The sequence below is a fragment of the Zonotrichia leucophrys genome, chromosome 4A (assembly GCF_028769735.1).
Source record: "Zonotrichia leucophrys gambelii isolate GWCS_2022_RI chromosome 4A, RI_Zleu_2.0, whole genome shotgun sequence".
NCBI classification, from domain to species: Eukaryota; Metazoa; Chordata; class Aves; order Passeriformes; family Passerellidae; genus Zonotrichia; species Zonotrichia leucophrys.
In genome coordinates, this window is record NC_088174.1 from 2,937,421 (window position 1) to 3,058,706 (window position 121,286).

At 46.2% G+C, this 121,286-nt stretch overlaps 1 protein-coding gene across 3 annotated transcripts; it reads left to right on the forward strand.

The window, feature by feature from the left end:
* Nucleotides 1–6,416: 6,416 nt before the first annotated feature.
* TRPC5 (transient receptor potential cation channel subfamily C member 5) lies at nt 6,417–110,018 on the forward strand. Of its 3 annotated transcripts, XM_064713071.1 has the most exons (12): nt 6,417–6,632; nt 8,033–8,083; nt 36,730–37,128; nt 54,272–54,793; nt 70,996–71,332; nt 75,082–75,221; nt 80,187–80,509; nt 85,506–85,701; nt 104,462–104,668; nt 105,461–105,502; nt 107,192–107,281; nt 107,926–110,018. In XM_064713071.1, the coding sequence occupies exons 3-12, from the start codon at nt 36,751–36,753 to the stop codon at nt 108,658–108,660; spliced, it is 2,970 nt and encodes a 989-aa protein (XP_064569141.1). In that variant the 5' UTR covers nt 6,417–6,632; nt 8,033–8,083; nt 36,730–36,750; the 3' UTR covers nt 108,661–110,018. The 3 variants fall into 3 exon arrangements, with proteins under 3 accessions (XP_064569141.1, XP_064569139.1, XP_064569140.1); XM_064713069.1 differs by lacking the exon at nt 8,033–8,083; XM_064713070.1 differs by lacking the exon at nt 6,417–6,632 and having other exon boundaries at nt 7,796–8,083.
* The last annotated feature ends 11,268 nt before the right edge of the window (nt 110,019–121,286 follow it).

Sequence of the window (121,286 nt, forward strand, 5' to 3'; positions counted from 1 at the left end):
GGAACAGCAGCTGCCTCTCCTTCCCCTGGATCTTCAGAGGAAGAATCCATCCTTCTCTACAGGATCCTGCTCCAGCAGAACCAGCCCTGACACTGCAGGAGGGCTGAGCCACAATTCCAATGGGACTGCTGCCAACACCCTGACCCACAGGGTGTCAGGCTGGGTTCTGACTCTGTCAGTGCTGTTCTAGTGTACTGCATTGTTTATTTTATTATTTTTTTTTTCTTCCCTGTTAAAGAACTGTTATTTCCTGCTCCCATATTTTTTCCTGGGAGTGTCTTAATTAAAAAATTATAGCAATTTGGAGGGATGGGGAGGGCTTACATAGTCCATTTCAGGGGAGGCTCCTGCCTTCCTTAACAGACTCCTGTCTTTCCAAACCAAGACACTGAGTGCAACCATTAAACCAGCAGCACCATGTTCACCACTAAACCATGTCCCCAAGTGCCACATCCACACACCTTGTGAACTCTTCCAGGGATGGTGAGCAGACACATCACCCTCTGTGATGCATATGGGGCACTCCCAGAAGGAGCAAACAGCAGGAATGAGCAGGGGTCTATTGAGGAGCCCTGTGACTGCTGCTCCTGTCACCTGTCCCGTGCTGGCCCCTGCAGGAGCCAGCCCTTGTGAGATGCTCAGGGTCAGCCCTGTCAGGAATCCCCCAGCTTGGTGAGGGCAACCAGCCAGCCTGGAGTGTATCCTCTGCAGAAATGTGGATCCTCTGTTAGCAAAAGGGAAAAAGGAAACGGAGACAAACCCCTTGGGCAACAGGGCTGAGCACCAGGAGCAGGGGGAAAAAATGTACGGACAGCACTGAGAAAGTGGTGGTGACAAAATCAGTTCTGTCGTGATAGGATGGTGCTGGAGGGAGTCAAGAGAAGGGCAGCAGAGCTGGGGAAGGGTCTGGAGAGTCAGTCCTATGAGGAGCAGCTGAGGGAGCTGGGAAGGGGCTCAGCCTGGAGAAAAGGGGGATTGGGGGGACCTTGTGGCTCTGCACAGCTCCTGACAGGAGGGGACAGCCAGGCTCTGCTCCCAATTAACAAATAACAGGATAAGAGGAAATGGCCCAAAGTTGCATCAGGAGAGGTTTAGATTGGATATTATTATTATTATTATTATTGCCTTTCTCCAGGCAGCACTGACAGAACCAGAGCACACAGCCTCAAGCTGTGCCAAGGGAAATACAGGGTGGATATGAGGAAGAAGTTTTTTACAGAAAGGTGATAAAGTTCTGGAATGGCTGCCCAGGGAGGTGGTGCAGTCCCCATCCCTGGGTGTGTTTAACAAAGCCTGGATGTGGCACTGGGTGCCAGGGTTTAGCTGAGGTGCTGGGGCTGGGGTGGACTCGATGGTCTTGAAGGTCTCTTCCAACCTGGTCATTCTGTGAACTCTGAAAAATTCCTTCATTGAAAGGGTGGTCAAGCATTGGAACAGGCTGACCAGGGAAGTGCTGGAATCACCAACCCTGGAGGAGTTCACAAGATGTGTGGATGTGGCACTTGGGGACATGGTTTAGCAGTGAACATGGTGCTGGTTTAATGGTTGGACTCGGTGATCTTGGACATCTCCTCCAGCCTGGCTGATTCCTCGACTCTGTGATCCATTTCAGGATGGAAGGAACATTGTGACAACAGGAATTAAACTCATGTTCCTGTTCAGCTCAGTGGGAGCAGCAGGTGTAAGTCCTGGAGCCTGATCTTCCCCTGAGGTGAACGAGGCTCTGCCACTGTCATGGGCCAAGCTGTCCCCTCTGCCACCAGCAGGGCCTGGGGTGTCTGCTCAGTGTGTGCTCAGTGGAGCAAAAAAACCCAGAATCTGAAATAATGCTAATAATTCCAGAGAAAAATTAAAACTACTGAAGAGGAGGAGGTGCAGAAATCTCCTGCTCATGTCTGCACCACCAGCTGTAGCTCCAAACATCTTGTCAAGCTCGATTTCATCAAGCTGCACCACTCCTTGCAAATCCAAGTGGAATGGCAGCCCTGCAGGGATTACCCTCTGCCCAGTTAGCAGCAAAAAGGTTCTGAAAAGACCCAGAAAGTTGAGAAGAAAAAGATTTTCAGTCTCCTACTTTAATTTCCATGTTCAGATGACCTGAAGTCATCTAAGGCAGCAATGATAAAAAAAAAAAAGAAAAAAAAATCTGGCATTTTCTTAAGGGATGGATTATTTTTAGCCATGGAGATTTTAACTTCTCTCCAAGCTCCTGAACTTTCAGAACTTTTCTTCACTAAGGAGCTTGACAGCAAAGCAGGTTCTCTTTTTTCTCTTTTTCCCAAGTTTTCAACAGTTCTAATTAAAATATGCAAAATCTGCCTTTCTGCACAATGAAGGAAAGCACATTTTTTTCAGCAAGATAAAAGGCATTTTTCCAAAGGCTTTATTCTTGAGGATAGCTGACTGCTCCCCTTTCCATTTTTAGGGCTCAGCAACTGTCCACTTTCTGGTAAAGAAATGGGAAATAAATAATTTTGTCCATTTTACTTACTGTTACTGTTCTTGAGATTACAGGCACCAGATAACTTTTGTAATACAAAATGGGTTGTCAATGCCCCACTGGGCCTGATTCTGATTCTGCCAGAGCTTGGTGTCCATGGAAATCTGGTCCTTGATGGTTAACTGAGCTCAGGTGGCTCCAGAGGAATGAGTTCCCAAATGGGATAGACACATACAGCCTTTGAAAATGGAGTTTGGGTTGGTATGGTGTTTCAAAAATGACACTGCTTTTTGTGGGATTTTTGGGGGTCTTTTGCATTGCTGAGGGAAGTTTCCCTGGTGCAGCTTTGCCCTGTTCCCCTGCTAACACCTCTCAGAAAGGAAGGCTGGAGAAGCCCCTCCTATGTTTTCTCTACACAATAACCAGAGACTTTTGCTTTAATTTTTTCTCTCACTAGAACTGTTCTCTGTCTGTAATCTGAATCTAATCTTGGCTGCTGAATGGACTCTCTCCTTGGGCTCAAGGCTGCTCCCTGGCAGTAAATTCAGCTCATCCCGTGGGAGCAGGGACAAATGGATGTAATTCACAAAGCCAACTGCACCCACTCAGCACACACACATAGGGACATTGAAACCCCTTTCCAGGATTGCAAGGTAATGTGTGTGTTCTATTTAAATCTGTCAGAGCTGGGGCAGTTCTCTGCTGTCCATGGGCAGTTTTTTCTTTCTCTCTCCCCCAGCCAACCCTCCCTCCAGGAGATCTCTGCTGTCCATGGCCACTGAGTGTCCCTGCAGGGCTGATCCAATCCCAGCATCCCATAGGGAGATGCTCCGCCCAGGGGAGGAGCCAAGCATTCCTACCTGGATCCAATCTGGGCCTGGCACAGCACAGCAGCCTTTGCCCCCTGCATTGCCAGAGGAGCAGCTTTCTGCTGCCCTGCATGGCCAGAGGGAGCCCAGGCCCATCTGCAGCAGCCCTGGAGCTGCAGAGGAAAACTCCCCCCTTGTGCAGGATCCCTGCTGCAGCAGAGCCACAGCTGGCACTGCAGGAGGGCTGAGCCCCCATGGATGGGGCTGGGACACCCCCTGACACACAGGGGGCAGCTCCTGTTATGGCAGGGTTGGTTTGTATTACTGCATTGTTTATTTTATTTTTTAAAATTTCTTCCCTAATAAAGAACTGTTACTCCTGCTCCCATATCAATGGTTAATTGAGCTCAGGTGGCTCCAGAAGAATGAATTCCCAAATGGAATAGACATATATAGCCTTTGAAAATGGAGTTTGGGTTGGTACGGTGTTTCAAAAATGACACTGCTTTTTGTGGGATTTGCCTGAGAGCCGCCTAATTTCAAAATTATAACAATTTAGAGGGAGGGGGTTTACATTTTCCATTTCAGGTGAGGCTCCTGCCTTCCTCAGCAGACACCTGGCTTTTCAAACCAAGACACCCCTGCAGCAGCCCCCTAGCCCTTGCAACTCCAACCCAAACCCTAAGACACAGCTGGACTCAACCTGAACAAGGAAAATTCTGTGTTCTTGGACTGACACAAAACACAGGCAGGAGTTTTGAATAAATGATTTGCTGTGAATTATTTACTCAGCGCTGCTCAGAACCTCAGAGGACAGGGAGGGCAGCTCAACATTTGCACCATGAAATATTGAGTGGACTCCAGTGCTGTTTGCAGGGGAAGAAGAGTTTGTCCCAGTGCTGTGACAGATTTAGGTGGTGCCTCCCTGACAGGGCTGCTGGTGGGCTCTGGAACTTTGAGCCATTGTCTGTGTCATGTTTTTGTGCCCCATTAAAGCTGTGGTTGCATTTCTCCTCATAGGTGGCTGCATCTCTGTCACACAGAAAGTGGTACCTGTGCACAGGCTGTAGCAAGGAAACTCTTTCCTCAAGGGAAGCACGAGGGAGGTACAGCAAATTCAGAGTGTGAGTATGTATTATTCATCTTTTAACAATATCAAAGCAAAATTTAGGGGAGTTTGGCAATGTTTTTGATCATTAAAAGGGCAGGACATGGGTTTGATGTGTCTAAAAGGCCAATTACAGGCTCTTCTTGAGCATCAAGACTCAGAGCATGAAGTGCAAGAAAGGCTCATTGTGACAGTCATGGTGCTTACAAAGGAACAGGAATTTAATGCTGTGATGTTGTGCCCATGACAGGACCACATTTGCACCAGAAAATACTGAGGACAGGGGACCAAACTCCCTTGTGGGTATGTCCTGCCCATGTGGATGTGGCTGTGGGAATGTCCCAGTGTGGCAGTGGGGGCAGGATCAGTGGCACCTCTCTCCTGGCTGGCTCCTTTCAGAGGGCAGCTCCTCTCTCCTGACCCAAGGAAGGTCCAGCTGCAGGGGCAGAAAGGGGAGAAGGGAACCCCAGTGCTGCCTGGTGGGGTCAGTGGGAAAGGGAAAGAGGAAAAGTTCCTTTGTCTGTCCACAGCAAGCTATCCTGGCCAGGGAAGAGGTGGAAGCTGGAATTCACTGGGTTCACTCTGTCTTTAAAGGAGCCTTGACCAGTTTTCTGACAGACTTGGACACCCACGAGACAAAGTGGCTGGGAAATGAGGAGGGGATGTGGGCTCAGAGCCTGAGGTGGCTGCAGAGCTCAGGGCCAGAGCTGGTCCCTGGACAGGGTGTCACCCAGTGCTGTGCTGGTGGCTCTGGGACACTCATGGTCCAACCTCCCTGTGACAGGACCAGGCTGCTGGGGGTCTGAGGGGTGTGATGGAACCATGAGTGGCTGGGTGGATGTGTGTGGGTGTGTGGGTGCTGGGGTTTAAGCCCAGCCAGCAACAAAGTACAATGCAGATATTCACTCATACCCACTCCACAAATGGGATGAGGTGGAAGACTGGAAAGAAGGCAAAACCTGTGGGCTGAAATAAAAACAGCTTAATAACTGAAATAAAATACATCATCATCATAATCATCATCATCCAACTGTAATGAAAAGGGAGGTGACAAAAGAGACAGGAATAAGCCCTAAGAAGGTCAGTGCTGCACACACAATCAGACATGGACCACTTGCTGACAGATGTCCGTCCAGCCTGTCCCCCAGCAGTGACAGCGACCTGGCCAGCTCCCCCAGTTCCCACACTGGGCAGGACACTGTGGTGTCCCCTTGGCCAGCCCAGGCTGGCTGTCCTGGCTCCCTGTGCCCTGCCCACTGCACAGCCTTGGCTTGGGGTGAGCCCTGCTCAGCCACACTGGGCTGTGAGCATCCCCATCCTCACACTGACCCCAGCCCAGGGCCTGCACCACATCCTGGGGGAGAATTCACCCTGCCCCCAGCCCAGAGCGGTGTGGGTGTGAATGGGTGTGTGTGAGTGTAGGGTGTGTGTGTGTGGCTGCTGTGCCCATGTGAAGGTGTGAATGGAGTGGCTGAATGTGTGATGTGCAGCTGTGCCCACGCTTGAGTGGGGTGTGCATTAGGGGGTTGGGTGTGTGTATGTGGGTCTTGGGGTGTGTGTAGGGTGTGTGTGCCGGTGTGCGGGTGTGTGTGTCTGCGGAGTGAGTGTGTGTGTCGGGGTGTGGGGTGTGTCTGTGTGGGGTGCGTGTCACTGGATGTAGGGTGTGTGTATGTGTGTAGTGCGTGTGTTGGTGTGCGGGGTGTGTCTGTGTGCGGGGTGTGTGTGTTGGTGTGTAGGGTGTGTGTCTCTGTGTTTCTGGGTGTGCGTGTCGCTGTGTAGAGTGTGCGGGGTGTGTGTCGCTGTGTGCGGGGTGTGTGTGTCTGTGGGGTGTGTGTGTCTCTGTGTTTCTGGGTGTGTGTGTCGCTGTGTGCGTGTGCGGGGCGGGTGTCTCCCGGCGAGGGGCGGCGTGTGCCCGTGAGCGGGTGCGGGGGGCGCGGCGTGTGCCCGGCCGCTGGGCTCGGCTCGGCTCGGCTCGGCTCGGCTGCGCTCGGCTCGCCCGGGGCCCGGTGCCGCCGAGGGACGGGCGGAGGCGGCGGGGGCAGCGCGGGGAGCTCCCGGCGGGGTTTCGGGAGGCGGCTCGCAGCGCTGCCCGCCGGGCTCGGAGCGATGCGGCGGCCGCCCTGCCCTGCCCGCCGGCGGCGCGGAGCCGCGGGGCCGCGGGCGGCGGCGTAGGGAGCGGGGCACGGGCAGCGGAATGGGGGCGCCCGGCGGAGCGCGGAGCAGCCCCGGGCCCGCGGGCACCCCGGCGGGAACCGCCTGACGGAGCGGCGCGGAGGTGAGCGGGGACGGGGCAGCACCGGGCACAACCGGGCCGAGAGCTCCGCGGGCCGTCTCGGAACTTGGAGCCCCGAGCCCCCGAGTGCCGGGCGCGGGGGGTCGGGGCCGCTCCGTGCCCGCATCCCCCGGAGCCACCGGCACCGCCTGCCCCGGCGAGGAGCGCTGCTCCTGCTGAACTTACCGGCGGCGGGGCCGGGAGGGATACAGGACCGGGAGGGATGCGGGACCAAGAGGGATGCGGGACCGAAAGGGATTCGGGATCCAGAGGGATGCGGGACTGGGAGGGATGCACGACCTAGAGGGATGCACGACCAAGTGGGATGCGCGACCCAGAGGGATGTGGGACCGGGAGGGATGCGAAGCCGGGGGAATGCGGGACTGGACGGGATGCGTGGCCTCGCTCCCCCACGGGAGTTGCCGGCAGCATCGGGACTCGCATCCCGAAGGACGGTGCTGGATTTTGTCTGCCCTTGCCCTAAATGACATCCCGCACCGAGCACCTGCACCCTCGCAGAGCGGGTTAAATGCCGGTTTCAATTGTTATTCTTTCGGGCAGCCCTTGACCTGGCTGTGAGTCATCTGGGTGACCCACGTGCCCTCAGCATGGGAAAGGTGACAGTGGTACCGGAGGGGTGTTCGCTGCTGTGATGCTTGCAGAAGAAAAATGCTTTTTTTATCGACCCCTCTTTGAACTGCCAGGCATCTCGCAGTTCATAGTGTATCAAATTCTGCAGGGGGAAAAAAAGGAAAAAAGAAAAAAGGGCTGATTTTCAAGACTCTTCATAAGTTCATTTGTTTACTATGGAGCAGTGACTTCAGTGGTCTCTTTGGTATAAAAACATTCTGCTTGTGTGATATTTTTGGTGGCATTGACAACAGATTTGTTAGTCATGGTTATGAATATGGTAATGTGCGAGTCTCCCATTAAATTCTCCATGCTCTAAGGTAACATGGTTGAACAGTCACCTACCAAGTCTTGCGTTCCCGAGCAGCATCACTTTGAATTCACAGCCTGTTTGACCACTTCTTCTTAACTTTTCCACCGCATTGTAAAAAATATTTGGTCCTCCTGCGGGTCAGATGTGAACCCTAAGTTTTTGTGCATCTCCGTGCTGGCGAGCTTATGTAATGCAGTGCCCTGTGCGGAATGCAGGAGGGGATCAAGGAGCACAGAATCTCCCGGGTGTGAAGGGACCCGCCGGGATCGAAGCTGGGAGGAAGGATTTTTGGGAACAGCATTGTCTTTGTGGTCACCGTGCCTCTGTGTGTGTGTGCCTGTCCCCACGGAAAGCTGAGCAGGGTTTTTCTGTTCTGAGGACGTTCTCCCCGATCCTGGGCAAAGCTTCTTCAGTGTTGATTGCCTTCTCCTTAATGATGTCGGGTGTCACTGCTTCCCAGGGCTCCGTGGAGCTGCTCAGAAGCCCTTGAGAACACTTTTCAGCCAGGCAGGTACTGTGTAAATGCAAATTACTGTATTGCTGCTTTAAAAATGCTTTTCAGAAGTTAAGGCGGTATCTTTAGGCAGCTCATTGGAACTTGTAGCCAAATGCCTGCTCAGGGAGCTCAAAGCAGACTAAAGGAACTGGCATTTTGACTAGTACTCCCTCCTAAAGAAATCTAGCGTGGTTTCTGGAGAAAAGGCAGAAAAGCACCCCTATTTGGGTGTTATCAGATGTGTCACTCTTTGTTCTGGCCATGAGTATTCGCTCCCAGTTTCCCTGCATGTAACTTGGCAGTAATTATCAGCTGAAGAAACGCTTCAGCCCCAGACCCTTGGGTGGATGGAGACATGAAGGTGCTTCCCCTGACCACGGCACCCCGGCCCTCTGTGAGCCCCCTGCTCTCTGTGCTGGGGCTCTGCTCCTCCTCTGCTTGTACTTTTATTCTCAGGTACAGCGGGGATCAATACACTGTCAGCTAGGTGCAAGACTTCCCAGGCAAGAACTGTACCTCAGATACTGCCACAGAGCACATTTCTAGAACTAAAAGTAAAGAAAAAGGTCGAGGTGCTGGTTTTTGGTTTAGTTGTTTTTTTATTCTTGTAAAGTGGTGAAGAGAAACTAGATGGAAAAGGACTTGAGCTTGAGAGTAACCTCTGATCAGGTTATATATCTTGCAAGTGCATAGAACATTAATAGAATTCCTTATTTTTATTACTGAGGCTTCTGAGAGAATGATTTCTGTTTTATTGTGCATTGCTTTCACTGTAGTATTGAAATCTCATTGGTTTTGTAATGTGTTTTTTTAAAAGGTGTTGTTACTTTTCATAACCCCTTTCTGCTTTGGTAGAATCTCTGAATAGCTTCTAGGATTGCGTTAAAGGTAATGCAAAGCTCAAAATTCTTTGATCAGCTTCCTTTCTGCAAAGATTTATTTCAGGCAACCTTAAAAAAATCCTTTAGAATGTCAATTCTGAGGTCTTTTCATGTTGTGGATTTAATAGACAAGGTACTGTCAGCTGAGCTATGAGTCTTGCTAAGAATATGATTACGTTGTTTTTTGAGAGATGTAGTTCTTGAAAACATACCTTGGAGAAGAAAATTCACAATAGCTATGTGCAAATAATTTTTTTTTCCTACAACAGATGGAAGAGCAGTCAAGGGTGGCTAAAATTAGTTTGAAACAGAATAGATTATTCCTACAAGTACAGTAGTATAATTTGTACAAAATGAGCCAAATCCTACTAATTGTTACACTGTAACTGGTGTAAATATAGAGTAATTTATTTGCCTGGATTTTCTCCTTCTTTAAGAAGAAATGCAGAACACAGGGGATTGTGAGGCTGTTGGATTTTGACATGCTTGCAAAAGTCAGTTTTTCCTGAAACCCAGTGGCAGAATATGGCCCCCCACTCTCATCTTGACAACAGCATAATATTCACTCCCTGAGACTCCAGTTCCAAATTTGCTGTAATGTGATTGTGGGTAGAGGGTTGCTGAATGACTCAGATGAATGTAGCTCAGAGTAAACAAACATGTAAATCATTTCTGGCTAGAGACAGAGAAAGGAAAACATGAGAAGAAAAAAGCCAACCTGCAGGATGAGACATTTATAAAGTCATATTTAGCAGGGATCACCAAGTTCAGCACAGGGTGCAACCATCAGAAAACCTGAGGTCTGGAGTTGCCTCGGTGCTTTATCTCTGGAAATGAGAGGCACCTGTGTGGAGTGAGTGCCTAAATGCAGGTTTTGCACAGAGCAGAGTTCTGCAGTTGCTTGGGCTGACAGCCTGGTACAAAGGTGGGCAGGTTCCTCTCAGCACCTGCATCTGGCACTTTTCAGAGTCTGAGAGCTGGGAACCCGCTGTGCTGCCTGTCCCAGAGAGACAGGGTGCTGCCAGGGATGGCTGCTCATCCCTACCATGTCCGGTTTGGGGGAAAAAAGTGTGCTATACAAGCTAGCAAATGATTCCTGAAAGTTTCTGAGCAGGAAATCCTGGTGAGCCATGTGGAATTGGTGTGAATAACTGCAGACCCAGTGTGTGGTTCAGATTAAGAAGTACCAGAGCAGGTCAGTGGCTTTTAAACAAGTGTGGGTTTCTTAGCTAGACAAACACTAAATCAGAGCAAGGCCAAGGCTGCTCTCAGTTGATTTTCCTGCCAAGGGAGATGGCCAGTAAGCACAAATCACTGCACCAGAGCATCCTGCCAGCCAGCTCCTCTTGGATGGCCAGGCCCAGTGCAGCTGGGGCTCAAGGGAGGATGGAGCTGTCCCTGGGAGAGGGAGCTGCCATGGCTGCAAGGGGCAGGGCTGTTGTTCCTTTCAGCTCTCTGAGCTGCCATGGCTGCAAGGGGCAGGGCTGTTGTTCCTTTCAGCTCTCTGAGCCATTCCGCTTCAGTGTGTTTTCAGGCTAAGTTAGGTTAAGTTCCCTCTTGGGGAAGCCAGAAATGTGTTGGCATCCAGAGTTGAAATGAGGAGAGCTGGGGCTGGTCCCCTCCTGCTGCTGCATGAGGATCAGCTCCCTGGAGCTCTGCCTCCCTGCTGGATAACCTGCCTCATGTTCTGGCTGCTTTTATCATCATGGTAGAGAGGCTGCTGCGTTGTTGTGAGCAGCTCTTCCACATAAAAGTTGTGCTCTTCTTCCTGAGGTTTGCTGCCTTGCAGAGCAGTGAGTGAAGTGTGGCATGGCATCCTTGCAGTGTTCCCTCTGAGGTGGTGGCTGGGAAAAGGAGGAATTAGAGACACAAGGAGTATTTCTCTCTGCCTATGAGTACCAGGTAGACTTGGGTCCTCATGTTCTCCTCCATTTTTTATGTTCTTTAGAGCACATTTTATGTGGTGTTGGTCACAGTGGCCATGATAGGGGACCTGACCTAGGCAGCAGGATGGTTTGTGCTGATGGGAATGATGGGTGTTCCTGTTAGCTCATTAGACACATATTATTATTTATTCTCAGCTCAGTCTCTGGATTCAAGCCAGGAAGCTGCTTTGTCCTTATTCCCTTCTCCCTTCTCTCCCTCTCTCTCCCTCTTCACGTGCACTGAACATGTTCCAGTGAGAACTGAAGCAATTTCCTGGCCCCTCTCACGTGTCCTGCATCCCTTTTTTCATCCTTAGAGAGCAATCTGATTCCCTCTTTGGGAAAGACTGGCTTAAGCACCTGAATAGAGTCAGATAGGTTCCCTATCATGTCTGCTAATTAAATTGTAATGCTCATTACCACAGGATGCTGTGGAGGCCAAAAGCACAGGCAGGTTGAAAAACACGAGGTGAGTTCACAATGCACAGAGAGAGGACAGAAGGAGGAAGGTCTGGGTGTAACCTCTGGCTCCCTGGAATTTCCAGATGCAGGGACAGCTCAGAAGGGCACCCAGACTGCTGCCCATCCCCAGGGATGGCATCCTGGGATAGAAGGAGCATGGATTTAATCCATTCCTGTGTTCTCCCAGCTCTGACATGCACAGCTTGCTAAAACAGCAGTTTCTGCTCAGTAAAACAGGGAGGGAAGGATAGAGCCTATGGAATAGTGTTTATTGGGCATTTTGGCTCCAGAATGATAACCAGGGTAGAGATTTCAGCATGCTCTCACAGGTATTAATGGATTAACATAGGAAGCTGCAAGAATTTCATTGTGTGAAGCCTTACTGACAAAAGCAGTGAGAGGATGAAGCCATTTGGGGCTCAGGGCTCTTGCTGGGACCACAAGATGAAATAATTCCTGTCTCTCATTCGCTCTTTGTGTCCTGTTCATTCTGGTTTGTGCTGCATTACGAAATGGAGGTGCTGATCTCTTACTTAGCCTGGAGCTGCAGTTAATGGAAATCTCTGTATTTTGTGTATTGGGGTATTTGAAAATTTCCAGGAGGAAAGACCTCCAGGTTTTTAAAATTGTCCTAACGCCCTAAAGCTGTTCATAACAGGAGCAAGAGGGACAAGGATTGCTAGGATGGCAGTGCCTTGTCACCCCCTTCTCCTGTGAGGTCGAGGGATGTGGTCAGTGAAGGGACAGGGGGCTCTGAGGGGGTCCCTGGGGAGCTGCTGGGGAGGCTGATTCAGAGAAGCATCTGCTGCAAGACAGGGATTTTCTAACTGAAAAGAAGAGGTTATGTGGACAAAGGAAGTAAGATGTGATCTATGGAAGAGGGCAGGAGAGCACAGAGAATGTTTGAACAAAAAGATGCAAAGTCCCTGCAGGGGCTATAGTGAAAAGCCTTTTCCCAGATCTTTCTGTCCTGTGTAACACCATCAGGGGATCCTCATCTGGGAAGAGCAGACTGAGCCTCTGAAGGATCTTAAAAGTTTGCTTCTGCTGCAGTATCTCATTTCTTCAGCAAGAAAATGAAGATGAACTTTCCTCTTGGGGGAGTCCCTGATGAACTTTCCTCTCGGGGGAGTCCATGAGGGCCATACTGGAGCTGGCTGGGCCCAGTGGCTCCAGAGGGGCTGCAGAAGGGACCAGGGCTGCCCAGACACAGCCCTGTGCTCCAGCAGCCTCCTGCTTCCTCGGCAGGGAGAGCAGCAGCTCCTCTGAGGTCCCGCTCCAGCTTGGATGCACAGGAGGAAAGAGATGCCACGTCCCTGTTCCAGATAGACCCCGAGTCCCTCCTCTGTGCCATGGATTTAAGGGGCACAAGCTGAGCCCAGACCAGGGCAGGGAGATGCTCTGTAGCTGGGAAAAGGGCTCCAGGCTTCTCAGATTTAAAGTCTAAACCAAGGTCTAAACTTCTGCCTTAAATTGCACATCTTTGTTTAAGCGCGAGCTCCGCGTTTCTGGGCTGTTAGGGCAAATGTTCTGACATTTGTGTCTTTCTGTGGATCTTGAGCTGATGCCAGGTTTGGAGTGGTGCCCTCCCAGCTCTCCTGACTTCTCCCCCAGCTGCAGGGTGCCCAGGAGCTCAGCGCTGGATCAGCCTGGGAGCTGGCAGGGGTTTGCTGTGGTCCTGCCCAGCCGCGCCTGCGCAGCCGGAGCAGCTCCGCTCGCACATTATCTCCTGCAGCTTTCCCTGCACCCTGTCTGTAACCTAATCAAACAGGCTGAGCAGCTGGTGAGTGGGAGCCTTGCCTGTCAAAGACAGGAGTAGGAATATCAGCAGTCAACAAGCCATCACTTCAGCTACTGGCACAAAATGGAATGGGGAAGGGTAGGCACCCCTCCCAAAATAAACCCATTGCTGTCCACAGGAGCCACATGAACCCCGGGCTGACTGACTGAAATAGTTTGGGAAAAGACAGGATGAAGAGTGGCTTGGCTGAAAAGAAATGCAGGATGCTGTATTTGGATGAAAGGGAGGTGTTTTAGAAGTGTTTTACATGCAAGGGTCTCTGGATGATCTCCAGTCAAAAAATAGTTCATCTGCCACTGGCCATACACCTGTGGGGTGGGTTAGGGAACACAAAGATGAGCAGATCTTTTGGGTTGTCCTCTGATTTTGACAAAGATTTGAATGTACTCATGAATGGAGCAGAACTTAAAATAGGTGGTTTTGTCCTACAAAAATCTTACAGATTCCTGGTATGTTGCTCCAGTCTTCGGCATAACAGCCAGCAAGCTCCCAAAGTTTTAAATTATTTATGCAAAGAGGAGCATCCAGAGAATCCAAGAGCCTGGTAGTTAAATCTCTCAGTAGAGAGCTGGGGAAAGACAAGGAAAGGCTGGAATTCAGGCCACCAACACTGGTCTTTCTTTAGGGAATAAAGATCAGATTTGTCAGAGTTATTAGCTCTGCCTGATCCCTGCTCAGGGACATTCCCAGTCCAAGGCTGAGTTAAATTCTCAGAATTTCCAGTTCTTGCCAGGCTGAAGGGAACTGTGGCTCTAGTTAGTTCTGAAGAACTGGCTCTTCTCTCTCACCAGTCCTGGAGCTGGCTATGGGTTGAATTGTTGTTGAAAACTGAAGGGCCCTTCTGTGAGCATGGGAGCAGCAATGGGAAATGAAAAAATTCCCACTGACTTGAGCAAGATTTAGATCTGGGCATGAAGAATAATGTTTTATTTCAGAAGTTCTCACTGTCCTCTGAAGGGTTTGTTTTCATTCTTTCTGAGGGCACACTGTGTGATAGCACCAAAATTCTGGGTGAAGCATTTGGGGTGTAATGAAAGAGTGATGCTGCTGCCGTGACCTTCCTGCACATTTTGGGATTAATCTTTCTCTTCTGCAAAAACCAGCTGCAAACAAGGCTTCCCCTCCTGTGTCACTGAGCTGTGCAGAGCAGGCCAGTTCAGGACTGTTGTGTGGGTTTGCTTTTTTAGCATCAGAGCTGTTTTTTGCTGCTTCTGCGTACAGACCAGAGGTGTGTGTGGAGCAGGGACATGTGCCTTGTGCCAGTGACCTCTTCAGGAGCATCCTTCTGTCCCTCCCAGAATGGGGGCTGGCTCAGCCCAGGAGTTTGGGCAGATCATCAGGCTCAGCCCTCTGGAAGCACAGAGTTACAGATGGGGTAAAAGCTGTGTGTTGTTTTGTGACAGGCTGAGGTGAAGGGAGCTGAGGAGCTGCTGAGAGCACAGAGGAGTGATCCCTGCAGTCCTGCTGCAGAGCCCCTCTCAGAGTCTTTTAATCTGGTTATTCTGCTTGGCTGAAGTCCTTTAACTGCCAAACTTGGAGCACTGAGGCTGTGAGAGGATGCTGTGCCTGATTGTTCCAACATTTAAACCAGGATATAACCACAAACACCTGTGCAATCTCTGCTGTCAGGTTATTCACAGCAACAACACTGTTACATAGGTTTTTTTCCTTGTTAATGGCCATTTCAAACCCTGATGCAGGTTCTACAAATGGCTCTGGTGTTCCTGGATGTGTGGCCAAACGTGTTTTTGCCAGCTCATAGGTTGGACTCTCATTTTCAGTGATGTTTGTAGGAGATTTTGGGCAGCCACAGGATGTGGTTCTGTTTGATCCAGACACTGATGCTTGAGCCTGAGAGCCTTTTCAAATGCCCTCTGGTCACACTGGCAAGGTGAGAGCTGTCACACACACTAAGGGTGGGTTTTCCTCCCTTTCCAAGGGATCACCAGGCTCGAGTGGGAGCAGCTGGGGATGCAGGGAGAGCATCCACACAGCACTGAGTCCTGGCCCACAGCACGTTCCTGTGCTTAAATACTGAAGCATTGTGAAGAGAATGCAGAGTTGAAAAAAAAGAAATAAAATTAGGCTTTCAGTTCTTGTTCACCTCTGGAAAATCTGGAGTATGTTAATGGCATTATTACTGTGCCCATACTGCAGCTTAAATCGGCTTTATGGATTGAGCCTCTTAGCGTGGAGTTAGGATAGATTAGCAGCATTTCCACCCATTTTACAGGCAAGGAGAGAGAAACACAGCAGCAAGATTGAGAAGCCCAAGCGAGGTTTCTTCCTTCCTTGAGGCTGTGCCACACAAAGCTGTCACTGAGTTCAGTTTATTAGCTCAGAAGCAAATGAGCAGTGTGCTGCTGAAAATGTGGATACATGAGGGGCACCATCCTGCTGTGTGGATTTTGTGATGGATGGATTCTCATTTTATTCATCTTTTATCATCTCAGCACACAGAACATGCCTTTGTGAGTACTAAATGGGGAATCAAGTCATAAAGAACTGAGACTTCAGATGTGAAAAGTGAAGAGTATGGGCAGTTCTTCAGTGGCAGTGAAGTCTCTTATAGGGAAGATCATTTATAAGTATAATGGGTAACTGATGCTGCTCAGAAGTACTGGTTTGTTTCCAAATTAACAAACACATAAGGAGACCTGCTCGTGCCTCATTTAAATTCTTTCTTTATCTTGGTTTGGAACCAGAGGCCCAATCTAATACTTTTCATCCAGCACTCTTGTTTAATCCATGTGGATCAATTATCATTATCAAGAGCTGCTGCTGAAGAGAACGTCCTGCACCTGAAAAATGAACTCTGGAATCAGCCTGCTCTGACTGCAGGGTTTTTCTATCCCACATGGATCTCCTCAGTGCAGTGGAAATGCTGGAGGCACAAGGGGTGTTTGAATACCAGGATTTTTAGTTGGAGCATCTCCATTTTTGTAGATGTTTAGAGCATGACTGCACTTTGCATGAGTGCTTGAATCCCTGAGAACTGATGGATGCTGCAAAGTGATGGGCTGTTCCTGGTGGAAACCCAGTCATCTGCTGGCATTGGAGCAGCCAGGGAGTGTTTGTAGCACTGCTGACAGTACCTTTCATGAGACCTTATGGGGCAGAAAAGCACAGCTTTAGTTCAGAGGAAATATTAAAACCCAGCAGTGTGGGACTGTGGCAAGAGTGAATCCTGTTTGTGTTTGTTACAGCCCAGGAATGGTCCATGACCTGAGCATCTTCACCCTCCAGGGTAATGTCAGAACAGTCTTTGCAGACCCCCTCCATGTTTCCTGCTAGCCCACACCCTATTTCTGCACAAGGCACCAGGAGATGGTTCTGTTTTGGTCCATATTTCTGCTTTATTGGGTTCTAAACTCTCCCTAAGGCAGCACACACCCAAGCCCAGCACAGCACTGGTGATGTATGGATAGAGACATTCTCCTCATTGTTCTCTTTTCCCATTTTGTGGGTGCTGAGGAGGGCAGATAGAGCCCAAAAATGAGAGTGACAATAGATTTAACTTAAAGCTTAGCAGGCTTTGGGGCTGAGCAGTGGAGAAGTTCAGTGGCAGCATGTGACAGACCACACTGGTGGGACATGAAATGGGCAGCAGTGCACAGAGATGCTTTGATGTGCTCCCAAAGCTTTGCAGCACCTTCCCTGCTGAGCTGGAGGAGAGTTTTAGTTTGGAAACTCTAGTCAATGGCATCACAAGTGCAAAGAAGCAGGAAGGAGCCCAGGATAGTGACTTTTCAGTTTTAGCTGTGCAATTAGGAGTTATGTCACTGGAGCCTGCAAGACAAGTGGGTCTGCATAGGCAGAGTGAAATTCAGAGTGCACAAAATGCATTTGAAACAATTTGGCTCTGCTCTGGCTGAAGCAAAGGGAAGGAAGAGCATAGCTAATTAATAACTAACACTAAGAAAGAAAATAGGCAAGGAAGTTAAAAGTCTGGATTGGTCTAAGTGCCTTTGTGCTCCAAGATGACATATAAATATATACAGATTTAATTAGGAGAGGGTTATTTGAAATCTCAAAGCCAACTATCAGCCTCTCACTCTCTCACAATATTTTGTTACAGCCTACTATAAAAAAGGCAGTTAATTAAAACAGATTTATTCATCCAATCATGCAGGTGTTACAATGAGACAGTGTTTCCAGAACCTGGGTATTTTTGTTCAATTTAATGGAAAGTAATAATATCATGTAGGAGGTGTCTCTAAGAGGCAATATTCATCCCTCCTGCCTTCGGTGTGTTCAGTGCCTCTGCCCTGAGCCCAGCAGGCTGCAAACACTCCCTGAGATGCTGTCCTGACTCCAGGTGTGAGCAGGGAGCATTTCCCTGTGCTCGTGTCACTTGCAGTTGCTGATGTTGCTTGCTCAGGCTGTGCCCTGAGGATTTGCAGCTGATGTTAATGCAATCCATGAAGTGGAGTCACCTTGAGTTTGCATTTATCAGCTTCTGCAAGTGCAGACCTGCTGCTGCACTGCAACAGAGGTGTCCCTGCTGCTGTGAGCCAGCCGGGACAGACCTGGGAGCTGCAGGGCTCCTGCTTGGTGCTGTGGCCAGCCCTGCACAAACCAGGGTGGGCAATGGGGTGTCTGTCTGTGTGTCTGTGTGTCTGCTGAAGTGGTGTGATGGTTCCAGTTGTGGGGTTCTCTGGGTCTGGATTGAAGGCACTTGAGAGGGTAATTCATGTTGGGACTCAGGTGTTTATTATTTCTGATCAGTAAAACTGATGGTCTCACAACCATGAGTTTGGCAGCTTTTCATTAGAAGGCACAAAATGGCCAACAATCTCTTGTTACAAGGGCTTTTAAGACTAAACTCTCCAATTAAGAGCTGACACCTGGATTATTTTCCCTTTTAACCCAATAACTGATCCCAAAGAGCTGCAATGGGACTTTTCTGCCCAATTACCAAATCCCACTGAAACCCATGGAGAAGGAGGAAGAAGCAGCATGAAGAAGAAACCCAGGATGACACTCTGTGCCCTCCATCTTGCCTCCATCCACAATATAGTAAAAATCCCAAAAGCTCAATTTCTCACCAATTGATGCACCTACACTGCTCTCTATAATCTATTTCACACTTTTGTGGATTCCAGTCTATCTTGAAGTCTGGGAAACTTTCTCCATGGATGAGGGTCAAAGTCAGTGTTGCCCTGGGGGTCAGGGCACCCCAGAGCAGACACAGAAATATTCCCAGTGCCCTGGGTTTCCACAAAGTGTTGTCACCTTTGCCAGGCTTTAAGGAGCTCATTCTTGAGTCATGCTGAACCCTTTGAGGCAGTTTCCCCCTCACTCTTGTAGCAGCATTGGTGTGTGTTTGTGAGCAGATCAGACTGTGAGATCTTTGGCACAAGGGCAACTGTCACTGTGATATTTTCTGAAAAAATCCCTTCACCAGGATTTCTTCTCCTGGGAAGCTGAGAAGCCTCAGAGAAAAATGTAAATAATAATTATCTGATTCTCTTCTCCTGTGTTTGCTGCTTTGGAATAAGGACATTGTTTACCAACTGGTCATTGTTTGATTGGTTTTATGTAAATTGTTTTTACTTAATGACCAATCACAGCCAGCTGTGCCAGACTCTGAGGAGTCAGTCATGAGTTTTTATTATCATTCTTGTTCTGTTTGTATTCTTCTCTTTCTTTAGTAAAGTTTTAGTACAGCAGAATAGAATAGAATAGAATAGAATAGAATAGAATAGAATAGAATAGAATAGAATAGAATAGAGTAATAAATCAACCTTCTGAGAACATGGAGTCAGATTCTCATCTCTCCCCTCATCCTGGGGCCCCTCACAAACTCACCAGGCAGCATCCCTGGAGCTGTCGCTGCCCTTTGTTTCCTTCTGTAGAAAGTCGAAGTCCAGAAAGAAATTTGGGAAACATACAGGTAGCACTTGATTTTTTTTCCCACCTGAAATGTCAGCCAAGTGACATTTGTTGTCAGACACAGTGTGACAGCCTGGACCATCCTGCTAAGGGCTTGCAAGGAGCCTCAGGAGCTCTCCTGAAATACAGGGAATTCTTGGAGGAGTCCAGCTCCTTTCACCCAGGCCCCTCATCCTGTAGCTCTCCTGGAAGGTGATCCATGGTTTTTGGCTTCAGAGACCATCTCACAAGTGTGACACTGTTTGCTTCACCTGACCCAGCAATTTACAGTGTGCTTGAGTGCTACTGTCATTAAAAGTACCACAGAAAACTCAACGTATGAATAAAGGGAAACTAATAATCCTCATATTAAAAAAAAATCCCACCAAACCCAGTTTTGAGGTGCAGAATATACCCTTAGGCAAAAGATTTTACTAAGGAAAATAAATCATCCATGACTGAGCGAGGGTGGACTGCTCCGAGACACCCCAGGGATGAAGTAAAATCGAGAGTACCAGCAGGAAAAATAAAGATTTGAGGTAGAGAAGCATCTGCAACTTGGAATCCCTCCAAATTGCACGCTGTGAATAAATAGCTCTTGGAGCTTCAAGGCCTGGCCTTGGGGATGGGACAAGGACTGCAGTGCCATCAACCCATAGCAGGAGACAGGCAGGGCTGAGGGGCAAATTCAGCAGGGACTGGTGCAGGGGGGATGCACTGCAGCTGCCAGGGTCAGCTGGGTCAGCAGCAAGCAGCACCTTTAATCATTTTAATGTAAAGCTTGGAGCAAAAGCGGGGCAGAGGGAAGAGCTGTAGCCACCATGATCATATGGGCAGGGCCCATATGGCTTCTGGCCCTCCTCGTCTTCATTGTGGAAATGCAGGGGAAACCAGTGGGGAAAAAAAGCAAATTTGTCAATTCAAGTAACAGTTTACTAACAAACACAAAATGCTTGGATTTGTCCATAGGTGTGTGGAATCTTTCTTTCTTTTTTGCCAAGGTTGGGATTAAATGCACAAGACATTTTTTTGGTTGGGACTCAGAGGTTTGTTAGTTCTTATCTCTGTCACAGTCTCACAAACTCTGAGTTCTACAGAGTTTGCCGCTCTAACAAACTGAAAATGGAGCCCCATCTCTCTCTCTACAAGGCCTTTAAAGGATAAACTGTCCAATTAACAAATGACACCTAAATTATTTTACTTTTAACCCAATAACCAACCACCCCTGCCCCTCAATGAGGAGTTTTTTATCCAATTACACAAAACCACCCAAACCCATGGAGAAGGTGGTGAAGAAGGAGCAGCCTCTGCCCTAAAACCTCCATCTTACTTTATATATATTACTACATTCCAAACCCTTAAACTCTTTGTTTTCCACCCTGTGATATCACACACTTCTATTCAAACTCCACACCCACAATCCCAGTTCTATAATTCCATTTTGGAAGCTTCTCCACAGCCTCAGGTCAATGCAGTGTTCACTTGGGGGTCAGTGCCTGCCAGCACAGATAGGCTGAAATGCCCAGGAGAGCAGTGTTTGTGCTCCCCAGAGGTGCTTGCAGCTGGTAAAATCCACTCCACCACGTTTTGATCAGAAATCAGGTAGCGTGGACCTGAGCTGCAGTTCTGGGAGTGTTCTGGTTTGAAAACCCAGGTGTCTGCTAAGGAAGGCAGGAGCCTCCCCTGAAATGGAGAATGTAAACCCCCTCCCTCTGAATTATTATAATTTTGAAATTAGGGGCTCTCAAGCAAAGATATGGGAGCAGGAATAACAGTTCCTTACTAGGAAAACTAAAAATACAAATACAATAGTATAAACAACAACAACAACAACAAAATACAAAACAAAACAAAACAAAAAAACACAAAAGAAAAACAAAAGAAAAACCAACAAACCACTGCCAGAGTCAGACCATGCCCTGCCCCCTGTGTGCCAGGGGGTGTCCCAGCCCCATCCCATGGGGGCTCAGCCCTCCTGCAGTGCCAGCTGTGGCTCTGCTGCAGCAGGGATCCTGCACAAGGGGGGAGTTTTCCTCTGCAGCTCCAGGGCTGCTGCAGATGGGCCTGGGCTCCCTCTGGCCATGCAGGGCAGCAGAAAGCTGCTCCTCTGGCAATGCAGGGGGCAAAGGCTGCTGTGCTGTGCCAGGCTCAGATTGGATCCAGGTAGGAATGCTTGGCTCCTCCCCTGGGCGGAGCATCTCCCCATGGGATGCTGGGATTGGATCAGCCCTGCAGGGACACTCAGTGGCCATGGACAGCAGAGATCTCCTGGAGGGAGGGTTGGCTGTGGGAGAGAGAAAGGAAAAACTGCCCATGAACAGCAGAGAACTGCCCCACCTTTAATAGATGACAATAGAACACACACCCCCAGCTAAATCTTTCAGCCTAAGACATGGAGGAAGGAGTCAGACCTGGGCCAAAGGTAGCTGAAGAAAGCAAACAGAAAATTTGGCCTAATGCATTTATGACAGAATTAAAAAGAGGTCATCACTGGCAGCAAGATCTAGCTAAGAAATCAAAGTGCGTGGTTTCCTGCTGGAGAAGACAGGAAAGTTGGTGCTGAATCTGGCTTCCCACTGGAGAGCTGAGCTGGCAAAGGTAATTAATGACCAGGGCATGGAAATCTCAGAGAAACAGGCTGAAGATGCTGAGGAAATTTAGACAGGCTGCAGGTTCTGTAACACTAAGCAAAAATCAGGTCCCTCATGGCACTTCAGAACACAGGACCCAGGGAATATAACCTCAGTGCTTTGAGAAGAATTTGGCCTTAGTTCATCAGAGGAAAAAATTACTTCTGGTTTTGTTTTTTTCATGAATATAGAGGTAACTAGCTACTAAATGCAAACCCATTCCTTTAGTACAGTTACAGGAAGAGACCTGAAAAATTAGGTTTTGAGGAAATTGTGAACCTGAATACTTTTGGTGAATCCAAATTAAGTCTTGTATGTAATTAAGCTAGCAGGGATGCAGGGTAATCTTAAAAGAGTCAAAGAATTAATTTTAGATTTGTGACAGAAGCAAGATCAGACTCAGTGTTTTAATCAATCATGCAGTCTGTCTAGGAACAGCTCAGAATTTGAGGAACGTCCCAATTTTCCCTTGTGATGATGCATGTAACATGTCTTCCATGGATATTATTTCTGCAGTAATTTTTGCTGTTCTTCTATGAAAACTAGATTGTGGGTAATAAAATTTAATGGACAATGTTCAAGAATGCTAACAGCTAATTACATGAACAAGGAAATGTGTAAAACTAACCATGGAGCTTGAAATTATGGAGCTGTGCATGCTCATTATGCCAATGTCCATTGAAAGAGTAAGGGAGAAAATCCCCAGGTCTTCATTCATTATCTCTGCCAGTTGCTTGTTATACAAGCTGGGTTTAGCCCTTTGTATCTGTTTTTTAATCAGACACTTTATCTGCTTTTCTGTAACTGGAAAGAAGAATGCTGACATTGAAGAGGAGAGCTGTGCAGTGAAATTTATTGCAAATAGGAAGAAGCAAAAATTGAATTCTAGGAACAGAACAGGTTCCTGTCACAGCAACCAAGAGCAGGTTGTGCTTGCTTGCAGGCACCAGTGGTGCCACACACCCTAAAACCAGATGAGAGCAGCAATCAGAAGCACAGCTGTGAAAAGCTGCTTGCCCAGAAGGGCAGTGGAGCAATCCCCAGTCCCTGGGATGTGGGATGGATCAAATTCTGCTGCTGAGAGTCCCAGTGAGAGTCCTGATTACTTTTCAGCCCCAGAGAAGCTCTCAGGTGTGACGGTGTTCACAGGGGTTCTTGGATTGGGAGAGAGACCAGGATCTGACTCCATGTTTCAGAAGGCTTGATTTATTATTTTATGATACATATTACATTAAAACTATACTAAAAGAATAGAAGAAAAGGTTTCATCAGAAGGCTAGCTAAGAATAAAATAACAAAAAATGAGGACAAAGGTTTGTGGGTTGGGCTGTGTGTCTGAGCCTGCTGGGCTGTGATTGTCCATTAATTATAAACATCCAACATGAGCCAATCACAGATGCACCTGTTGCATTCTACAGCAGCAGATAATCATTGTTTACATTTTGTTCCTGAGGCCTCTCAGCTTCTCAGGAGGAAAAATCCTAAGGAAAGGATTTTTCATAAAAGATGTCTGTGACACTCAGGTGCCTTGGGGATGGCACCCACAGAGGATTTTGCCACATGTGGTGGGGTTTGCTTCCTGACAGACCCACTCTGGTGGAACACCAGGCCATTCACATCACTGGCGTGAGAAACCAGAGTCAGGGCAGAGCTGGGCACTAATCTCATTTCCTGCACATTAATTCTGCCTGTTCTGCCATGGACCTGATGATCTGTGGGGAGCTGGGCTGGTGTGGTTTGGCTGCTTTGCTGGGAGTGTGGAGGAGTGCAGGGGGATGTCAGCCTGCACTCTGCCCCCAGCCAGTGCTGAGAGCTGTGACAGCTCTGGAAGCAGCCCTGGGAAGGGAGGATTGCATTCTGAACTCTGTGCTCACAGCAGGAGGAGGTTCAGGTCCAGGACTGGGGTCAGCCTGAGCAAGCAGGAGCTGGAAAAGAAGCACATGCCAGGTGAAACCATGTCCAGGTGATGTCTGACACCTGCAGGGGTGCCTCCAGCAGTTTGCAGAGTTCCTTAAATTCTCTGCCTGTTTCCTGTGTTCCAGTGAACACCTTAATCACAGCTCACTTCTTGCACAAGTTTTATTTATGTAGATCCGTTTAGATGGGGCAAAATAGGTGAGGGTGTCTTCAAACACCACCCAGGCATGGAGTAAAAAGGATGCTATAAAGGAAAGTAATGCAAACTGGTAACTTTCCATCTGCCCTGCTGTGTAAGGATTGGAATTGTGCCCCAGGATTAAATCCCTCTCTGAGATAGATGGGACTGTACAAACCCTTTGTTCCTTTCCAGGCTGTCTGCTAACTCCTGTAGCTGTCTAAGCATCAGATACTTGAATTTTCAGACCCTTCAGAGCCATAGAAGATGAAAGATTTCAGATGAAGAAGCAAGAGAGAGCCAAAAGAAAATGAGGATTTAAAGAACACTGCTTGTCAGAGGAGACCAGCAGTGCCTCATCACTGCACATCTGCTGCTCCAGTGCCTGGATTGAAGGAAAACATCAGCAGGGAGGTCTCACTCTGCACTGCAGAATCCCACAAGGGGTTCAGCTGTCAGTCAGTGCCTGAGGTGTGGAGTGGAATGAGGTTCTTTACTGCCTTGGATACTCTCTCAGAAGCTGGAAGTGTCTCCTGCTTTGCTTTCCTTAGAAAATGGGGGTGATGGTTCCTCTCTGTCAGGGCTCCCTGCCCAGGTGTGTCATGGGCAGGGTTTGCAGGAGGGCCTGTCTGGTGATGTCTACTCTGCATTTCTGTCTGTAGTCACACTTCTGACTGTGCTTAAATCAAGATCTCCAGTGTGCAGCATATTTTACAGCTGATTTTAAGCCCAGCATGGCAGTAACAGAGGTGTCCTGCAGCACAGGAGCTTCAGCAGGCCTTGGCTGTTAAGCAGGCCTGTTCAGAAATGCATTTCTGCTCTGCCAAAAGTGCTGTTAAATTGGTGACTGCTTTATTGGATTGAGTCAGAGGGATCCTCTGTCACTCCGTGTGAGCAAGGTGGATGATATCTGGCTGGAATGATTTAATGGATTTACAAAGCTGCCTCCATGGAGAACACCAGTGATGCTTCTGCACTGTGCTGGCTGAGTGATAACACCTTTCAGCTTTATAAATAGCAGAGCAGGCAATCCCTGCAGTGTGTGGGCTTGAGGCAGTGCACAAAGTGCCACTGTCACCCTGACCTGCTGCCAGAGCTCAGCACAGACACATCCCTTGCTGCAAGGATCATGATGGGGATTTTTCCAGCCAGGAAGGGGCTTGAGAGGAGGTGCAGGGGCTGCAGAGAAGATCTGGCATCCCCAAATGAAGCAGCTCCAGGAAATGGTCACAGCCCCAGGCCTGACAGAGCTCAAGCAGTGCTTGGACAGTGCTCTCAGGGTGGGAATTTTGGGGTGTCTGTGCAGGGCCAGGAGTTGGACTGGTTGATCCTTGTGGGTCCCTTCAGGCTCAGGATGTTCTGTGACTCTGTGTTTCTGTGATTCTTGTTCCCATTTCTCCCCTCTCTGTCCCACATCTCAAATCTGCAAGCTTTGGCTTAAAGTTGGGAGATTTTTAAACCCAGAGAATTTGGGACACTTTCTGTCTGGTTTCTGCATCAATGAAGTTCACTCCGTGACTCACACTCTTTACTTCACACCCCAGAGGCTAGAAACTTTTTTTTTCCTCTTTTTTCCCCCCAGAAGAACACATTCTCATATAATTATTGAACTCCCAAAGCTGAGGGCTGAAAATAAACCCCAGCAAGCGTGGCTAGACTCCCAGGGAAGTGACAAGCATGGCATGACTGCAATCCAGTCTAGTGGTGCAGCCTGTGAGCAGCTAGGGGAGCTCACAGCCCTGGGGAAAGCTGCTCTCCTGGGCTGAAACAGCTCCTCGATACCCTGCTGAGAGTGGTGCTGCTCACAGACCTGCTCCGTGGGGTGGTTTATCCTCCATCTCAAGCTCAATGCCAAAACTGTTGCTTTCAGAGTCACTTCAGAGGCACTTTGCAGACAGTGCAGTGCTGCTCCCTTGGCAGAGATCAGTATCTTGTGAGCCATCTGTCCTGTAAGAAACAATGCTGCCTTGTCAGGGAGATGGTGAGAACGATATCCTACACGCTGTAATCTGCGATTTAGCAGCTCCACGCAGACGTTCAGGAAAGGCTGGCAGCATGAAAAGCACAGCTTTTATCAGGAGTGCACAGATAGGAAGGAACCCCAAGCAGCCAGGGACGTTCTGCAGGTAGTCCTTGTTTGGGGAAATGAAGCAATTAGTTTGCTTTCCTCTCTGCAGGTTCAGTGCTCACCATCCCTGTTATGTGCAGTAAATCACAATTTTGGTGCATGGCTGCCATGATGACCTTTGGTTTAGGTAGAAGCCAGGAGAGCATAAACCAGGTGTGCAAAGGGAGAATTTGGTGGAATTGTGGGTGAATGAATGTGGGAAATGGATCTGTAGAGAGTTCTCAGGGTGTGACAGAAAACTCACATAGTGTACATCTGTATGCAAACCTTGAGATGAGAAATACTGATTTAGAGATGCCATGGAGAGAGGAATGGACCTAGAAAAAAGTTTCAAAGGATGGCCTTACAAATAAGACTAGGTACTTTGGAGAAATAGAACTATGGAAGGTGCATTGTATTAGTACCCACAAGGAGTAATTTTAGATGTTTGGCTTTAAGACATTTGCAGCATGGTGTGTCAAAAAGTTGATAGGGCAAGAAGCACAGTGTATTGTTATTAGGAAATAGTTAACTTCTGATTGTGATGGAGTGAATTGTAACGAGTATTGTCTCACCCTTCACATGAGGCTGAAAATGGAATAAAAAGTTTTGAAAATGCCTCTCAGTTACCCCATTTCTGGGTCAGTAAAGGGCATTTTCTGACACATGTGGAGGGAGGAGAGCTCGGCTCCTGCCTTGTTCCTCTGCCAGAACTGTAACTCTGCTGCCTAGCAGGGGTACCTGAGGGATGCACCAGGAGGGGACATGTGGCACCTCAGGAACTCCCAGCAGGGAAAATTCCTGACAGAGAGCAGGGCAAGGAACCTTTTCAGAGCCTTGGAGGGGAAAGATCAACACCAAGAGGGAAAAAGAAATCTGGGGAAGACATCTGAGGTGATGACCACCTTGTGGGAGATTTTCATTTAACTGTGAGCTCTCCCTCCCAAGAGGGGTCAGACAGAAAAGGAGAAAGTGAGGCTGTATCAGAAGAGACCTGAGAGGGAGGAGAAGGGAGAAAGGGAGGACAGGGCATCTCCTCAAGAGAAAAAGCAATGCCTTGGACTGGTCTGTGAATCCAGCAGTCAAGACAGACCCCAGGGGCAAGGTATTTGTTAACTGTTTGCTTTTTAAGGCTTGCAAAACGTTAATATTTTAAGTAGTTTATTCTTCATTAGCATAATTAAGAATACATAAGTCTAAACTCAGTGAAAACAGAATTAACAAATTAGCAGGTGCAGGGATTTGGAAGCGAGGGGTTTGGGAAAACAGAGCTTGTAAATGTCGGCATTAAGTAGAGCAGGGGAATCGTGCCAAGCCTTATTTATGGATTTGTGCATTTCCTTTGCCTCGGCCCACTCCTGCAGCCAAAGGAATGCAGCTCAATTTAAACATGAACCCCCTGCAGTTCTACTGTAGCTGAGCCTGAACCCCAGAGCACATAAAATAAAATTCTCCTGAAAAGAAACCGATGAGCCTCACCTCAGATGTCTCTTGAAAGCTGAGGTGTCTTGAATCAACACTTAACTGAACAGGGCAGCAAACTGTAAAATTGAATCCAGGAGAAAATGGGAAAAAATTTTAGAAAAGTATCTTGATGAGGGGGAATATGAAAAGAAAAAAGCAGTGGCATTAAGGTATTCTGCAGACAAGGCTTGGGGGGAAAAAAGGCATCCTGTGCCCATGTGAGAAGTTCCCCTTAGGAAGACCAAGAACTGATTTCCAAAACACTGCCCTGCAGAGTTTTCAATGTGTGACAGAGTAGCACTGTGGGATATTTAAAATAACGTTTTTCCCTGGTAAAATGGGACATTTCTAGTTTTTATCATCACTTTCATCACTTGCTGCACTCCAGATCACTCTGGCACTGGGCTTGTCTCAGCAGGCACCAAAGAACTGTTACACCTGCTAAGCTCTAGGTATAGAATATATATGTGTATCTGTATTTATGGGGTTATTTGTTTATCCTGCTCAGTTACCACTTGCTGTCACAAGGATGAAACAAATAACTTCTGTTCTGCTGCAGATTTCCAGCCCATACAACATGAGGATGAATTCTGTCTGTCCTTTAAAAAGGACTTTCATGTCTGTGGCTCAAAAGATCAGGCTGCTATTATTGCTGGTAGCCAAAGGGCACAATGTAAGGATGGCAGAGATCAAGGAATAACTGTGGTTACTCCTACAAATCTCTGACCCAAATCTCTGACTTTATTGGAATGATCTGGAGGTTGGATAAGCAAGTTTTATACTGCAGTTGTTATTCAGGAGCCTTTTAGGGCATTCATGGAAGCAAAACCCTGATTCTGAGCATTCCTTCACTTACAAGCAGTATCACAGTGTTACTCCTCTACCAAGCTGCTTTATGTCTGTGCAGCATTTTTGGAGTCTTTTGGATTTGCCTGCTTAGTACTCTTGAGAACAACATTTTTCCACTTAAAATGGATGTGATTTTACTGCCTACAGCCTTTCTGTGGGCCTTCAAAAACTGTCCAGTCTGCAGTTCTGGGCTCTCTCCTGAGCTATGTTAATGAACTAGGATTTGGCTCTGCTTCTTTATTTTATCTGCAGACTGTTCTGTTTATTATCACTGTCAGGAGGAGCTCGCTCACACCTGCTTTCTATGAAGATTTCTCTTTTCTGGATGGCTTTTCCACCTCCCCATGAAGCTGAGGCAGTTGTTTTGTCCAGGGACTGTGAAGGATGTGATGACCAGGGCTGACTTGTGCAAAACCACGACTGGGACAAACTGTGGCTGCCCTGTAATTGTAATGCTCAGTCTCCATCCTTTGAAAACCCATTCAGAGAGACCTTTTGCTTGTGGAAATGTTTCTGTTTCTCAGCTCTGCAACCATCTGGGTGGCTCAGACTGTGGGATTTGGTGTGCCTGAGCTGGGCAGGATCCAGCATGGTGAGGAGGCTGCATGGAAAGGGGACAGAGCTGCATTGTGTGCAGCTGCTGCAGGAGATGGAATCTCCCCACACCAAGCTGTGCTGTATTTAATTCATCACCTGCTCTGACTACTTCAGATGTTTGGATCTTTCAGATTTTTCTTCCTCTGTCTGGAAGCCTCTCAAAAGAATAATTTTTTTCTCCCATGAAGGTTTTAGAACAGGGCAATGTCTGGAGGTTTGTTCCTTTTGCACAGAGGGCAGGCACACTGTGACTGCCAGGCACCAGCACCCTCATGGGATCAGGGTGAGCTCTCTGTTTGCCCCATTTGTTCAGACACCTGTGAAGGTGGTGTGCTTGCTCTCCATGGGGCACAGACTCCTTGTCTTCCTGTCCCCAGTGTTCTACAGATGCAATGGATTTGGCTTTTAATCCCTCTGTATTTACCACTGTTTAGAATTTAACTTGGGAAAGAGAATTCATGTGTTTTGCACTTTTTAATATCCAAAAGGTGCTGCAGGCAAATGTAGTATTGTCTAAAAAAGCCCTTTTTTTGCAACTAGGAAACATTCATTTGAGAATTGAGCACACGAGTTTGCCTCTTCCTTCCAAGAGCCTCCAGTCAGGTTTGAATGCCAGAATTGGGAACAAACCCAAAACGGAGCCAGAGGTAGAATTCCTGCAGCACAGGAGCCCTGGAGGCTCAGAGCAGGGCTGCAGGTGATGGATGCTCCATGTGCTGGGTCTGACTCTGTTTTTACGGGTGTGACAGTGAGAGCAGCCCAGCAGAGCTTGTTCAGAAATGGGAACTGATGGCCACTGATAAACCCACTCATTGCAGATGAGAAAAGGAGCCCAGACTGTTGCTGTTGGTAGTTCAGAGCTTGCTGCCACTGCCTTTTCCCCTCTCTGGCCATTGTGCCATCATCTGGACGTTCCCCTCCTACCTGGGTGGTTCACTTGCTCTCTCCAGCTGGGCTGAGGCAGGTCTGACACTCCTCACTGCTCTCCAGATTATCCTGCTGATTACAGGAATGATGAGCCAGAGTGGGAACAAGCAAAAAAACAACAAAAAACCCCAATCTCTTGTTTAATAGCTGCAGCAGGCAGAGATTACAAGCAGCAGGCACAGAGGCAGTGGACACAGAGCTGGAGATGATAATGATGCCATGCTACATTAGTGCTGCATTAGCAGATAAGACAACAGGGCAGCGTGCTTGACAGTATTTCTCAGTTCAGTTGACATCTCTTTTTTGTGGAAAATGAATACATAGCCCATCTCAAGCAAGTAAGGGACAGAGCAGTGACGTCAGACAGACAAAATGAGCTTTCTGTTCTGCCTGCATTTGTAAAGATATGTACTGGGAATATATTCCAGGGCTTATTTTTTTTTAATCTTCTCACAATGGTATATTTTTATTTATTACCACCTGCGTGATGGCTGTGTGGAAAGAAGTGGGAGAATTGCAGACTGAAAATGCTTTATTATAAAAGTAGCTAAAAGCATGTTCTGCAGCCATTCCATCACTAGGAAGTAATTTTAATCATTTTAGTAGCCCAGACTGATTTCTGTTGAGGTAATACTGAAATATTCCATGGCTGGGTCAGTACTTCCCCCTCCTGCTGTATCCCAAAGAGGAGCTTTGCATTTGGCTCTACACCAGCGGCTTTTTCTGTCATCCTTCCCAAAGTTGTGTCTTGCTCTGCAGCTCCTGCACCTCTGCTTCCTTCTCCCAGGTGCAGGGATAACTCCTCTGGCTGTGCTGCAGGGAAATCTGGTTTGCAGCTGGTTTTTATTGCAGAACTGCTCTCCCCGTCAGCTCAGCTGAAATTCTAGCATCGTTAACACCCCATCAATGCCCTGTGAAATTCACCCGTGGGCCAGCGCTGGGCAAATATCCATCTGCATCCCATCCCTGGGGTGGATCAAAACACACAGAACTATCCCTGGACATGCAGGAGGCTTGAGGGAGCCCTGAGCATTTGAGATTTCTGGTGAGGCCAAATTCTCCATCCATGAACTATGCTCTGCCTGGCAGAGGAGAACATCCTGGTGCAAAGGGAGCTTCTTGCTCATCTTTGAAGAGAATGAGGCAGGTGAATCCTCAGTGCCTTGGAAGTGGACACAAAGCTGAAGCTTCCAGCAAAAAGCTTATATTATATATATATATACACATAAATATAGATCTATATATCTCATACAGACATATAAAACCACGTATATAAATCCCCATATGGGGTTGCTCATGACTCATCAATTGATTATGCAGCGGAAGAGACTTCTACCAAAGAGTTGTCCTTTCCAAATCAAACATATATATCTTGGATAATTGTCACCCTCCCCAGGAAGTTAAGATTTGCAGTTGGGACTTGAGTCAAATTGTGACATTTTGCGTTACTGGCACAAAGGATTTTCTTCTGGTGGCTGTAAACTTTGTGCTCTGAAGTTTGAGGTTTGTCTTTCTTCACAGACACTTCTGGGTTGGGAGGTTCTGTGCTGTACCCAGGGAATTGATGTGTTCTTTCCTAGGCCTGGAGTGAGGATGAGTGAAAAACACTTCATGGGGAATTTCTATCTGCGTTTTTTGAGGACATATCTCCACTGTGAATCACTGCAGCCTTGCATTTTTATCACATGTGGTATTAGTGCTCTTCCTTTCTTCATGTTGGGCAGTGAAAGTGGATTACTCATCCCCAATTTTATTAGCTGTCACTTTCTCATTTTTGTGTTGTGCTGTGGCCCTGCAAGTTTTGGACAGCACTTACTCCAGTCAATGATATATTTTATATAACTTATGAGCTGGATATAAACTTTCTGAGATCATAGGGCTTTAGCTAAAAGGAATTTACACAGCCATAGAACCAGAAGGTCACTGCAATTTTATAATTTTAAAACACGTCTGAAGTCATACATTTATTCAGTCATGGCTCTCTTTGCATTTAAAAGCATCAGGAAAAATTTCTGCTTCTGTGGTGAGAGATCATGAGAGGCAGTGAGACTTAGGGTTGTAATCTGGTTCCCACTGAACTCCGTGGAAAAAGCAATTTTCTGGAACAAGGGGGTATCTTTGCAGAAGGAAGGGAATTGCAGAACGTTACAAAGTCACTTTTATTTCCTCATACTGTGCTCAGCCAGGCATTGTTAGTAAATAAGATCTAGAGCACTTAAAAGAAGGATCCAATCAGAAATTCAATTGGTCCATTAACTACATGTAATATTATTTACCTAAGTGGCCCTTGTGGACCATTTCATAGCTCAGGTTGATAACCTTTTTTAAACAGATCAATAGTACTGAGCAGGCAGTGTGTGAGCACCATGAAAGTCAGGCCATTTTCACAGTTATGGGCCGTGATTTCCAGACCTGGAGTCCAGATTAGAATTGCAAAATGAGGAAAATGCTCTCCCTGAAAGACTAAAAAGAAAACAGCCTTGGCAAGAAGGATGGGGGGAAGCAGTGGAGCAAGATATGTTGCAAGGGATCAGTTCTTTGATGGGGCTGATAAATGCAGGTGGCTTTTGCAGCACATAAACCCTGCCCAGGTCTGAGAGAAGGTGCAGTGCCATTTCACACACTGAGTTTCACTGGTTGTCTTGGTTTGGAAAGACAGGAGTCTGCTAAGGAAGGCAGGATGCTCCCCTGAAATGGAGAATGTGAACCCTCCCCACCCCTCCAGATTGCTATAAATTTTAAATTAAGGGGCTCTCAGGCAAAAATATGGGAGCAGGAAATAGTAGTTCTTTAATAAGGAAGGAAAATAAACCTGATAAAATAAAGAATGCAGTACACTAGAACAGCACTGACAGAGTCAGAACCCAGCCTGACACCCTGTGGGTCAGGGTGTTGGCAGCAGTCCCATTGGAATTGTGGCTTGGCCCTCCTGCAGTGTCAGGGGTGGCTCTGCTGGAGCAGGGATCCTGTAGGGAAGGATGGATTCTTCCTCGGGAGATCCAGTGGAAGGAGAGGCAGCTGCTGTTCCTCTGGGGAATCCAGTGGAGAAGCCGTGCTGGTGTTCCAGAATCTCCAGATTATATCTGGGTAGGAATGCTTGGCTCCTCCCTCTGGGCTCACATCTCCCAGTGGGATGCTGTAGTTCTTATCAGCCATGCAGGGACATTCAATAACTGTTATCAGCAGATGTCCCCTGCTGAGGGAGGAGTGAATGTGGTCACTCAAAGAGAGAGATAAGGCAAACTGCCCCCTTGACAAAGGTAATCTGCCATACAGATGTAATAGAAAACATCTTGCATTGCAATCTGAACGCTGGTGTGCGGGAGCACCCAGCCCTGCTCTGAGCATCCTGCCTCGTGGGGGCTTTGCTGGCTGCTTTTAGGTGTGATTCAGAGCCCCAGCAAGTGGCAAAGGTAACTCTTTGCTGTTCGTTTCATGTCCAAAATCGGTGTTTGATCAGTTCCTCAGATGTCAGCTGGCAGCTAAATTCAATACCCCAGAGTCTCTGTGCCTCCCTTAAAGAGGCAGCTCAGCCATCAGGAGCAATAGTGCTTTCCCACTTCTGAATCCGCTTCATGGTGATGATCAAAGCAAATAAAATCCAGGAAAGTCCTGTTTTATAATGGTCCTGGTGACACATGGCTGTAAACTGGCTCTGGCTGCCTCCCCTGCAGCTCTGCTCATCCCATTACATCCAGGTCACCCTGACTCCCTGAGACAGGGCTGTGTGGGAGTGTGGGGTGTGTGGAAAGTGGGAACTGAGGGATGGCTCAACTCCCAACACACCCTAAAATCCTTTTGTAGCGACAGCTCATGGAATTTTTAGTGGCAAAAGGCCAGAAACTTTCCTTCCCCATACCAGGCCAGCTGTTCCTGGGCTAAAACTCTGATTTCTTGCGCCAGGCTGAAAAGGCTTGGAGATTTGGACTAATAATTCAGGGAGAAGGTTGTTTTGTTTCCTAGGATGTATAGCACAGTCCCTCAGCTCATTATGGATGGCTTTTCTAGATTAAAAGGAAAAAAAGATTGTTTTATTGGAGAAAACTAATTTGACATCCCACACCATTTATTGATGCCATCTGAGAAGCCTTTAGTTTAAAGCCAACACATGAAAGGCATCTCTGCTGGAGAGAGGTGATAGAGTCCAAACTGAGTGCTGTCCTCCTGCTTCTATCTTGAGTAGTTTGTTATATTTCTCTTGTTATGGTTCTCTTGTTTTTCTCCACCTGTTTGTGGTGCAGGTATCACCACTGCATTAACCAGTCACTGCGTATTGTCTGAGGCATCTGCACTCAGGCATAGGCTGGAAGAATTTTCCTTGCCCCAAATAGTAACCCAAGTAGCAGAAAATGCCTCTCTGAGAGGAGAATTCATATGGAAAACGTGTGTTTTCAGGCTCTCTGCACCCATTCCAAAATTTTAGTGTGACTGGGTTTCTATTTTTTGCTCCCTTTCAGGAATAGGCAGCACCTGTGCATTGCCTTCCCCTTCTCTTACCTGGATTGCATCAATATTTTTGTAATTTTGGACTGTTAAGGAGGAGACAGGACCAGTCTGGGAAACACAAGTGTGTAGGGCCCACCAGAATTGTTTGCTGCACCTTGGGAGCCTGGTGGTGCTGAGAGGGGACAGCTGGAGCAGGGATCTTGTACTCATTCCTTCCATCCACAGGTGTGCCTGATGCTTTGTTAAATAATTTTGCTTGACAAAGACGTTGGGTCTGTAAATTTTGCTGGATCTCTGGCTGAGGGACACCTCAATAGATAAAGGTTTTGCTGAAATCTTCCATGAACTCAAGGCAGGCATTTTTATTATTTTCTTTTAATCCTGCCTGCTATTATTTCCAAACCCAGTCAGCAGCACGTGTTTGTCAGGCTATGCAGGCGTTGGCATGAGAGGAATTCAGGAAGATCATTAATTTTGTGAGTCTTTCCTGTTTGGTTTTATTGCAGCTTCCTATATGCTTGAGGTATGAACATTATTAGCTTTCTTTGGGCTGGGGTTCTACTGGGAGATGAGATCTCCCTGAGGAGTTGAGATATTTGAAGCTTTCTTTTCTTTCTCCAGAGCTGTTGGGAAGGAAAGGGATGCAATGCTGGCATGATGCTTCATAAGGTGACATTTGTTATAACTCATTGCAAATGTTACTCACCATCTACAAAACGTCCAATTAAACTAAAGAGCAGTGAAAAATATCCAATTCCACTTTAGCAGCAGCACTTGTTGCCAGAATCCCTCATGGTTTTTGGAGCCAACAGATTCCCCCAGGAGACCTTTACATGGTGCCTGCTGTCCTCTGGCACCAGTCCCACTGGTTGGTGTTCCCTGCTCCCATCAGCCAGACTGCCACACAAGGACACAATTCCCTTCCCATTTGGGGTTCTTCTTACTTTCCCAAAGATCTCTTTGGTCCTTAGTTGTTACCAGACCTGTGCTGCATCCTTCTGTCTCCTGTTTCAGTGGGAATCAGCTGGATCCCAGAGGAATAACGTTTTCAGAAACAAAATTTGAAAATGACCTGTGATCCTTGGTGCTTTTCAAAGTCAGAGTGGTTGGTTCTACATGCAGTTTATTGAAGCTTCTGAGTCACTGAGGTTCTTCCTTAGCTCTAAAAGCTTTAGTGGCATAATGTTCTTGCAGAAAATTAGACAATATATTTATGGTTTCTAATCAGATTTTGGGTCCCTTTGTCTCCAGTGCCTTTGTGTGTGTCTTGAGGTTGAACCACTGGATTCTGTGGTTCTGCCTGTGCAGAGAGACACATGTGAGCACTGTGCCAGCATCTCTGGGTAAGTAACAAACACAAACTTCTCTGGCACTGGGAGGAGAGCAGGATCCTGAGTGAGCACATTCCCCGAGGTGCCAAAGCAGCTGGTACAGATCCCTGGCTCCCCAGGAAGTTCTCAGATGCAGCTTTGCTGTCTGCTACAGCCTCCCACTGTTCTGCAGTGTCAGCTGGGCTGGAGCTCAGATCCACCCACTCTGGGAAGGCAGAAATGCCGTGGGGCTCTGTGGCTGCCTGGGGCGGCACCTGCAGAGCCCTCTGCACCACCACAGCCTCCTCATCACCATCCTTCATCAGCACCTCCTTTTCCCCCAGCACAGGGCACTACAATGTGCCAAAAGTCCAGCTAATTGGCTGCAGGAAGCTGTTGAGCAAGGAGCTGGAATAAGTCAGCCAATTAGCCATAGCTGCTGGTGGCCCTGATGCTGGCCTGGTGTCCTTTGTCAAAGCCAAGCAGAGGTAGACAAGCCTGGTTCCTTTTTTCCTTACCTGTGAATACCCAGCCCGTGTCTCCTGTGACTCCAGTCACCTGCTGGGATCTTTGAGGCGTGGCAAGGAACCTCAATTCATTCAGTTTGCTGCACTTTTTCCAAGGCAGGATTTACTTCTCATTTTCCTAGACCACAAAACAACATTGCTGCCTTTGGAGAGCAAGGGTGGGAGCTTTCTACATCAGCCTGTCTTTAGGTCCTATTTATAAATGAGGAGAGTGAGAAAAAATGTTTAAAAACATGCAAGCTTTAAAAAGAAAACCATGACCTAGTCGAAGAGTAAACAGTAAGGAGAATAAAAGACTTTTAAGAGACGGAAGCAGAGAAGCAGCAGCAAAAATGTTCAGAATGAATCTATTACTGTAAAGAGGAGGCTGTAAATCAGCAGCTTCCATCACTGACAGTTCAGAAATGCTGAGGACCTGGCTTAGCAGTGGAAGAGGAGGAAACAAAAGGAACTTTGAGTGGGAAGTAAAGCAAAGATGAGAAATCCACTATTTGCGTGTGATAGATTACCCATAAACATCAAGATGTTCTTCTGACCAGAAGAAAGACATCAATGGCATAGTGTTTAAACAAGATGAAAAATTATACTGAGTTTCTGTCATTGTGAGTGGTGGTGCTTTCAGGTAGCCCTTTGAGGTGGGCTTGCTCAGGGGGTGTTATGAATACATCTTAAAAATGGACGGGGAGCTTTTCCCCTGATGGCCCTTTGGAAGCTTGTCCCCTGTGGGGCTGTGCTGTCATTGATGCGTGATTCTCCTCCCTCACAGGTTGCCTGGTCACTATGAACCATGGCCCAGCTATACTACAAAAAGGTCAACTTCTCCCCGTACCGAGACCGGATCCCACTGCAGATCGTGCGAGCGGAGGCAGAGCTCTCGTCGGAAGAGAAAGCCTACCTCAGTGCCGTGGAGAAGGGGGACTATGCCAGCGTGAAACATGCCCTGCAGGAGGCAGAGATCTACTACAACATCAACATCAACTGCATGGATCCTCTGGGGCGCAGTGCCCTGCTCATAGCCATAGAGAATGAGAACCTGGAGATCATGGAGCTGCTGCTGAGCCACAGCGTCTACGTGGGGGACGCGCTGCTCTACGCCATACGCAAGGAGGTGGTGGGAGCTGTGGAGCTGCTGCTCAACTACAGGAAGCCCAGTGGTGAAAAACAGGTGGGTTGAGTGTTCCCCTTCAGTTTTGAGCTGTTATCGTGCCTTAGGAAAGTGCTGCTGCTCAAAGTCCTTGGTGTTGGTCCGTGGCTTTAAATACCAGAGCAGACGTGGGTATTGCAAAACGAGGGATGCCCTGATGATGGCAGGAATGATGCATCTGACTCCATGTTCTCAGAAGGTTAATTTATTACTTTATGATACTATATTATATTAAAGAATACTATACTATACTAAAGAATACAGAAAGGATATTTATAGAATGCTAAAAAGATAATAATGAAAACTCGTGACTCTTTCCAGAGTCCTGACACAGCTTGGCCCTGATTGGCCAATGAGTGAAAACAACTCACACCAGAATCCAATGGAACAATCACCTGTGGGGAAACAATCTCCAAACGTATTCCAAATGAGCACAACACAGGAGAAGCAAATGAGATAAGAATTGTTTTCCTTTTCTGTGAGGCTTCTCAGCTTCCCAGGAGAAAAATCCTGAATGAAGGAATTTTTTCAGAGAATGTGAATGCCACACCTGGGCAGTCCTGTTTGGATGGTAATCTCCAGCCTGAGCAAACATGTTCTGCCTGATTTAAACACTCATTTTTTTCTCTCTCACTCAGTGTTCTTTCTAGCCCCACAGTGTTTGTGGACACACTGATTTATAGATTGATTTATAGATGAGCACTTTCTAAAGGAATTTGTGGCTCTCTGAAATTATATTACAATCTGTAAATATGAACTATTGCCATGCTGTTGTGCTGATATTAAGTGGAATTGCTTTTCATAAGTAAATCCTGAAAGCACACAAGCTTATTTACAGCTGCAAGCAAGCAAACAGTCTGCTGGGTTTCAGTCCTTTGCTGTAGTGCAGATGGATCATCTTGGTCTCCCTCTCCAGAGAGCTCCAGGGCAGAAATGCTGAGGCAGGACATAACTTACAGCAATGACTTGTAGGAAGGATCCTGAGCTGCAAAGCCACCTCTGAGTTACATAAGGGTCTTGTAGGAAAAACCACCAAATCTGAATCCTGTCACTTCAAGTGTCACCTATTGTCACCAACTGTTTTTTTTTCTGATTTTCTTCCTTTCATTTGTAAGCACTACTGCCAATAACTAGAATAATTTATGTACATTGCTGACCACTGATAATTTTTGCGTATTCACTGCTTAGAAAGGAACATCCAAAACTTGGATAATCCTTATATATCAAGCCTCCTTTTGAAGGGAACACATCCCTCTGTGTGTGTGAAGGATTAATACCAATCAATCACGGAAGAAAATGTTTTCAGTGCATAGGCCCCTTGGCACACAGTTTTTCAATAGTAATTTCATGTAGCCAAGCAAACAATAAGGATCAACCCTGACAGAATTCAAGAGTGCTCAGCTTTATTATTTAGAAATAGCAGCATTGTGCATGCTTGTAGCAGTGTGATTCTGATGTGTGGTTTAAAAACCAGAGAGATAATGAAACTCCTCTATCTGACCTAAAAATGGAAGTGTTAGTACTGAGTTTTAGTCTGACAAAATGCAAGCAGCAAAATACAGACCATCCATTAAGAATGAGCCATTTTTTCCTTGTTCTTCTAGAAATTTGAGCATCCTGCAGCTCAACAGGACAGAAAGCAGAACAGAAAAGTTTTTTTCAGCAGCACAAGGAATTGCCACTGATTATAGCAAACTAATGACAAGTTTCTCCTGAAATGTCATGGAAAGCAAGTGATGGGATTCAAGTGATGGGATTCATGTGGATTTCTGTAACATCCCTTGAATACCAAAACTTGTGTCCACTCAAATCCCCAGCCCTGCTGGCTTAACTGGGCAGAGACAGAGGTCCGTGAAATGAGGTTGATATATTACAGCTGAAATTCAGCCCCAGTGTCTCCAGTTCAGTGATCCATTTCATAGTAGGCCTGTTCCATTTTTGTTATCTCCGTGCCAGCCCTCCTTCTGTAGCCAGAATTGTATCTGCTGCAGGGTTTACAACTTGGAGGAGAGCATGTGTGGGGGAGAGAAGATGCGGTGCCAGTTTCAGCTTTATTTACAAGGTTTGTTACAAGAGCAGATTTCGTCAGTGTATTTTAAACTAGCACTGGCTTGGTGCAAGATTCTATGAACAAACTCGGATTAACTTCCCTGGCTGGGGTTCAGGCTCTTCTGGGGACTGCAGGAAGAGTTTGCTGGTAGAGGGCTGCAGGACTGGACTGCCCTTGCAGCTCTTTCACTGACTGCTCATGCAGTGATGGGGATGAACATTTATTTCGTGTGTGGTGATAGGACAAGCTGGGCCAAAGTTGGTTATTTTGTCCAGGGCCAAAGTTGGTTATTTTGTCCAAGGCCAAAGTTGGTTATTTTGTCAAGGGCCAAAGTTGGTTATTTTGTCAAATCCCAAAGCTGTTCCAGGAGGGGTTTCTGAGCACGAGCTCCTGATGTTAATTCCACAGCAGTATCAATATAAATTCATCAGTTGTCCTTGCTGGACCCTTTCTCAGAAGGTCCTTTGGGAGCCCCACACCTAATTGCTTTCACAAAAAGCACCTGATAAAGCAGATTAGCACAGCTTTGTCCTCATCAGCTACTTAGATGTTCTAAAACATGTAGAAACGCTGCTTTTTTGTTCCTGTAGTAACAAAAGAATCACACCTCATAGGAAGGTTTCTGTCTGGCTGTGGAATTCGTAAGATGCTATCACTGCACTTCTTACATATTAGATTTAGTATAATCTATTAATTAAATGTACAGAGGGTTCAGTTTGCCTGCACAAGCCTGTGTGGGGACAGCTTTTTGGTTCATGTGTGCCATCAGGGTCTGGCTGTCTCTGCTGCACTCTGGGCAGAGGTGCAGGAGCAGCATCCTCTGAATGCTCTGTATTATTGAATGTTCATTCACCTGAGCCTGGGCTCTGGGAGACCCTGCTGGCTCCCTTTCCCTGCTGCCTGCCTCTGAGCAGGTTATTTGCCTCTCTCCCCGAGCCTGGTGTCTCTCTGGGCATGGAGAGCTGTTCCTATTTGCGTCTGTTCACGTCAGCCCTGTTAATTGTTGTCTTTGCATCTCCAAAGCAGCTGAGCAGCATCATCCAGCATAATCCATTTCATGGGTGTGTATCTTCAGCCTTATCAGCGTGCCACAATCCTGACAGCAGCTCTTACAGCTGCCTCGTTCCAGCCTCTCGTGGAGTGGCAGTGGCTGGATGTGGTTTGGAAAAGGGACCCCCAGAACAAGGTGGGAAGCTCGGCCAAGGAAGGTTCACTCAGCAGCCACAGAGTCTCCAAGAGGAGAGCTCCATTCCCGGCTCTGAGAGCCGCCCGAGGGAAAGAGCTCTGCTTTTCCACCTGTAGGATGACCTTTTCAGGGAGCAGAAGTTGAAAACCTTTCGAGCACACGTAGTGACCTTTGCTGTGCTCCTTATGTAAGAGAATCAGGGTCTCGTTGATGCTGTAAGGCCCAGGGTGGGGATGGATGAAGGCGGCTCAGGGGCTGGGATCCTGTCATTAAGTGAATTTTTCTGAGTCATTATTCTGCAAACCTTTGCTAGCCTGCTGTTTAAGCGCCATTTACTGCGAATGCGGTGACAATGGCAGGGGTAAGTCACAGGCAGTAACTATAACAACCCGGGGCTCGGCGCAGGAGCAAATTGCTCTGTTTACATGGGGAGAGCCACCTCGCTCCAGAGGATGCTGCAGAGCACAGCAGAGATCGGCAGCGATGTGCTCCAGCAGATGGGCTTCTTTTTAGGGTTATCTCCAACCGAGCTTTGTGGGCTATTTTAAGATCTTAGTGTTTCTTATCAAATCCGTGTTGCCCAGTCCAGACAACAAGGAATGGTGTGGCCAGCAGGAGCAGGGAGAGCATCCTGCCCCTGGCTGTCCCTGGCTGTCCCAGGAGCAGGGAGGTCCCTGTGCCCCTGTCCCTGGCACTGTGAGGGCACAGCCTGAGTGCTGTGCCCAGCTCTGGCCCCTCAGCTTGGGAAGGACCTCGGGACACTGAGCACATCCAGAGAGAGGGGCTGGGAACACAAACCCTGAGAGGAGCCCCTGAGGGAGCTGGGGGTGCTCAGCCTGCAGAAAAGGAGACTCAGGGGTGCCCCCATCGCTCTGCACAGCTCCTGAAAGGTGCCTGTGCTCAGCTGGGGCTGGGCTCTGTCTGCAGGAACTGACACAACCAGAGCACACAGCCTCGAGCTGTGCCAAGGTTGGATAACAGGAAAAAGTTTTTTACAGAAATGGTGATAAAGTTGTGGAATGGCTGCCCAGGGAGGTGGTGCAGTCCCCATCCCTGGGGTGTGTTTAACAAAGCCTGGATGTGGCACTGGGTGCCAGGGTTTGGGTGAGATTTTGTGGCTGGGTTGGACTCAATGGTCTTGAAGGTCTCTTCCAACCTGGTGATTCTGTGAACTGAGAGCTGTGGTTTTGGGTACTGAGCTGTGACTCTGTTGGTGGAGCTGGGGAGGAGGCTTCACCAATTACAGGCAGGGTAAAGCTAAGGAACGTACAGCTGTTTTGAAAGATGCTGTTGGCTGTGGGAGATATTTGGGTCAGTGAGAAAGTTATCATGGTGCAACCATGGGAAGAGCATAGAGATGTTCTGGTGTGCTTCACTCCCAGCAGAGAGTAAAGCCCAGGCTTGAACGACCCATCCTCCTCTTCAGTAATCAAACAGCTTCCCTAATTTTTTGATTTTTTAGAGGTTAACTTCCAAGGGTTACATAATTTGCTCCAATTACTCCTTTTTATAAACCATAGATCTCTTTGACCAGCTGGTCTCTTAAACCATAGCATAGCTTGTTTTTTCCCAAACTCATGGCAGGCATTTGGAAACCAGGCAACCTGTTCATGAATATTAAGAGGAACAACAAAACAAACTAATATTCCTGGAACCTGGAGGGTGTGCAAGTGTTGTTTTTCTGCAGAGGTTTGTAGTCAGCAAACATGCATTTTTCAGGAAATAAAAGTGAGCCTAGTCTGGTGCTGTGATAGTTATTGTTTGATTTTTCTGGGCAGTGCAGAGGCTGATGTTGTACTGCATGGGGGCAGAGGAGGAATATAGGTGTACTTGGCATGGCAATCCATCCTGAGTGATGAGTGTCATGTTATTTAAATAAGACAACAAACCACTGAACAACCAACAGAAAGTGCAGGGATAGGTTTGAAATAGCAAAACTGAGCAGCTGCAAATGCAGTATTGACTTTGGGAGAGGCTTTTCTCTTTGGGGGTGGAAATGTTGAAATGCAAAGTTGTCTGTGCATGGGACAGGTCCAGTAAATGCAATGGCAAAACAAGGCATTAGGCACACAGCAAAACCAGAGATCTGGCTGGCATCCTATGGGGTTGAAATTAACAGGGAACTTTAAATTATTGGGTTGTTTCTTAATTCAGAACTACTGTACAAGCAAAGGAATGTATATATGAAGCCTGTTGAATGAATTCTCCTTCCCTGTAAAATCTTTTGTCTCTCAACCTATCTGATCTTTTTGAGTTTTGCTGTTTATTTTCCCCCTAAAAGTGCTATCAGATGGTTATTTTTGCTATACAAACATCAATACAGTGAGTTCTGCTTTCAGCCAAGCTGGAGGCTGCACCTAACCTTCGCCAGCAAAGAGCAGGAAATTCACGTCTGAAAACTCCCATTTCCCCCTGCATTTGATTCACCCTCAATTTACCAGCAGTAGCTGTATTTCCTGACACTTGGAAACCTATTGACATCAGTACAAATTTTCCAGATGAGGCGTTCAGGGGCCCATTGGTGTGAATTGTGTGTGTGGGGTGGTGGCAGGAGCTGCGTCAGAGCGCTCAGGTCTCGCCTGCCTCTCTGCCCTCCTGCCAGGGCTGTGCTTGCAGCACTCCAGACACGGACTCTGCTGCCTGCTGAGCCCTCCTCCCTCCTTCAAGGAGCTGTAATCAGTCATCTGAATGGCTCCAGGTCCACGAGCACCTCCACGGTGGCTGTTTCCTTCACAACAATCAGAGCTGACATCAGCTGTTTGCATAAGGAGGGTACCAGCATCTCTCTCTGCTGGCTGGCAAACTTAGCAATTTGCTCTCGTGGCAGATGGCTCCAAATTAAGCTGGTTCACAGATGGGACTACAAATGCAATTCCTCAATAATGAGAATAAAAAGAGAGAAAAGGGATCTTAGGGTTTATGGCTGTGATTTGGTTTGTTCTGATCTGTTTGGTCCTTCTGAATCAGTGCCATCCATATGTGTTCCAAAAGAAGGAGTTTGCAGGTACAGCCTCTGGAAGAGTATGGCTGTGAAGAGGAGACTATAGAGAATAAAAGGCAAGTTTTCAGTCTTAGTTGCTAATCATCAGATTGGTACAACATTGCTGCACTGGATAGTGTTAGTGAACCTAAAATTCGACCTCAAAAATCCCCTTTTAGGTGAGCTGATGAGTGAAAATTGGTAGAAGATTGCTGCACTAGATAGTGTTAGTGATCCTAAAACTTGACCTCAAAAATCCTCTCTTAAGCAAGCTGATGAGTGAAAATCCACATTAATCTTTGTTCAGATCCCACAGATGAACAGCCTAGAGACAGCCTTTTGTGAAACAGAAAATAAAGGTTGCATTAAACCATTATATTCTTGCCCAAATCTAATAACTTTCTTGAGACAATGTGATTTAGCCTAATTTCCCTACTGACACAGGGTTTTGTCCCATGTGCAGAAACCTGTGGAAAGTTTAGCTCTTACCACTGACAGGCCTTGATTTTGCACTTGCTGGTACAAGCTCATTGCCAGCCTTGTGCTACCATTTAAGTCAAAAGAAACAGTTCAGTTCTCCAAAATCTCACAGTATGAAATCTAGATTATGCAGGCAGTTGGAAAGAGGAGAGGTTTAGGAACAGGCATCTGTATGAAGGAATTCTGTGGCAGTTCTGAATGGTGGCTGAGGAGCACTGGAACAGAGGGGAACAGGCTGATGGGTGTAACCCAAACCAGTCATTTCCACGATAACAGGAGGGTCCAAAGTGAAAAGGAAGGGCAGAACCTGGCTAGAAACACTCCTGAGCAAGAGGAGGTTCTGAAGAGTAGAACCAGTGAAGAAAAATATGGCCACAAGTTCTCAGTGTGGGAATATTTGAAAGCAACAATAAGGAAGAAGGATCATGTCTGAAAACAGAGAAGCAGCTTCAAAGCCTAATGGGTCCATTAGCACCCAAGCTTTTCATTATTTTTATTGATGCAGTAATAATTCACAGTTATAGTTAACATGCCTTTGACACTGGTGGCTGCCTTCAAAATGAATTCCATCTAATTAAACTAAACAACAGAGGAATCAAAGATCACTTCAGCTAATGATTTCATTTAACTGGGAAATTCTTTCCTCCCTCCCCATTGCCTCAGTCCCCAGATAATCTTAAATCTAAGGGATAAAGAACTGGGTGAAACATCTCCTGGACTCAGGAGATGAAGGCAGTTGCAGATACCAGGTTCCTAACAGTGGCAATAAGGCACTGGTTCCCTCTCCTGGGTCAGCATAAACTCTGTCATTATTTCCTAGGGTGCTGGTGGGGGTCAAGCCAAGAACTGCATCACAGCATGCACAAACCTGCCATGCTTGTAATTGAACACACAGACAGGTGAGAAGTCAGGAATTATCCAAGATGCTTCCCAGAGAATTGTCTTTACTGATCTGTGGGAGGATTCTGAGCACTTGCCTGCTCTGGGCACACTGTACAGAGAATTTTCAGTCAGGTGTGGTGGGTTCTCAGGATTCAGCTGGGTGGATGAACTATTATAGGGCAAAAAAATCCTGTTTGTGCTGCTACACAAGTGAACTTCAGGGCTCTCTGTAGATGTGTTGATTAAGGAATTTAGTTTCAAAAATCCATATTATCTACCCATCATCCATAGATGTGCCTAGGTACCCACCTCCCTTGGCTCCTAACCCCCATCAGAGCATCCCCTGACATCACTCAACACATGTTTGCCTCTGCTCTGTCTGAAACCCCAAACCCAGAGGTTTGACATGGCTGTTTAGATTCCCTGATACAGATTTGTGGGAGACTCTTCCTGGGGCAATAGTTACAAGACATTTTTTCCAAGGGAAGCTTCTCTCAGTGGGAAGAGTGAACGTCACAAATTGCAGGCTCCTGCAGAACAAAGCTCTGGGATCTATAAAGATCTGTGAAGAACTGCAGGGCAGCTTAGCAGGAGTCCCTCAGCCTCACCTGGCTGTTGAATAGAGCTGTGCTGGGCTGGCAAAATCACATTTATGGATTGTTTATCCCTGTAGGAGCAGTATTTTGCTGTCCCATGGCAAAATACAGCCTGGTGGGGCAGCACTTTGGTGGCAGTGGTGGTGGAATATCAAAGAGGCATTGACTGGGAGCAGTATTTCTTGTCTCTGAGTTGCTGCAGGGAGGGAACGCTGTGATCCAAGGTCTTCGCTGTGTCATTGCCTTGGGAGGATGCTGGAAAACTGCAGAGAGGCTCAGGGCTGTGTGAATGGTTAGTGTTTAGTTCATGGCAGTGAGGGAGGGCTGGTGTGCTCCAAGTGCTCCTCAGGCAGCAGAGGATGAGGCAGTGCCAGGCTCTGCAGCAGCAGGGGCACAGCATTACCCTGGAGGCTTTTGACTTCCCAGCACTGGGGATATCAGAGGGAGTCACTGACAGAGTGGGAATAAAGGAGGATCTCAACCACACAGATCTTTTTTTCTCTCTTATGCAAGCCCCTGCCACCTGTCTAGGTTGTCATTTCTTTGCTGTTCCAAACTCTGGGGTCTTTTCAGAAGCCACAGCATCTTCTTGGTTGGTAAAACAACAGTGCCACTGATGTCTTGGGAAGGCTGAGCTAGGACAGAGGCTGGACAGAGTTAAAGAATAAAGCAGGGATTTATTAAAAGGCCTCAATGGATCCACCTTGGGCAGCACAAGAGCCCAGCCAGGGCTGCACCCAAGATGAACCAAAATGGTCCCAAAATGCACAACTGCTCACAACTGGTCTTTCACTTTGATCAGTTCTGCTCCATTTGCACCTTGCAGTTCATTGTCCCATTCCAGCTTTAGCCCATGCAGTCCCACCCTGCTTGTTTTTCTCTCTCCAGCCCACGGTGTTTGTGCTCTTGGGCTGAGATTTGGATCATTTGTCCTTGGTCCCAGCTGGAGCAGGAATTGTTTTGTCTCCCTACGCTCACCATCCCCTCATATTAAGCTCAGATCTACACACCAAAGCAGCACAGAATGTGAAAAATATAAAAGCTAAAACCTGAGGCATCACCAAAAGCACAGCTTGGTAGTCAGAATGGGGAATAATGAAGCTCCTGGTCTGTGAGCACCAGGATTTGTGTTTTGTGCAGCATCAGGCAGCGCTGGGCTGGCGCCAGGGGCAGTAACTCACTCATCTCCCTGACACTGTCTCATGATCCAATCTGATCTAAATTTTTTTCTGAAGGAATGTGATTGAATATGAATGCAACCCAAGGAAAAAGCCCTCCCTCTTCAAGCCCTGTCAGCAACTTATTACCTCACCTAAACTTAATGAAACATCTCTCATCCACGCAAGGTGATAAATTACAGGAAGAGGGGATGTTTTATGTACAAAGATGATATAAAAGACTGTAGATAGCGTGATTATTAACCTATATTAGCACATCTTGTCCTTGTTACCACTAAGAATAGATAATACAGAGACCAAGAAAAATGAATCAAAAAACTGGACAGCTCTCCCTCCTAGAATAAAGCCTGAAAAATATTAGAAAAATAGTAACTGTAATAAAATAAAGATTACCTTGAAGATAGAGCCTCAAATTTCCAGATAACCATAGGCTGTCTTTGTTTCAGTTCTGTTTGGGGTCAGGGGAAAGCTTATCCAGAAAATGAAAAAATATCTCAGATGCAGCAACATTGCAAGGTCCTTAGAGTAGTTAAGAAATTTATAGGACTGAATTAAGCAAGCTCTTTAATAAAATTAGTTTCAAAGCTTAAAAACAGCATTAAAAATAAAGAATAAACCCTAATAACTTTTACTCAGAACAGCTGCTCCTATCACAGAGTAACTTTTAAAATGGTAATGAAGAAAGGTGGAAAAACCCAAACAAACAGCATTTTGTGTTTCCAAATGAGGGGAAAAAGTACCAATGATCAGGAACAAGCCAGCTAGTCTGCCTGTCCAGTCTTGAGGAGCTCATTCAGTTCACTGCCATGTCAGTAATTCTGGGCTTACACCTGTGTTGGTGTCACAGTCTCAGGAAAAGCTCCAGCAAGCAGCCAGGGAATCTCTGCATTTTGGGAAGACCCAGAATATTGCATTTTTGGTAGATCCATAAAACACTGTGAGCCAGGTCCCCATGTCACTTGGGCCACTTCAGCAGCTTCATTATTGCCTGGATTTGTGACAATCCTGAACTGTTGTGCTGTGTTTGTTCTGCGTGGAGGAGTGTCCCCACTCAGTGAGCCCAGACCATGCAGGGGTGTGATGGAGCCACGGTTCCCTGGAGATAACATCACTTAACATGTGATAAATCAGGATAAAATATGTGATAAATTAGGACTGCAGCAGGCTTGTAAAACATTCCTGCACTGAGGAGAAGCCAGGAGAGGCTGCAGCTCCTCGTGGCACAGCTCCTGTAGGCACTCCCAGCCCATCTCCCTGCTCTGAAGTGGTTCTGCTCTTCCCAGTGGCTCTGAAGTGCATCAAGGCACAGGAATTCAGGGCAAAGTGAGCTCAGGTTGCACTCCAGCTCAGCACAAGAGGTTCAAACACGAGGTAACTCTTGTCAGTGTCCCCCTGTGACTCGCAGAGTCAGCCACAATGACTGCACTCTGCATTCCTTCATCATCATCAAGTGCCTCATCTCATCTCCTGCACACACAGGGAAGGAGAGGGCTCAGGAGAGAGGCACAGAGAGAGAGACAGGCACAGAGACACACACAGAGACACACACAGAGACACACACACATATCACCAGCCTGGGTCTCTGTACAAATCACAAACAGGACAGGACTGCTTAGCAATGTGCTTTGAGCTGTTTTATTTTCCAGCATCAGTCTCATCCCATGGCTATGACAATGGGAAGATGGCATCAGCTCATATCCCAGGCAGCAGACAAAGAACTTAATGTTACAACTTACTTTATAAGTTTTTTGACCAATCACACAAAGCGAGAGCACATTGACAGCAGTTCTATCCAACCACTATAAGCACAGGTACCTTCTGTTAAAGCAATGCCTGCTTATTTTGGATACAGTACCTGCTTGTAAGCCTTAAAACACAATGCACAGAGCTCCATTATTAAACTTCATTATTAGAACTCCATTATTAAACTTCACATTTAGAAGCTCCATTATCAGAACTTCCTAATATCTCACTAGATATACTTTTCTGCAGGTTAAGGAGTTCTAGACAAGCATTAATACACAGACCATTGTTCTATTTGTCCTTACTTTTCTACTTTTTACATAATTTTTCTACTGACTTATTTTATGGCCACTGCTTAGCTCTAATCACAGTTCTGCTGTCTCTGAGGCCTGCCTTTTGCAGCTTTCCCAAACCCTCTGATTTTGTGGATTCACACACACACACAGAGACACACACACACAGAGGGGGCTCTGGCTGCAGGAACTTGCCACAGCCATTAAAATGCATATTTTCAAAATCCTTTCCTCCTGAAGGCTCCTCTCTGAGCCCCTCTCTTTTTTTTTAATCCCCAGCAGAAGTTATTATGTGGCATCAGGCAGAAATGGTGACATCTTTTGACAATCTCTGTGGCTGTGCTTTATTCATGCACACATGGCTGAGCACAGGCTCTGGTGCAGCTCTGCCCCTGCCAAGTGCTCTGGGTTCAGTTCAGCCCTGAGAGCGAATCCCCTGGGCCCACCTCCATTTCTAAACACATGGATAAGAAGCCAAATTAAAACTGGAAGGATCTAGAGCGGCTCTATCAGTATTTTACTTCTGCTCACTGGTTGTAGAGAAGGATATTTGGTTATACAGATGTCACAGATCTACTTTTTCACATTCTTTCGTGCATTACAATAATTAACAATTATTAGCAGTTCCGTGATTCTATAGAATGTTTTTTTAAAATTCAGAGATACCTATTTCAGTGTTAATGTGCACCATCTGGTAACCTTCTATCAGCATTTGGCTTGCTACAAGGCACTAAAAGGCACTAATTGTCAAATGTTCTGCAGTGTCAGTCTGAGGAGCGGAGATTTTATTTGGCTTTGCAGGCACATTTGTAAGTCACTGAGGAGATTTTAGACCAGGAAGAGCCTTTTCTTCAGCTGGATATTCTGGAACCAGTGGAACACTTCAATAACAGCAGAGTTTGCCCATAAATACATCTACAATGTGTGCCATATTCACCAAGATTGTGAATAACCAGCACACAAACCCTTAAACTACATGACTTCTTAGATAGCACTTTGTATTGTTCATTATATTTCATTAACCAAATTACATCATTTCAGTCAATGAATTGCTCTTGAGAGTAAAAACCACAAACTCCCTATTAATATAAATTCTGGCATCACTCTCATACCAGACACCACTGAATCACCTGAAATAAATGCTGACATTTATTCAGCCATGAACCACCTTCCCAGGGTCCCACACAAAGTTGCTTCCAATGCCTAAACGAAGCTTACAAGAAAGCTGGATTAGATTTGTAGCTTTCCCCAAGTTCGTGTTGGCAATCAGAAAATCTTCTATAAAACACAGCTGTTTTATACAAGCTATACAAGCTGAAAATAATGCAGATTAATGTATTTACAGATCAATGTATTTACAGTTTATCATGGTTATACTTACAATTTATTGCACTGATCCAGGGGAGATGATGGTTTATGAAATGCAGATGGCTTGAAAACAGGGCAATTCCAAATGTTACAGGTAAAAGCACAGTGAGTTATTTACAGACAAAATATTATTATCCATAAAAGGCAAAAGGTACATTTCCATTTGTCCGTTAGTTTGGCTGAGGGTGAATGTTTTTGAGCTGAATCTCCTCAGTTTTCCCATTTATTGCAGTGTGGTTCCCATTGCTGAGCAGTCTTGGAGGCTGGGCTGCTTTTACACAGCACTAAACCAGAGGAGCTGCTCCAGGGACAGATACCAAACTAGATTAAATTAAAAGTAAAACTCCTAAAACACCTACAACAAGGCCACCAGATTTGCAGTGCCTGCTTCTTTCTTTTTGTTTCCCCTTCTGCAGTTTAATTCCTCTTACACTGTACTCCTCACTAAGAGCAGAGATTCCTGCTCTCTTTCCATCCAGATCTCCTTTCCAGCATTGCACTATTTTGCTGGAAAACTTATTTTTCCATTCAGAGGAGAGCTTAGCTGTACTGAACAGCACTTTTATGTGAGCTAATCCTTCTCCTTTAATGAATTAAGCTTGTTTCTTCACCCTCCTTTTCAAATAAAGGGGATTTTTCACTCGCTGCAGCATCTTTCAGAGCAGCAGTGGTACAGGGGTAAGCAGGACCTTATGAGGATTAAATCTAGGCAGATGATAACAAGCACTCAGTCACTTGTTGTCAACAGTAGTGTGAATTTCTCAAATGAAAAGAACCAAGATGAAATGCAGACAAGGTGTTTGCTCCTGTGCAGGTGGTGGCATTAAGGTTCTGAGGGACTGGGGTTAGCAGCTGGTGTCAGGCGAGGAGGTTAATGGAAAAGAATTTTGTTTTTCAGGTCACTTAATGAAAATAACCCTGGAAGAGCTCAGCAGAGCCCTTGGGGTAGAATAAATGATTCCTCTTCTGCTTCCATCACTGCAGGTTAGCCCAAGACACAGGAGAAGGTGATCTAAACATGAACTCAGCTGGGCAGAGCATCACAGGAGGAACATCAGTGCTGCTGTGATCCCTGCTGCCCCTCCAGTGACAGAGCACAGCCCTTAAGCAAAGGCTCTGCATAGCCACAGCTTTAAAACAGATAGTTAGTGATGCAGGTTATCAAAAAACACTGTGTGAGAAGACAACAAGAATATTTATCACAAGACAGGCAATTTTGGGCCAATCCATGGCCCTTGGGTCAGGCAGACACAGAACAGCGGCTGCAGCAGCCCCTGGTCACACTGTCCCTGCTCTGTGTTGTGCTGGTTTGCTTTGCTGCTCAGAAATAACTCCAGTGCCTGGATCCCTGCACAGCTCTGCTCCTCAGAGCCTCTGGGTCCCTGCACCACCATTTCCCTCTTTATCCCTTAATTTAAAGTTCTGTGAGGTGCCCAGGAGAACATGTGACCGTGTTCACAGGGGTTCTTGCATGAGGGAAGAGATGAGGATCTGACTCCATGTTTCAGAAGGCTTGATTTATTATTTTATGATATATATTACATTAAAACTATACTAAAAGAATAGAAGAAAGGATTTAATCAGAAGGCTGGCTAAGCTAAGAATAGAAAGGAATGATAACAAAGGCTTGTGGCTTGGACAGAGAGCCTGAGCCAGCAGACTGTGATTGGCCATTAATTATAAACATCTAAGATGGGCCAATCACAGATGCACCTGTTGCATTTCACAGCAGCAGATAACCATTGTTTACATTTTGTTCTTGAAGCCTCTCAGCTTCTCAAGAGGAAAAATCCTAAAGAAAGGATTTTTCATGAAAAGATGTCTGCGACAAGAACACACCTCCCCTACCAGTGTTCCAGTCCTCACGAGACACTGCTCTGATTTAGGGCTGAGGGTTTGTGATCCCAGCCAGAATAAGGATGGGAGATCACTTCATTCCATCCCAAACCATTCTGAGTGCTCCAGATCCATATTTAGACAGCCTGTGGAGCAGACAGGATTAGCACTATCCCCACCTGTAACATCACTGCCTTCTCCTCCAGTGCCCATTTCATATTCTGAGCAACATGAATTCCTCATCTGTGTAAAGCTGAAAATCCTTCTCGCAGCCCTGGGTACAATAACTTCCATATAGAAAAACAAGATTAAACCTGACAGTAATAGAAGTGATAGAGGAGGAAAAGTGTTCTTCCTTTGAGGCACAGGCTCTGAATGCAGCAGCCAGGCACTGATTGAAAAAGGGCAGGAAGAAAGATAAATGCAGTTATAGTCAAGCATCAGGTCTTGAAGAAAAAAAAAGCTTCTATGAAAGAGAAAAAAAGAAAACCCCACACCTTTCTCTTGACATTTAAGAAACCACCTAAACAAGCTAAGCAAAGGGAAAGGAAGAGAGAGCAAGACCTTACACGGAGAGCTGCTTTCAGCCATTTGTTACTGGATATCTTAAAATACATTTATCCAACCTTGCTAAGGGCCACCAAGCCCTCCATGACCCACAGCAAATGCTCAGGACTGCTTTCCCTCCCTCCTGCCTCTGTGGGCACCAGCCTCTCCAAAGCCTGCAAGGTGCCAGGGATTTAACTCCTCATGTGCCACAGCCAGGGGAGCAGATTTGTTCACAAAATGCCTCCAGGCTCCTGTGACTGACCTGACAGTGTGGTGAGCACCTTTGGGAGCGTGTTGTGAGCTGTCACACTTCTACGTGTAAGAATTTATTGATCAGTTTTGGCTCTTTAGTGCTCTGCAGGCTCTTAACTCTCAGGGAAACTTGAGATTCCGAGGCTGGAGGTATCACCACCAGCCTGAGGTGTGTCCTGCAGATTTCTTGCTCCTCCTCACTGCTTGCTCCTGATTTAGGCAGCTGAGAACATTTCCTGCCATTAGAATCCTTGGCACATGGCCCAGGGCGATGTGCCGGAGACACTGTGGCTCTGTGGGCATGATTAACACAACATGAAGCACAAAAATGTGAATTTATTCAGCCATGTACCACCTTCCTGATGAGCCTGGAGGTCTCACCACCAGCCTTAGGTGTGTCCTGCAGAGGAATTTCTTACCTCACACTCCTCCATCACTGCTTTGCTCTTGGATTTAGGCAGGCTGAGGAACATTTCCTGCCATTAGGAATCCTTGGCAGTTTCTCCAAGATATCTCTGATATTTGCCAAGGGAGCAGACCCCCTGTTCCCCCAGCCCAGCTGTGCCCCCTGGAGCAGCAGGATGTGCCAGGGCAGGAGTGGTGGGCACTGATTAACACACAGCAAAGAGAGCTGCCTGCCTGCAAATGGAAACACACTGGGTGCTTGCATCTAACAGCATTCCCAGCTAATTTTACACTCTGCATATAGTAATAAGACACAACAGGGTGTGCATTAAGCTCATCCTTTGAGAAGTGCAGCAGTAGCTGGAAAATGCACACCCTGGAGTGGCTTATTTGTAGTGGACTATGGCTCATTAATTTTACATTTAATTTTTTTCAAATCTGTTCTAAAAAAACCTACGAGTCTATTCTGAGGGCAGTTAAGTAATGTATCCTTACACTGAAAAATATTTTCAAATAAAAACAGTAGGCAAAAGTGAAGAGTTTTGCCCAGCTGCAGACCAGTGTTTGGTGTGTGCAGAACCTGCTTTGAGCAGGTTCTTGGCCTGCTGATGCAGATATATAGTGCAGTAATGGCAGTTATGGAAATCTATTCTGTGTTCACTCTTTTCTAGACTTTTCTTTCTTTTTGTGTAATTACCTGGGCCTTTTTTCTTCCTTTTTTTTGCCCTCTTTTTTTTTCTGATTTTTTTTTTTCTTGGTTTTTTGAGTTTTGTTTTTTTCTTCTTTCTTTCTTTCTTTCTTTCTTTCCTTTCTTTCTTTCTTTCTTTCTTTCTTTCTTTCTTTTTTCTTTCTTTCTTTCTTTCTTTCTTTCTTTCTTTCTTTCTTTCTTTCTTTCTTTCTTTCTTTTCTTTCTTTCTTTTTCTTTCTTTCTTTCTTTCTTTTTCTCTTTTTTCTTCTTTTTTTTCTCTTTTTTTTCTTTTCTTTCTTTCTTTTTTTTTCTTTTTTTCTTTTTTTTTTTTCTTTCTTTCTTTTTTTTTTGTTGTTTTGGTTTTTGTTTTTCTGTTTGATGTATGAACCCATACCCATTTCACACCAGATTCACATTTGGATGGGGATGGGACTGACTTTTATACCAGACTGGGAAGGAGTGCTCAGGAGGCAGATTTGCAACATTTGGGGGAAAATGGTTTTGCCAGAATAGCAGTGTGTGGCTAAGCCTGCCTACAGCAGCATTTACAGCACAGAGGGTGCCACAAAACCCATTTTGTTATGGTGTCACTCCCAAGGTATGAATGAGGGACATCTAAATCCTGCTGCTCCACGTGAGATGTTTACTTTTCCCCTTGTGGTTTATCCCTCCATGCAGGTTCCAACGCTGATGATGGACACCCAGTTTTCAGAGTTCACCCCAGACATCACCCCCATCATGCTGGCGGCTCACACCAACAACTACGAGATCATCAAACTGCTCGTGCAAAGGCGGGTGACCATCCCACGGCCGCACCAGATCAGGTGCAACTGCGTGGAATGCGTCTCCAGCTCCGAGGTGGACAGCCTGAGGCACTCCAGGTCAAGGCTGAACATCTACAAAGCCTTAGCCAGCCCTTCGTTGATTGCCTTATCGAGCGAGGATCCCATCCTGACCGCCTTCCGCCTGGGCTGGGAGCTGAAGGAGCTGAGCAAGGTGGAGAATGAGTTCAAGGCTGAGTATGAGGAGCTGTCCCAGCAGTGCAAGCGTTTTGCCAAGGACCTTTTGGACCAGGCACGGAGCTCCCGGGAGCTGGAGATCATTCTCAATCACAGGGACGATCAGAGCGAGGAGCTGGATCCCCAGAAGTGTCACGACTTGGCAAAGCTGAAGGTAGCAATAAAGTATCACCAGAAAGAGGTAAGAGTCACCTAAATGTGAAGGTGTTGGGTGAAAGAATTCATTTCTTGAGTTGCTGTGGTGTTGGGGAAGATGAAACAGGAAAGCCTTACAAATATGGTTGTCTGGCAAAAGATTTTGAGAATATGGAAGCTATAAGTGAGATTGAAATGAAAGCAAGTTTTGAGATCCCTCAGTTACTGAACAACTGGAAAACAATGGTGTGCCTGGCTGAAGGTAATCCCCTTTTGATGGAACAACACCCTCTGCTTGCAGACAGGCCCAAGGGTCAGAGCAGACCCTGCTAGCTTGGCAGAAGGGGCCCAAAGAGGAGTTTTTAGGGTTTAAAATATAACACAGTAAGGTAATGTAATGATTCTTATAGGCTGTATGTAAATGCTATAAGATTTGTATATTGTACTAGATTGGTTAAGTGAGAATCAGAATATTCAACACAGAAGAAGATTTATTTTATTGTAACAGGAACATTGTGGTCTTAGCTCTTAGCTCTTACTCCATTTATTCTCTTACCCCTTTTACTCTCTTACCCTTTTACTCTCTCACCGTCTCATCCTCTCTCCCCCTCTCTTCTCTGGGGCCTGCTCTGAGCTGTGTTTGGCAGCTCCCAGCAGGGCCCTGCACCCAGGCCCTTTGCAATAAACCCCAAGTTCCAGCCCTGGCTGCAGAGATCTCTCATCTCCATCTGTCCCGACTGTGCTACCCCCTGTCAATCCTACACTGTGGGTTTGTTCAGTGCTGGCTCTCAGGTGGGATTTTTTGATGTGCACAGGGATTAGTCACAAACCAGGAGGCTCAGGGCACCTTGGTGACAGCATGAATCTGACAGCAATTGAGGGTAACAGGACTGGGACTTACTGCTGTGGGCTGTGGCTTCTAGAGCAGCAATAATTTCTGTCTCAAAGCTGCTTGAATCCCAGCTCATTGTGCCCCTGCAAAGAACAGCCTGCAGACATTCCCAGCTCTGCTCGCTCTAAAAGCTCTTCCCAGTGGCTGCTTTTATACAGGAGCCCAGAGCTAGAAGGGGCTGTCTGGCTCCTGAACACTGGCTCCCTCATGGAGGGCAGGAAATGATGCAGCACACCATTTACTTCCTGCAGCCACCAAGCACTTCCAGGCACCCATTCAGCACCAACTCTAAAGGGCCAGAGATGTGACAGCAGCTAAAGAGAGCAGGAGAGGCTGGGAGCATTCCCAGGGTCCCAGGTCTCCAAGTTACCAGCAGTCTTGTGAAAACACTCATGTGGTGCAACTCTATTCACACCTGTGACACCTCTTGATCCTCAGTCCTCGACCCATCTCTGTTTTAGGAGCTGAGCAGCAATTCCCAGAAATCCAGACTCCTGCCCCAAGTTCCAGAGAGGGAAGCCACACTTCAGCTAGAGGGCACAGAGCCTTTCAGAAGCCCTCAGATCCACAGATTTATAAATTGATTCAATAAAGGCCACAAACCCCAGGAGAATGCTGACAGCAGTTTCATTAGTTGGCTCTGGATTTCCTTTCTCTTTCCAAATCCAGACAGAATTTAGGAGATGATAAATTGCTGTTGGCCAGCGATGTTCCAGGTTATCTGAAGGAGGAATTCAACTGAATTTCAATGTGCATTACATTCTTCTGTGTCTGGAGGGTCATCTGAGTGGCAGAAGATCCTGCCACATTCCTCTTTTCACTGCCTTCCCCACATCCAGCACTGACTCAGCATGGTGTGAAGGGCCAAGAGGTGAAAAATGCAGATTTCCTTTCATGTTGTGCCCCCAGTGCCAGCCCCTCCATGCAATAAGCTGGAGCCAAAGCCTCAAACTTCCTGGGATCCATCACTTGGCAGCTCCCTGCTCTTGCTGGGCTGCTCTGGGGGAATGTCAGCTCGCTGGTGTCATGTCAGGTTGGTTTTTGCTCTGTGACAGGGCTGGGTAACACCAAGGGTGCTCTAGGGACGTGGACAAGCAGTGAGGAGTTACTCTGGAGAAGGGCAGCCCAGGTAATCAGGTCAATGTTCATTGGATCTGAGAAGGAGCAGAGATTCTGCTTCTGGTTTTGCACTGGCCGGGCAGGCACAAGCTCCAGATCACCCCAGTGCTCCTGTGTGCAGGTCCCTGCTGGTCCCGCTGGGTCACTGGTGACATCCAGGTGTCAATCTGTGCCTGCTCTTGTCTTGTGTTCACACTGAAGCAGCTCACTGTGTTTGAAACGTGGTGCTGAACAGTGCTGGAGCTTTTTAATTTTAATTTTTTTAATCGTTGCCTGCTTTCTTGACAGCTTTTATCTTTTTTTTTTTTTTTTTTAAGGCGTATTTGACTGAATTCCAAGCATATGGACAAATTCCATGTTTTGTGACATATTCATGACAGTTCCAGCCTAAAAATGATAGCAAACACGCTCTGTGTTGCCAGCTAAAGTCGGTGCTGTTTGCAGGTGGAATACTGGTGGGCAGGGGCAGAATGAATGAGGCTGGGGAAGCAGCTGCTGATCCCTTCCATCCCACCTGGTTATTCACAAAACCCTGAAGCATCCTGCAGGGTGGCTGGGGTTTTCTTACCATAATAATTAGGCCATCTTATCGTGGCAATTAGCACAACACAAAACATCAAGCAAGATACAAACACCCTTGCCAGCTTCTGAAAAAAATGAGTAGGAACCTTTGCCAGGGAGACACTGAGAAATGTTTTTTAATCCTGACTGAAGATTATCAGACTGGGAGGATTTTTGTGGGGACAGGAAGGAAAACAGAAGGGAGTTTGGTTTTTATGAAAGAAGGTTCTGTAGAGAAAAACAGACTTTTAAAAGTAGATCATCTTGTTCTGCTGAAGCTTTTTATGTCTTAACATTAAATGGGATTGGATTGGGTTGGATGGAGAGGGTTTTTACACCTGAAAATTGACAAAGAATAAAGTCAAATCTCTGGTAGCCTAAGAGAAGAATCCACCATGGAGTTTGTGCATTTTCTGGAGTGTCAATTGTTACTACAGTTTTTAGTTGTCTATATTCTGCACAAAGAATGTGTAATTTCATATTGATTTCAGACAAATTTCCTGCAGATTTTTTTCTTTTTGAGTGAAATGAAGCTGAACCTGAAAATTTCTCCCCAAAATATGAAATTATTCCATTTCAGCTTAATCAGGCAGATAAGGTCAACTTCAAGGTTCTTCTCAGAGCAGCTCTCAAGGGGAGATGGGTGAAGAGATCATGGGGTTTGTCTTTACAAAGGCAAGAAAAATCTCCCATTATGTTTTGTTGGGGTTTTTTCCCAAAAATCCCCTTGGAATGTAGAAATTTTGATTTCTCCCAAACATGACACATGCTAAATATTTTATAAACTGAGAAACGTGTTGCTCATGAGGAAGAAGACCATTCTTCTTTGGAGGAGGGCCAAAACAATGGAGTTATAATGAATTTGTTGCTTTTCCTGTTTGTTTTTAATAAGCCTGTAAATCCTAGAAGGTAAATTACTGCTTACACAGAATGGGGGGAGAAAAAAAAATCAATTACACAGGAAAGATTAAAATGTGCCCTAAGGTAGCTTTGTAGTATATTTTATGGCAGTTAATGGTAAAAACATGCTGTGCAATGTTCTCAAGCTCCCTCTCCCTTCTCATGTGAAGTGTAGAATGGTTGGGTACTCAGTTTCAACTCACTGTGATAATTTCTGTAGGAGATGGGAAGGACTTGATAGTTGTCATATTTGATTGCATGGCAGTCCCAAAATCTGGGGAAAAAATGAGGCCAGCACAAAACACTGTGGAACACAATGAATTTGACCCAGCACAAACACATCAGTTCTCTCAGTCCAATGTTAAAGAAATTATTTTCCAAGGATTGCAGTAATTAAGGTCTAAGAGACCAGCAGGCTTTTCATAAATGTTCTGTAGTGTGTGGCATTTGTCTTCATATTATTCCTTTTCTAGTTCTTTTATTCATGACTAATTTTGGAAGGAGAAAGATTACTGAGGGCCTAATAGGAAAAGGCAGAGCTCAGCTGTTGAGGATCAGTCTTCACTGTGCTCTCCTGGCACCAAATTAGCTCTACATTTGTTAATTTGTTTGCATTTCTAAGAAAAGATAGGGAAAAGTCATCTCTTAGGATCTTGCCAGTCCTGTAAAGCACAGTTGTGTATTCAGGCTATGTGTCTGATTTAGGGAATCAGAGCAGAGGCATCAGGCAAAGGAAATTTTGATGTCCTTTAAGTTTTTTTTCCTTTGCCAATAATGTAAAACATCCACAGTGTAGCAGTGAGTCAGGTCTAAAAGGGCAGATTTCTGCTCATAATTTAACATTCTGCTGAGCCAAAAGAGCAGCAATACGCATTCAGCTTATTCCCGCTCTCCTGCTCTCCATCACAGGTCATTCCCATCTCCAAAACGAAGTGAAACATCACAGTAGTGGGGGTTTTAATGTGTTTTTCTGGTGCTGGCAAATAGCTGGGCAGGTTTAGTTTATGTGCCTGCACAATGCAAGGCACTCAGAAAAAAACCCCATTATTTTATCTATGACTCTATTGCTTAGCACTTCCACAGAATTAGATCAAAGGAGTGCACAGAGAAATTCCTTCTCAAAAACCCTTAACCTCCATATCTCCTCCTCACTGTGCACTAATCAATGGCAGGAAAGGACAGAAGCAGAATTGTTTGCTTTTCCAATTCAAAACCAGTGCTCTTTGCCGTTTTTCTCCTCAGGATGAAGCTTCAACAGCTTCAGTTCCTTTTTTTATTTTTTTTCCCAGGACATTTACATAGACAAGCACCTCCTGAGATGCAGTTCTGAAGTGAATGAATAATCACTCCTGCCATGCCGCATATTTTTCCGCTGTGTCTTGACTCTTGTCAAGTGTGTGGCTGCAGTCAGAAGCGCAGCATCCCTCTCCAGGGAGTATGCATAAACCTGGGAAATTTCTGAGGGCACTTCACTTAGCGTATAAAAAGAGCTTATAAAAATATCAGAGATGCATGAGGAATGAAGTGCGAGGTCTCTGAGAATCAAAGCTCCTCGCCTGCACCTTGTTTACCCGATTTGAAAGCCATTCAGGTATCTTGATGGATGGCCACAGATCTTTCTTTGCTTGCAGGCAAAGCTCAGTTATTCTCCTGTGGGTTTGTCTGTTTTCTTGCCATACTGCCTGGAGGAATAATGATAGAGGGCTGAATATTTGTATTGTGCTCTTCAAAGGCACAATGAAAAGTCTTGCTTGAGCCTGCACGGCTCAGAAGAGTAATAAAGAGGCTTTTACTTCCAGATTTCTAGAAGGAAATCAGGTCGTGAAATGATCTTTATTAGGACTAGGCGAGGGAAGCAAAGCTTCCTGTAGAAGCTTTTCTTGGTTTCTGGTGGTCTGGAACACTGATATTCCGTAGTGTGTTCCATGGTGAGGATGGTGTGGTCTGTCCTGTGCCACAAACCTGAACGTAAGTTTGGGGATTTCAAAAGCACTGAGTGTCCAAATGTGACCTTCCCTCTTCCAACAGCCATCCTTTCATTTGTTCACTGTTGTCTGCAGCAGTGTTCCCATCTGGTGTGTGAGCAGTGGCCTGTGCTAAATGAAGCTGTTTTCTCTCAAACTCCATCCCAGCAGCACTTGACCACCTTGGAAAATCTTCTGTGAACGTGGCACTAACTGAGCTGTTATCAGCAGCCTCAGAGGCAGAGTTTGGGGTGGCAGGAGGGGATATTTGTCTATATTTGCAGCCTTAAAAGAGCCATCCCTGCTGATCACTGGTGGTGCATGACTCAGAGCCCCTCCTCTACCGGCTTGTGCAGTTGCCAGATCTCTTTGTGCAGTTTGGGAAATCGTCACAGAAATTTAACCTGTACGGCTGCATCGGCGCGTTACAAAAATCAGGACAAGTGGCTCTTAAATCTTAACTCTTAAATCTTAACTCCTCTTTGAACTTGGAAGAAGAAATAATATTCAGAGGGCTCGTGGTTCAGTGGTCTGACAAAGTGGGCTGGAGTGTTTATTGAGGGAGCAGCATTATTTGGTACATCGTTCACGTAACGCCGAAGCGTTCTCGCTTGATGAAGGTTAGCCACATATTGCAGCTGTCACTGAACAGAGCTGCAGAACACTGTCTTTTGACAGCAAAATCATCTCTGACTAATCTTGTCATGCACCAATTTGAAAAAGCACCCTAAGACTGGTATGTAGGTCAAGGACAAGGACTTGGATTGCATTATGGTGATGTGAAGTGGGCAGAAAATGCCAGGATCATTCTTTAAGTCATTTTTGGTGTCTTGTTCCTCTTACTTAATGATCTCCTGGACAAAGATGGGAAATATGTTGAAAGCTAAAGAGGTCGCCGCTGTTTTAACAGCATTCAAGAGTGATTTAGTGAGTTTGACAGTTCCCTAAACTTCATGTTTCCCATCAGTCTCCTTGCCAGCCAGAGAAGAGGCTTGGGAAGCCAAAGCCAAAGTACAGGACATGATTGATGGGCTTTCTATAGACAGCAGGAACAGGAGAGGACGAGTGATGCCTGGTGTGTGGTAACAGCCAAGTGTTCAGTGTGCCCACATCTGAAGGGCTGAAGTGTGTTTAAAGTCAGCTTTATGTCAGTGGAGAAGAGTAAATCATGTTATTTCATACTTTGAATGACACTCTGAAGTAATAAACTCTGGGGGAAAACTGTGGGCTTGGATACTCTCGTTTGGACTAAGAAGTGATCACTGTTATTTACCTGATTTCTGAGAATTTCAGCTTCACTCCTGTGGCTTAGAGAAGCGAGTTATGAAGCTCCTTTCAGAAAAGAACTGACTCCTCTCACCTCATGTACAAACCAGGTCCATCACCATCTCAGTGGTGACTGTTCTCAGCCACCACATCACAGGTGGCTCCAGGAGAAGTGAGATGAATAGATGGGTTTGCCATGACACCCCCCCAACTGAGCTCTTGTGCAGACTGACATTTAAAAGCTGTGACTGCAGTTTTTGTTCTTATTCTCTCCAAACCCCACCTGGCTGAGCAAACTTCCCTCAGCAAAGTGTATTTTCTGCCAGGGTGGTACAACCAGGAGCAGGGGCAGCCTTTGGGGGTTCCCAAGGAGGTGAGAAGTGTTTGTAGTGTGCTGCTCTGCTCTTTTGTGGATATTGGAATACATTTACTCATTCAGGAGAAGATAAGGCAGAAAGGAAAAGGAATCCAAAATTACACAGTTTCAGTGTAAATGTGTCTCAGGACAGAAAGGAAGCAAAGGAAAACTAATTTTGGGACTTTTTATTAACACTAATCGGGTAAAGTAAATTTGTATTTTAAAATACTAGTAAATGGCTTTTAAAATTTTCATGTTTGCTTTACTTATCACTCATTTAATGTAAATGTTAGTATAATTCACTAGAGAATGTGCCCAGCCTTTTACTTAAAAGTCAACACCTTCCCCACTTCTGCTCTAGCCCCTGAGAGCTCCCAGTATTCACTGCCAAAATCTGTAACTCCTGAAGTGCTGCCTGAAAGAGCACTCAGGAAACGCTGGTAGATTTGTCTCTAAACACTTTTTAGTGTTTTTCCAGTGCTGCTGTGTCTGATATCCCCTGTTCAGTTCTTGGGACCCAGGTATGTGTTGGAATTAACTCCTTATGGGCTGTATTGCTCCCGTTCATCACTTCAGCTCTCTGCCTTTGGAAAGCCAAAGAGCTCCTGCATCTTTCTAAGAGAGCTGGATCCTGAGAGGTTTGCTGGGATATATCCCTCAGGAATTTATTTATCTGCTATAGCTGTCTGCTGGAATAAATACTGGAAAGCATTATTATTATATTTATTAAATTATTTAACATCCTGATTCTGTTGGGCTCTTGTTCCCAGAGGAACCTGTTCTGCTGGGTGTCTCTGCTCCAGGAGCAGCCTTCAGCACCTTGCCTTGGCTCAGAGCAGAATTAATGCACCCAAATCCTGCTGACACAGGCCACAAATACAAACCTACAGCTGAACACACATTTAAGCACTCGGGGTAGAGATGGATTTAATTTCAAGCTTAAAGACTTTATAATTGCTTCTTCCATGGGTTGGTATGCAGGATTTGCAAGCATCTGTCTTTGTCCTAGGATATGTGGGACCTTTTAATTTAAATATTGAAGCCTATCCAACTTGAAGGTGTTAAACCCATGAATTTTGATGGAACAGTGGCAGGATTTTAGAGGTTATTCACTCTTTCCTTTTGTCAGCATTCACCTCACTGCTGAATTTCCAATTGCTGCCACTTAAGCTGACTTCATGTCTGCTACCACCAGAGAGATCTATTATGGATAGGAGACCTTTAGCTGAGATTCATGTGTCATCACAATTTAAAATATTTTAAGAACAGATTAAACTAAATTCCTGTCTAATTTGAGGCCATATGTTCATCTGTGGAGGATCTGGAGTTTGTTTTATTCGCCAGCTGAGGGTTGGAGCAGTTTGGGTAGCACCTGGTTTCCTTGAAGGGCTGGTCCAGCTCAGCTGTGTGATCTCCTTCATGGCAGGAATGCTGCCATTTGGATTTTCATCAGTGCTTCACTGCTGCTCCTCACAGCTGTGGTTTTGATAGGATATTCATCCTGCAAAAAGCTGTCGTGTCTTGGAAGTGTCTGATGAGGAATATTGAGTTATGTAGTCCCTTTCCCCCACATCACACAGCCCCCTCTCCAACTACTTTGTCTCATTTCTCCTTATTTTTTTTTTTCTTTCCTCTTGCAGAAAGTACTTAATTAACAGGATGAACAGCCATTAGGTGTTTACCCTCTGCAGCTCACACTCCGGCAGCAGAATGTAAATAACTTTGCAGTCATTAACAAGGTTGAACTTTAAAAAGAAATGTGCTACAAAAGAGGGTTTCCTTATTCATCTCACTGTTTGCAACACTGCAAATTTGAGGAGGCTTGCGTTTCTGCTCTGGAATATGTGGTCTCACAGGGCTCACTGGCTCTCTGCTGCAGCCATCAAATTAGGCCACACAGAGTTTCTCTCTCCTGTCTTGGGCTAATTTAGAAATGAGGCTCTTTGAATATTGCCCACTGGAATTTCCCTGAAGAGCAATCAGCCTGCTGCAACCACTATGTTTCCATTCTTCCTCAGATCTTGTTCTTGGTAAAAATGCAGGCAGAGGGGTTGGTGTGGCCCTGGAAGTGTGTGGTGCTGCTTGAGTGGAGAATGGCAATGGCATTTCTCCTTCTCATGGGAGACAGAGATTCACAGGGAATCTGCATTCCTCAGAGACCTCTCTGAGATGTGCTGCTGCATCAGACACTGCACACAGGCTGCAAAATCTAGCTCTGTCCTGAGAAAATCTGCCTTTCCAAAGCCTGAATGGCCTTAATGGTGAAGGGCAGCATCATGCAGTGTTACTGTCTTGGTTTGGAGAGACAGGAGTCTGCTAAGGAAGGCAGGAGCCTCCCCTGAAATGGAGAATGTAAACCCTCCCCACCCCTCTGAATTGCTATAAATTTTATATAAATTTTAAATTAAGGGGCTCTCAGGCAAAAATATGGGAGCAGAAAATAACAGTTCTTTAATAGGGAAAGGAAAAAAAGAAAAGGATAAAATAAACAATGCAGTACACTAGAACAACACTGCCAGAGTCAGAACCCAGCCTGACACCCTGTGGGTCAGGGTGTTGGCAGCAGTCCCATTGGAATTGTGGCTGCAGCCCTCCTGCAGTGTCAGGGCTGGTTCTGCTGGAGCAGAATCCTGTAGAGAAGGATGGATTCTTCCTCTGAAGATCCAGTGGAAGGAGAGGCAGCTGCTGTTCCTCTGGGAATCCAGTGGAGAAGCTGTGCTGGTGTTCCAGAATCTCCAGATTATATCCAGGTAGGAATGCTTGGCTCCTCCCTCTGGGCTCACATCTCCCAGTGGGATGCTGTAGTTCTTATCAGCCATGCAGGGACATTCAATAGCTGTTATCAGCAATGTCCCCTCCTGAGGGAGGTGTGATTGTGGTCACTCAAAGAGAGAGAAGGCAAACTGCCCACTTGATAAAAGACAACTGCCATACAGATGGTAATAGAACACATCTTGCCTTGCAATCTGGAGCAGTTACCCAATAGCCCTGAAGGTCTGAGATGCTCTGGGCTGCAGGGATGTTGGTGAGGTCTGACCTTTGGGAGGAACCAAAAGTGATTTCCTGGCTCCCAGGCCATGTTTGGCTCTCACTGGTGACCTCTGTGGGAGCTGCTGGATCTGACTGATACAAGAACTGGGCCCTGCTGATTAAGACAGAGCTCTGCAGTTCCAAATTAGTGGTTATTCATCTATGAAGAGGATTCACCCTCGCCATCCGCAGCAAGAGCAGCGACAAAAACTCCAGCAAACTCCAAACAAGAGGCTGCTGGCAGCAGCCACAATAATCAGAATAAAGGCAGAGGGATGCTGTGCTCAGCCCCAGTGATGTCTATCAGGGAGCTATTTCAGTTGCTCCCTGAGGCATTCACATCTCAACCCATCTGTGTCTGATCCTAAATTACTTATGACTGCGAGAGATCAGGGATTTCCCCATAGATGAGGGGAGGGGGGGTGGGACATAATTTCTGTGTTTGACAGCATGCAGAAAGCATTTAATTCCTGAGAAGTGGAATTTAGGTGACTTAAAAATATCAGTAAAGATTAGTTGTTAAGGAAAAGACACTCCATCCAGCAGTTGCTTTTTTCCCCCTTAAAAATATCCCCCTTGGTATAGGATTAGGTGGCAATGAGCGTGATGAACATTGAAAATGAAATTCTCTAATAGCACAATCCACCTGCGAGCCAAATGTTACACAAAGACCCTGGCAAGGCTGAGAGAAGAAGAAGAGAATATAAAAGACTTTGTACTGCAGTAATCTCTAGAGTGCTTCCCAACTATGACTGGAGTTGCTGATCTCATTTCTTGGAAAGGAAAAGATATTTATCCCCATTTTCAAAAGCCAGGAGACTCAGCACCTTCCTCACAAGTATCACAGGGGTGTTGTGCTGACAAGGAGGGACTCTGAGTTGCATCTTACCTCCCTGTGAACTGTATCTCCAGCTAGGGACAGGTTCTGCTCAACAGGTAACAGACAAGGAGTTTGTTTGTGGGATTAGCTCCTCCAGAAATGCATCTGCAGGTGGGGACCAGCCTGGGCAGTGTTTTGTACAACCACAGGTCCTTCTGTGGTGCTTTAACCCCAGGCAGCAGCTCAGCCCCAGGAGCCACTCGCCCACTCCTGCCGTGGGACGGGGAGAGAACTGGAAGAGCAGAGTGAGAAAAGCTGTGGGCTGAGATAAAGACAGCTTGAACAGGTGCAGCAAAAGCCATGTGTGCAGGCAGAGCCAAAGCAGGAATTCATTCACTGTGTCCCATGGGCAGGCAGGAGCTCAGCCATCCCCAGGGCTCCATCACTGTCACACTCACTTGGGGAGACAAACCCAGAACGTTCCCCTTCCTGCTTCTCTCCCAGCTCTGTGTGCTGAGGGTGATGTGCCATCAGGTCTGGGACATCCCTGGGGTCAGCTGTCCTGGCTGTGCCCCCCCAGCTCCTCCTTTTCATTTAAATATTGAAGCCAATCCAACTTGAAGGTGTTAAACCCATGAATTTTGGAACAGTGGCAGGATTTTAGAGGTTATTTAGAGGATTATTTTTAGGTTATTTAGAGGGTTTTAAAGGTTATGGTGAGGCTGAGGAGCAGGACAGGCCCTGGCTGTGTGCAATCCCTGCTCAGGGAGAGCTCAAACATCCCTGGGTTATCAGCACAAAACCAAACCCAGCTGCTGTGAGGAGAATTAACTCTAGCCCAGCCAAACCCTGCACAGCATCAGGTGTTCAGTTCCTGCATGCACTGAGCTGAGCAGAAATGCCACCTCTTGGTGACATTGCTTTTCACTGGTGCAGCTGTCAGAACATTCTCCATCCTGTCTGTGGGGTGATGCCTTGTGCTGCTGTTGGTGGTACAGACTGGAGGCTCCTGAAATGCAGCAGTCCTTGGATAAAATGCTTGTCAAGTGTTGCAGAAATAGTGTTTGATAGCCATGTGTTCTCCTAGCAGAGCTTCTGGTGCAGTGCATCTGCCTGTGACTCTGGCCCATCCACAAAACTGGGACAAAATGCAGGTTTTTAGGAAAAAAACCCTTTTTGTTGTGCAGAAACTTTGACTGATGCCAAATGCTGTCACACACGGTACATTCATGTGAAATGATAAAAGGCTGTGATATACACAGACACTATTTCAGGCTGTGGCACATGAAAGGCTTTGCAAAAATGTGGAAAAAAACACATTTGGGGTTACTTACATGGAAAATTAACTTTCACTCAGGAAAAACTTTGGTAAAAGTAGTGTTGAAGATGTCAAGTTGCTTTTCCAGTTCTCTGTTATTTGCAAAGTAGAAATTTCCTTAACTTTATGGAGAAATTTGAAATTGTGGAGGATAACAAAAGTTCCACAGTATTATCAGAGCTTCAGGGTACTTCACACCTAACAGAATGTACTTTTGTATTTTGTGTGCATTGATTTAGCACTATGACTCCTAGACAATCTTTAATAAGTTGAGCATTCATTGATTTAGTCTGTCAATGAATTTGGGGGTTTAGTTTAGTTAACAGCACCTAGAAGCAAACTCACCAAAAACCAATAAATTCTTTAGGCAGCACACCAGTGGCTTGGTTTCCTTCTTCATTATAATTCAGAATTCCAGTGTTTCTGCACACTGGAAATTTTGTTTTTCAGCCAGCTGCACTACTGGAGATAAAAGCATCAGTGCTTACTGATTTCAGATCTGTGATTAATAAGTTGGACTAATACAAGTTAGTAAAAGTCAACTTTGGTAAGTGCTTGGCCTTACCTTTAATAAACACAGCATTTGGTGGTTTATGACATTAGGGAGTCTCTTTGTGTGGTGTGCTTAAATTTCCCTTGGGCAATTTTCATTGAGGTTGGGATCAGCTTGATTGGAAAATTTAATGGCTTTTTCCATTTCCATTCCCTTTTGCCAATCTGTTCTTTAAAGCTGCTCTTTCATGATGTGTGAATTTGTCTCCATTTGAAGAACTAACATCAGATACAACTGAGAAAGCAGATTTTAGAAATGAGCTATTAGGCAGAGAAGAGGCACTTTTAAGATGCTTGCAAGTTGCACAGCAACCAGAGGAACATACAGTCATTTGATTTCTCAAATGACTTTGACTTTGACTCAAGGGAAAAACAGTTTTATTCTCCCCTCAGAGCCTTCTATCATATGTGATAAAGAGAAAATGTGTTTATAACATTTTCTCCCTCAAAAAATAATTAAAAAAAAAGAAAAAGTTGTGCCTCATCTCAGAGAAGCAGCAGCATCTCTTGCCCTGTGAGTCACTGCAGAACACATCCAGTAACAGCTCCTGAGAAAACAGAGCAGTGCAACTCTTTGTTTCTTCCAGGTTTTAAACACAAAGCGCTGACCCTTCTGAAATCAGAGTTACAACACAGCCAAACACAATCACTGCTTGGTGGTTTTCCAGTTTCTGTGGAATTGTTTCTCTTACCTGTCCAGAGCAGCTGTGGCTGCCCCTGGATCCCTGCAAGTGTCCCAGGCTAAGTTGGACACTGGGGCTTGGAGCAGCCTGGGACAGTGGGAGGTGTCCCTGCCCATGGAGAGGGATGGCAATAAGATGACCTTTAATGTCCCTCCCAACCCAAACCATTCTGGGCTTCTCTGACTCTATGCTCATTCTCCCCATATATGGGATTTTACAATAATATTTTCTCAGGACTTGGCTTTTTCTGGAGACCATCACCCCATGAGCTGTGGCCCATTTTCAGCTGCTGCATGTGCTGGTTGATTCCAAATCACACACTCTTCTGATATTATTTTCCCAAGCCCTCTGGAGCAGAGTGTCTTCAGTTATGTGCCAATGCAGAAGTAATCAGGAGCTTATTGTTGTAATAACACATCAAAATCCAGCTTCATAAATGCCAGATAGTTCCCTTGGAGAGCTTATTTTCTCTGCTAGCTTGGGTCATTCCATAGATTTGAGCTACCCAGTCCAAAAATGGTCTGATTCTGATGTAAACAGCCTGTTAAGACATATAAAATGTATTATCAAAATCTAAAAATACTTACAGAAGTGAATGACTTCATCAGAACAAGCAACTAATTTGTCCTTTTGTTTGACCTTGGTTTAGTCATTTTGAGCATGGCAGTGCCTGTGCTCTGCTTGTTTAGAGCATTCTGAGAACTGTGCTTAAAAGTCCTCCCAATACTGGGCAGTTTTTTGGTGTCTTTAAAAGATCTGGGTGTGGGCTAAAGATTTTTGAAGAAAAAGAGAGTTGTCTTGGTCTTGTAGACATCTTTGGTTAGTTCTGGGTCTGAAAAGGCTTGAGAACCATGGGGCTGTGTGACCGTGCTCACAGGGGTCTGAGGATGAGAGACAAGGATCTGACTCCATGTTTCAGAAGGCTTGATTTGTTATTTTATGATATATATTACATTAAAACTATACTAAAAGAATAGAAGAAAAGGTTCTCCTCAGAAGGCTGGCTAAGCTAAGAATAGAATCTGAAAGAATGATAACAAAGGCTTCTGTCCCAGACTCTCTGTCTGAGCCAGCTCACTTTGATTGGCCATTAATTACAAACAACCACATGAGCCAATCAGAGATGCACCTGTTGCATTCCACAGCAGCAGATAACCATTGTTTACATTTTGTTCCTGAGGCCTCTCAGCTTCTCAGGAGGAAAAAATCCCAAGGAAAGGATTTTCATGAAAAGATGTCTGTGACAGGGCTGTCCAGCTACAACCAGGAACATGAAGCCTTTTGGCACTGAGCAGAAATACCACCCCTACATTTGAAATCCCAGAGGTTGTTTGGGATGAGAGCAGCCGGGAGGAGTTGCACCCTGAGCCTGTGTGATGTCGTGTGGGTGAGATGCACAAAATCACCACCACAATGCTGTTTATCACAGAGTGAAAGTGAACAGTCAAATGTCACTTAGATTCCTTTTAGTTTTTGCTCAATCCCTTGCATTTCACAGCTGTTTAATCCCTTGCTGAGCAGCCAGGCAGGTCCCCAATGTGCTGTCCTGCTTCCCACCAGGTGTCACCTGGCCACACCTCAGGCTGCTGTTGGCTGTCTCATGCCAGCCCACACACACACACTCTGCAGCACTCCACACACTCCGGTTCTCCCTCTCACACAGCACTCTCAGAGCTTTGCACCTTTTCCCTCCTGCCTCATCCCTGAGTCACTCCTTTAGGATGCTGACAGTGACTTGTTCCAGGCGGTCTGAACCTGAAACATTGTGAAAAGGAACGTGCTCCAACACATGGGGAGAGAAACAGCTTGTAGTAATCCTGTTGGTGCTGCTCTGGCACGAGGCTGGGTGTGTGGTGAGTGCCTGATCTGCAGAAGGATGCTGCAAGGAGAAAAACATTTCCTCCATGAGAAGGAATCTGTAAGAGCCAAAATGAGGGATGTGGGACTCCAGGGGCTCTCCAAAATGCAGTTTATTGAATACAAAATGCAGTTTATTCCATCCAGGATGTTACAGCAGTCCAGGGTTGTGGGTGACAGAGCTGTGCCCACAGCTGTCAGCTCCCGCTGCAGGCAGGCCTGGAGACCCCTTGGTTTTGGTTACAAATGAATTATATACTTTTCTTTACTGAGCATCTCAATACAGAAGAACCAATCAATACCTTAACTATTAACTATAGCCTATCATAACTACTATCATTACCATATTCATGTTACTGTTCTCCAGTCACTACAAGTCAGTACATTACAGTTGAAGCTAGAAGTTGTTTTTCAGTTTTCTTGCAGTGGAAAAATCTGAGACCTTTTTTCTACTTGCAACATTTGCTGCCTTGTTTGCCTGTGCTATCTTTCTGCTTGGTAAAAGCATCTTCTTGTTTGGGGTGGCTTTATCCTTTGCTCTAAGCCATAAAAACCCCTTCTAACTAACACACCCTTGGTTAGCCAGTGAGACTGGCTCAGCAATTCTTTTCTCTGTATCAAAACTTGCTTCCAACTCTATTCCTTCATCAGACTCCACATTTAAAAATCTTTCTGCTAAGCGCACATATCTGTGAGACTTTTTTTGTCAAACTTTCATCCTTCCCAACAGGAATCTTAAATCCTACATAGAAAAAGAAGAGTGGAACTTCCCTCCTTTTTTCCCTTTATCTCCAAAATATGCTTTTCCAGCCCATTGCTGGCCCCAAACATAATCTGAGGGGACTCTAACGCAGAAGTGAGGGGGAGTGCACATGGAGTACCAGTCAGTAATAATTTAATAAATATTATTTGTTTTTTTCCTCCCCAGTTTGTGGCTCAGCCAAACTGCCAGCAGCTGCTGGCGACGCTGTGGTACGACGGCTTTCCAGGCTGGAGGAGGAAACACTGGGCAGTGAAACTCCTGACCTGTGTCACCATTGGGCTGCTGTTCCCCGTGCTGTCCGTGGCATACCTGATTGCACCCAAGAGCAGGCTGGGACTGTTCATTAAAAAGCCATTTATCAAGTTTATCTGCCACACCGGCTCCTACCTGACCTTCCTGTTCATGCTCCTGCTGGCGTCGCAGCACATCGTCAGGACGGACCTCCACATGCAGGGGCCACCTCCCACCATCGTGGAGTGGATGATCCTGCCCTGGGTTCTAGGTAAATCCTTCTGTAAATTTACAGAATTTACAGTTCTGTAAATCCCACAGCCAGTCCTGCCCTGGGTTCTAGGTACATCCCACACCTGATCCTGTAAATCTCACACCCAATCCTCTAAATCCCACAGCCAATCCTGCCCTGGGTTCTAGGTACATCCCACACCTGATCCTGTAAATCTCACACTAAATCCCACAGCCAATCCTGCCCTGGGTTCTAGGTAGGTAAATCCCACACCTAATCCTGTAAATCCCAGACACAATCCTGCCCTGATTTCTAGGTACATCCCATAAATCCCACTCCTGCCCTGGGTTCTAGGTAAATCCCACACCTGATCCTGTAAATCTCACACCCAATCCTGCCCTGGGTTCTTGGTACATCCCACACTCAATCCTGTAAATCCCACACCAAATTCTTCCCTGTGTTCTAGTTGAATCCCATAAATTCCACACCCAGTCCTGCCCTGGATTCTAGGCAAATCCCATATATCCCACACCCAATCCTGCCCTGGGTTCTAGGTACATCCCATAAATCCCACACCTGATCCTGCGCTGGTTTCTTGGTACATCCCAGACTCAGTCCAACCTTGGGTTCTCGGTAAATCCCATAAATTCCACACCCAATCCTGCCCTGGATTCTAGGTAAATCCCATAAATCCCACACCAGGAGCACTGAGCGGGGCTGACTCTCCCCCACAGCAGCCGTGGGGCCTCCTCCCAGGCCCAGCATGTGCAGTGCTGTGTCAGGCAGCTGCAGGAGCTGCACAGAACAGCTGGAACAGCTGGGCCCTCCTGCAGCAGCAGCTCCTGCTGGCCCGGGGCTGCTCTGCTGTTCTGTGCCACCTGATGTGCCCTTGGCCATGACCCCAGTGCACTGTGACAGATGCACGGTGCACTCCCTCCTGCCTCCCCAGGCCGGGTGAGAGGAGAGGAGCAGCTTGGGAAGAGCTCCTGGGTCACACACAGTGTCCCTGGTGCTGTGCTGGCTCTGTCCTGTGCCTGGTGCAGTGTCCAGAGCCTGGCTCTGCCCTCCCTGCTCCCTGACCTGCCCCCAGCCTGGCTTATTCCTCCCTGATAAACTGCAGGAATGCAGGAGAGGGGAGATAAGGCTCACTCTCTGCTGATAATCACTGGCCACATCAGCATCAAGTGCTCTGATATCTTCAGGAGGAGGAGGAGTGTTGATTGTGTGAAGTTACATGTGAGGATCTTATTGCAGACTGGCTTGGGCAGCTGGCAGAGGAGGAGGGGTCTGTGTGCTGGGGATGCTCAGGTGAGGCACTGTGATGGGATGAGAGAAGGACAGAGAAGCCAGATGGGTGTCTTTTTGATGAGAGAGGACTATTCACCCTTCCACAGTGAGCTCCAGCACAGCAGCAGTGGAAGCCTGGGAGCTCCATCAGGATCCTGATCAGCTCCCATGTCCCTTGTGTGCCACCCCTGGGAGCTGGGAGTGTCACCAGGCACTTTGCTCATGGGCAGAGGTTTCCACACCTTTCTCCTGCTTCCCCACACCTTTCTGGCTCTCCTGCTTCCCCATACCTTTCTGGTTCTCCTGCTTCCCCACACATTTTCTGGCTCTCCTGCTTTCCCCACACATTTTCTGACTCCCCTGCTTCCCCACACCTTTCTGTTTCTCCTGCTTCCCCACACCTTTCTGGCTCTCCTGCTTTCCCCACACCTTTCTGGCTCTCCTGCTTTCCCCACACCTTTCTGGCTCTCCTGTCCTGGTGACACCAGGACTCTGCTCCTTGCTTCTGGCTCTGGGTCAGGCTGGCTCTGTGCTGAGCAAAGCCAGCTGTTCCTGTGCCAAACCCAAAGCTGCTGATGGAAAACGAGGAAGGAAAGAAAGAGTTGCAGACGTGTTCACAAATCACTTTGGGTGCTGACCCAGGGCACTGTGCTCCTTGCACAGCTCCACCATTATCTGATGAAGCTGATATATGCACTCAAAGGCAGGTGTTGGTGGAAACTTTAGAGTAAGCTCAGGGGGTTAAATGTCTTTTCTGAGCTTAGGTCATATATTCACTTTATCTTTAAATTCATGGTTAAAATTGAGGGAAATGGTAGGCATTTCAGTAAAATTGATTTGCAGATGAAAGAAGGATAATCCATTTAAAAAAACCTTTCAAAAGCACAACCCCTTCAAAAACCTTTTTTACAGCTGTCTGTTCTTGAGTTCCTTTGTTTCAGATAAATAGAGATATTGTATGACTGTTTATTAAATAGAGAAATTAGAACAGTTTCACCAGATTAAAGGTTATTACTTACAAAATATTTTCCACTACAGAAGGAGAGAGAGCAGGCACACACAGCATTGCTGTAGCTATAGTAACCAGCAAGGATAACTCACTATAAATACAGTGTACGAGTTCTTCAACAGGCTCCTCTCCATTGATTTATTTTATTTTATGGGTTTGTGTGCATGCAGAGACGTGGAGGCAGCTGTAATGGGATTACATGGCTGGCCCTGACATTGTGCTGGTGTGGCCACTGACCTGCTGGCTGGCAGCTGAGCAGCTCAGATTGATATTTGGGCGCGTGCAGCAGTTCATTGCAACTTTGCTGCTCTTCAGATTGAGCATCCAGGTCCTTAAAGTTGAGTTGCAAGCAGCACATCAGTGACCACTGCACTATCCTGTGGTTAGGCAGGGGCAGCACTTTGGGTAATGACATTGGTAATGCACCTGGAGGTGTACTTTGTTTTGTTTTGTTTTGTTTTGCTTTGCTTTGTTCTGTGTCTTCTTCACACATTTCCACTTTTCATTCAAGGATAATGTCAAGTGGGTAATACAAAATACCTGGGGCTCTAAAGTAATTTTCTCAGAAGTATCCAAGGCATGAAGGAGCTGCCATTTGATTTTTGATGGGACTTAGGCTTTCAGAAATATTTAAACAGTTCTGCAAGGAAGGACATGGAAGTTACTTATAATCAGAACTGTGTCAGGTGGGTTCAGCAGTCTGGTGATGAATTTCAGAAGCTGCCCTTCACCCTTACAGCTGCAGGGAGGTACAGTGAGCATTAGCAAGTGCCCAAAATGATCACCAGAAGGCATTTCAGGGTTGGCATGATGGGCTCTGGCCGTATCCTTGGGAACAAACAGCTCACCAGCCCCACAGCCATATCTGACACGAGGTGAGTCACTGCCCTGCTTCCTGCTGAGTCTCACCTTTCCTCACAAATAATCCCTGTGGGCTTTTTCTGCAGCAGGATGCATCAATGCAGGGGCTGAGCAGAGAATGGATCCATTTCTTCCTCCTTTGGGGTGATATTTCCAGGTCAGGGAGGAGCTGTGCTGGTTCTGGTGCTGCTAGAGAAAGCCAGGGAAAATCAGTGCTGTCCAACAGAGCAATGAATTGCTCACAGTGTCTGTGAGAGCAGACAATCTATTAGGAACTATACCAAATACAGCTGCTTGAAGAGTTTGTTCACGTAGAGCAAATTTCAGCTGAGCCAATTCACTCGTCCTGGTTATAAATAACATGTGTTTCAGGCAGTCTCCTCATGTGCATATCTGGAGCCCTGGGTAGGAAACCAAGGTCTTTTTCAGCTCTCTCCAGACTGCATTCCCCACAGACTTGTAAAATGTCTCATAATCAGCAGCATTGTGCTTTGTGGAAGGCAGGAGGGATGAGGCATTTTTTCCAAGCTGTTAATTTCAAATTGTCTGCTGTTACATCATGTGTATATACACAGGGTTTTAATGGCAAATAATGCCTTGTCATGGCAGTGAATTCCTTTTCTTTCTACAGGTTTCATCTGGGGAGAAATCAAGGAAATGTGGGATGGTGGATTCAATGAGTACGTGCATGACTGGTGGAATCTGATGGATTTTGCAATGAACTCCCTCTATCTTGCCACTATCTCCCTTAAAATCGTTGCCTATGTCAAGGTACAGTAACTTGGGAGAGGGAATTGGTAATGTGCTGGTGAGAGCTGTGGTACACAGGGTACAAACTATTCAAATCAAAATCACAAAGCAAAGAAAATAGCAGCTTTTCAAGCAGTCCAATTTTGAATATTCACCTGGAAAGCTATTTTGTTTGGAGAATGAACATCCTGCTCGTTCTGACTCTTTGATTAAAAGTTAAATAGATTGTTTGGGCACTGGGGAGAAATTTCTCCACTTTCTGTGCCTTTTTGCAGCTACTCACTTGCCAAGGCACTTTTTGTTTTCTGTGCTGGCACTTCCTTCAACAATGCATAGCGAAAACACGGCTTTTAAATAAAATGGTAGAAGGAAAGCAAGAACAGGGTTACCTGAAAACTTCTAGAGCCAAGCTTTATAATCTGTATGATCCTACAGATCTGGAGATTGGTGATCAAAAGTTTGTGACAGGTCTACTGAGAAGAGCAAGACTGTTCTTAGGAGGCTTCTCTCTGATAATCTGATATAAAGGGGTCAAGTCACTCTTCAATATGTAACCTGTGGGCAGGGAAGTGACAAAGGAGCAAGCTGGGGCTTTCACACCCTGTGGGTTCTTCCCTGTCATGTTCCATTTGTGGTGAGAGCCCACATCAGAGCTCATCCTCAAAAGCACCTTCCACATTTATAAACTTCTGATGCTCCAAATTAGCATATGCACAGGGTTTGAAGCCAGGGGATGGCCTGAAGCACTTTTCCTTCTGTCTCCCTTTTTCAAAGGCAAGACACAAAAGTAAAATTCCTTATGCAACAGCTCTGTTTGGCTTCAGCTGGAGCTTCGTGCTTGGCCTACTTCTTCCCCTGCTATGAATCAGCAGCAGCTTCTCTGCAGTCAGTGGAATTACTCAGGTGTAAATCAGCAACTGGGATCTGCTCCTTGGCCATTCCTGCTCTTCCCAGCTTTGCAAGGTCTCCACTTGTGCCAGCCCAGCTCCCAATAAGCAGGACAAGCCCTTCCCCAGAGCAGCCTTGTTTAGTCCTGCCCAGCAGGCAGAGGGGGAGAAGAGGAGAAAATTTCCCCAAGCCCATTGACTCCAGAGTGCAAACAGCCCTGCTATGGGGCCTTTGTTAAATCCTGGAGGCTGCAGTCCTGGTGAGTCAGATTTTCAAAGGGAAAAGCTTATAAGCTGGTTGCTGCTCCCTGAAGAGGCAGCTCTGTAACAGCATCAAAGCAGGAACAGATTATGTCTTTTATTCTCCCAGCATTCAGAACCAGGGAGGAAATTACAGACTTGAAAGGTTGGTCTTTAAACCATAAGCAATGCAAAAAAAAAAAAAAAAGAAAAAACACACACAAAAAAAAAACAACCTGGAAATGGTGAAATGCATGGACAAAACTAAAAATGTTACCAATCTGGTTCTTCCTCACACAAATTACTAGAGGAGCTGTGCATCCAGGGGATGCGCAGTCACACACTGGGATGCAACTCCCAGCCAAAGCCCAGCCCCAGAGGAGGTGCAGCTCTGTTTGTGCTCCCTGTAAGTCACAGAAACGTGCAGGCCACCCACAAAACCCCATGGGCCAGCACACACAGGAGGTTTGGCAGGAACAGATCAGTTTGAGCCCAGTTCAAACCCTCCTGGGTTAAACCTGGCCCATCTCAGGTCAGCTCCTGATGAGGGCCATGCCAGGCAATTCTGAGAGGTGCAGAAAATCTTCTGAAACACATTTGTGATGGTGTTCACAGGGGTTTTTGGATTGGGGAAGAGACGAGGATCTGACTCCATGTTTCAGAAGGCTGATTTATTATTTTATAATATAGATTACATTAAAACTATACTAAAAGAATAGAAGAAAAGGTTTCATCAGAAGGCTGGCTAAGAATAGAATGGGAAACAATGATCACAAAGGTCTGTGGCTCTCTGTCTGAGGCAGCTGACCGTGATTGGCCATTAATTCCATATATCCAACATGGGCCAATCAAAGCTCCACCTGTTGCATTCCACAGCAGCAGATAATCATTGTTTACATTTTGTTCCCGAGGCCTCTCAGCTTCTCAGGAGGAAAAATCCTAAGGAAATGATTTTCCATAAAAGATGTCTGTGACACACATGGTCACAGAAGTCCCCTCTGCCCTGTGTCACTCAGTGTGCCCTGCAGTGTGAGGGTCTGTAACGTTGATAATGGCTCCAAAACATTTTGCAACATGAGTTGTTATTTATAGAACAGCCCTGAGCTGGAAGAGGCTGGGATATATGCCAATATACCATATTCTAACACTTCTTAGAACTTCAAAGGATTACATGGACATTTAACTTTCTGCCAAATAGCAGAAAAAATAAATTGCATACTGACACTAAATGCTTTCCATCCTTGTTTTTATGTGAAGATTTTTTATTTTTTTTATTTGACTGGTTCCAAGACCTGGCTCTAATATTGTCTGATACCAATGGAATCTTCAGGCTAATTATAGGGTAGAAATACTTTCTTAATCAGTTTCCATTTGCTGCATTGAATTATCGTGTAATGAGGAAGGGTAAATGTGACAGCATGGTGTAATTTATTTGTACTAGTTTGTGTACATCTCTGCTGTGTTTCATCTTTTGAACAGACACCGAACCAAACTACTCCAGCCTTCCCAGATACCCAACTTCATTAGATAACTCTGAAATCTGCTGTTTTCTGTTACCTGTGATGCCAGGCTGCTCTGAAGATGCTATTTGCCAAGCGAGGAGATACCATCAGTTCATAAAGGACCAAAATATTACCTTAATGACCTAAACACTGCTTTATTTATTGCTTTAAATATTGCACAGAAGAGTGTCCCACGCCTCTTTTTAAAGCAATATTTTAAAATATACAATACTTTAAAAATATTAACACCTTTAAAAAAGGTATTTTCCCCATACCTTTGTGTGCAATCTGTGCTAAACTCTATCAGAGAGCCCTGGGCTGCTGTGTCCAGCCAGCCTGCAGAAGGGAATTGGGAATAACTGTGCAAATCTGCTGTCCAGAAGCAAATCTGCTTCTCAATCCCACCCACCCCCATTGCTGGATATCCACAAAAAGTTCACCTCTCTGCCTCTTTGTAGGCATTTGAAGACCCATCTTCAAATCAAGTTAACAGGCTCAGGCCATGATGTTCATGTAATAAAGAACAGTTTGGAAATGTCAGAAGCAATCCGAGGTCATGCTGAAATGCCTTTGTATCATGTCTCATCTCCTTCATACAGAGGGATAGTTTGAAATATCAACCTGCTTTTTGCTGAGCCCTTGAAAAAACTGGGAGGCCTTGAATACACTGGAGTTTGTGTACTGGACCTTCAGGTTTAAATAGAAAGTCTCTGCAATCTCGTCCTGTCAGTGTGATATTGGTGCCATCTCCTTTTCAGAGGTACCAGAATTATTTTAGGAGCCCCAGACACACTGGTTATGGTTTTAGCTGTGTTATCCTGAGTGCAGTTCTGCCTTTTTATGCATGCTAAATGAGCGGAGACAAATGTTAAAAGGACAATTATTCCTTGATGTTAAATGTCTTTGACTCCATTCTCCGTGCCGCCGTCGTTAAGGCAGAGCAGTTACATTTCACAGAACCAGAGCAGTTACATTTTACAGAACCAATCTTTTGTGGTACCTGCTCGCATCTGGCTGCACTTTGCTCAGAAAATGCTTCTGCTTTTACAGCTACATTACAAACCCAGTTAATGTTGTAATTGATGCACTCAACTGTACCCAGTTTCAGCTGTAATTAAGACCTCTGCTTTAGCAACTCTCCTAAAATTGCCATGACAAATTAACTAATAAGAAAATTAATACGAAAAAAGCCTTTTGGTTCTGGGCTGCCTGCTTTTTTTTTTTTTTTTTGAGATTACATGGGAAGGGAAGCATCCAATAGTTCACTGCTTTTCTTCTTGCCTTCCTTCTCCCTGCCTCCCATTGTTCCTGGAATGTGCAGTGTTTATAATGTGCAGACATATTTAGCAGGAGAAAGAACAAAAGTAATTGGAAATTGACATCTGGAACATGCTAAAATCTGAACCCCTTTAAATGTTGAAAGAGAAGGAGGTTGTGTGTGAAGCCATGGACATAAGGAACCCACAGACTGTGAACTCAAAAGTAAAACAAATTAAAAAAAAAATCCTAATTTTTCAATTTAGGCTAAAAACAGCCAACATACCCAAAGCTTCTAAAGAAAACCTGGTCCTGCATCTCTCACCATCAGGGGGTCATAATGTAGTAGCCACAATTAATAAAAAAGCATCTTTAAACCTTCATCTCTGCCCCCTCATCAAGTCAGCTTCAGTCCTGAATCCTGACAATGAGCCTGACAGCAGCTGGGGTGTAAGGGGTTAAATGTGGCCTCAGCTCTCTTTACAGAGGATTTTTCCTGGGAAGGCAGCGAGAACCTCAGAGAAGAAGAGAAAACAACTCTTATCTCTATTCCCTGCTCCTGTTTTTGCACGTGTGGAATGTGTTATGGAGATTGTTTACCCGAAGTGATTTGGTTAATTGGACATGGGTGAAAGTGGTTTTGAGTGATTAGCCAGTCACTCAAAGCTGTGTCCTGGCTGTCTCAGACAGTCACAGGCTTTTCTTTACTATCTTTATTACGGTATGGTATGGTATCTTTTTAGTATAGTTTTTATCATTTTATAGTTTTTAGTATAGTTTTAATGTAGTATTAGTGTAATATAATTAGTTTAATTTTAACTAGTATTAATATAGCATAATATATTAAAATTAACTATAGTGTAATATAGTTTTAATAAAGCCATTGTTCAGCCTTCTGAATCATGGAGTCAGAGCACATTATTCCCAGCATCGAGGCCTCCTTGCAACAATAGTTAAAAACTTTTTTTGTGCCACAGTACCTGGTTAGGATTTACCTGTGAAGGGTTGGGTCAGTGGGTGTGACCTTGGAGTGGAGTTTCCTCAGAGTCATTACACCTCATCTCACTTTTCTGCCCTTGTTCTTTGTTCCTTCCTGCCAGTACAACGGCTCTCGCCCGCGGGAGGAGTGGGAGATGTGGCACCCGACCCTGATTGCAGAAGCCCTCTTTGCAATATCCAACATCCTCAGCTCCCTGCGCCTCATCTCCCTGTTTACAGCCAACTCGCACCTGGGACCCCTGCAGATTTCTCTGGGACGCATGCTGCTAGACATCCTCAAATTCCTTTTTATCTACTGCCTGGTGCTTCTGGCTTTTGCCAACGGACTGAACCAGCTTTATTTTTATTATGAGACCAGTGCCTCGGAGGAACCCAACAACTGCAAGGGGATCCGATGTGAGAAACAGAACAATGCCTTCTCCACGTAAGACATCCTCTCTTTCTGCTTCTGAGGCTGCTTCCCCTGTCCCCTGCCTGTCACTGCACTGACAGAGCCTGTATTTATTCATTTGCAAGTGCCAGGTGAGGTGGTTGGCCCTGCAGGAAAGGTGGGAGTTAAGTGGGACAGACACTGTGCTGAGCTCTGCTGTCACAGACTCTCACTTAGGTCTGGCACTGGGAGACCTTTTAGTTCTGGCCCAAGGATTTTCCCTGCATGATCCTGCAACTTAAATCTTGTTATGACTATGCGCAATTTCAGTAGATTTGGGAAAGGAAATGTCCTTTTGCCGCAGTGATTGTTTTGCCTAATTACTGAAAAAAGGAGGAGAACCTGAATAAAATGAAGAAAATAAGGAATAAACCTGTTTATTAATAAATAATGTGCCTGCAGCAACAACAACAATCTCACCTATACCATTTTTATGGATACATGATGTTGCAGGCTTCTCTGATTTCCTTGCAGACTAAAATCCCAGCAGAATCTTTTTTTTTTTTTTTGCTGGGAATGCTGGTACTTTGCTGAGATGCTGGCATGGAAATTGCTGTGAGGACATCTGGCAGAGCTGAAAGAGCGAGCACATGCTGAAAAATGACATGAATTGTCTTGCTGATGTATTTGTTTTAATTACTAATAGTAGAAATAATTATAATAATCAGCCCCCACCCGATTGTTCTTGCTGCTTGCACAGTACTTAACTCACAATGGCAGGAGAAATAAATAAAGCACGGGCTAGAAAAAGGCCCACGCCCTGCAAACAAGCAAAACAAAACTGTTGTCCACCACTTTATGCTAAATTAAATAAAACTTGTCATGATGCCCAATAATTCTCCTCCCTCTGTCAGCTGAAGGTTTGGGGTTAAGACAGGATTTGGGATGTATTTGCACTGTTATCAAAAACGGATGATGGCTCAGGCCACATGACTTGGTTGGGAGAGGAGAGGTTCCAGCTTTGTCCTGTGGGCTCTCTCCTAGAAGAAATACGGAATTTTTATGGGATAGAGCCCATCCTTCAAGAGCAGCAGGCCCTGGTACACCAGACATGTGCCATTTCCCACTGCAGAACAGGAACAACACAGGCTTGATTAATTTTCTCATGAAACCCATCTCTGTCTGAGGGAAGTGAATGGACCTGCATTGTGCTAATAAGAAACAGAATTAAAGATTTCAGACCTTTTGCTGTTTTAGCTGCCTCACATGCCCCAGAAATGTCGTGCTACCCTGGCAAAGGAATTAAATAACAAAATTATTCCTTGATCTGTGTCCATATTGATGCAGCAGCCAGAGGGAGGAAGGTTTGGCAAGCACAGTGTGTGTAAAGGGGTAAATTCTACCTCAGGAAGGGTCAAGCCTACAAAATCCAGTACCAAACCTTGCCTTTCTCTGGAGCTGTGCTGAACAGATGTGTTCAGTTCTGCATTCTGGTTTGGGCCTGCCACCTCTGCACACTGGTTTTTAATAGATTTCATTGTGTCAGCTAAGTGGAGAAAGTAACAGCAGGATTTGACTGAAGAAAAAGAACATTGGGCCAGTAGGGAAAGAAAAAAAGCAAATCAACCAACCAACCAACCATCCTGAAGTCTGTAAGAAGGTGTAATGTCTTCAGAGCTAAAAATTATACAAGAAGCACTTAGCAGAAAGTGTGTCGATCAGCTTAAATACAAACCACAATTTCTGCCACCCTAACGTTCATTTAAACCCCCTGCCAGGGGAATGCAGCACAGAAAGGAAATTGAGGGGGCTCAGCCTTTGTGGCAGAGGTTTGTGTAAAACAAAGTCCCAGTGGGAGGGGATCCATTAGGAGTGAGGTCTCCTGGCAGGGGACAGAACACTCTGCAGGTACTTTTTGTTTGAGCCTCGCTTAAGGAATTTATTTAACGTGTTCTTAAAAGTTTAAATGGTCTTTATTAACACCCCCGGCACAAGCTGACATTTGGCTGGGGAGCAGATGCACAGCACGGGGCAGTGGCTGGGAAGGAGCAGCTGCAGATCCAAATATTGTTTTGGGGGAGAAGCAAAGGAGGCTGGAGCCAGTCCAGGCAGGGCTGGGGACCCTGACTTTGCTCATGGCTCATTCCTTATGAAGGAATAAATCTGCAAAGCTCTGAATCAGTGCACTTTGGTTCCCACCAGCATTCCTGGGCTCACAATGAGCTCTAATTCTTCCAGGGGAGCAAAGAGGACGCCCCTGGTGTGTGTGCAGCTTGTGTCAAGTGTGACACCTATTTACTGCCACGTTATTTCCTATTACTCTCAAAGGGTGGGATTAACGTTTTCTTGGCGAGGAAATTTTCTGCATTGCACACACAGATCACGGAAAAGTAATATTCCTTTGTGACAGCAACGAGGGGAAGTAATGAATAATTTAAGGCTTTCTGCTTTGGCCTTGCCATCCCTCAGAAAGCAGAGTGCCTGCTGCTTAGGCAGATGATTGGAAAATTTGTTTATAGCTGTGATGCTGGCAACTGAAGGGGGGAGAGGAGAGTGAGGAAGAGGAGGAAGGGGTGGAGGAAGTCACACCTCCCTGCCTGCTGTGTCCTTCTCCCTGCCATTCCCTGGGCACAGGTTCCTGTGGCACTGGGGGCACTTGTTCTCCCTAAGCCACCACGGAGAGTGGTGGAGCTTTGAGAATTCTTCTATTTGATTAGGATTCAAAATACACTCAGCAGGACATGAGAGCCTCTCAATCACCATTTCCAAAATTTTATTTCTTTATAGCTGCTTCTCCAAAGGAGTGTGAGCCTGCCCTGAAACATGGGCTGAGAAAAGAGGCTGTGGACCTGTCCTGTCATTGATCACTGAGGACACAGCACCTCACAGCATTCTCATTGCTCTACAGAGCTGCAGGAACCACTTGGTGTCTTTGTCAAGGGCACTACATGTGCATATTTGCTTTAGTCTGGGCCCAGATTACACACCTGGGTAATATTGTGCATCCAGAACAACGCACTGATCACTTCTAAAACTGATTTCACTTTAATTATTAGAACCCCTGTCTCTCTTGTACCTACAGCCCAAGTAGTATTTCTACTGTTAATAGTAAAAATATTATAAATATTTTAAAAGACAGCTAGCACTCCACCACTTCTAGTAAAGAAATGCTTGGCATTCTTTGGTTAATCTGTATTTTACTACCTTAGTTATTTAATAAGCCTAACAAACAGCCTGAGCTTTGGGATAAAGGTTTTTTGCTTTAAAGCATCTTTATGATTTTGGCCAGTGAAAAGCTGCATCCACAAAGTATAAACAATCCTCATATAAGGCATGGGGATACATGTGAACAAATGCCTGGAGATGATGGGAGAACAGATTCCTGGTATGTCAAGTAAAGCATCTGAATTATTCATATTGATGTGTCTAGAAGTTGCATTTGAAAACATCTGCTGACCTCAGGCCAAAATGGGAACTCTTAAACAGGCATATAAATGTCATTTTTGGATGATATAAACGCCATATTTTGGCAAGCCAAAACAAAGATGCCCAAATAGAGCAATTACTTCGATTGCTGATTGCGCGTCTGACGTGACTGCGAAAGGTCACTGGAAGCAGGGAGACCTGGGATGATCTCACCAGCTCAGTGGGGTCAGCTCTGGTTCATCTAGGGAAGGAGGCCTTCAGAAGAAGAGAAACCCTTGAGCTGAATTAATGTGATGACTCTCTTTCATCTGAGTCATTACCGATCAGTGGTTGCAGGGTTTTGCCAGGGACTCTGCCCGTGGTGGGTGGGAGCTGCTGCTCCAACCACTGAGCCACCAGCGTTTTGGGCAGGTGTATTCCAAACACAGCAGAGGTTTGGGCAGGTGCTTTGTGAGCAGAACAGCATTTTGGGCAGATGTATTGCAAACGGAGCAGTTTTGGGCAGGTGCGTTGCAAACAGAGCAGTGTTTTGGACAGGTGCATTGCAAACAGAGCAGCATTTTGGGCAGGTGCATTGCAAACAGAGCAGCATTTTGGGCAGTTGTGTTCCAAACAGAGCAGTTTTGGGCAAGTGCACTAAAAACACAGCATCATTTTAGGCAGGTGCACTGCAAACACAGCAGAGTTTTGGGCAGGTATATTCCAAATAGAGCAGTGTTTTTGGGCAGGTGCATTGCAAACAGAGCAACAGTGTTTTGGACAGGTGTATTCCAAATACAGCAGTATTTTGGGCAGGTGCACTGCAAACACAGTATCATTTTGGGCAGGTGCACTGCAAATAGAGAAGCATTTTGGGCAGGTGTGTTCCAAACACAGCAGCACTTTGGGCAGGTGTATTCCAAATACAGCAGAGTTTTGGGCAGGTGCACTGCAAACAGAGCAGCATTTTGGGCAGGTGCATTGCAAACAGAACAGTTTTGGACAGGTGCGCTGCAGACAGAGCAGTATTTTGGGCAGGTGCACAGCAGCATTTTAGGCAGACCTACTGCAAACAAAGCAGCATTTCAGGCAGGTGCACTGCAAACAGAGCAGTGTTTTGGGCAGGTGTGTTCCAAACAGAGCAAAGGTGCAAATGCTGTGATTTCTGCCATGTCCCACCTTGTGGTGCCTTGTTGTTGTGCACTGTTCACTGCTGCAGTCACGCTTGGGGATGGGCTCCCTGAGCATTTATCCTGCAGACATGTTAATGATGCAGGCACTGATTAAACAGGAGAGTTTATAGATAGCAGCAGCATCGCAGCATGGCAATTTTAATTAAATGGAATATATTGTGGCTGTTCTGTGCAGAGTGCAGAGTGGGAAAGGGAGCCTTGGGTTCCTCGGGGAAGTTGTGCTCGCTGCATCTCACAAGGATGTTGTCTGGGCTCTTGGACAGACAGCAAATGCTGTTGATGGGACAGCTCTCACATGCATTGGCTGGTGGGTCACTGTGGCTGAGCACAGGCTGTCCCCAGGGAGGGATAAAAGGCTGTGCTAGGTGATGTCTCCCAATATTTGTGTGGGAAAAGATCATTTTCCACCCCCCAGCATCAGGTAGCCAGCTAAAAATCTGTTTTCTCTGCAGGCTTTTCGAGACCCTCCAGTCACTCTTCTGGTCTGTGTTTGGGCTGCTGAATCTCTATGTGACCAACGTGAAAGCCAGACATGAGTTCACCGAGTTTGTTGGGGCCACGATGTTTGGCACCTACAACGTCATCTCCCTCGTTGTGCTGCTGAACATGCTCATAGCCATGATGAACAACTCCTACCAGCTCATTGCTGTGAGTTACCCCTTCTCTTTCTGCTGCTGTTTCTCCCTGTGTGCCTCATTTGTCTGATTTGCAGCACGTGGGTCCCGTCGGGGCTGCTGGAGAGCGCTGCCCCCAGGTTCTGCCAGCAGGTAGCTGGGATTTCTGCTCAGCAGCCTGAATCATGCCTGAGGAGGAGGTTTTGCTCTGTTTGTAAAGCTGGAAAAGGCTCATGGGCTGTGATCTGCCCCTGTCTCCTCCTGTGGAGGGACCTTGCTGACCACCTTGGGTGTGTAAAGGGAAACTTCCCACTGCTTCCTGATGTTTGGTTAGAACCTGGGGGGTGGGTGTTGTGGTGTATTTTTTTATCCCATTTCTGCTTTCTCATGTGAAACCATGTGTGTCAGGAGCCCAGTCCTGCAATTTCTTTTTCCGCATTCTTCCCACTTGAAATTAGATCATGTCCATGTGTAATACCAGAGTCTCCTGGCTGTGTAACCATGTGAGATTCCTGAGTAATCCCAGTGCAGGATGGATCTGAGCTGAGGCAGCTCGGGGCTGTAGAGCCCTTACCAAGCTGAACTTTCATTTGAATGTTCAAAACTGTTTTCTCCACTGTAATCTCATTCTGTGTACCCAAAAGCCAATCTGTACCTTGATGATTAAATTTGTAAACAGACTGAAAGCTAAAGCAGCGTGGCTCTGCATTTTAAGGCTCTTTAGGTCAGGAACAGTATGGAAGGAAGCAAAATCTTGTGTGCACAGGGCTTCAGATAAACCAGTGGGCACTTACTCTCCATTGTGACCACAAACATGATGGGTTTGGAGACAGGGAGGTGCTGAACTGCTCTGCTGCAGCATCTGGGAGCAAAACAGGAGTGGGGGAAGCTGTTTGTGTCCCTGCCTGGTCACTCAGTACAGATAGATAGAATAGAAGCTTCCTCCTCTGCTTTGGGTGACTCTTGTTTTATTCTGGAAGATAAACCAGAGCAAAAACAGAATCAGAAGCTGTTCTACAATTTCCATTTCCAAATTCCTGGACAAGTCTCCGGGGATGTGTGTGGGTGAGTTCCTTTCCTGGCTGAAGCACAGAGGGGAGTATTGAGTTGTTTTCTTGAACAGGTTCCACAATTGTTGTTGATTATCTGCTGATTCAAGTGGTTCCTAAATTCACTTGGTCAAATTGCTGATTCTTTTGGACATCTGATCTTTATCATGGTAAAAAGTATGAGAAAAACTGGACCACTGACCTTCCAGATGAGGAGAAAAGCAGTTTATCACAAAGGCATTTATCAGTCTGTTTCAATGCTTCAAGTGTTTTGGGCTTTCTCTTTGTTCACTGCTACTCCTCACATTCCAGGGAGACTGGAATGAGGGACAGAAAACAAAGATTCTCTCCTTGGCCATTTTCTCCAATTCCCTTTCCTTTATTGTCATCGAACAGGCTTGTCACTAAGACAAAGGCCCAGCCTAAGACTGGCACAAGAATAGCAGTATTCGCTATTCACTGGGCCACAAACCACTCATCATTCTTTCCCCTGAATAATTCCAGTGATGCAATGACACATTACACACAATCCCACATGAATTAGAGGGACCCATCATAACAATTAACTGAAGAGAAGGGTCCAGGGAGGGCTGTTGTGGTAATGGTTTTGTGTCTGGAGCAGCTGGCTGCAGCGACTGGCCCCATCAGAGAGTCTGCCCTTGACAGAGCTGGGGCTGGAGGGCTGAACTCTGGATAACTGAGTAAAACATGGAGTTCAGTGAGCAGCATGAGCCCCTGCTTGGGAAAATGACACTGGAAATGCTTCAGGAGACTTTGCTGTCTGTAGGAACGTCAGGGGGTAGCACAGTCGGGACAGATGGAGAGCAGAGATCTCTGCAGCCAGGGCTGGAACTTGTGGTTTATTGCATTTATTGCAAAGGGCCTGGGTGCAGGGCCCTGCTGGGAGCTGCCAAACACAGCTCAGAGCAGCAAAGAGAGAAGAGAGGGGGAGAGAGGATGAGGGGATGAGAGAGTAAAAGGGGTAAGAGAGCAAAAGGGTAAGACAGTAAAAGCGTAAGAGTGTGAGGTTCCCGTTACAATACCACAAATCTTATTCTGTGTTGAATATTCTGATTCTCACTAACCAATCTAGTACAAAATAAAAATCCTATAGCATTTCCATACAGCCTATAAGAATCATTACATTACCATGTTGTGTTACATTTGAAACCCTAAAAACTCCTCTTTGGGCCCCTCCTGCCAAGCTGTAGGGTCTGCTCTGACCCTTGGGCCTGTCTGCAAGCAGAGGGTGTTGTTCCATCAAAAGGGGATTATCTTCAGCCAGGCACACCGTTGTTTTCCAGTTGTTCAGTAACTGAGGGATCTCAAAGCTTGCTTTCATTTCAATCTCGCTTATAGTTTCTATATTCTCAAAATCTTTTGCCAGGAAATCATATTTATAAGGCTTTCCTGTTTCATCTTCCCCAGCAGTTGTCAGTGAAAGTGTCTGGCTGCAGGTGATGCCGAGGGCAGTGACATTTCCTGGGAAGGCAGGAGGCAGGCACTGCCCATCTCTGCCCTGCATCCCACTTCCTCTCAGGGACAAATTTCCTTCGTGTGTCTCCTCAGGGCAAACATCAATTAATCTCTCCCTCGAAGAAAACAAGTCGTTAATAAACGTTGAGCTTTACAAATGTGGGGCATTAATTAACCTCCTGTAATCAGGTTCACCCCCTGCTGAATGACAGCAGGCTGGGTGCTAGACTGGGCATTTCTCCCTCCCGGTATTTATATTGCAGTGGGCACACGTGGAATGACAGACTTGCAGGGGGAAGGAGGGGAAAGGAGTCCTTGGGGTTGGGTGCAGGTCGTCTTCTGCATCAGCAGGAAATCCTGGGCCTGAGCATCACTGCAGAGCAATAAAACAGATGTGGGGAATGAGATGAGAGTGCATCTCTGCCTGCTGACTCCCTGCAGTGGAGTGCTGAGGACATCTTCATTAATCCCGTTTGTTAATGAGCCCCAGGCACTGCTGCAATGCAAACAGGATTTCTCCCCTCCTCTCCTGCAGGGACAAGTACACCTAATGCATTTGTAGCAGTTATTTTTCAGGTCAGCTTTTCTCCTGTACTCATATATAAGTTTTTGCTGTGAGGTTTGAGAAAGGAGAATTTGGGCTGCTCCTCCTTGACCCTTCCTTGTGTCTCCCCAGTCTGGGGATTAGGGCTTGGTGTTTAATTAGGCACTGCAGGCACACAGCACAAAAGCACCACTGTCTGTGGAAGGCAGAGCAAGGCAAGCAAAGAGTAAAACCTCTGCTTCAAGTGGTTTTTGACTCAGAGAAGGAGAAACTTTCCTGCCATAATTTTGTTGGTTTTTTCCTCAGCTGTTTCAGACTTCAATAAACACATACTTCCAGGAGTGCCCTGAAGCAGTTTCAATATCGATTATTTCCAGACAGCCCATTTTTCTCCTTTGCCAAACCATACTTTGGTTATGGCAGACACCATCTTTCACCAAGAAAGCAAACAAAATCCAAATACAATGCCCCAAATTTCCATAGCTCCTGTGTGTTTCAATATGGGAAGATCAGAATGTTTTATACAAGCAGCACAGGATGCAGTGGGATGTTATGCACTGCCAGCTCCCTCATCTCAATACCTTCCAGACATGACAGAAATGCCATTAGCCGAGGATGGGAAGAGGAATTTGTCACAATCACAAGAGGAAGGACAAGGGAATGATGTGAGGGTGGCGAGGTGGCTGCATCATTTGTAAGTGGCAGAAAGTAACTGAGTGGGTGATGAGGACACTTTGTGTGATGGGCTGTTTCTCATCATGTCATGCAATCCTCCTGCCAGATGCTCATTTTTTTCACAATAAGGGGCATAGTTGGTGTTCCTGAGGGTGCAGGTGCATTTTGGCCCTGGGGGTGCCCTCGGGTGTGATGGTGTTCACAGGGGTTCTTGGATTGGGGAAGAGATGAGGATCTGACTCCATGTTTCAGAAGGCTTCATTTATTATTTTATGATATATATTACATTGAAACTATACTAAAAGAATAGAAGAAAAGGTTTCATCAGAAGGCTAGCTAAGAATAGAATAGGAAGGAATGATAACAAAGATTTGTGGCTCGGGCTCTGTGTCCAAGCCAGCTGGGCTGTGATTGGCCATTAATTAGAAACAACCAACATGAGACCAGTCACGGATCCACCTGTTGCATTCCACAGCAGCAGATAATAATTTTTTACATTTTGTTTTTGAGGCCTCTCAGCTTCTCAGGAGGAAAAACCCTAAGGAAAGGATTTTTCATAAAAGATGTCTGTGACACTCGAGTGCAGGAACACTTGCAGGGATTTCAGGTGTATTTTCTGACAGCCTGTTCCTGGTGGCCACACCTGTGATTATTCTGGGGAGTCAGGCAGGAATTAGACACTGGAGCTGCACCAGGAGTGGTGACTCTGCAGCAACCAGTGTAAGAACAGCAAGGAAGGGCTGTGCAGGGTGGAAACCACAGGCTGTTTGCTGCTGGGAGAGCTGCAGGTGAGCTGGGGTGATGAATGGTGCACAACAGCTCTGCACTTTAAAGAGAGATGTGGGCCCTCACAGCCTTCAGATGTTCTGGGATAAAAGTACAAAGATGTTTAATACCTGAGGGATTACTTAACACCAAAGGGAGCCTGAGAAAAATTCCCTCTAACTCCCATGTGGGAAGGTGTTGCAGCCTCGAGTGTGTAATGCAGTGTCTGTGTGTAATGTTGGAATAATGACTTCAGCAGCCAGCATAAAGTCACAAAATTGTTCTGTATATTGTATTTTCTATCCTCCTGTTGGTTGGTATCTCTGTGATTTCAAGCTGGCTCATCTCAGACAGCTGTTCCTGCAAAAGGCTGCAGTCTTTAAAATAAAAAAAAAAGTTTTAAGTGTGTCTCTGAGAGTAGTGTATGTCTAAACTGGAACTTAGTGCCAGTGTTTGGGTTGCAGGAATCAGGGCATTGGGCACCAACCTCAGGATGCAGTTTTAGATGATGAAATTAAATGGAGTGGATTAACACGAGTAGTTAAGGATGAGAATGAAGAAAAGAAATATTTTGCATAGCAAAACAAAAGCTGTACACTAAAAAGAAATGGCATGTGCAGCTATAAAATAAATAAAACTTTGACTGTAAGTATAGGGATATTAGATATGGAATTTTATCAATTTTTGCAGGCAAGAGAGCTTAAAAATTAAGGCACAGAGAAACATAAAGATTTTTCAGCTCCCTATTACATTGTTTCCAAGATAACTTTGGATTTCCCCCAGGTGGCACTTTCAAACTTTCCTTCTTCTGCAAAGCACACAGATTCCTGCACTTTTCTGCAGCAGCTGAACTCCCTCAGCACCGTGGCAGTAATTGCTAGCCAGTTTAATTCACAGCACCAGCAGAAATTCTGTTCCCCACTGTGATTTGTGACCCTCAGGACTGTCAGAAAATGTTCCTCTGCTTGCACGACCTGCACAGTTATTACCTGGTGGTTTGGCTAAGGAGGAGTTTTATGAATCAATAAACTGAGTTTGAAGTACAACAGCTGCCCAGTCCGTGCATGTGGCAGATTTTGGGGTGGTGGCTGTTGCCCTGTAGAGGTAAGGCCAGCTCCTAAATCGGGTCTCAGAACCAAACTCTTTTAAAGCATCGGGAAATGTTCATCTCCCAGGCTCATTTCAGCACCATTAATTTGAATTTCTTAGAAATTAAGCCATCAGTTTTTAACTCTGTAATGCAGCAGGTAATGAAATTATGCTCTTGTTGTGTTGCCAGTACAAGCTGGGATCAATATTTCTTGAAGCTTTTTATGGTGCAGTGAAACAAGGGGGTTCTGGAAAGAGGATGAAGTGGCTCTTCCTTGGTTTGCCAGCTGAGTGAAATTCCCCTCTCTGCCCCTCAGTTCTGTGGCCTTCAGAGCCTCCTGCTGACCAGCGCACACATCTGCTGTCACTGTCCACATGCAGAAGTGTTTGAGGTGCAGGTGACACACTCACACATCTGCTTTATTCTGCAGCACAGCTCTAATTACCCAGATCTCAATTACTGTGCTCATCTGTGGACCAGCAGTAATTAATTGAAATGGGGAATTCTCCTGCACTCAGTCAGTGCCTTCAGTGACACCTGGACAGGCAGGCAGGACAAGGGGGGATGGCCCTGAGCTAAAGGAGGGTGGGTTCAGATCAGGAATAAGGAAGGAATTGTTCCCTGTGAGGGTGGGCAGGCCTGGCACAGGTGCCCAGAGCAGCTGTGGGTGTCCCTGGATCCCTGGAAATGTCCAAAGCCAGGCTGGACAGGGCTGGGAGCAGCCTGGGACAGTGGAAGGTGTCCCTGTGGCAGAGGGTTGGAATGGAATGAGCTTTAAGGTCCCTCCCTGTTGGAACCCAGTAAATTCCTCTGGCTCCCCTGGAGGACTTGAGACCCTGTCAGGGGGCTCAGAGACCTTGACACAGAGTGAAAACCACCTGTGCCTTTGATTTTAGCCCATGGAAACAATTACCAACTTTGTGTGAGGATTTACAAGTCACGAGAGTTTGAGTAGAATGATAGTGAATTTGTCACAGGGTGAAAAAGCAGAATTTTGGGGATTTAGAATGGGGGTTCAAGAGGTAAGATGGAGGAATCTGGGAGTGTCCCCTTCTCCTCCTTCTCCTTCTCCTTCTCCTTCTCCTTCTCCTTCTCCTTCTCCTTCTCCTTCTCCTTCTCCTTCTCCTTCTCCTTCTCCTTCTCCTCCATCTTCTGCTGTGATGGTGGCACTTCTGGATTGGTTTAGAGTAGAGACAGACTGTCTAACATAGGTGATAGGTATTGGAAAGTTATTGTAAATAAAGCACACGTAGTTCTTAGTATAAAAAGCCAACACCACCCCGAGGGCTGCCACAACCTGACCTGCTGGACAGATCTCAGCAAGTCAGAGAAAGAATGTAACAGATAAGGAAAAATAAACAATCTTGAAAAGCAGAACCGAGGAATCTCAACTTCTTTGGTTGTGAGGCTGGGAAAAAAGAGACTTTCTAACACCTCAGGAGCCATTCCAGCTGCAGAAATCTGAGACCTCCCAACCCAGCCCATTCCATGACTCCATGATTTCTGTTCCATTTCCATGTGAAGAAATGCTGGATCCCACTCCTGTTCCCTCCTGAGGAGCTGCAGCCCATCTCTAGAGCAGTGGGATGGATTCCCAAGGCTGAGTGCTCTCTCTGACCTTGTGGCTAGATGTGGGGAGAATCCCAGCAGATTTTTATTGGAAAGTGAAGGGAAATATGCAGCAGTGGTGTGTTGGGATGCTCCCATACAGCCTGTGTGTGTGCAATCAGCCCTGGAGCCTCGCTCCAGACTGGCAGGCAGCTTAATTGCTTTTTGTTAGCAAGCTAAAGGATTCATTTGAAGGTGTAGAACTGTTTGTCTTTTTGCTGGCTTTGGCCTAATTACATGTAACCCATGGACTTGAATCACATTGTTAATATTCATCTGGTGTTTGCAGAGCCTCTAAATAGAGGCACTCGATGTGCTCCAGCTTCACATGCTGCATCTTCTGTTCTTAGCCCAGACAAAGCCTGTGCTCCATCCTGGGATCCAATCCTGCCTCTCCTGTGAGAACTGGCAGCACAATCAGGACCTTCAGCCTTTCTGCTGCTTTTAATCTTTGAAACCACAGGAGTTTATGTGTCCCTGGGAACCACCATGGCCAAACCATCTCGGGGCTTATTCAGGGCAGGAAAGTTACACTCAAGTAAAACAAAGATGAACTTGCAATCTGTAGATGAGCCCTGCCTGATGTAAGGTATTCCAGAGAGTTTGCTGGCATTTATTTTTGGAATTTTTGCAGGGCTGGGCTCTGGGGGTTGTTGGTGTGGTTAACACCCCAGTGCCCTGCCTGACAGGTCAATAACTCTCTGCCCATTTCGTGTGAGCAGCACAGCAAGGTTTGCTCTTGCTACATGATAGAAGTTGAAGTCTCCAGATGGAACCACATAGGTTGCAGCCCCTGCATTATCCCATCTTTTATTTAGGCCTGACAAGCTCAATTAGCATTATCTTGTGCTTCTGCATCGAGGGGACTCTTGTTAGAAAGGCAGGAGAAAAGGGGAAAAGTGAAAGATAAAGGGAGAATATTACTGAGGAAAAAGCAGTGAAATACTAAAAGGGATTTATCTGGGAAGAGCTTTCCCCTGGTACTGAACAATGGAAACAGCTATATTACTAAGAATTCTCTGAAATATGACTTTTTAGCTGCCAGTGCTTCAGAGATTTCCTTTTGCAACACCCTGCAATCTTGCAAATAAATGGATGCTGATCATACAGGTGAGAGAGGATACACACAACCACTCCTAATTAAATGGGGATGTGATTAATAACCTGTTTCTGTTTGCTGGTCCTGTTCCCTGTAGCCATTCAGCTACAATCCCTGTATTTTGGGGGAGAAAACAGAGTCTTGTCTCCTGAGTCAGTGCTATCTGCACAGCTCAAGGTTCACTTACAGACTCAGGCAATCTCATACATTTATAATCTGTCCCTTCCCTTTGGCTCAAGGATGGATTTAAATGGTCAGGACACAAGATTTTTTAATTTTTGAGCAATTACTCAGTTTTTGGCAGCTGAGCTCAGGCACTGCATTTAAGCAGGCTGCCTTGCAGAGGTGTTGGGCACCTGCTGCTCCCTCAGGTGCTGTGACCTTTGCAGGCTCAGTAAAGCACACAATCCAGCCCCACTCCTGTGCTGAGGAAAGGCAGTTTATGGGCAGCCATAAAAGAGCAGAGCACTGAGGCATTTGGTGCCTGAATTACTTGCACAGAGCCGTGTTCCTGCCAGGAGCAGGGAGGGGACACGAGGAGCAGCAGCCTTGCCTTTGGTTCTGAGGAGATGAGGGAATTCTGAGATTTGGGGAGCCTGGCACCTGCAGAACACCCCAGAGGCTGTTCCAGCCCAGTTTCACAGTGTTCTGCTCCATCCTCCGCAGGACACCGTGACTCACAGGCTGGGTTTTGCTTTCTGTGGTTTGTCCTTCCCCTTTGAAGTTCACCTGCAGCAGCTCAGCTGGAGGAGCCAAGGTCAGACCAAGTGCTTGCACACAGAGTGGAAAATGGGGAATTCTGCACTGCTCCTTCCTTCCAGGGCAAATTTGTGCCAGGGAATCATCCTGGCTGTGTCCAGCAGGGAATCCAGGGCTCCCATCCACCTGCAGAAGGTGGCCTGGACTGACAGACTGAGCACCCTGAGGCCAGAACAGAGAACTCAGTTTGATTCTAAGCTTTGGGAATGGATGCTCAGGGAGGAACAGGCACTTTCTTGAGCCCAGCAGTATCTCCAAGTGTAATGCAGATTTTTTTTTTTAACCCAGGTCATTCTAAGAATCCATAAAGTTCTCATTGCTAAAGAGAACTTTCTCATTGCTAAAGTTCTCTTTAGCAATGAGAACTTTATGGATTCTTAGAGTGGCTTGAGTTAAAAAAAGACCTTTGAAGATCAAATCCCAGCCTGACTGGCTATGCAGAAAAAAAAAAAATCAAAGACAATATTCTGGAAATAGGGCAAGTAAAAATGAGGCTAAGTTTGTTTACTTTTTGCCTTAGCTCTAACAGAGCCATCAACACTCCAACACTCTGGGTTATCCATACCTGCTCAGCCCTCCAGCTCTCCAGGACATGTGAGAGTTACTTGGTTCTGACCTGGCTGGAGTGGTGAAGTTATCAGCACAGATGCCCCTTATCTCTCTGACCTTCAGCATGAAAAGAGGCTCTTATCAGGCAGTGATGGAGGAGAGAGAATGGATGGCAGGAAGAACAAAGCCTTGGTGATATCTTCCTGCTGAGGCTTTTAGAGAGCTGCTTCTCTGCATGACCTTCCCACTGCTCAGATTTATTTGACTATTAAAATAAAAACTGAACTTAACTGGAATATGACTGCAGAAACAAAAAGGTGTCAGTTCCTATAATTTAACTGCACTAAAACCAGCACAATCCCCAGTTCTCTGTGTTTTCTCCAATATAATATTCCCTGGCCTTCTCATTAGCTATCATTGCTTCCATCCAAGATGCTGCTGGGAGATGAAAAGCATTTGATATATATCTATATATGTACATATAACCTAAATACATTGTGGAATGCAGCACATCGCGGGCCATAATAAAAATTTTAATTATGAATATCTTCTGCACATGGAGGTTATAAATAGCAGAGATGCTAAAGCTTGCATTTTCCAAGTACAAACAAACTGATTCCCTGGGGCTGGCAGAAGCAGGGCAGGGATGGGCAGTGCCACAGCTCCTGGGCCAGGTCTGCTGGGCTGTCCCTGCTCTCTGCCCCACCTGGCGTGCTCAGAAGCCACTTGTGGTTTTCTTTTCCACTGCAACCAACCCCATTTCCATAATTCCTGAGCCTCTTTGGCTGTGCTCCAGAGATGGAATTTTTTATCCAACCCATAACAAAACGCAGGTCCTGTGCTGTGTCTTGTTGCAGTCTTGGACACTGCAAAATTAAGGACATTTTTCCTCACTTCCTCCATCACAGTGTGTTCTTTCACGGGCTCTGCCATGTGGGATTTTCTCCCCAGCTTTCAGGTGCTGAAGGCTCACAGTCCCAGTGATGGTTTATCTGCTGTATAAAACTTTGCATTTGAGGTTTTTTCTTTCTTTGTGCTGTTTGCTTTCCTAAGAGCCTTGCTGCCTTTTGCCAGACTGTCGCAGACATCTTTTATGAAAATCCTTTCCTTAGGATTTTTCCTCCTGAGAAGCTGAGAGGCCTCAAAACCAAAATGTAAACAATGATTATGTGCTGCTGTGGAATGCAACAGGTGCATCTGTGATTGGGCTCATGTTGGTTGTTTCTAATTAATGGCCAATCACAGTCAGCTGGCTCAGACAGAGAGTCAAGCCACAAACCTTTGTTATCATTCTTTTCTATTCTATTCTTAGCCAGCCTTCTGAAACCTTTTCTTCTATACTTTTAGTATAATTTTAATGTAATATACATCATAAAATAATAAATCAGCCTTCTGAAACATGGAGTCAGATCCTCATCTCTTCCCCAGTCTGAAAACCCCTGTGAACACTGTCACACCAGACAAGCTCTTACCTGAAGTCATTTACCTGCATCCTGGTCCAAGAATTCCTTTTCCTTGTTTCCCAGTGCTATTATTCATTTATGAGCATTTCCTCAGGAACTGCCCATGCTCCTTTTCTGTGCAGGAGCCAAATTCCCCCTGTTTCCCCCTTGGAGCTGCATCCTGGGGAGCTGCTCTCCCTTTCCCCCCTGTCCTGCCCTGCCTGCTGCTGCAGGGGCTGCTCCAGGTGGGTTTTCCCTGATTTTCCTCTGCCAAGGGCTGCCTGTCCCAGGGCATTGCTGCCCAGCACCTGCCTTTGCTCCTCAGTGCTTTCATCTCTTCTCTGGCTGTCTCATCCCCTCACTGTTCTAATTGCTTTTCCTAATGCTAGGTTGTCCTCCTTTAGTAATTTTTTCTTGTATTATCTTGGAGATTGATCCTATTAAGTTCTTACCCCTCAGTATGTCATCCCCAGCTTTGAAAGCAAAGTCATTTGTTGCCAGCTGCAGCTGAATTACCTATGCATTAATTGACTTTGTAGCTTCCTGATTTTCTCACAGACTTTTTCTTTCTATGACATCCTTTCCTTTGAAAAAATGTTAAGCACCACTTACGTCAAATACCCTGCTTGGAATTTTGCTGCTTGCCTCTCTGAGCTTGTCACCGAACCCCCGAGCCCTGCTGATGTTATTTCCAGTTTGCCTGACACATATTACAAAATTAACAGCTTTGAAACAGCACAAGAGTTGCCTGTGTGGAGCTCTGTAAAGATTAAATTTCTCCTGACCCTCTTTCTGCAGTGCTTTCTCTTCAGGACACACAAGGGCATTTTTCTTGTGCTTGAAAGCCAGCCCTGATGCATTTTCTGCGCAGTTTCCTGCTCTGGGTTTAGCACAGAGCAATAAAGAGGCACGTGGAGAGAGAAATTTATTGAATAGAGCCTAATGACTTCTCTCAGGCTTTGCAGCACTGCTAATTACACAGCAGAACAGGCACCTTTGAAGTTGCTGTGCCTCTGGGGCAGCCAGCCTCCCTTGCTCAGTAGCCTGCAAGGTAAATGTTCCATCTCCTCCTTCCTTCCCAGAGCAAAGCACAGCTTGGGCACATCCTGATCCTGTGGGGCTGCTGCTGCTGGTGGCTGTTCCTGGGGTGGGACAGCAGCAGAGAGCTGCTCCTGCTGCAGAAATCACTGCAGCACTCCTGGCACAGCCAGAAAGCTTCCCAGCCCTCCTCGAGAGGCACTCAGCCACAGCCTGGTCCCCAGGGCACTGCCAGAGCCATCTGTATCTGCATCTGACAGGCAGCAGCCTGATCCCAGCCCAGCCCACTGCCTCTTGTGTAATGAAACACAAGAAAGGCTCACACAGCCCTTTTGGTGCCAGCCAGGGTGATGTGGAGATCTGTGACCGTGTTCACAGGGGTTCTTGGATGAGGGAAGAGATGAGAATGTTGACTCCGTGTTTCAGAAGGCTTCATTTATTATTTTATGATATATATTACATTAAAACTACACTAAAAGAATAGAAGAAAAGGTTTCAACAGAAGGCTAGCTAAGAATAGAAAGGAATGATAACAAAGGTTTGTGGCTCGGGCTCTGTGTCTAAGCCAGCTGGGCTGTGATTGGTTATTAATTAGAAACAACCACATGAGACCAATCACAGATGCACCTGTTGCATTCCACAGCAGCAGATAACCATTGTTTACATTTTGTTTTTGAGGCCTCTCAGCTTCTCAGGAGGAAAAACCCTAAGGAAAGGATTTTTCATGAAAAGATGTCTGTGACAGAGATCTTTGTAGGTTATTCCTTCCAAGTGGCTCTGGGGAGGATTTGCATCCCAGGAAGTCCCAGGGGAAGGGGCAGGAGCCCTTGGGCACCTCTGAGTGGCACAGAGGAGATGGAGCATCATGGAGCTGATCATCCTGTCATTGTTCGACAGTGGAAAAGCTTGAGGATCTCAGCATGCCTGGCTGCTGAGCATCAAATCACCCCAGCACTTGATTTCATAGATTCATGGAATGATTTGGGTTGGAAGGGAACCTCCAAGATCATCTTATTCCATGGAGGGATAGAATGTAAAAAATAAAGAGTGCAGAAGGTTGTCTCACCCCTGAGGAGTTGCAACTGTACCAATCACCAAAGATTAGGAACAGGCCTGCCCTTAACAGGCCACAACTGTGTCCAATGAGAAGATGGGTGCTACAAAAGAGTGGGTTAGGTGGTGGAGAAGAGTGATGGAGTTTGTTGGTTGTACTGTGGAGAGAAATGGAGTTTTTTGGCTGTGCTGTGAAGAAGAAGGAGTCAGTGCTGTGAGGAGCTGTCCATGAGAAATCACCAAGAAGAATGGAACTTCTGCAATAAGATGACATTATTCCACCCCATGCCGTGACAGGGACACCTCCCACTGTCCCAGGCTGCTCCAATCCCTGTCCAGCCTGGCCTTGGGCACTGCCAGGGATCCAGGGGCAGCCACAGCTGCTCAGGGCACCTGTGCCAGGGCCTGCCCACCCTCAAAATAAAGGAATTTATCTCAATATCTAACCCTGCCCTGGGAGCTGAGGGTTTGAACCACAGCTCTGCTGATCCAGAGTGCAGGGACACCTGCAAAACCCACAGGGTGCCCAGAATCCATCTCAGCCCTGAGCCAACCAAAACTTGGGGCTATCCCAGAGCTTCCAGGGCTGTTAAGAGCCAGGAGATGGGACTCCATGCCTTGATTTGCCTCAGGCTTTCCATGGGATGAGCTTCAGCTCCTGTGTGCTAAGAGGAATCCACAGTGATTCCCTGCAGCAGATTCCCAGTACAAGGGAGCTGGAATAACTCCTGGGGAGCTGAAGGAACCTGGAGCCTGTGGCAGAAGTGTCCACCTCCTGCAGAAAGCTGACAGCACCTTCCCAGACAGCTGGGTCAGGGCTCACTGCTGTCATTGGCAAAGTGTGACCCAACCTGCATGGCCCAAGGAGGAGAGGTGATGGAAATCTTTATCGAAAACATCTCAGAAACTGTAAACAACACATTTTCTACACAGAGATGAGGACGGAGATTAATGTCTGAATTACCATGGATAATTAGTGTAGCAGGTAATCATTTAAAATCTGGCACATCTGTGAATACATCACTTTGACTGAATTAGAAAATATTTGCAACAGCTACAGCAAAATGGCTTCAGCCATCCCACAGGGAAATCTTTGTGGGAGATTAATTCTCACTTCAAATGGCAGAGATTTGCAAGAGGATTATGTGGCCAGGATGACACATTCCCATTGTGCTGGGAAGTGAGACAGGTTTTTTTTCCTCACAGCAGAGCCAGTGCTGCTTTCTTTGAGTTCATGGATTCTTTGAGCTTGAGGGCTCGGCCCTCTTAAGTGTGGAGTGTTTGATAGCTGAAACGCTGAGCAGTGCTTGAAAGGAAATGGTGACAAGAACAAGGGTGAGAGAGACAGAAGCTCTCAAAGAGAGGACACTGAAATCCCAACTTAGATGAAAATTCCTGAAGCAGCAAGGTCAGGCTGGCAAAGCTGGCGAATGTGGGGTTTGAGCTTATTATAAATGTTCCCAAAGAGTTGTCATCTAAGAACACTGCATGAGGCAGCACAGGGCTGGGAGGATGCTGCACTCATTGCTCAGACTCAGGCAGCTCCCAAAAATGTGTCTCTTGCCCAGGGGCCAGCAGGGGAAACACCCCAAACCAGGGCCACATTCCCAGCCAGTGCAGGGACTGATGTCCTGGCTGTAAATCCCAGGTGCTCCAGCTTTGAACTGGCTACAGAACAGACACTGAAGTGTTTTTTTGGTGCTCAGCACAGGGAGGAGAGTTCAGGGAGCTGCAGCTTTGTGTGAGGATTTTATTACTTACAGCACTAAGGAGAGCTCTAACCAAGAAAATGGTGGTTTCCTGGCACGCAAAGACATTGTCAGTAAAATTGAAGTGTCTCTTTGCTGTATATTTCCAACACAAAACTGCTGCCAGGAGCTCTCATCTGATTTGCTCAGGTTCACAAAACATCAAGGTGAATAATTGAGACAGGCTGCGTTTGCAAACTCTGGGGAATTTGCAGCAGCAGAACAGAGAAGGAGAGAGAAGACACTTTGAGCTTTTACAGAGGGTCTGGTCTGTCTTTTCAGAGAGGTTATGGTGCACTTGTTGACTGAGACAGCACAAGAAGAAATGCAGGTGGGGTGAAGGCAGCATGGACAGGCACAGCCAGACCAGCAGGGATTTGTTCAGAGCAGCCTCCAAACTTCCCAAGGGAAAAGCCTTGCTGAGCTGCACAGCTCTCAGCCCTAGGAAAGCCCGTGCAGTCACAGAATCCACAATGCTTTGGGTTGAGATCACCTTGGGCAGGGACGCCTTCCATGAGAGCAGGCTGCTCCAAGCCCTGCCCAGGCTGGCCTGGGACACTCCAGGGGTGAAATGTCCCATCCAGCTATTTTAAAAATGAAAGCACAAAAAGTTAGCCCCACCACCACACACACTTTGCACAAAAAAGCTTTTTAAGCCTTTTCCTTCCTTTCCCAGAAACAAATTTGCAGTCCCCAAGGTAGAGATTTGCTTTACCTTCCTCTTCAAACAGCATCCAGCATCCAGTGCCAAACTGCACCAGCCCAGGACTTTGATGCTGTTCTGGAGGAAACTCCTGATCCCACACTGACACCAGGCCTTTGATGGGCTCTGGTAGAGGGGAGGGGTGGATTTATCACAGAATATCACAGAACATGCCGGGCTGGAAGGCAGCACATTCACACCTACTCCTTGTCAGGACCCAGAACATCCCTCTGCTGTCCAGGATGGCCAGGACCCTGCCAGGGGGCTCAGAGACCCTGGCACAGAGCCCAAAACACCTGTGGGTTTGATTATGACCCATGGAGCAAATTACCAACCTTAGATGAAGGTCAGCAAGCCACAAGAGTTTAGGTAGAATAACAGTGAAGTTATCACAGGGTGGAAAAGTAGATTTTGGGGTTTTTGGTATGGGGGTTCAGGAGGCAAGATGGAGGGAACTGGGTGTGTCCAGCCTTTCTCCTTCTCCTTCTTGGCCTCCATCTTCTGCTGTGATGGTGGCACTCACAGATTGGTTTAGAGTAGAAGCTCACTGTCTAACATGGGTGATAGGTATTGGGAAGTAACTGTAAACATTGTACAGGTAGTTTTTAGTATAAAGACATAACACTGCCCTGGGGGCAGGCAGAGTGCCTGGAACTGTCCTGCTGGATGGACCTCGGCAGGGCAGGAGAAAATATTTTATAGATAAGGCACAATAAACAACCTTGAGACCGAGAAATGAAGAGCCCTGACTCTTTCTTCAAGTACCAGGCTGGGAAAAGAGACTTTCCAACTCTTCTTGGGGTCATTCTGACCAGCTAAAGATCCCGACAACTCCTGTGCTGACAATGAACTCAAAAGAGCCATCTCTATCCAAAATAAGTCTTTGCACAGTCCTTCAGCTCCTGCCTTGCCCAGAGCTCCCCAGGCAGTGCTGCCGGGTTTAGTTCCTGCTCAGCCCCAGCAGGGCTGTGTAATCCAACCCTGGGCTCCTGCAGATCTTCCCCTACAAAATGCTGTAGATGCTCAGACCAGCAACGTGCAGCTGCCACTGAGTAAAGAACAGGGGAGGTTTAGCTTGGCTATCAGGGAAAATTCCTTTTCCTAGAGATTTGTCCAGCACTGGCATAGCTGCCCAGAGCAGTGGTGTGGTTCCCCATCCCTGGAGGGATTTAAAGGAGGGTGGATGTGGCACTCGGGGTTGGGGTTAGTGGTGGTAGCCTTGGGGAATGGCTGGAGTTGATGATCTCAGAGGGTTTTTCCATGATAAATCATTCTATATCCAGGTGAAGCACAGAAAGTGCAGCTCAGGCCCCTTCTCTCCTCCCTCCCTGGTCCCTCTGGGCTCACCTGGCCTCCCTTCCTTCCTTCCCTCCCTTTTCCTCTCTCTCTCTTTGGTGGCAGTTATTCCCACTGCTCAAACTGCCTTTTTTACTACCCAGGACTTCATTTCCAGCAGCATCAACTCGTGACACTTCACAGCAATGCTGCAGCTCACCTGTTTATGGGGTGTGATGGTGTTTGAGGAAAAAGGGGCAGGACAGGCTGCACCTCTGAGCTTGCAGAGAGCCCCTGTGGTAAACTGGCAGGGGACAATGATGTTCTGGGCTGGTTCAGACCATCTGCAGAGATTAATGTGCTCCTGGGCCACCGAGACAGCCATTCTAAATCCAGGGCTGCACGTAATTTGAATACATTACCAAAATGGAGTTCAGCTGCACCTCACTGTCAAAATGTGAGCATATTTTACCCGTGTCAGGGCGCTGGAGCATGGCCAGAGAGCCAGTGTAGTAATTTTTTGGGTAGATGTTCAGCAATATTTTATTAAACTCCCTGTCCTACACTTCAGTGCCTGCCTGCCAGAGCTGCAGCCCAGCACCCCTCGCTCAATAAGCTGCTTGTTCCAGCCTCGCTGAAATCTCCTCAGAAAATTAAACTCCTGCATTGTCCTTTTCTCCCACCTTGTGCTGTGCTTAGGCTGAATCACCGTGGCTCTGGTTTAATCTGGTGTCAGACACCGTTCGCGCAAATGCTGAAATGTCACAACCATCAGCTTAGCGCTGCTCTGCAGAGGTAACAACACACACTACACCACTTCTGCTCAGTGTGCTGCTGTCAGCTGCGTTCAGCACTAATTATTTCCCCCCCTTTTCTGCCTAATGTCAGAATTTCTGCAGAACCTACAAAGCAGTGGCATTTTTTTTTGACTTTAAAACCAGCACAGAGCAGCACGAGATGTGGTTTGGGTCTCTGCAGCATCTCTGGCTGCAGGGAGCTGCCTCTGCCCTGGTGTTGGAGGGAATATGCACTGTGTTACTGGGTTGGCTCCACCATCATTAAAAATTGACTAAATTTTGCTCCCCAAACCCAGCTATTCTGAAGTCTGTAAGGTCAGTCTCTTCCATAGCTCAGCATTCCTTTCCTGGGGTCTGTATGGAGCCTGTGTCTGTCTGTGCAGCTGTGAAATGGTGGTGTTAACTTCCCACCTCCACTTTGTTGGGGTGAAAAACACCAGGGCACAGCAAGATATCATAGTGAGAATATAAATACAAAACCCACCAACCCAAGAGTAAAGTGTCTCCTGGCTTCTGTAAGGATAATGCAGAGGCAGGATGTAAAATATGGCGCACATAAAATGTGTCATTTCCTTATAAGAGCAGAATTAATGGAGGCCGTAAAAAACAAATCAAAAACCACTATGGAAGACCTTTTTTCCCAGGGAAGAATATGAGAATTCATGGGATTTAGACATGAGGAACAGTGGTTTGTGATAATAAAAGTGCTAGCAAAGAGCAAAATAAGAAATGTGTTTTCTTGCTTCTTGCATTGGTGAGCTAATAAGCACAACCTCTTTAAGGATAAAGCTGGCCTCTAGCACAGGGAATTCTCCTTGCTGGGTATTGCTTTATTCTGGCCTCTAGCACAGGGAATTCTCCTTGCTGGGTATTGCTCTATTCTGGCCTCTAGCACACAGAATTCTCCTTCTGGGTATTGCTCTGCTCTGGCCTCTCAGTGGTTGGTATTTTTTCACTCCAGCTACATTTCACACCAATTTTTTGACGCCCACCCCCAGCGAGGGTGATGTAAGGAGTGATGCTGCTCTGCCTGCAGCTGGGAGAATCCCTCACATCCCCCATCTCAGCCTGGCCCCAGGAACAGCTGCCCGCAGCTGCTGATGGTCTCTGCCCTCCTCCCACAGGACCACGCGGACATCGAGTGGAAGTTTGCGCGGACGAAGCTCTGGATGAGTTACTTTGATGAAGGCGCCACTCTGCCCCCTCCTTTCAACATTGTCCCCAGCCCCAAGTCGGTCTGGTACCTTTGCAAGTGGATCCACAACCAGCTGTGCCCAGGAGATGACTCTGACAACGAACAGAAGAGGCACGAAAACCTCAAAACATTCACAGTAAGGAGCTCACGGGCTTGTGCTTGGTTTCTGGAGGGTGTTGGGGATATTCAGGGTTGTGAGGGAGCAGCAGAGGGTTGCTGGATCATCACTTGCTGTGATGGTTTGAACAGACAGGTGTCTGCTTAGGAAGGCAGGAGCCTCCTGTGAAATGGAAAATGTAAACCCCCTCCCTCTGAATTATGATGATTTTGAAAGTAAGAAGCTCTCAGGCAAAGATATGGGAATAGGAATAACAGTTCTTTACTAGGAAAACTAAAATACAAATGCAATAGTACAAAAAACTCCACTGCCAGAGTGAGACCATGCCCTGCCCCCTGTGTGTCAGGGCGGTGTCCCAGCCCCATCCATGGGGGCTCAGCCCTCCTGCAGTGCCAGCTGTGGCTCTGCTGCAGCTGCTCTGCAGCTGCACAAGGGGGGAGTTTTCCTCTGCAGCTCCAGGGCTGCTGCAGATGGGCCTGGGCTCCCTCTGGCCATGCAGGGCAGCAGAAAGCTGCTCCTCTGGCAATGCAGGGGGCAAAGGCTGCTGTGCTGGGCCAGGCTCAGATTGGATCCAGGTAGGAATGCTTGGCTCCTCCCCTGGGCGGAGCATCTCCCCATGGGATGCTGGGATTGGATCAGCCCTGCAGGGACACTCAGTGGCCATGGACAGCAGAGATCTCCTGGAGGGAGGGTTGGCTGTGGGAGAGAGAAAGAAAACACTGCCCATGGACAGCAGAGAACTGCCCCACCTTTAATAGATGACAATAGAACACACACCCCCATGACACCCCTGTGCCTTTCTCTTTCCAGGAACGTCACGCTGACAACCTGATTCAGAATCAACATTACCAGGTAAACTTTTGGGCACATAAAGTTTTTACTTGCTGTTTCTTTCTCCTCCTCATTTTCCAGTACTTCAGTTCTTGCTTGTTTCCAGAATATATGTTGATAAGTGTAGGTCCTCTAAGAGGATTTGGCTTATCATGGATTAAAGCATTTCCTCGTTGGAGGTGGATGGTTCAGTAAATCTGTCCTTGCCTTTCAGCCCCTCTGGAATAGTGGAAAACTTGCAGGTATCAGTGTGGCTGCTGAAGTCAAGGTCACATCCCCATTGCCATCAGGATGTCAGGACATCCTGATTAAAACTATTTCTGCAGCATTTTTACACTCCTGTGTTGTTCCTCTCTTGCTCTTTTTTGTAAAGCACCCCTAACTCAGACTGTGGTTGGGATATTGTTTTGTTAGGGACAGCTCGGGAAGGAGGAATGATTCCTTTATTGAATCTTGCTGGTTTGTTTATTCTCAGCCTGCCTGTCATCAAGTACTCATTAAACTCAACCTACAAAAGGATGAAACTTCATTAAAAACAGCAGCTTCAGCCCTTGAATTCAGTGGGATGTATTATGCCAGCATGCTGGAAGGAAAAAAATTCTCCAAAATGTTAGGTGGTACATTAGCCTCCACTGCCAAAAGCCATTAGTAATTTGTCTTACTTAAGACATCTCCTGCTTTCTGAAGAGCACTTTTATCAGAAGTTGGTGGTTAACATAATTAGTCACCTCTGACAACTGGCATATGGAGCTTTCTGACTTCACAGCACAGCTTAGGGCTGCGACATTGGGATCTCTGAGAAACTCCCATCAAAGCCTTGTTGCAGACACCATCTTTGGCTTGGTGTTGCTCAGATTGTTTGTGAAGGGGGGCAGATGCAGGGCAGGTTTGGAGCAGTCTCTTCCCTGCACACAACAGGCACAAACAGCTGGGTGTGTTTTGGCCAGCACACATAAATGTGCAAGCTCAAAGCACCAGTTTGCTTCTGTGAAGCCATCAGAGAGGGACATGAGTGGAGCAAAATGGAGCTAATCCAACCAAAAACATGGGGTGTAGCAGAGAGGTGACACAGAGGAGTGAGAGTCCCTGGAGAAGCCACTGAGAGTGTGGTTTGGCCCTTCCTTGCTGCCCACTGATGGTGCAGCCACCCTTAAAGGAGTTTCTGCCCCTGGGGATCACTCAGGCAGCTGCAGATGTGGTTTGAGGTGAATGTCCACTGACCCATGGGATCCTGGCTGTTTTTCACATTATTTATTGCTAACACACCCTCCTTGGCTTCAAATACTTGATAAACCACCTTCAGATGCCAAATTTAGCCCATCACGATAGGCAGTGTGCACATGAGATTGGTAATTGTAAAACCTTTCAGCAGCTGAGATTAAAAAGCACATCCAAGAACTGCTTGGAGAGAGCACTCCTAGAATTTTTTTTCTCCATGACTTGCACATTTACAAGCCCCAGCACAAAGCAACTGCTTTGCCTTTAAAACTGAGTTAACAGTTAAAAACTGAGCATCCATAAGATGGAAGCTGTATCACCCCTTCCCAAGGTTTGCTCTGCTTAAAAGGAAGCATTTTGTTTCTGGTGGTGAGTGGTTTTTAACCAGCAGAGTCAGGACAGCTGCTGTTGGCCAGAGCTCAGGGAAACACAGCAAGAACAGAGTTTGGGCTGATCCAGCAATTGAATCACTTGGACTGTTTCCTATTCCAGGAAGTGATAAGAAATCTTGTGAAAAGATATGTCGCTGCAATGATAAGAACTTCCAAAACCAACGAAGGTTTAACTGAAGAAAACTTCAAGGTAATTTATTATTCCTCAATAATAATTTGTTTTATTAATTCAAACAGCCCCTTGCAGAGTTTGCACTAACTCGTTAGGGTGATTTGTGATGTGTGGAAATAGGATTGTGACATAGGAGCTGGGAATGTGGGGTTTTGTGGGCAAAGTGAGTTATTATTGAGTGTCTTCCTATATGACCACCTCCCGTATTTTAATATACAATGTGCTATGCAGACAAAAGCATTGGAAAAGAGTAGGAGTGAAATATGTGACTTGAGTCAACATCACATTCCCAATCCTAATGCAGACAGAGCCAAAGGATGGGTTGGGGTTGGTGGATATTAAGATTACTCACCAACAAATGTAAAATTTGGCCTATCAGCCAGAAAGGATTCCTGCCATATTTCAGCAATTTTCCCTGTTCTGTAACTCTTTTATCTGAATTTTTGGGGTGTGCAGAGGGGGTTGATCAACAGGGCTAGTCCCCAGCTTTTGGAGACAAAAGCCTTGTGAGGTCCCCAATTCTGTGACACTGGGCGTGGGTGTGATGTTCTTGAGTGTTTTGGTACCAGCCACTGGCACAGCTGAGCCCTCCCGAGGGAATGTGGTCATTCCTTCATGTCAGATTAGGCTGCTGGGGTAACTCCTGTCTCCTCTTGCCCCAGGAATTAAAACAGGACATCTCGAGCTTTCGCTATGAAGTTCTTGACCTCTTGGGCAACAGGAAGCCCCAGAGGAGAAGTTACTCTACCAGCAGCACAGAGGTGTCCCAAAAGGAGGAGACAAACGAGGACAATGCTGCGGAAAAACCCAGAGCCAAGAGCGTGTCCTTCAATGTAGCCAACAAGAAGAAGGACTTCAACGTGTCTGCCCTGATTAAAACCATGTCTGGGATGAACATGGTGGAGGAGAAGCCAAAAAGCAACGGGATCAGCAAGCGCTCGTTCGTGCGCAACGGGAACCGCGTGCAGAGACTCTCCAGCTCCAAGAAGGAATCCTTCAAGAGGCTGGGCCTGCTCTTCTCCAAGATGAACGGCCACGTCCCCGAGCCCAGCTCAGAACCCATGTACACCATCTCAGACGGCATCATCCAGCCACACTACATGTGGAAAGACATTAAATATTCTCCCATGGACAGAGAGAGAGAAGAGAATTGTTCCAAAAGTGAAATTAACCTCAATGAGGTGGCCTACAGTGGGAACACGAGACTCACAGGACAGAGCAAGGAGTGCCCTGTGGTTTGTACCAGTTCCCTTCACTGTGCTTCCAGTATCTGTTCCTCTAACTCCAAACTCATAGACTCGTCAGAGGATGTGTTTGATTCCTGGGGAGAGGCCTGTGACTTGTTTATAAACCAGTGGAAAGATGGGCAGGAGGATCATGTTACCACCCGGCTCTGAGCAAAGCTCTCTTCACTCTCGCTGCAAAACTCAGCCAAGTATTGGTAATTGTTTGCTCTCATCTGGTTCTGCATCACTGTTTCCTTTCTGTCCACAGGTGAAAAAAAAAGTAAACCTACTTATGTTATAGCCTTATACCTACTTATTTTATAGCCATCTGCACCTTTTTTAATTTACTTCTTTTTTACACTCACTAATACTAAACAAATGGTTTCACCATTTATAAGGTTGCCATAAACCACAGGAATCCCTCTGGATGCAGTCTTAGTCTCCAAACCCCACAGACCTGAGGCATGCAGGTGGCTGAGGAAAGGATTTCTCCAGTGCTCCCATCATCATCCCACCCCAGCTGGGTTCAGTGCTGCTGTCCAGCACCATTGGCTCTGCATCCTGCTCAGTGTTCCTCATCAACACAAACAGCTGCTCAGCAGGAGGCTGAGAATCACACTGAAAATGTTTTTTTAAAAGGGTTTTGACCTATAACCGGTGTTTTTGTTTTCCTTTAAGCAATATGACTTCTTTTGGTTGTGCTTGTTTTTTCAGGCCACTATATTAATATTGTAAAGTATTACTGAATATGAAACCTCTTTGATCATCCACCTGGAACATGTTTTTGTTGCTAACATATTTGCTTATTTACCTAATTTCCCTTTTGGGGAGCAGAAGGACTTTCCAATTAGGCTGACAGTGGGAGCCAGCACCTGGCCTTGCTTCCAACTCCTGTGTAGATAAAATGAAAACAACCCAAAACAACCCTGGCTGCTTGAAATACGACCCTCAGAGTAGTTTCTAATGGGCTGAACCAAAACCCAGCTCTAAGCCTTGCCCTTATTTTGCAATTCCTAATTTTACTTCCAGTGCTGCGTTCACTTTTTGCTGCCTCTCTGTTGGGTGCCAGGGGAAATCCATCTCCTGAGGGAGAGCATCTTCCCTGGGTCCCTGAGCTGCAGGTCTGCAAAGCAGCCTGAGCAGCATGGAACAGCTCTGCAGGTCCTTCTCTGAGGTGCAACAAAAAGGAGTGTGCCAGGAGGTGATATCTTTTATTATCTTTTTTTTTCCTCAGCTGTGATGGTGTCTGGACAGAGCTTAGCACTGTCACTGCTGCTGTCCCAAGGAGCATCAAAGGGGGGAGAAAAACCCATCAAGGGCAAGGTGGTTGAATTCTTAACAGGGATTTTTAGGGGGTGTTATTTTAGTTTTTTAACAGTGGGATACTTGAACTTTATTCTGCAGTGTTGCTAAGAAGCACAGATGATTGGCACTCACCTCAGAGCTGGTCTTGGTCAGCTGCTTCCCAGGAGCTCAGGAATGGGTTCATTCCTGCCCCCATTCCTGTCCCATTCCTGTTCCCATTCCTGTCCCATCTGCCCATTCTGTCCATTCCTGCCCCCATTCCTGTCCCATTCCTGTCTCCATCCCTGTCCCATTCATGTTCCCATTCCTGTCCCATCCTGTCCCATTCTGTCCCATCCTGTCCCATTCCTGTCCCCATCCCTGTCCCATTCATGTTGCCATTCCTGTCCCATTCCTATCCCCATTCCTGTCCCCATTCCTGTCCCATTCCTGTCCCCATTCCTGTCCCCATTCCTGTCCCCATTCCTGTCCCCATTCCTGTCCCATTCCTGTCCCCATTCCTGTCCCCATTCCTGTCCCATTCCTGTCCCCATTCCTGTCCCATTCCTGTCCCATTCCTGCCCCCATTCCTGTCCCATTCCTGTCCCCATTCCTGTCCCATTCCTGTCCCCTTCCTGTCCCCATTCCTGTCCCCATTCCTGCCCATTCCTGCAGGGCTCTGCTCCCATTCCTGTCCCATCTCCCTTCTGCCCCATCTCCCCTCCCCCCCATCCCCATCCCCCCCATCCTCCCCATCCTGCCCATTCCTGCAGGGCTCTGCTCCCAGGAGGGGCTGTGGAGCTCCAGCATTTCCCCAGGGTGGCTGCCAGCACTCACCTCACCTGGGAGCTGGGTTGTGAATTGCCTCTGGAGGAACAGAATGCTGGAAAATCCACACCTGCCCCTGGAGCGGGTCAGACTCCATCAGCAGGGGCAGGAGCAGCTCTGCTGGGAGCATGGGGGGTCAGGGGGATGGGAGATGCTGGAATACCTGCAGCTTTGCCTGAATTTTAACCCTGCCTCCCTTCTTTTGTGGGGGAAAACTCCTCATTGTGGAGTTTTTCCTTTGGGCACTTGCGCAGCTTCACCCAGCAAGTGGAACAGAGAGAGAAAGCACCCCAAACCCAGGGCAGTGCTCAGTGCAGACCCAGGGCAGTGTTCAGTGTTCAGTGCAGACTCTGTGGCTCCTCTGTGGTGTTGGAATAAACCAGCAGCAAGGAGCAGAGACTCCAAGCCATTTCTGTATTCCTTGCTTATGATGACAGCAGTCTTGTTCTCAGCAGGCAGTGTAAAACCCCAAATATTTAAGCCTCTGGATGTGTTAGTTAAGGCAGAGTGAAAGGCATTTTTGTATCAACAGATTTCGGGCTTTCACGCTAATTGCAGGGTTAGGGTTGTCTTTGAAAACTGCATTTCCTCTTCCCTCATGGAAGGCTGAGCAAACTGACATTGGTGGTACACAAGGATAATTGCAAAACCCGACGGGGAGCAGCTTGCTGATCATTCCCTCAGGAAATCAGGCACCCCTGGCTGGGGGAGCAAATCCATGGATGGGGCAGAGCCACGGGCAGAACCCACCAAGGCAGTGGTCACAATAAAAGCCCCACAGGTCAGGAAACCAAACTGAGCACATTTCTGCAAGGATAAACACGAGCAGGAGCTGCTGCAGGGATGCAGGGGGGTGAATTTGGGTCCTTTGGTGCCTCACCTAACTCACTCTGCAGTCTGGGAACTCTGCTTGACGTGGGGCCAGAGAATCTTTGTGGCATTTCCTGGGTAAGGAGGAGGAATGAAAACAATTCAAGTACAGTTATGCAGATTACATCAAATTGGGCCAGAAGCTGGGTTTGTGTCCTTGGACAGCAGAAAGGCTTTGAAGTGCTCAGTGAGAGCAAGCACCCAGCGCTGGTGACGCTCACATGGTGTCACTGCAATGCATCACCAGGTACAAACAGCACAAAGAGACGGGATTAACTCAGCAGTGCTGCCCCAAAAAATGCCAAAATCCCTTCCCTGCAGGCTGTGTGAGTCAGGTTGCCCTGCTGGTGCAGAAAGGGCAGGGCTGGGAGCTGTCCCATGGCTGTGGATGGCAGATCTGGATTGGGAGATGCTCTCTGGTCCCCTGGTTGGGGCTGCCCTGGGCTTTTTTCATGACTGAAATCCTTGCTCCCAACTATGAACGAGTCTGAGCTGACACTGGAATTCAACACCAATATTTGATTTGGCTGTGATTAATACACGTGTCCAGGAATTTGAAAAACTCAAATTGGTCCCCCCAAAAGGCAAAATTCTCTTTGATTGCATCTATGCATCCCTGTTGATAGCAATAGACTTTGGAGCAGCTGGTGAATTATTATTATGCTAAAACAGGAGCTTCAGGGGAGTGAAATTGAAGTAGCTTCTGAAAAATACATTTGATAAAAAAAACCTCACCCAGGTATTGCTTAATTCACTTGCAGCACAGTATTTGGGACTGCACCAGTATTTTTCTGCTTTCAGTTGCTCAAAAATGAAAGCATGTTTTAGTGAAAGTTGTTCTTTCCTGCAGAGAAATCAGTGAATGACCCCTGTGCTGTCTTGGGTCAGGGTAGGAGCTGATGGAACACTTGAGGAGTTAAAATTTTCCTTGCCTCAGCTGGTTCACACCTGGCCTTTATTCTGTGGGCTTCAAGAAGGACCCTTGTATGTATGCAAGGAGTTTGCAGTGAGGAATAACAGAGATTTTTCAACCATTTGCCCTTTCTTAGGTTTCTTGCTCTTGAAGTTGCATTTTTTCTCACCTTCCATCCCAGTGTCATTTTCACCTGGCTTTGTAAAGCAGCACACGTGCAAATGGTCATGGAATTATGGAATGGTTTGGGTTGGAAGGGACCTTAAAGTTCTTTTTCCAGCCCTCCTGCCATGGGCAGGGACACCTTCCACAAGGCCAGGTTGCTCCAAGCCCTGTCCTTGGACACCTCCAGGGATGGGGCATCATCACCAATGAAAAAGTTAACAAATAACACCCAGGGTTAAGAATTTAATAGAGCTGGGAGGTGTTTGTACTCAGGTCAGAGATTACCTAAATTGCTTCAAGAAACAAGAAATTACCTGAATTACCAGTGCAGGTTATTTGGATAACTGCATTTGTACATGGCTCACTTGCTGGTAAATATGTAAATAGTGCTGTGTTTGTACCCGTGTCCCCTCAGAGGAAGCATGGGCAGGTTCAGAGCCAGGAGGGAGCTCAGCTCCACTCCCTGCTCTGCCTCTGCCTCCCCTGTGACCTTGGGCAAGTCACTCAGCCTCTGGAATGCCTCAGTTTCCCCATCTGTAAAATAGGGATAATAATACTCACCTACCTCGCAGGGGGGGTTAGTTCAGTGTTTAGAAGCACTTTGCAATTTAAAGGCGCTATATACAGTACGTAGGTAACACTGGTAGCAGTAGTAGGTACTTTTATTTTCTTACAACTAATTCAGGTTAGGATTTTACTGTTATGTCTGTTATGATAATTTTCCATGTAGGAAACTCGCATGGTTTCCCCATGAAGGGAATTTAGGGGACTTCTGCAGTAGACAGAGAGCAGGAGCAGCATACCCTGGAAGCCTAAATTCTGCCACCTTTGCTTTTGTGATTTATGCCTCACCCCAAATGTCACCTTCCTGTATTTGTGTTCCACCCGTTTCCTGACAGCCCCTGTAACATGATTTTTAGCAGAAGCAGCCACTGTAAATATTAAGAGTATTTAAATAAATATATTAATGTATGACTATAAACCCTTACCTTTGAAAGAGGTTAAAATTGGTTGGTACAACAGGATTCTAAGCATGGGGAGGGCTCCAAGGCAGCTCAGCACTGCACACCAGGGTAGGGCTATAGGGAAATTTCACATCATCACCTCTGTGACCATCACCTCTCACCCCATCACTGGCAGGGCAGCTCACAAGGAGGGCACAGGGAGGCTGGGACTGGAGCAGGGTGGCCCTGCTGCCTGCTCTGCCCCAGGGGACGGGACAGCAGCTCTGGGCACCCACCCAGGCAGCAAAAAGTGGCCAGCACTGGCTGCTGGGGGAGCCTGGACAGCTGGACACTGTCCCTGCATCCCTGGAGGGGCTCCTCACCCAGATTTCTCTGTGCAATGTGTTTTCTTCAGTGTTCACTCGGGATAAAGGGCTTTGGCTTGAGCAAGAGGAGCTCTAAGAGGGGACTGGCAGGGCAAGGGCCCTCTGAGCTCCCTGCCAGGGACAGGAGCACCTGCAGGTCCCTGCCCTGGGGACCTGGATGTCATTGACAGGGGTGTCTGCACAGTGACAGCAGTGTAAGCAAGGATCTGGATCACCTCTGGGGTGCTGGAAACCACCCAAGCACTCACTGCTCTCACACCATGACGTGTTTGTCCCCCTTCCCTTCGCTTTGGTGTTGCTCCTTTCCCTTGCAAAGGACCCAAATCCCAAAGAAAAGCACATCTCAGTTAACCAGGAGGAGCTCAGTGCTGGTTGAACTCTCCTTTAAGCAGTCAGCTCCTCCTGCAGTGCCCACCCCTGTCCCACAGGCAGACAAAGCTCTGTGCATCCTCCAAGGCTGATTCCCAAGGGATCAGGACCCCCTCTCACCTCTGCTGCAATTCCACCACAGAATGGCAAAAATCCATCAAAACCACCCCAGCCTGCAGTGAATGAGGGCTGGGTTTAACTGAGCCCTCCTGGAGGTGCTTTTGGGATGGGTGCCCTGCCCCTCTTCCCCCAAGGAGCATTTCCAGCCCCAGCTGAGAGAGGGGCCAGGGCTGCTCACACCTTCCCAGGGGCGCTGCAAGCACCAGGCACTCTAATTAATGTCATGGTGAAATTAATTTGAGTCAGCAAGACTGTGGTGGATGAGGAATCCAATCTCTGGAGAAGCATCTAAAATAAAGTGCCCCCCAACAGAACCTGCAGTTTTCAGTGAATGTGTGACTTGAAACAGCTGTAAAGTCACTTCCTCACTGGATTTTTTTTGGAGGAGATAGAGAATACTCTGGGCTAGCCACATCAGCTTATTTCCTAAACATTTATAATTTGATTAAATTTAATTTTCACACTTTTTTCCCCATTTCAGGCCCTTTTTACAAAAAGAGTAATTTTTACACTATTCATGTAACTGCCTCCACCCAGACCAACAACTGCTCTGGAGGCAATTCGTGACCAAGAACCATTGTTCCAAAAAGAAAACATGTTTCATCTAAAGAAGTACACTTAAAAAGCAAAAAGCATTTGATCCTCATCATCCAAACCTTTGATAGCATTTTGTGCTTCAGGGAAACATTTTGACCTGCTCTGGGTTTGTTTTTTTTTTTTTTTTTAAAGGTGTGGAAAGCAAAACGAAACCCCCAAGCAGAACAGCAATAGAGCTCAAACCACCCAGAATTTCACATCTAGTTCATTCCTCCCATACAGAATCCTGCTTTGGGCTGGAAGGGACCCCTGGAGATGCAGTCCCACCCTCTGTGTCCTGCCAGCCCCTTCTCCACCAGTGCCACCCATGGGGACACCAGTGCAGCCCGTCCCCATCCCCACTCAGCACAGCCTGCTTTGGGGATTGTTTGGGGGAATTTTTTTTCCTTTCCCATCCCATTGGAAGCATTCCCACATCAGCAGCACCCCTGAGGCAGCAGAGATGCTGTGCCCAGGGCTCAGAGGTGCCCCAGGAGGAGCTGACAGAACACTGTGATACCTTTAGCCAGCAGAGTGAGGCCTTTTGACTATAAATAGCTGTTTTTCAGCAAGGGGGCACTTTTGGGTCTTAGCTATTTTTTCTGGCTATTGTATAGTTATTTAAAAACTCCTGAAGGTGTTTATAAGGCAGGTCTGGGAGCTACAGGGCTAAGGATTTTGAGAAACAAAAGACAGTAGCAGATGCTTGAGTATTCTATTTTCTATATGGGAGCCCTGGAGACCTGGGCTGACTCTGAAGTTTTTTTAGCAATCAAGTTTTATTGTCAAATTAAATCTTCATTAATAAAAAAAAGCAACCACAGAAACAGCCTTCACACCCAAGCATATTTTAGAATGCCATTTTATTTCATGGAATAAAAAAAAAGTGAGGCTTTTTTCCCATCCTCCCACCCCCTTCTTCTTTATTTCAGTTTTGCTCAAAAACTCCAAGGCCTTTTTCAGGCAAAAGAGCTTTTACATGTTGTAAGAATTTTGTGTATGCAAAGACAGAATGGGGACCTCAGAATCTGCCAGTTGAGTGGTAATAGCCACCCCTGGAGACAAGGGCAAGAGCAAAAAGCAAAAACAGATGCTTAGTTTTATGTACTTTTCTACTTGCATCTCTTCCACCCCTAGTGCAGACTCCATGTCAGACCCTCGTATAACCTGTACAAAATGAAACTATGTACATAACAAATGAAATTATTTATTTTATGTGTATTTTTAGCTTAACTGTAAACTGAAAAAAAAAATAAAAAGCATTTAATTTTTTTCCCAAAAAATGTAAGCCTATTGAAAAATCAAGGTGTTTCTACCTTTTCAGATGTAACATTTCCAGCTGCCTATTGATAATAAACATTTATGAACAGCAACAGATCTGACATTTTAGAGTTTTTAAAAAACAAGTTCAGCACAGACTTCTCAAGGGCTGTCAGAGGTCAGAGGAGTACTTAAAGGCTCTGATTCTATGGAGACTTTATTGGTATTTCAATAAAAAAATGACATCTCACAGTCCTGCTTGCCTCCAGTGAAGCTGATCACCCAAATCTGAGCAAGAGCTGAACAACATCTGGCTGTGGAAAAAAGCCCAAACAACAAAAACAGCCCCAAAATATTCATCACATCTTGGCTACAACAGAAAATAGCAACCCTCTAGAAGTGTTGGCAAATAAAATTCACCACATGAATGCAATTACTCCTGCACAGAAAAGTCTAAGTAAGTGTAATTTCATTTTAATTTACTCCCCAAAGATATCCTCAGCCCAGCACAACTGCATTGGCCACACAATTAGCAATATAGCTAATAGTGTAAGGGAGTCATTAAGCAACAACTTAGAACTGCATTAACATAATTTGCTCCTGGAAAGCTGTCCTGCAGCAAATCTCATTAAAGTCCTGGAGATACATTTCAGGTTTCCATCTCTGACCAGAGGCTTTTGGTCAAGCTTGCAGGACAACAAGAGTTTCCACAAGTTGAACCACAGCAATTCCCTTCCCTTGGGATGCAGAAGATTCCTGCACAAGGGAGGCAACGTGGACACGCAAATTAACACTGACCATGGGAAAAGCTGTACAAAATCCAGGCATCCACAGTGGCAGAAATTTAAATATTCACATAAAAACAAAAGGCTATGCCTTTTTAATAGAAAAGGAGTTTTTGCAGTTGAATGTGCACATTCCTGTGATGGTGTTCACAGGGGTTTTCAGATGAGGGAAGAGATGAGGATTTGACTCCATGTTTCAGAAGGCTTGATTTATTATTTTATGATATATATTATATTAAAACTATACTAAAAGAATAGAAGAAAAGGTTTCATCAGAAGGCTGGCTAAGAATAGAATAGAAAAGAATGATAACAAAGGTTTGTGGCTTGACTCTCTGTCTGAGCCAGCTGACTGTGACTGGCCATTAATTACAAACAAACTAACATGGGAACAATCCCAGATGCACCTGTTGCATTCCACAGCAGCAGATAATCATTGTTTACATTTTGTTCCTGAGGCCTCTCAGCTCCTCAGGAGGAAAAATCCTAAGGAAAGGATTTTTCATGAAAAGATGTCTGCGACACATTCCCACTCACATTAGAAAGCTAGAAGTTGAAGTTAAGACACTGTGAATCTCCAGTTTTGGTCCTTGTTCCAGAAACAGGGACTGAACTTCACCTGGCAGGGATTCCCACCCCCTCCTTGTCCCTGCAAAGCCAGGGAGTGACTCAGCACACTCCTCTTACTTGCACTCTGAAAAGTTACAGAAATCACACATTCAATAATCACCACAAGCATCAAAAGAAACATCTTTTGCTTTCAACTATGACATATTTTAAAAGTACTGGTTTAAACAGGGTTAGAAACCACATGTCTGGAATTGATTTGAAAATGAAAACAAGGAGGGGAGGGAATAGAAAAAAAATAAATACAGGAAATTATAGAGGGAGTTGGATGATCCATCAATTTTATCATTAGGGGATATTCCCTTTCTCTTAAAAGCCCATTTTCCCAAGCCCTCATCACAGCTGTGAGCACAGACTGACCCTTACCTGCCCCAAAGCTTGTGGCAAAATGCTCAGCTGCTCCAGGGAAGGCAAGATTTAGCATCTGGAATAAAAGTATTGCCATAAACAGAGCCTAAGAGATAAAGAAACCCTGTCAGGGCTCAGGCACCTGCTCTGGGGCTGCAGATCACCCCACTGGAGGGAGGGCTGGGCTGCACTCAGTGCCTGAACGTGCTCTGAGCCTGTGGCTGAGCTGTTTCCTATGTGCTGCAGCCCAGCTGACTGTGAAATCTGGTCAGCAGCAGGGGCTAGGAGCTCCTAGATACAGGTCTGCCCTGCAAAATTTAATTTCTGATCTTATTTCAAAGCTATAAAGTTCTGGTTCAAGGGTTTTATCTTCCTCCCTTATGAAAAAAGCAGTTACTTGGAATTCTGGGTCTGGATTTATATGTTGAGTATCTCCCATGTATAATGCAGCCTTTGATGGTGTAATTTTATATAAGAAAAGGTATCCCAGCAGCACTGCTGAGAGAAATGGAACCTAGGAGTGAAATAAAAAAAAAAACAAACTGAGGTAGAAAAACAAACTTTCTGTAGGGATTGGTTTGGTTATGTGAGCAAGGGGAAAACAGCACAGGAGCATTAGCAGGGGACAGCCCAGTGGCCAGTGCTGCTGGAGACAGAGCCAGCAGGGTCTCTGTGCAGTATTTGTCATTTCTTCAAGCACAGATGGAACTGCAGTCCCATCAGAGAGATGCAGAGGCTGGCAGTGCAGGACTGGTGCTGCCCTGGGGGTGACACAGGTGACACCTCTGCAAGCACCAGCGTGGGCTGACTGTGCAGTGAGGGGTGCTGAGATAACAGAGATGAGATAACAGAGACTCTGGAGCCTGGCAGCTCACACAGCTGGAGCCTGCTCCTCAGACTCAAACACTGAGAAGCAAAACACCCCAAAGCACCACACCTGAGGCTGGTCACTGCTTTGTCCATCCTGCAGGTTCAGAAGAATCACAGAACCATTCAGGATGGAAAAGACCCCAAAGACTGAGCCCAGCCTGTGGGTGATCCCCACTTTGTCACCCAGCCCAGAGCACTGAGTGCCACATCCAGGGATGGGGACTCCACACCTCCCATTCACCAGTGAACCTTTCCCATGAGAAATCCTCCCAGGTGTGCAGCCTGAGCCTGCCCTGGCACAGCTGGAGCCCTGCCCTCTGTCAGCAGGGACAGGCTTGGCTCAGGGGCTCACATGGAGGGACAGCACTCCGTGGTGCTGCCACTTCACAAAGCCTGCAGGTGTTAATTTAATTTGAGCCTCCGCCTTTCATCTGTAAAAATACAGTGAAGGAAAGGAGGTGGCAAGCATGACTAGTGAAAACCTGGCTGAACTCTTCTGTTCTCCCTTTTCAAGGCTGAAAAGCCATCCACAAAAAAAAAAACACCACCAAAAACCAAAATAACAACAAAAAACCCCCAAACAAACAAACAAACACCCAAAACCCCTCCCATTCCAGGATCAAATCTTTGCTTTAGAAATTTACTATTAGGCAACATGATTCAAGAAGTCCAATAAAAATAAAATTTTAAAACATTGATCTGCAGAAAAAAATAATTCCAGATAGAAATCAATACTCATGGATTTTTTCATTCTTCTAACTAAAGATAAAATATGGTTATGGCTTCAAACTGTATTCCAATATCCCCATTCACAGCACTTCTGCTGAGCATAAAAAACCCAGAGCATTGGTCTGGTACCAAACTATAACAGCAATCAAACTAAAATAATCATACTAAAACATGTGCCAGAGAGGTCTGGAAAAGCACCAGGCTGACACTGGGTTCCCCACCAAAGAAAAGACCCTGAACCCACATCCTGGAATGTGCATAAACCCCACCAAAAACCATCTCAAACCAAGCCCCAGCCCTCAGTGTAATTTTGATGTGAATTAACCTACAGCCCCTGGAAAGGCAGATCAGCCCCAGACCCAGGGATGATGTTAGTCCTGGGATGTTTTTAGTCCTGGGATGTTTGTTAGTCCTGGGATGCTGCAGCCACAGCTGGCAAACCCCAGCTGAGGGCAGGGCTGGAGCACAAAGCAGGTCAGCTGTGGTTTGGGCAGAGCTGTGGCTTTTTTGGCAGCTGTTTTTCTGTTTCAGAAAAGTGCTGCAGAGCTGTCGTACTGCAACACAGTTCTGGGAAACAGAATTGAAAGACTCCAGCAATCACTTAAATTTCTCTGCCATTCTGAGCTCTTTTGCTGTTAATAAAGAGGGGGCATTTCCTATCCATGGACAGCATTCACACAGTGCTAACCACTTCCCACAGCTCCTGTTTGCTAGTTCAAAAAGCTGATTTTGAGGCTTGAAAGCCTTGGAAAAAATACATAAAATGGGCCACAGATGTACTTCTGTATATCAAATCCATAAATAAGTTAACTGGCCACATATGGCATGTTGTTATATCAATTAAAGTAATTTTCATGTGTATTGAAATGGCCAGTAAGGCCAAAATAGCCATGGCTAATGGTGAATAATCAAGGTCCTAGGTGGGTAAGCAAAACCAAAAAAGTCAGGAGAATTCTAGCAGAATTATCAGCTTTTCTAATTAAAAAAAAAAAAAAGGGTTGACTTCCAGGGACAGACTATACCAGAACACAAAACTCCAACACTGTGCTGTGATAACCACGTGTACAGAAAGAGAGGAGGCAGAATTCAGAGCTACAGCCTGCAAGGGGAAGATTTTCCATTCCCTTCAGTGCTTGACAGAAACTGCTTGGGATATGACAGATGGAACCACACTCCATGACTCCAGCATGGAGACTGTGCTCAGGTAAGTGCCACTTTCAATTCCTTCAAATAAATCACAGCCTTTACTAGTTCCTTTAAGAGGTTAGGCCAGTGAATGCTATTTCAGAGAAAAAGAAAAACCCTCATGGTATTTTCTCCAAAAAAACATCTGTGCAAGTCAAGTGCTCCTCCAGAGGGAGAAACACAAAGGCCACCCATTATTTCATAAACAATTTTGTGTACATGTTTTGTTTTAAAAACAGCACAGCAGCTCAAAAACAAATTAGCTATTCAGGGGTCATTTTCATCTCGTTTTGACTTTTTTACCTGGCTGCTCCATTTTGAAAAGCCATTTTTAAATTGCCAAATAAAATGTACAGCAATTAGAAATTGCAGTAGACAAACTAAAAGCTGAGCTTGCAGCCCTGCTCCTACAGAGTTACATTATCAACACCAACAGTGTTGCATGAATTTAAGACAAAAATGTAACAAATCACCTTTTCCTACTGTTTTGCTTCCAGGGTTACTAAAAAGGGATACCAAAGGAAATACAATTTTTTTTT

Excerpts from the sequence above, each read along its gene's own strand:
- TRPC5 (XM_064713071.1), top strand. The coding sequence starts at position 36,751 with ATGGCCCAGCTATACTACAAAAAGGTCAACTTCTCCCCGTACCGAGAC. Across the intron at positions 54,794-70,995 it reads TAAAGTATCACCAGAAAGAG|TTTGTGGCTCAGCCAAACTG; the intron begins GTAAGAGTCACC and ends TTTCCTCCCCAG. Across the intron at positions 85,702-104,461 it reads ACTCCTACCAGCTCATTGCT|GACCACGCGGACATCGAGTG; the intron begins GTGAGTTACCCC and ends CTCCTCCCACAG.